The 144179-nt window shown below is 47.3% G+C and overlaps 5 protein-coding genes and 1 long non-coding RNA gene across 6 annotated transcripts in view; 2 read left to right on the top strand and 4 right to left on the bottom strand.

Moving 5' to 3' along the window:
* Positions 1 to 24114: 24114 nt before the first annotated feature.
* On the bottom strand, positions 24115 to 66065 carry LOC119401256 (uncharacterized). Its single transcript, XM_037667940.1, has 4 exons — positions 65131 to 66065; positions 47707 to 47769; positions 47563 to 47652; positions 24115 to 24318 (listed from the first exon to the last, which is right to left on the bottom strand). Exons 1-4 carry the CDS (start codon positions 66004 to 66006, stop codon positions 24229 to 24231), a joined length of 1119 nt encoding a protein of 372 aa, XP_037523868.1. The 5' UTR covers positions 66007 to 66065; the 3' UTR covers positions 24115 to 24228.
* Positions 66066 to 66788: 723 nt separating this feature from the next.
* Positions 66789 to 96693, top strand: LOC119402515 (translation initiation factor IF-2-like). Its single transcript, XM_037669666.2, has 6 exons — positions 66789 to 66903; positions 90807 to 91023; positions 91569 to 91680; positions 92018 to 92081; positions 92282 to 92601; positions 95643 to 96693. Exons 1-6 carry the CDS (start codon positions 66789 to 66791, stop codon positions 95856 to 95858), a joined length of 1044 nt encoding a protein of 347 aa, XP_037525594.1. The 3' UTR covers positions 95859 to 96693.
* Positions 96694 to 99234: 2541 nt separating this feature from the next.
* On the bottom strand, positions 99235 to 101244 carry LOC119402516 (putative nuclease HARBI1). The gene is made up of 4 exons (XM_037669667.2): positions 101178 to 101244; positions 100899 to 101107; positions 100649 to 100790; positions 99235 to 100362 (listed from the first exon to the last, which is right to left on the bottom strand). Exons 1-4 carry the CDS (start codon positions 101242 to 101244, stop codon positions 99854 to 99856), a joined length of 927 nt encoding a protein of 308 aa, XP_037525595.1. The 3' UTR covers positions 99235 to 99853.
* On the top strand, positions 101114 to 105081 carry LOC119401259 (uncharacterized). The gene is made up of 2 exons (XM_037667941.2): positions 101114 to 101596; positions 102203 to 105081. Exons 1-2 carry the CDS (start codon positions 101261 to 101263, stop codon positions 102674 to 102676), a joined length of 810 nt encoding a protein of 269 aa, XP_037523869.1. The 5' UTR covers positions 101114 to 101260; the 3' UTR covers positions 102677 to 105081.
* Positions 105082 to 105275: 194 nt separating this feature from the next.
* On the bottom strand, positions 105276 to 106614 carry LOC125759681 (uncharacterized). The gene has a single exon (XM_049418733.1). It carries the CDS (start codon positions 106581 to 106583, stop codon positions 105483 to 105485), a length of 1101 nt encoding a protein of 366 aa, XP_049274690.1. The 5' UTR covers positions 106584 to 106614; the 3' UTR covers positions 105276 to 105482.
* Positions 106615 to 139952: 33338 nt separating this feature from the next.
* Positions 139953 to 144179, bottom strand: part of LOC119401260 (uncharacterized) — a 9695-nt gene continuing 5468 nt past the window's right edge. The window contains exon 3 of the long non-coding RNA XR_005185405.2: positions 139953 to 140540. This is a non-coding gene — a long non-coding RNA (uncharacterized LOC119401260). The remainder of the gene's footprint in view (positions 140541 to 144179) is intronic.

A 144179-nucleotide genomic window follows, 5' to 3' on the forward strand; every position in this document is an offset into this window, starting at 1 on the left:
TTTCAGTGAGCAAAAAGAGTAGACGCGCGTCGCCACCTTCAAATATTTTTTCGGCGCGCTGGGAGCGTTTCTTGGAAATATAATTTTCGGTTCCGTGCACTTTGAAAGCGCCCACAAAACATATCAAAAACCCTGGCAAAACAAAAATCTCGACCGGACAGGCATATTCGATTTCGATCTTTCGTGGAATTAATCAGCTGCTCCGCTTTTTTTTTTTTTTTTTAAGCCAGATGGTGACTATAGAAGGGTCAGTACGCGTACTTCATCTACACTCAACCTTGTCTTTGTATCTAATCGATTGTTGTCTTTTCATATTGACTGTGTGACCAGCGATGGTATCTCTGATCATAAAATAGTAGTGTTGTCATTAAATTTCTCGCCCACTACTATCAAATATAAATGATAGTTGAACTACCAACACGCCCTCCTCTCCAAAAAAAAATGTTTTATACTTTGCTAGAGTTGATGGTCAAGAGTCTGAAGGGATCCCGTCTGGTCGGGCACAAACATAGTGAAATAAAAGAAAAACGCCGAATAAAATACAAGGCACAAAAATTTTAAAAAGACGTTTCGGCTCCCGCACGGATGCCTTCTTAACAATGACAGCAAACGGCGTAATATACTCTTCTTAGGTACGTGTTGTCACGTGTTGCAGGCATCGCGCATACACAGGGGGGAGTGTTCCGATATTTTCTGTTGAGTGCGTGCGCAGTAGTCTGAAAGCCAAAGATCCCAAGTGCAATCGCGGGAAGAACTTTCTTTCAGTGGCGATGAGGCGTCATACCAGTTGATTTCGTGTCCAGTAGATACCACATGCTGTGCAAGAGCATTAGAAGCAACTTTCTTGTTCGTGACGTCATTAAAATATTCCCGGAGCCTTCTTATGAAGTTCCCTGCCTCAGCAATATATGCATGATCGCAGTCTGCGCAAGGGATTTTCTATACTACTCCTGGAAAGCCTTGTCTGTCCAACTTATCTTTGACATTTGTAAGACTGCCTATGAGTTTCTTTGTCGAGACGTGAGCCACTTGGAGCCGCGCAAAATCTGAGCGAGCGTTTCACTGTACTTCAGAAACCGTCTCGTTTCACAAAGACATCAAGGAACGGAAGGCAGCGATCCGATTCCCCTTCCGCGGTAAATGGTATCGCGTCGTCAGCATAATTTAGCAGCTCCAGGAATCATGGCAGGGAATCCCGATGCAGGGCGCAAAGAGAGTCATCCACACATCGAAGAAAAATTTCGGTTGGGCAACAAATGAAGTCAGAGCGCGGTTTTCGACAGCTTCCATGGTAAGGTTTGCGGCGGTGACAGACGTAGATCGCAGTGCCATGCACATGCTTGAAGTATTTGTTCCTGAATATGGAGTAAGTGTTGCGTAAGCAGAACTGGTAGCAGCCTTGAGAGATCTCGAACATCGATGAGCGTTCTGTCCGGCAATGCCCGGTCTGACTCAAGGGCTGCCTTACACACGACAACGGCCAGACCGACCAGTACACTTGTAAAAAGCGGCAGGACGTCAAAAGATGCCAGAACATCATCGTTATCCAGCACAACGTCGCGTACCTTATCAGTGAAGTCACTGGAATTCTTTAAATGTGTTTCACTTTTTTTCAAAGAACGGTGAGAGGACTCTGTGCAAGTAAGCTGAAAGCTTGTGCAGGGGGAACCTAGTAAAATCGACAACAGGGCGCATTAGGACACCTGTCTAGTGAATCTTAGGCAGGCCACACAAAGCTGGCGTAGATCCATTGTTGCCCAGAAGCAACGTTTATAGAACCAGGTCAGTTGCAAAACTAAGCGATGTTGCGCGGCGCCGCCGCCATCAGCGACAGATGTGGCGCTGCTGTCGCATCAGGATTCACTCGCTGCACTCTCTTCAGCCGGCGTTGCGGCGCGTCAGTATCCGTGGAGGCTGCTTAATTCTGCGTGAGCAGTTTTGCGCTTTTTATTGTGTTTCGGATGTGCTGCGTGTCTTCACCATGCCGACATGTGTTCCCGCGGCTGTACGAGCGGTTACAGGAATTCTGTGGGAAAATTGTAGCGCAAAACAACACAAGGACCGACAAAGAACACGGGACGTATTCTTTGTCGGTCCTTGTGTTGTACTGCGCTACAATTTTCCCACAGAAGTCATGAACCAACTAGCCCAAGAAAACGTTTTGCTAGGTTACAGGAAATCCGAGACACCACGACATTCCTTTTGGGCGTAGGGTTCTTCAATGAAGGGAGTCGGGAAGGGAGGTGGGGGGGGGGGGGGGAGGGGGATTGTTTCTTCATTGTTTCGGCCTCTTCAGCTGGCTACGTGCTGCTCGCAACACTTCCTCCTGCTGGAGAATGTACCCGTAAAAGTTGTCGCGCTGCGCACAGAAGTACAATCAAAGTAACCAAAGCCCTTCGCAGCCACCGCTGTACCACCGCAACATTGCTTCGTGCGTGGTATTCGTGAGATCTTCGTGTTCTGGAGCGTGACGCGCGGTGTCGGGTGTGCGTTGGATCACAAAAATCTCTAACTGGACGGTCCGGAATAAATCCTGGACATATCGCTGTCCTGACAGGGACGGCTCGGGACGCTGTATGAAAAGTCGGGACAGTCCCACGAAATTCGAGAAAGTTCGTAACCTGTTTGTGCCCCGCGTGACCCTGACCAGCGAGCGGCGTGGAATCGCGCGATTTCTCGATCGTGAGGACAAGAAAGCCCGACATATCACGTGTATGTGATATGCACTTTCATGAGGAAGATATCCTGAAGACTTTCGCTCACATGGTCAATGGTAAGAATTAAGGCTGCAGTCGCCAGCGGAAAAGAGCCTCGTCGAAGGATGCGCCCCAAAGATATTCTCGAACTTGCCTTGATTTGAGTGATCCTAAAAATTGTGCGGTAAATAATTTTTTACAATTAATTAGAGCTGTTTTGATAAGGTTTAATGCCTGAGACTGTAAATAAGTTGTGCCGTTTGTGTGCATCACAACATACATGCAATATCTGAAAAATTCTTTCTCTGCATTGCGTGCGTAAAATAAATACAATTTTTCTTTATATAGCAGGACTGAAATTGTGGCGTGCAGTACACACACGGCGATTTTACTACTCAATAACTGCAAGTAACGACAGCCGCAATACATAGTGAAAACTCCTCACTTCAAAAAACTTATAAAGTGAATAATTATCGGAAAGAAAACAGCGCAAAAAGAAAGACGGAGCACCAGAAAAAAGGATTACACAAACAACCGCGCTGACTTGCAACAAAGATTTATTCGTTAACACCGCGCAATACTTGCACACTCCAAAACGAAAAGACAGAAGTACCAACACGCCGAAGCATCCACTATAGCTGAAGAATTTACGCTACGGGAATGCGGCATATTTCCAGTTAATTCCTTATAGGGTAATAGACCGATTCATATGTTATGCTATCAAGCATCAGTTATCGTGGGCAGTCTAGAAAGCCATAGCTTAACTGATTTTACCTTTACGCTGCTAAATATTACTCAGTTTGACGTTGCAGCGGCAGCGCAACGGAAAATCTCGATAATTACACTCGGTGAGTAAACAACGGAGCTCTTTCTGAACGGCTGCCGCGGCGTCTTGCCACGCAGACTACGTGTTTTCGTCTGCTAGCGGAAGCTTGTTGCGCCGCCAGTGCCACCAAACCGGAAGCTGCCCCGGCGCCGCGCGACGGGTTGGCTGACGCGGGGAGTTTTGCAACTTACCTGGTTCTATAAACGTTGCCCAGAAGTGAATAACATAGGGACTGTAGAGAAGCATTGGAACGCTCTAATGGGTCGTCCTCTCAAGCGCCTCCTAGTGGGTCACCCTCTTCGCCTATCCTCGGAGAGCACGCCCCTCGTGCTCGTGCTCGTGAGAGTCTGCGAGTCTGCGCTCTGTCGTTGTGCATCGTCGCCGTCAATCTCACCGTCAATAAACGTCTTAACAAAGTGGTGGAGAGTGCTGTACCGTCACCACAACTTCGGTCTCCATTCGATGCCCCTGGAGCTTCGATCCCGTACCGTGCCATCTACCATGCCGCAAGACGCCGCTCAGCAAACGCCGCCTCCTGCTCCGACCGCTTGTCCCGGTGTCCCCCGCATCCGTGACCCTCCTGTCTTCACCGGCGCGGATGGCACCGACGTGGAGGACTGGCTCACGATTTACGAACGGGTGAGTGTCCCAAATAAATGGGACGAAGCAGGCAAGCTGAGCAACTTGGTTTTCTACCTCGCGGGTGTGGCAGGCATGTGGTACAACAACCATGCATCCGATTTCCCGACGTGGTCCGATTTCAAGACCGCCATCGTCGACGTGTTTGGCCGCCCTGCCGTCCGTAAGCTGCAAGCCGAACAGCGGTTGCGTGAACGGGCGCAGCAGGCCGGTGAATCGTTCACGAGCTACATTGAAGACATCCTTGACTTGTGCAAAAAAGCCCACGCGAGCATGCCGGAGTCTGAGAGAATCAGGAATGTTATGAAAGGCATCGACGACGATGCCTTCACCATGCTGCTGGCCAAAAACCCTCGCACAGTGGCAGAGGTCATCACGCTGTGCCAAAGTTACGAGGAGCTGCGCCGGCAGCGCTTGATGACCCGTCGACCGCCATCACGCGATGCTGATCTCGCGGGCTTGTCGGCCATTTCCGACCACTCCACCTTGCTCGCCGAAATCAAGTCGTTCGTGCGTGAGGAAATTGCCCGCCAGATCTCTCTACTGGCTTTCGCTCCACCGCAGCGTGTTGACCAGCCGGCCACTACCCTCCTGCCTCCTCTCCGCCGAGCGATTCAGCGGGAAATCGCAGAGGTCATTCCTGAATACCACCAACCGCCTCCAGTGCATGCGCCACTAAGCTACGCGCAAGCTGTAGCCAGGCCGCCCCCAGCTATTCCTGTGGCTGCACCGCGAAGTTACGCCGAAGCCGTCGTCGGACCCCAGGCCTTCGACGCGCCTGTGCCGCCTACGTACGTCGACGTCGTCCCCAGGCCCCGACTCCTGCCCACAATGCCCTCATATCAGCAGCCGTCTCGTCCGTCCCGTTCTGCGACATGGATGGGACCCGCGAACCGGTGGCGCACTTCCGACAACCGCCCCATCTGCTTCGCGTGCGGTTGCGCCGGTCACGTCGCACGCTACTGCAATCGCATGGAGCCGCCTCGGGTCGCATCAGCCCTCCCCAGCCAATCAAGCCGACCTTATTATGACCAAGCGCCGCCTATGTCACCGACGTCCCGCGCCGCAACATCTACCCGCCGGTTACCGTCTCCACGACGTCGCTCACTGTCGCCCATGCGGCCACGTCCGGTCTCACGTGACCAGGAAAACTAGTCGTCGCAGTCCACGAGGCAAGGGCTGCGACGCTATCGAACTGCGAAAGCCCTCAGCGAAGCCCATCGAACGTGATAGACGTGTTTGTGGACGGTGTTCGCGCATCTGCCCTTATCGACACTGGAGCCACCGTATCCGTCATGGACGCCAAACTTAGCCGATTACTGCGAAAAGTGACGACGCCACTTTCCGGTCTCTCCCTCCGTACAGCCAGCGCCCAAAGTATTCACCCTACAGCGGTGTGCACCGCCCGCGTCATTATTCAGGATGCTCTGTACGCCGTCGAATTGATCATAATTCCAGCCTGCTCTCACGACGTCATCCTAGGATGGGATTTTCTCTCCCTCCACGACGCCGTCATTCATTGCGCACCAGCCGAAATAGAGCTCTCACCGTTCCCTGATTGGACGCCGGCAGACAATCCATCGGCTGCGGGCAAGGTACATGTCAAAGACGACACCAAGGTGCCTGCAAACTCGTCAACGGCGGTGTCAGTCTACTGCGCAAGTCTTTCCGACACCGTTGCACTCCTCTCGCCATCTGACCGTGTTTGCACGAGGAAAGGCTTGCTGGTGCCTTTCGCGACCGTGCAAGTCACTCAGGGCAGCACCTCTATTTTTGTTATCAATCCATTCCCGTACAGTGTCACGTTGGTGCAAGGGGAATGTCTCGGTAGCGTGGAACCCCTCGAAGACGCACAAGTTATGGACGAACCAGATGAAATGCACCTGCCACAGTTCCAGTACGCTCGGTGCTGTTTCCACGTCTGGTTCATCACCCGCTGATGTATTTGGTTCCTCCATTGCTGACAACCTTACGCCAGTCCAGCGTTCCCAGCTTCTGGGCCTGTTGGAAGAATTTCGCTCTTCTTTCGATGTCGCTCAAACTTCTCTCGGCCGCACGTCCGCCGTTACGCATCGCATCGACACTGGCACCCAGCCGCCACTGCGGCAACGTCCATATCGCGTATCTCCCACAGAACGCCGTGTAATCAACGAGCAAGTCGACGAGATGCTTCGCCGCGATGTTATTCGACCTTCTAACAGCCCCTGGGCGTCTCCTGTCGTTCTTGTGGCGAAGAAGGACGGTTCTGTGCGGTTCTGTGTGGACTACCGACGACTTAACAAGATCACTCGCAAGGACGTGTATCCACTACCGCGAATAGACGACGCAATTGACAGCCTGCAAGGCGCAGAATTCTTTTCATCTCTCGATTTGCGCTCAGGGTACTGGCAAGTACCCATGGCTGATGACGCTCGACCGAAGACCGCCTTTGTCACGCCCGACGGCTTGTACGAATTCAACGTCATGCCGTTTGGGCTGTGTAATGCGCCCGCCACCTTTGAGCGCATGATGGATACCGTTCTGCGCAACCTGAAATGGCACACATGCTTATGCTACCTCGACGACGTCGTTGTTTTCGCTCCGGACTTCTCCACGCATCTTCAACGCCTGCGGCATGTTTTGACGCGTTTGAGCGAGGCCGGTCTGCAACTGAATCTAAAGAAGTGCCGATTTGCAGCACGGCAGCTGACAATACTCGGTTACGTCGTGTCCAAGGACGGTATTCTCCCCGATCCAGCCAAGCTTCGGGCCGTGACCGAGTTCCCCAAACCTACGTCCGTCAAGGAACTGCGCAGTTTCGTAGGACTGTGTTCCTACTTTCGGCGCTTCATTCGAAACTTCGCGACTATCATATCGCCGCTGACGAAGCTCCTCGGAAGTAATGGGCCGCTCAATTCGTGGTCGTCAGAGTGCGACGAAGCTTTCGCGAAGCTCCGTCGTTTGTTGACGTCGCCTCCCATACTACGCCACTACGACCCTACGGCCCCTACAGAGGTACACACGGACGCCAGCGGTGTTGGCCTTGGCGCTGTCCTTGCGCAGCGCAAGCCAGGGTTCCCTGAATATGTCGTGGCATATGCAAGTCGTACGCTTACCAAAGCCGAGACTAATTACACCGTCACCGAAAAGGAATGCCTGGCGATTATCTGGGCCCTTACGAAGTTCCGACCTTATTTGTATGGTCGCCCATTTGATGTCATCACCGACCACTATGCACTATGCTGGCTGTCATCATTGAAGGATCCATCAGGCCGCCTCGCCCGCTGGGCACTTCGCCTACAGGACTACGACATCCGCGTGCTGTACCGCAACGGACGGCAGCATGCTGACGCCGACGCACTCTCGCGCTCCCCCTTGCCTGACGACAATACCCACAGCTCAATGTCTCACAATGCCGTTTCTTCCATCGACATTCACACCATCGCTACCGAACAGCGCAAGGATCAGTGGATCGCTTCACTGATAGACTTGCTCACTGATCCATCGGCAACACCATCCACTCGCGCGTTGCGTCGTCAAGCCCATCATTTCGCCATTCGCGACGACCTCCTTCACCGACGCAATTATAACGCTGACGGCCGCCAGTGGCTACTAGTAATACCCCGCAGTCTCCGTTCTGACATATGCGAATCGTTCCACGCTGATCCGCAGTGTGCGCACTCTGGGGTATCGAAAACATACCACCGCATTCGGCAACGGTACTTTTGGCGAGAAATGTACCGCTACGTGCAGAAGTTCGTTCGCTCCTGCATCGATTGTCAGCGCCGCAAAGCTTCAACGCACCAGTCACCAGCAGGTTTACAGCCTTTAGCTTGCCCTGACCGGCCGTTTGGGCGCGTTGGCATCGATTTGTATGGGCCACTTCCTCTGACGTCGGCTGGTAACCGCTGGGCCATCGTCGCTGTAGACCACCTTACGCGATACGCCGAAACTGCCGCCCTCCCCGCGGCTACAGCGCGCGATGTAGCCTCCTTCCTGCTCCACCGGTTCATGCTGCGCCACGGTCCACCCCAGGAGCTGCTCAGCGATCGAGGCCGTGTCTTCCTGTCGGAAGTCGTCGAAGCCATCCTCAAAGAGTGCAACGTTGTTCACCGCAAAACTACTGCTTACCACCCGCAGACGAATGGCCTCACCGAACGATTTAACCGCACGCTCGGCGACATGCTATCGATGTACGTCGCCGCCGATCACACAAATTGGGATTCGATTCTGCCTTTCGTCACCTACGCCTACAATACCGCCCCTCAAAGCACCACTGGTTTCTCACCCTTTTTCTTATTGTACGGCAGGCACCCGTCGCACACAATCGACACCATCCTTCCATACACGCCGGATCGATCGGAGTGTGCGCCTATTTCTGCCACAGCCAGACTTGCTGAGGAGTGTCGCGAGCTAGCCAGGACCTTTACTACGCAGGACCAAGAGCGGCAGAAGAGCATTCGCAGTGCCACCAACACTTCTGCACCCACGTTCCTCCCTGGAGCGCTCGTATGGCTCACGGTTCCTACCACTGCAACTGGCCTCTCTTCCAAACTACTACCAAAATACGAAGGCCCCTACCGTGTCGTCGAACGCACATCCCCGGTCAACTACCTGATTGAACCTATTGAACCATCTTCCGACATGCGCCGTCGAGGGCGCGACATTGTCAACGTGGAGCGCCTCAAGCCCTACCATGACCCGCTCATAGTGACCAGCTGTTAGGTCGCCAGGCGGCTCCCTTTTCGTACCCGGAGTAATTGTAGAGAAGCATTGGAACGCTCTAATGGGTCGTCCTCTCAAGCGCCTCCTAGTGGGTCACCCTCTTCGCCTATCCTCGGAGAGCACGCCCCTCGTGCTCGTGCTCGTGAGAGTCTGCGAGTCTGCGCTCTGTCGTTGTGCATCGTCGCCGTCAATCTCACCGTCAATAAACGTCTTAACAGGACTTATGTTGAGGCGGCACGAAGCGAAAGACGTCTGCAAGCAGCTTCTAGAGATCCCTTTGAAGTTTTGCTGTTGGGTCCCTGTTTGGCGGAAGGTATTTATAAACAACAGAGACCGACGGCATGGCTGCCTTCTTTCACCTTTAATGCCACACTCATCCTAATGATGATTGTAGGCTCGCGGTGCACGGCCGTCATCGTCTTCCATTTCCAACATCTTCCCGCCCGTGACAAAGCGGAAAACAAAAAAGATGGCGCAATACAAGAACACTCCAGAACCACCGCACTGGCTGAGCGGTAGTTCGAATTCACGTTACTGGGAACATCATGCGCTCTCTTTTCGTTCGATGGCTGCAGATATGTCGATTCACCGTGCACTCAGCGTCCGGCACTACCCACCACTTAGTGTTCGCGGAAAAGTCACGCACACAAGTATCAAGTTCGGCGTAGTCTTTCAAACGCGGTCCGCAACAGTCCCAGTTCCGCCCGCAGTCGTCAGAGTTGTCTGGAGGTTATCAATAACCTTTTCTCTTCCATCGATGCTTGAATTGCTTGAAGAGATTTCCAATTAGAGCCGCTCTTCCGGCATGACCGCGCGGCTGACATGCGGTCAGTCTGTGATCGTATGTTCGGTGAGTCTCTGCCTCACCCGTTCTTGGTGTAACGTCGTGCCTCCGGAAGTCGTTGCGTGCTCTCGTTGGATTCTTTGGCGTGTGAAGACCGTCTTTCTTTTCCTGAATTCCTTTCGATGGCGCTATTGTGTCGCTCCAAGCTGCCAGGTGCTTTCGCTTGGTTCTTTTGTCATGTACGCCTTGAGCATGATGGCCGCGTCTCTTCAATCGCATGCACCACGGACGCACGTGCACACTCTCCTTCAAGCTTGTCGTGTTGATAGTCGAGATCGTGATTCGTATGGCTTGTACCGATTTCCACGTGTCATCTTTAAAGGGGTCATGAAGCACCCCTTGGGCTTGTTGAAAAAACACATCCTGCGGAAAGCTGACACGGCTATGAACTGCTCTGCCAAATATTACAGTCGTGCGCGCCGCGTAAAGGCCACAAGCGGAGCGCGAAGTTGCCGTTTCCTCAGGCGCCCTCTTTTCAAACAGAGGCCGGTTCTCACTCTCGTCGGTGGGCGAGGCCTCTGCACGTTGACGTTGCGGATCTGCCAGTTTACGTCGCAAGAGACATAGCATGTTTATTGGCCGATAGCCGACGTAAATCGAGAGCGGCGTTCGGATCAGATGCGCTTCTTGCCGCGGGGTGCCGCCACTTGCCGGCGCCGCACTCCTCAGTACACGGTAGCCGCATTCGCGCAAGCGAATCACAGCGGGAGAGCGATCGCGTTTCATGACGCGCGCTGACGTAACTTCTTTCCCCGGTACCATCCTTCCCTGTCCAACTTTCAGTGCGCTCGTCGGCACGAGAAAAGAGAGAAAGCGCTGGGAGCGTGCGCTAAACCCCTGTAACTCCGCTGATTCTTGATGGATTCGAGAAATTTTTGCGGCAATCGATTCGGGAGGCAGTAAACTCCGATACTGAGGTCATTAGATCATTACTTGGAAAAGTGGTGCATGACCCCTTTAACCGTATTTGCATGGTTGCTTGCTCGCGAACTTGAATTTTTTCTTCGTTTGGCCCTTTGGATTTCGTGACACACATTTGATGTTTTGGTCGCAGCGGGGTCGGATCTGTCATGAGCTCCAGTTAAAGAATAGCAGGAAGTGTCTTCAGGACTCCCACAACAGACAGATGACAGTGCGACAGGTCCTAAGACTACTTTCGACAGAATTTCTGGGAATTGTTTCAATCGTTTCCTACTCAGGCGCAGCTTCATCATTGGAACCCGTTACTGTTTCGTAGCTTAGGCCATCTTGCGCATTGGTAGCAGAACTTCTTAAAGTGGCAGTCTTTTCTCCAGTGTCGTCGACGGTCATTGTCTCGCCCTGCGAGTAAGTCAAGCTCGGCTTAGAACTCGTTACTGAACTTCATGTTGGTTGTGCGAGTGCGCACAACGGTCTCTTCTCAAATTCCTCTAATCGAAGTTCAAGGTCTGGTATCACGCAAGATGTCACAGTCAAAGTTTCCACAATTCTCGACGTCGCTTTCTATTTCTTCAAGAGGTATAGTGTCATAAATCTGCTGGTTTACTTTCTTCAAGTCATGTCTCATTAATTCCAGATGTAGGAGTAATTCCTTGAGCTTACCGACCTTCGGTGATGTAGACGAAAGCACTAGGTCACTTTCTTTCATGACTTTTTCAATGTCTGCACGCAATGACCTCCGCATAACTTGGAGCTGCTTTATGTTCTGGTCTTCTACTCTTCTTTTTATCCTCCGCGCTCGTGAGTCCACAGTTATTACGCTTTAATATCAACAATGCTGGCATGGCGCTATATAATCCAAGCGCAGGACCTTCATGATTTTTCTCGTTAAAAGGCTTCAGCATTCCGACTTCGGGACCGTTAAATCGAGTATCGTCACGCAAGCACTGCGGGTCGAATAGTGAATAGTCGGTAGCTTCGATGGCTATGCTTGCAGGACGGGCGTCATCGTAGCAAAAGTTCATCGTCCTGGCCTCGCGAACCTCGAAGTTGTCATTGAAGAGAAAATCTAGATGGGCAGACATACCATTGGCTGCTTCGAGGGCTGGGCTGACAGGATGTGACTCAATAACGCATGCTGTCGGGCTAGTTGGTGCATAGATGGTTAGAAAATCGTTGGCGCAAAACGAGAACGAGGACGTAGAAGTAACACGGACAAGCGCACGGACAAGTGCGCTTGTCCGTGTTACTTCTACGTCCTCGTTCTTGTTCTGCGCCAACGATTTTCTAACCAGGATGTGACTCCTTTCTTCATGGTCATCCTAGCCTTGCAAACCTCGGGCTGTCGTCTTGAAGGGCAAGGACAGACCAGAGCCGAAGTAAACGTAATGGGCTCCCGCCTCGCGAACCTCCACGCTGCCTCGTGAATCCATCAGTCACCATCTCGGTCTCTGTTCAAGCCGAAGTCGTAGACGGCAACAAATATAAACAGAAACCGACGGCATGGCTGCCTTTTTCCACCTTTAATGCCACACTCATCCTAATGATGACTGTAGGCACGCGGCCGTCATCGTCTTTCATTTTAATATCTGGGGTTTAACGTCCCAAAATCACGATATGATTACGAGAGACGCCGTAGTGGAGGGCTCCGGAAATTTTGACCACCTGTGGTTCTTTAACGTGCACCTAAATCTACGTACACGAGCCTCAAACATTTTCGCCTCCATGTCTTTCATTTTGAACACTATGTACTGGCATCCTCCAAGAGGGCAGTCACCTTGTTCACGTAGTCACTCGTGTCAAGCAAAACTGTGGCGTTGCCTTTGTCCACAACATACAAGTTCAGCATTGTTACGTAGGTACTTGACTGACTAGAGCTCTCTTTTGGGGTGGAATGCTCCATTTGTCGAAGCGAAGAGAGCACCGAAGCTGCACGAGCCTCTACGAGAAGGTTCTACAAGGCTCACCGCGTTCTCGACGGCGCAAATTATCTTCTCAGGGTCCGCTTCGGGGCCTCTGTTGAAATTGAGTCCCTGGTTTAGAAACGCATTCTCGACGACGCTTGGCTTGTATGAAGAAAGGTCATGCACAGTGCACTTTTTGGGGGCACGCACACCCCTCGTATGCTCCAAAGGTTTCACAGCGCATACAACGAGGACGAGCAAAGAAGAGACACACACAGCGCTGAACTTACAACTGGCTTTTTATTTTCCTGCCACGGCAATATATATGCGCATTTTTACAGGAAAAAAGGAAGAACAGAGCAGACGAGGTATACAAAATCAGTCAAAGGAACAGCAACCCATTATCGATATCACATGTTTTGAGATAAAAATTCACTGTCCTTGCTCGAAAGAGCAAGCGACGCAACACTGACACACTTTTCACCACGTTTCAAAATTTCCTGGGCTTCTATGATTTCGCGCGCTATCCTATTTTTGTTTCTCGCGAGCACACGTGTGTGATCGAAACGAGGCCGGCACCCACAATCCCGACAATGAATTCCTAAATGCCCACTGATAGCCCTGTCTACATTGTACCGGTGTTCCTTAAGACGTTCATTAAGGCACCTTCCGGTCTGCCCGACATATTCACTGTGACAAGATAGCGGAATACAATACACGACGCTATCTTCACACGGGACGAACCTATTTTTATGCTTGGTGGTGCACATTTTTCGAGGTCTTGCTTCAGAATTCACCTGACGGCACATTGTAAGAAGCTTGGCGGGGGCTGAAAAAACAACGTTTACACCAGCTCGCTTGCCAACCCGCTTTATGTTGTGGCTAATTTGATGCAGGTACGGGATTACTGCGACTTTTTCTCGCACTTGCGTTGCCTCAACGGATATTGCAGTAGAACGACTGACTGATTTTGTATGACTGACTGATTTTGACCTTTGACTGATTTTGTATACCTCGTCTGCTCTGTTCTTCCTTTTTTCCTGTAAAAATGCGCATATATATTGCCGTGGCAGGAAAATAAAAAGCCAGTTGTAAGTTCAGCGCTGTGTGTGTCTCTTCTTTGCTCGTCCTCGTTGTATGCGCTGTGAAACCTTTGGATTATGCTGCACCAACTAGCCCAACGCTCAACCTTAGTAAACCTCGTATGCTGTTCTTGTAGGCTGGCCAGTTTCTTTTCGAGCTATTATTCAGACTACTGTGCACACACTCAATAGAAATACTAGACCAAAAAGAACGTTGTTTTGATAAGCTAAGAACTTTTTTAAACCAAACTGTTTCAAATTCTTCTTTCTCAAAATGGCATTTCTCAGTTCTAGAAACCTACCCATGGGAGCAAACACTACCCCCCTGTGTATGCGCGATGTCTGCAACACGTGATAATACGCACTGAAGAAGGGCATACTACGCCGTTTGCTGTCGTTGTGAACAAGGCTTTTAACACGAAAGTGTTTTATGCCGCGGTCCACCAAGACTTGAGTGACGCAGTTCCGTCACGGAAATGACGTCGAAAAAATGCACACGATCAGATAGCAAATAAAAGTTTTAAAAAAATGAATTCCATCAACGCGAGTCGAACCCACGACCTCTCTGTTCACGACAACAGATGCCGGGCATGCTATCCACTGCGACACCGTCACAAACTCTGCAGCTTTTACAAACGCGCCTCTTATATCTCACACTTTCCTCTCGCAGTGCTCTTGGTCGTCGGGGTGGTGTCAGGACAGGTAGGTGGGCTAGCTGGTATCGCATTATGATATAAAACTTTGAGCGCAAATAAACTTCTTCGTCCGGCAAAATTTATTTGCGCTCAAAGTTTTATACCATAATCGAGTGGTGTCGCCGTTTGGGAGCGGTAAAGTGAAGCAATGCATCACGACCATGGTCTTCGCGATTAGCTCCAGTAGAGTGTACTAGAAACGCTTCTAGTACACTCTAGCTCCTTCAACGCGTCGTTGCTACGCGTCCGTCCCATTCGGTGCGTTTCTAACAGCAGAACTGTAATTTTGTCAATGCCTTAAACACCGCGGGGTGGCGCTTAGCCCAAGCCTCGGCCTCGTTCACGGCACGACCTACTGTACTCCTGACCTGCACAGCTGTCCCCCCTCCAGCGCCCACGTTCTAGTTCATGCCTCCTGTCGCTAGGGACATAATCTACGAGCGGCGTGGCGCTAGTCAGCACCTGTTCACTCACGTCAGCCAGCGTTCGTGGGGATGTTTCGGCCAGCGCAGACCGATTATATCATGCAATTATTATGCGCAAATGCAAAATACCTCAAAAATAAAGGTATGAGAAGTGATCTTGAAATTCTTTCCATATGAATGTACCCCGATATGATATAGGCCGTCCCAACCCACGCTATAGTCTACGGCTACAGACGTTTTGAACCGCTATACAATAAATATTTAACCGCAAAGTATATCTTACTTAGCCCTCTGTTTAAGTTTGCAAAAACCGTCACATATACGCAGCCACTTCGTCACAGAATGGGGGCATTCTGACTCCAACGCCGTCTAAAAGGCCGCAGGGTAGCACACGAATGGATGGATGGATGCTATGAGCGTCCCCTTTATAACGGGGCGGTGACAAGTGTGCCACCAGGCTCGACAAAAAAAAAACCCTTTACTCTTCTTGTTCTTAGTGTTGGCCTAGCGTCTCTAATTCAATTAAATCTATCTTACTACAGAAAAAAAAACTTAAATTCTCAGCCCAGTTCTCTGCCCTTTACGGCAGAATGTCCTTATTTTTTTCCAATATTTATTTTTGTCCTTTCTCTCTAATTTTCTGCCACCAATACTCTAACCGTATCTTACTTATTTCAATCGCGGGTGTGTTCAGCTTTCCATTGTCCCCTCTAAAACTCAAGGCTTCATGTAGGCTCGTGCCCAAAAGTACACCTGGGTGGATATCTCCACATTCAATCAGAACATGCTCCGCCGTTTCCTTATCTTCCCCGCAGCATGTCCATTGTTCTCCTTCATTACTAAATCTCGCTTTATAACTACCCGTTCTAAGGCAACCCGATCTCGCTTCAAACAGTAAAGCGCTTCCCATTGAATTATCGTAAAATGCCTCCCTCCTTATTTCATTTTTGCCCTTTCGGTAGTTACTCAGAGCCGGTTTTTTCTCCATAGCTGCCGTCCAGTAAATCCTCTCCGCCTCTCTGACTTTTCGCTTAACGATCTTTGTTGACATATTGCTTACACTACCAGCCATATATTTACTAGTGAGCCTCCTAGTTCTTTTTCTCCACTGTGTGTCCACGCTCTTCCTATACAAATAACGGAACACCTTCTCTGCCGATCTGCTCTTCTTCATATTTCTTAGCCTTTCTTCGAACCTTATTTTGCTCTGAGCCTCCCTCGCCTCAAAACCTGCCCATCCCATATCGCCCTTTAGAGCCTGATTTGTCGTCTTCCCTTGAGCACCCAACGCAAGGTGTCCCAAAGTCCTTTGATTTACATCCATTCCCGATTGCACCTCTGCCCTCATGCACACCACTGAGTTCCCAAAAGTAAGCCCCGGAACCAATTCACCTTTCCACCGACCTCGAAGCACCTCGTACCTATTGTATCCCCACAACGCTCTTTGCTTCATTATTGCAGCATTCCTCTTTCCTTTTGCTGCCGAGGCTTTTTCCTGTACCTCCATGTATCTGTCACCCTCATTTTTCCATACTCCGAGGTACTTCTATTCGCTATCCTTCGATATCTCTTGGCCCTGTATTGACACCGCCTGATCAGGATCATTGAATACCATCAATCCACATTTTGTTACACTAAATCCTAGTCCTAGAGCTTCCCCTTCCCTTCCGCATGTCCGCCAGCTGCTGTATATCGTCTCGACTTTCAGCAAATAAGACAGTATCTTCAGCATAAAATAATCCTGGAAGCTTCTGCGCAATCATCACGCCGTCCTGTATGTGTGACAGATTAAAACCAAAGTTGCTACCTTCTAGCGCTTTTTCCATATTCACCATGTACAGCATGAATAACAGCGGGGACAAAGGACATCCCTGTCTCAGCCCCTTGCTAATTCAACGTTTTCTTTGCTACAAACTCCTTCCCATGCAAACTATTTTCTCGGTACATCTCTCTCAAAATCTGTATAGAGTCGCCGCCTGTGCCCATTTCTTTCAATATATCCCACAAAAATTCCTGATTAACGTTGTCGTACGCCCCACTGATGTCTAGAAAAGCCCCGTACAAGGGCCTATTTTCTATTTTTTTTTCCATTGACCTTCGATCTGGTTATTGGCAGATCGCTGTTGATCCGCAAGACCGAGAAAAAACCGCATTTGTAACCCCAGATGGCCTGTACCAATTTAAGGTCATGCCGTTTGGGCTTTGCAATGCTCCCGCCACCTTTGAGCGGATGATGGATTCCCTTCTACGCGGCTTCAAGTGGTCAACATGCTTGTGCTACCTGGACGATGTCATCGTTTTTTCACCAACATTCGCAAGCCATCTTGAGCGGCTCTCCACTATTCTCGAGGTATTCCGCAACGCTGGTCTACAGTTGAACTCCTCCAAATGCCGTTTTGGCCGTCGTGAAATAACTGTACTGGGTCACCTCGTTAACGCAGCTGGTGTCCAGCCTGATCCCGACAAAATTCGCGCAGTGACACAATTTCCCGTACCCTGTTCGGCTAAAGATGTCCGCAGCTTTCTCGGGTTGTGTTCCTATTTCCGCCGCTTCATCCGGAATTTTGCCGATATTGCGCGTCCTCTCACAGAACTACTCAAGAAAGACGTCAGCTTTACTTGGGGTTCACCTCAAGCTGCTGCGTTTTCGGCGCTCGTTACAGCCCTCACAACTACTCCAGTATTAGCCCACTTTGATCCCACCGCCCCGACAGAGGTTCGCACCGACGCAAGTGGTCATGGGATTGGTGCTGTTCTCGCTCAGCGTCAACACGGACGAGACTGCGTCATCGCCTATGCCAGCCGACTGTTGTCCACGGCGGAGAAGAACTATTCAATCACCGAAAGAGAGTGCCTTGCTCTAGTTCGGGCAGTTGCTAAGTTTCGCGCATACCTGTACGGCCGCAGCTTTACTGTTGTAACTGACCATCACGCCCTGTGCTGGCTCTCTTCGCTCAAAGATCCCACGGGCCGCCTCGGTCGTTGGTCTCTCCGCCTTCAAGAATACACCTTCTCGGTGGTTTACAAATCCGGCCAACTCCATCAGGACGCCGATTGTCTGTCACGGTACCCAGTGGATCCACCCGACACCGCAGAGAGACCCGCTGAGTCTGGGGTATTCTCAATATCAGACTTCCTCGATATAGGTTGTGAGCAACGCCGCGACTCGGTTTTACGTCCCATCATTGACAGTCTGAGTTCCGGAACTCCAAGCAGTTCTCTAAACTTGTACTGCCTTCACGACGGTGTTCTATACCGCCACAATATGCGCCCCCACGGCCCTGAACGCCTTCTCGTCGTGCCTTCCCACTTGCGGGCAGATGTTCTTCGCCAGCTCCATGATGAACCTACCGCCGGTCACCTTGGAGTTACACGCACTTACGATCGCGTCCGGCGCCGTTTCTTCTGGCCAGGCCTCTATCGCTCCGTGCAAAAGTACGTCAGCAGCTGCGACCTCTGTCAACGTCGAAAACGACCAACAATGCTTCCAGCCGGCCACCTTCAGCCTATTGACATCCCCGCCGAACCATTCTACCGCGTCGGGCTCGACCTCCTCGGACCATTCCCCACTTCTGCATCCGGGAACAAGTGGGTCGCCGTAGCGACTGACTACGCCACACGTTACGCCATTACCCGCGCTCTTCCCACCAGCTGCGCAACTGATGTCGCCGACTTTCTACTGCATGACATCATCTTGCATCACGGTGCTCCTCGCCAGCTTCTCACCGACCAAGGCCGATACTTCTTGTCCCGCGTCATCCAGGACATTGTTCGTTCCTGTTCTACAAACCACAAGTTCACAACGGCACACCACCCGCAAACTAATGGGCTTACGGAGCGCCTGAACCGCACTCTCACCGACATGTTGTCGATGTACGCTTCTGCCGACCACCGCGACTGGGACGCAGCGTTACCCTACGTCACATTCGCTTACAACTCCTCCAGGCATGACACCACAGGTTATTCCCCGTTTTATCTTCTGTATGGACGTGAGCCATCCCTCCCTCTTGACACGCTGCTTCCCACTGGCTCGAACTCGCCTGTCACATACGTTCTCGATGCCATTGCCCGAGCCGACACAGCACGACGGATTGCCCGAGAGCGCCTCACAGCATCTCAGGCCTCTCAAAAAGACCTGTATGATCGCCGACACCGAGATGTCTCTTATGAACCCGGTTCACTTGTCCTGTTGTGGACCCCATGTCGTCGCATCGGTCTCTCAGAAAAGTTGTTATGTCGCTATGACGGACCATACAAAGTCCTGCGGAAGGTCACTGACCTCACATATGAAATACAGCGAGTCGCCGATTCAGTGCAGTCAACGCCAACGCCACCCACTGTTGTGCACGTCGTAAGACTGAAACCATATGTGCCGTCCACCTCACTACTTCCGTGACCAGCGCCGGGTCGGCGCTTTTACGCCGCGGGGTAGTGTCACAAGGTAGCAGTGGGCCAGTGGCACAAGGTAGTAGTGGGGCCCACTCTGGAAGAGGGACAACGACGAAGTGCTGAAGGGACAGGCTCCGGTCCGCCATTGTCTCAGCGTCTATTTCTGCTTGTATATATTTGTAAATATACGTTTTCTCGTAACATTATTTTTATACACTCAGTGCGAACAAACAGGTTATCGTCTAACCGCCTGTCGACTCGAAATCCGTTCTGAAGTTCTCCCAAAATATCGTTATGTCATGTTTCTATTTTCATTTTTACTGCTTGCATCGCCAACCTGTATAGTACAGATGTAATGGTTAGTGGTCTATACGAGCGGGTGTTATCCTTTTCTCCCTTGCCTTTATAGATTAAGTTCATTCTACTTTTTTTTCGCCAACTATCCAGGGACACTAAAGGCAAATAACAATTTATGTCAGAGTGAAAGCCCAATGTATGACAACTTCTAAAACGGCAATATTATCGACAGCAGTGCCCTACTTACCGAGAAATTAAGCTAAATGTATCACATGATGAGCGCCACGAGTGGGACATTTTCGAAGTGATCCCGATGACGTAGGGAAGTCGGCCTACAATAAATCACTAGTAATCAAACTAGCAGCAGTAAAAAAAGAACATTCCGAGCATCAAAAGACGTAACAAAATGCTGTTTGTTCGTTTCCGCTTGATTCATGGAAAACAAAACCTCCGTGGCGTTGCCATGGGGAACGGCGCGCGTGGTTCAAAGGTTCCGTTTTCGCCGAACTGTGCCTCGCCCGTCTCAGTGGTAGTTTCGGGATCGCGTACTGCCGTGCGTGTTTTGCGCGCTCGTGAAAGTCGCTCTGACAGAAAGTTCGACAAAATGCCGCATGCGTGTGATATTGCCGGATGCCCGAATGGTGCACAACGCCAGTGCTGCAGCAAGGAAACCGGTGTGTCTTTTCACTGGGTGCCGCGGAATGAACCCTTACGCTCGAAGTGGCTTAGTGTCATGCCATTGCGCCAGTGTGCTAAACAGTCAAAACCTCTGCGTGTGTGCTCGCTGCATTTTCGTACTGAGGATTACGAGACCAACCGCAACTTGGTGACGGCTTTGAATGTGCCCATTCGAGCAAGTCTTTGCCGCAGCGCCGTTGTTGCTACTGTGGGTCCCGCTACTTCCGCTCGGCTGCTACTAGTGTCGGCGGCCGCGCAGTAAAAGCGGGCAACGTTGGGCACGGCAGCAGTGACGTATGAGAGTCGTATTTTCAGGCGGGAGATTTGAAGCGCGCTAACGCGATGCGGACCACTAAAAACGTGATTTTATTTCAAAATAAGCACTTCCTTGGCACAAAAGCAGCGCTACGAGGTTTCTGGGCCGCTATTTTAACAATCAACGTCGACTTAATATTTGCCTTTAGTGTCCCTTTAAGCAATTTTCTACGGCTTTCAGCAGTGCTTCTTTAGTGCAATGTCCTAGTTCGTTAATGAGGCCAACGGGAATCCCATCTAAACCCGCGGCAGTGCGCTTTGGAATTTTTCCTTCGGCCTTTTTTCAGTTGAAATTATCAAGTACTAGCTCTTCCTCGGTTGCTCTCTCCGCCACCTTTTTACTCACCGGGGAAATCCCCTGGACGCTCTTTTTAAACGAATCGGCTGTTACCTTTCGGATGTAACCTAGCGCTTCGTGCCCTTCCAATTGATTTCCTCCTTCATCTACAATATGTTGTCGCATTGTGATAGACTTCCTACCTAGTGCCTTTATGTGGCTCCGAAATATCCTAGGTGCGGCCTCCTTTTTTTCGTGAATCTCTGTCACCCAGCGTTCACTTTCACCTTTAATTTTTGCCTCGACCAATTTCTGTACAATGGATTTTTTCTCTAAATATATTTCCCATATTTTGTTGACTTCGTCCTGCGGCGGCTTCTCCTTTTTTTGCCCTTCTATGCTCCCGTGATGCTTCGCGCCGCTTCTCGATCGCTTCCCGGATTTCCTTGTTCCACCAACTTTTTGGCTTCCTCTTTCCTTTCCAGCAAATAGTTTTCTTCTCTCTCCCTATCTCTTTCGTCATTAGATCTAACAGCTCACTGTACTCCCAGTCCTTGCCTAGTATTTTGCCTACTTCTTCCTCGACTCTTGTGCAGGTGTTCGCGTGTTGTAGCGGGCATTAAAAAACAATTCCTCTTTTGAGTTGTATCGTGTGACTCGTCATTTGTATACCGTGCTCAGCCCTGGTTAACCTTCCCGCCTTTCTTTTATTCTTATTCTCTCTCTCTCTCTCTCTCTTCCTCGACTCTTGAGGCTATATTTATTATTTGTTTTTCATTTAAATACGAGGTGCCAGACTCTGATTCCATGCTCTTATTTCCAGTCTTATATCCCATTTGTAATGCTATTCGTTTATGATCGCTACCCAAGCTTTTAATCCCTTCCTCGTCTACTCTGATTTCCCTCAGTTTGTGATAAATTCCTTCAGACATGAGACAATAATCAATACTTGATTATTTGTTTCTGACTTCCCACGTGATCTGAGAGCATACAGGTTATAGGACTTCCCACGAACAGTTATAGGAAGTGCCGCCAACGGCGAGCGGTTGAACGAGAGCGGGGACCCGCGCTCCCATAGGAGCCCGCTATCTGTGCAGGTCAACAGTACAGTAGGTCGTGGTTCATAGCATCCATCCATATTAAAAAAAGATGGTTGATCCCTCCGTCATAGGAATCGGAATAACACGAAAGTAAAGCGTGCCCTTACAGAAGTAACTGAATGTTTACTGTACATTGATATAAGAGAGTTTGTACAATGTAAATTGATATCTGGCACCTATAGCACCGTTTAACGTGGATGCACCCACTTTGATGATTGGTGGTGCATCTCCATCCCGACTACTAACGTCCATGTTAAATGATTAAACAAACCCTTGTGGTAGCTGTAGTAGTTAACGGTGAAAGCGTAATCAGAGAACGAGGAGTGATAGCCAGAACAGCGTCAGATATTAGACGCAGAACTTGGTCGCCATCCCGCGGCATGTTAAAATGTGATTGAACACCACGGCCGGACTAGAGGGAAACGCGAAGCGCGTCGTGCTGCCCCGGTAGCCCGGCCGCGATTTTTCTCGGGGCGAGCGCCTGAGCGGGGAACGCAGGCGCGCGTCGCAGAGCTATTTTTGGTTTGGATTAGCGTGATGCTATGAGCCAGGCCGACGCTTTTACGACGCTTGCGCTAAGATCGCCACCTCGCGGTGTGTTAAGGCCTTGACAAAATTGAACTTCTATTGAAAACGCGCCGAATGGGACGTACGTGTAACGCGTTGCAGGTGCTAATCGTGGAGGCCACGGTAATGAAGAATTGCTTTACCTTACCGCTCCCAGAGGGCAACACTACCCCGCCGACCGGGAGAGTGGTAGATATAAAAGGCGCCTTTGTAAAGCCTCTATAGTCTGTGACCGTGGCGCAGTGGATAGTGTGCCCGGCATCTGTTGTTGCGGACCGAGCGGTCATGTGTTCGATGCTCGTTAATGGAACTTTTTTTCTTTGCCATCTGATCGTGTAAATTTTTTCGACGTCATTTCCGTGACGGAAATACGTCACTGAAATCTTGGTGCACCCCGGCATAAAACACTTTCGTGTTAAAATAGCTCTGCGACGCGTGCCTGCTTCTGTACCGCGTTTCCCGCTTACGCTCGCCCCGAGAAAAATCGCGACCGGGTTAGAGTGGAGACAAGACGCGCGTTGCGTTTCCCTGTAGTCCTGCCGTGGTGTTCTGTTTACTCTTACACATGCCGCGGAATGGCAACGAAATGGACTTTAGTAGACGCTCATCTGGCTGTCGCATCGCTTTCTCTGATTACGCTCTCACCATTAGCTACTACAGCTACCACAAAAATTTGTCTAATCGTTGATCATGGACGTTAGACGTCGGATGGAGTTGTGCCACCAAGCGTCAACTTGGGTGCAACCACGTTAAACGGTGCTATAGCTGCCAAACACCAATAGACATTGAACAAGGCCTGTTACATCAAGGTACAGTAAAAATTCAACTACTTGATAAGGACAGGTTTTACTTTCGCGTTATGATTCCTATGATTCCTATGACGGAGGAGTCAACCATGTTTTGTTTTGTTTTGTTTTTGTCTTTGAGCTTGGTCAGCGTTTTTCTTTTATTTCACTACAGCGGATGATGTTGGAGTTGTAGAATTGTGAGAAGTATCTTACGAGCGATTCTCTGAACTTTTTATGCATAACCAGAGGCCAGATTATGTTTGAGGGTACTTTTCTAATTTGGTCATGTCCTGCATACAACTGCATATGCCAAAGCGTACCAAAAAACTAGTAATAGAAGTCCTCGGATAATTCTACACAAGTAATACACTCAAAAAGACAATGAAATAAAAACGTCACACTCCTAGCATTCAGAACCGCCTTGCTAAGGATCTTAGGATAGGTAGGTAGGTAAACAACTTTATTGATTCGTGAAAGAATCATGTGACGGGGGGGGGGGGGGGAGCGGAAGCAGGACGACGATGAGCCCTCGGGCCGCTCTAGGTGGCCGGACACTTCTGTGCTTCGTGACCCCTCTGGCCCAGCCCACTGTCCGGAGCTGTAACTCCGGTTGTGAGTTGCGCAGAGCAGCCTCCCATCGCTCCTGGTGTTCTGACCCTTGCCACGGGGGCTTGGGTTTGTTTGGGCAATTCACAAAGACGTGATTGAAGTCGGCTCTGGTGCTCGGACACAAGTTGAAATGAGGAGAAGTTTCGCCAGTAGGGTACTTGTGAAAGAATCCGAACAAAGGTTCTTCGGCATCACAGTCCCGAAATTTAAAGAGAGGCACCGGGTAAGTTTTAGAGATATGTTGTGCCATCAACGAATCAATTAACATATCTGCAACTAATGACTGCATGAAAAAAGAAAGGGTGAAAGCTAAGGATTGAACGAAGAAAAGCAACCGGGTCAGCAGGCAAAATAGTTTTATTAAGCGCTCGTATTTAACAGTGTTCAAGGAGTGAGCGCCGGCTTTGGGTGAATCACGAAAAGCCTATTTTGTTCTCGGCGATGACTTTCTTGCCGAGTCATTCCAAGCTTGTGTTCAGACCAGCCGGGAGACATCTACGTGATCGGCGAGTTCGTCGCTTGTCTGCACTAGGATGACGGCGTACGTGATGATGGAGCCGGCCATCTGCGAGCGTTGTTAATAAAGGCGAAGCGTTTCTTAACGAACCAAAGGCACTTTGACGGTTTCTATCTATCTATCTAGCCGCCTACGTCTGGGCGCTCTCGTAGCCGTCTCCTTAACTTGGCACATACCAAAATTAACAAAGGAGGACATCAGTGTATGACGAACACATAGGTCACGAAATGAATGACGTGAAATGCCTGTCGTGCACGTAATGAAGGGCTTTCGCTCGGCCTCGTGTAACGCATATCCGCCTACCGCGGCCATGTGGGTATGCGCCACACGCTGTTTACAGTTTATATCAACCCCGGAACGGTGAGAACAGACTTTGGAAATCTTGACGTCATAACGCTAAGGAGCTCGTGGCGAGGAAAATGCAGTAGCGGCGTCGGTGGCGTTGTCGGTGAGCGAAAAATCAGATGAATGCAAGGAATAAAGACCACAGTTCGAGCCGGAGGGGTGTTTTACCGAAAATAAATATTGAAAATACGTGTTTTTCTCAAATAGTCAAGGCCTCCAGCAAGTGCCCCCCCCCCCCCTCTCCCAGGCCTAGGCATAACCCAAGCAAGTTCGGCACACTTGACGCAGCTGCGTAGTACATGACCACTACCGACCGCTGCTTATAAAGAGCGGCCATGTTAAAAGACTGGACGTGCAAACACTGACACAAGAGAGAAGTCAACGCAAACGCCGACTAACAACTGAAAAGGCACGCAGCGGCGGAAAAGAAGGTAGCAGGTAAAGAAAGCTTATCTGCGCATGCCCAGGCAATACCTATCGCATGGGGGTCTGCGTGAGAGATAACAAAACTGCGCGTACATCGAATTCCGGCCTCTCGACAATGTATTAGATGGTTAGCGACCCCTTTATGTTCTCTTAATCTCTGCTTAATTAACACCAGCGGCCCGCCTGCCATGTGTAGAAGCGGCCGCAGCTAAGAGGAACTTTATAGACCACAAATGTACGGCAATCAGTAAATTTGTTGGTGTCTTTCACGAAACAAATGTCAGTCCGCTTCTTGTCAACTCATTCATTCTCTGTGCGGCGGCGCATAGTTATCCAGCTTATTGGTAGCCGTAAAGTCAACTTCAACGCCGTCTCTACTGTGAATGTAAGGAATACCTACGACACGCTTGTTACTATTGCTTTCTGCAACCATGGTAGGGTTACTTAATTTTTGTATTGGTGACGACTTTGAATCTGTGCTTACCTCAGTGAGTGAACAATTTCAGTTAAATGGAGCAGGGCTAAACTTTACTGAAGAATTGCCTGAGAATGGTGGAATACAATTTCTAGACATTTCCTTAACGTTTCAGAAGAAACAAATATTCTGACAGTATTCTCCTATATCTTCAAAATCTGTTAAACTTCTCGTCGAAGCATTCTAAGGTTGTGAAAAACGGTATAGCTGTCATCAGTAAAGGGGCACGGGGCACGTGCCGAATGTCGGTGGTGGCGATGGTGTGCGCAGCATGGAATATCCCCCGATGGTATGCACTCCTGCCACGTCCGCGCACGCGATTGGCCGGGGAAGGGCTCGTGGCACGCCAGCCGAGCCGAGGTGCGAAACCCCAAGAGAAGAGGCGGACATTGTTCGGTGGAGCGCCGTGCGAGAAAGGTGGAAGGAGTCGGCGTCGCACTCGCGGCGAGCGCAGCAGGCGCCCGGAGCTGCACTCTAAGAAAAAAAAGAGTATACATGACTCTTTTCGGAGAGTTCTGACTTGCCACGTATAGGACTCTCTTTAAATAGTCACGGTGACTCTCTCGGTGGGTCAGGGTCGGCTCGCTCTAGGAGAGTCCCCTGACCCTCTAGGAAGAGTGCAAAGACTCTCATCGGGAGGATCACGTTACCACTTATAAGGAGTCAGACGACTTTTGTCGGCAACGCTCCTACGGGGGTCAAGGGACCCACACCGAAGCATCAAGCGACTCCACAAGTATAGACCCTTTTCGAAAAAGGGCGCCCCTAGCGCCGCGCACGCAAACTACAGTCTGCCGCCATTGTGAGGGCACCGCAGCAGACGACGCTGGCTTCGGCAATGTGCCAGTGCGTGACATAATCGTGAAATGCCATCAACGTTTTTCGTAGAGACGGCGTGCTGCAATGCTGCAGAAGTGCTGCGTTCCCATGTGCCACCATCGAGGATATCGCGACGAGAACAGCGATAAGGTACACGATATAACTTGAACAGCAAACTCACGTGCTCTCTCTCCGTACGTGATGTCAAACGAACGTGCGGAAGGGCGCCGTTTTGTAAACGCGCTACAGAAACGGACGTGCTTATTTCACAGCGCCATGTGTAGCCTTGCTTTTACGAATGAATAGTCTTCTCCCGAGTGTCTGCATGCGGTGCATTGCGATAGATTGTTTGTGCAGAAATACTGCGAGGGTTCGTAAAAATAAAAAAATGAACTTGCGTACCGTTCATTTAGTACATACAAGCAGGGGCGTAGGCAGAAATTTTTTTCGGGGGTGGGGCAACTTGATCTGAAGTGAGGGCCGGGCAGGCAGATGTGGTAGAGTGTCATTTTGTGCTCTGTGTGCCATGGCAAAAAAAAAAAAGAAACTTTCGGAGGGGGGCACGGGCCCGGTGTACCCCCCCCCCCCTCCCTGGCTACGCCACTGCATACAAATATACCCAACGCGTGGCGTCCGGAAAATAGTTGCGTGGTGTGGCTTGCGGCGGACAGGATTTTCACCGGTAGCGGCGGTCGCATAGTTCCGCGACAGTGACGTCCTTCCTTTCCTTCGGTGAGAAGTTTGTAGTTTGTAGCTTTCGGTGAGAAGTTTGTAGCTTCGGCGAGCCTTTTTTTCCCGGTCCGGGCGCGCACGCGAGTTGGCTGTGGTCACGGTCCCGCAACCGCGGCAGTCGAGCCAAACTGCTCGTCCAACCCGTTGAAGGGTACAAAATGTTGCTCATTGTGCATCGGAAGCACCTCAGAAAGACCAACGGAGAGTACTAAGAGCTCGTTCAAGCACGCAAACGGTGAGATTTCAGCGGATGACACGGAGAACTAGCCGCCAACACAAACATCACAGCACTCACGCATTTGACGGCTCGCTTTCCATGCCCTCACGATGGCGCGGGCTATCCCACGCTCCTTTGCGAAGCGAAACTGACGAAAAGCCCACCGTCAGGTGGCGTATTTATGAAAAGGGTCTATTTTAAGCTACTCATTTGATCCTTGCTCTACTTTTGCGCGACTACTGTTGAAAATAGTGGAGTATTCATTTTAACTATGTCCAATAATACTTGCCGTTCTGCCCAGCGACTGTAGGAAAAGAATAGTTCAGTTTTAGCATTATTTTAATAAAGCTCGTCAAAACAACACATATTTTCCAACAAAGTTATATAGAAAGCGCGAAAAGATGGTCTGTGATTTCCAATTAAGAAGTTTGGGTATTCCTCATTTACATGCTTCTATGAGTATAGCCACCTAAAATGTGTGACTGTGATGTGCACAGTGTCATATGGTGCTGTTATGATCGGCCTGCCTGGCTTGGCGCCGCTTTGACTCATGAGACGTTGCGGCTAAGACTACCCTGATTTCTTCCGGGTCAGCGGTTCCAGAGATGCCCCAAGAGCGGCGACAACACGAAGGTCGTTCGTCTATTATTCTCAGGTTGTCTGCGCCCCTCGTAAAACCCTTTGGGCACGCCTGACCGACTGACGGATTGGGAAGAGTTGTTGGCCGTCGAGGCGGCTTGCTTTGTCGTCAAGGTGCCCCGGACAAAGGACCCAGCGTCTGGGAACCGTCTGCGGATGCATTTCCCACGTTCTCCGTGGCGCCTTGTTGCCGCTGTTTCCAGAATTCGTGGTCTGCCTCGCGCATACCCATCATTGCAACAGACTACGAAATTGACTTCCACGTAAGACTCAACGTCTTCGTGCTGTGCCGTGTAGTGCGCGGTGGGCAGTGTTTTTCCCTCGCCATGGGACGAACTGGATGTGCCTCTTTCTCCTTTCGTGGGTTGGGAAGGAGGCGGCGTTTCACCTTCCCCTTTTGGGGGCGGAGGTGAAGATGGAAATTTTCATTGGACTGTCCTGGCCTCTATTGTTTTTTCCTGGGAAGGACATGACATAAAATGCGAGCGCCGATGCGCTCCCGACGAGCTCTCACAAGTTCTCTCAAGCTCTCACGAGCTCCGAGAGCTTCCATGATGCTAACCCCATCATGTAGCAACACGCTACCTGTAAATAAACGTTACTGTTAACAGCTCCGGGCTCCTCTCCTCGACATCTCCCCGGGACTCTGGCTGGCTCCGGTCCTCTGGGCAGAACCCCGATCACATCAGTGCTAAATGAACAGCAGAAATCGCCATCATGTTTCCATATTTATTCCTTGTGATTAAGAATAAATCAAAAAGTGGCGACGGCTTGAGGCATCAGACTTGTGGCTTGCTAGGTTGTCGCTCCTGTCCAGCGTGAGCACCATGAAAAACGGTATCTGAAAAACAGAACGTGATATTATGATGAGAAAATGAAATTGCAGTAAAGGTTTGCAAAACCTACACAATAAGTGGCTTTCACAGACATAATAAAGGCTAACAACAAAACAACAAAGCACATCCTCCGGCAGCCAGGGGCATGCCGTGAGCGGTTATTGACCGCATGTTTTACAAACGTAACCCAACCCTAAATACTCAGATAAACAGATGCGAGTACTAGGGCCCGATCGACACACAGCGCGTGCGTACGCCGTCTACGTCGAGATCAGACATGTCATATGCTAGAATTAGCGCACATAACTCCCACAATCACGTACACTCACTCGATTCTGCTATAACGCCCAACGTCATCGCAGTATATGCAAACCACGAAAACAGCAAACAGAAACGAGGGAAAAGAGTGCACGGCGGAGGCCGCAACAACGCGCGCCGTCGAAAGTCTAGAGCTTTTTCACTTTACCGGCGAGGCGTGTCCAACTTGAATGACTACCGCGTACGTTCTGGAAGCCACCGTACTATATCTGCACCTCAAACTACCGTCTTTAAGCCAACAAAAACCATTATATATAGTGCGTCTGAGCGTTCTGTACAAAGGCTTTTTTTTTTTCACGTTCCCACGCGCGGAAGCACGCTGTACACTCAAGGTCGATGGAAATGTTATTATGAAGTAGACTAAAGTGCATCTCAAAACGACATCTTGCACCTTCAGTAGTGCAGACACAACGTGCGATCAGCAAGAAATGACCCTCGATAGCTGTTTGCATCGCTCGCTTTATGGGAGCTTGTACAGCAACGCGCATAACGGTGGTAACTCGTTAACTGACAGCTTTAGTTGGGCATCCGCAACAGCCCCGCGGACGCAGGCTGCTGTTGGAAATGGCTGTTAGATAACTTCAGCAAGGCTGCTGCGGACGCCCAGCTAAAGCTGTATAATTTGTACCTACGAAAGCAGTACACTCACCGTTAACTGGCGCCCGTCGTCGGTGTCCGCAGCTCCATGAATATTCCGCCCTCCAAGCGTCACTTCGTGCACGGAGCCGGCGTCAACACCACCGAAGACGCGCAACCAACGCAACCGACGCAACCACGCAACGCATTCCAATAGACGAGGAGACTGAGACAACTGAGACGACTGAGAGAGGAGAGCGGCACGCCACCCCGGCGCCAACCCCGTCTGCGTCATGTCTGCGTCGCCGAGCAAGGCGCCGCAACGGCGCCAAAGGGCAAGCGCGCGATATGTACGGCGTATACGGCGGCTCTTCCGTATACCGAAGCCAATCGAAACGCGCTTCAGGAGGGTCCAGTGACTCCTTCCCAAATGCGAACTCTTTTTCTCTGCCTGTACCTTCCAAAAGGGGTCAGGTGGACACCCAAAGAGAGTCACGGTTCCATGACCCTCTTTTGACTCTCTTTTTTCTTAGAGTGTGGAGGCAGCGGCATGAGAGGACCGGGAAGCAGCCGTCGACCTTGGCAGACACCGAGCGAAGCTACCCGAACTTGCGGCGGCCTCATCGCAGCAGTTCCCGGTGCACCGGCAGCACTTGACCTTCTTGGCCGGACGGCGGCAACCCACACGACAGTCCCCGGAGCGCCACGTCATCAGTTTGGCCAGGCGACACGAAGAAGCGGAGGCCGAAGACAGTTAGGCCTAACCTGCCAAGCTCGACGGCGACCGGGTTACAGGCGACGGAGTCGAGCGGCTCGTCAGGCGGGCGCTGATAGACGGTGACTGCAGGGACTAACCGAGAACGTCGACGGCGAGCGCGACGCAACACGGACGACGAAGGATCGATTAGGGGTGTGTTCCAATACTCACCGTAGACGGCTAAATAGACAGCTGAGTGGACAGCGGCTATCTTAAGTCCCATTCCAATTCTCACGTAGCCGGCAAAGCAGACAGCTTCGAGAAAGACAAAAACGATGCAGGCTACTTTGCTGTCCAAACAAGATGGCGGCTCAGCGCAATTATGGTGGCTAGAACAGGCTAGTGAAAGAAACCCACGTGACGGGTATGGCAAATTGAGGCGCCATCTGTTGACTGGGATCAGAGTTAAAATCTGCGTTCCGTCTCTTTCCTCCCAACTCTCTTCAACCCCCTCTCTGGCGGGATCAACTCCCTTTCCTGCGAGAGGCGCGCTTTCCGCCGCCTTGCTGGCGCCGCCGACTTTGAAATCCGTTAGGAAGTTTCGTGTCTGGCGTTGGTAAGGCGTGCGTTAGCCACCGTCGCTCGTCCGTTTCATGGTGCTCGCTCGCTGTGTGCTTGTGCGACGCGATGTTTTACGACTCGCGCTGTTCGTGCATAGTGCTTTGTTGCTTGAATACTTCCAGAACGAGTCCTGGAATATATGTGCCGGCCCCCAAAAGAACGACAGGTGAGCGTGCCCTTTGACAGACAGACAACAAACTTTGAGTCGCGGTTTTCATTGTGTCTATTTGAATTCACGTCCATACCAAGTAGCTGTTCTCTGCAGTGGGGCTACAGTTACTGTTTTCAAAAATGACTGATTTGAAAAGGGCAGGATGCTGCGTTTAAATCGTTATACGAACAAGCAGCGGACATGAAGCCCATGCAAAGTAACTATAGTTACAGGTTTACAACTCTCACAGAACCGCGTGCTTGAGTGTGTGCTTTGCATTTGTCTCCGGTTAATTACTCCCCATCGCCTCCACGTTTGTGAGACATTAGGTAGATGTATGAAAACTTGTGCTGCTCTGAGACGAACAAACGAGTTCACTTTTGCACGAATCGACGGCGCTCTTTACCTGATTGAAACTTGCCCTTTTCTTTAGGGTGTATTTCGGAACGCAACACAGCTGATCGGTGCGCCTAGAGAAAAGCTGAAGAATTGCAGAATCGGCGCACTTCAAGAAGAGATGCCATGAATCATCCGATATCAGCCGTTCATTTTCTCCGCGTTTATCATCACTAGTTATATGAAAATCAACGTTTTTGGAAATGTAGTCAATAAAGTGCGGCCAATATTAGTTGTGTTATATGTGGAGTTCATTTTGACATCTTTAAAATGATCGTTAGATTATTATTCTACTTTTGGGTATTTCAACTGCTTTCATTGTTTTTGCATTTCAGGAATGTTCAATTTTGTTAGTTATGATAATTTTGTGCAATATCGTGCGCATATATCAGAAGCTGTTCTGCACTTTTGTCAGTATAAATATTGTGTTTTTGAATATGTGCCCTAGTGTTATGTTATGTTTTTTTTTTTCCACTGTTCTTTAAATTCTTAACATTGCCGAGAACTTTCGTGTTGTTTAGTGATCATGAACACGTGTATGTTAACATCCTGAGCCTGTATCGCACCACATTTGATAGAATGTTGATTTTCGGAAACGAGGAGAATAAAAAGAGACCAAAGATATTTTGTGTTGTGAGTGCAATTCATTCTTTTGCGTTCTGGCACATGCTGCACGACTGCAGTGTTTGCAGAATGCCTGATTGCAAATTGCGCACATTCAAACGCGCAACGAACGCGCGGCGCAGTACGCGCAGCGGATGCAAAAAAAAAAAAAAGCGCCCGGCGCGCTGCACGGCGCAGCACGCGGAGGAGGGGCGAGGGGGTCATAAAAGAAAGGGAGAGGGAGCCCACGCACGCAAACAAAACAAAGAAAAACACGGCGCGCGCGAGGGTGCTAGGAAAGGAGGCGCGGCTGGTGTTAGTGTTGCCATGACTACCATGACGACGCATACCGTGTGCGCCGCCATTCTGCCGTTCGAGTCTCTGAATCCCAGCCACCAGAATATTAACTGAAGGGACGTTTGGCGCTGCCAGCGCTGACGTCATGAATTAAGGCATCCTATGGGAGGTATACGGAGTAACCAGGCCCCGGAAAGTCTCAAGTTCTAGCGATCGCCGCAGAGGGCGAAAAAATCGACCGCGGCGAGTTCCACCGATATGCGCGCAGAGTGGAGCTACTAACTCCTCTTTTAGCGGTCGGCTATCTTAGTTTGCATTTTCCCTGCTAGGGGCGCTAAACCACCCAAATTTTCAACTTTAAGAAATTGTTTTGCGCAAGCCAATCAATCATTCAAACATGTTATTTTACTTTGGGTAGCTAGAGAGTTACTTATGTTTAGACTTAATTTGTATAGCTGTTTTTTAATTGAAGTGTCAACGTTTTAAGACTTCAGTGATGACTAACTAGACCATAATCCAATTTGTATCCATCTTTTTCGTGGCCGTTGGCGTTCAAATTGTTCGGCGGCAACGTAAATGCGGAAGCACCTTTCGCTTCAGTTCGCAGACGCCCTTTTATCTTTACAGCAATAGTAGCTGACTCAGTTTACCGGCGAATTTAGGAATGCCGCAGCGATCGAGATCGAGGGGTACGTTTGACGCTTTCGTGGAGTCGATCTGTTGATTGCGCACCGTAAACAGGTAAGCCGCTCTTGTTCAATGGTCCGTCGTCGTTTCTTTGACATAGTTTTTACATCAACTAATATATTGCTATAATGACGAATACATAAACCACATATTGTTCAGTGTCAGCTTTGCATTGCCGTGTAACTTGCACACGCGACACGTCTGGTTTGTGATTTTGGTGTACTGTACCTAAAGGGATTGCGCGTGATTTTTCAATAGGACGCCTAGGCAATTTGACGTGGCTATGCGTGCAGCGTTTCTAATAATCGAGCACAAGTTTTTTAAAAGAGATTTTATATCCGCGAGGGGCGCGAACAGCGGTGATTATTGAACGTAATGGTAATCGTATTAGGTGAAAGAGAACGTTTAAGTGCTTTGGGGTTCTTCATGAATGATTAGATTGTGTTAAACATTTAGATTATTATCAGCAGTCCTTAAAGTCAAGGGGGCTTAAAGTTAATGCGGTCCCTGGGGGTCTCATACCCCTCCCCGATATTGAGATCTAAGACCCATCTCGCCAGAATGTAGGGGTGTGTGTGTGTGTGTTGGGACCGTCGAGATTGTTCAGAAACTCTTATCATTTTCCTTGGTTTCACGATTACTATAAAATCTAAATTTTGTAACGAATTTTGCCTGATGAGTATTTTGTACCTTCCACCCTGTAACGGCAGTGGTTTCGCGAATAATATTTCTTATGTCACAAGTGTCGAAGCTTCGTTTCGCTGCTTCCATAGATGGTAATTTTGATTGTTTACTTGATTGAAAGTGTGTATTTCATCTGATGTGGTTTTTTTCTAAAGCGGATATAGAATTAATGTAATGATGTGCACTTTCAGAATACCAAGATTTCCCCGACTTCTCTCCAGAGCTCTCAGCATCAAGGAGTGAGACCAGTAAGTGGGAGCTTTCCAAAAATAAAGCACAGTGCCATTGCTCCTGCTTAAATTTATATAGTGATATACAGCATTCTTTTCCAGTGCCCCTCAATATCTCTCCACCAATACAAGAGCCAGCATCCCAGGGGGCACAGGAGCCATTGCCAACAGCACCAACTACACAGAGTAGGTATTCTTCCTCTTATTAAAGCAAGATTAATGCAAGATTACATAGTAATTCCAGTAAGTGTGTCTTCATTCTACAAAACAAAAAGGAATTATTCCCACATGTGTCCCCAATATATAAATATTGGCACTACAACTGGTTAATGATACAGCTCATTACATTAAATAGATGCTTTCATTAAATAAATGCACTTTTGTTTTAACGTTTTACTATCTGCCACTGGGTGTGTGCCTACTTTTGGCCAGTCATATACGTGGCTGTGTGACAAAAAATACATTTTTGCCTGTGTATATTTTGTTCTCATAACATGCAAAAATACCAAATTAGCCTTTTACACTAGCCTGACCTGGTATTTCAATTTGGGCATAGCTTGCAAATTTTGTAAAGGATGCACACAAAATTCCAGGTAATAATACGTTGCATTAAAATACAAATGTACGTGTTTCTAGTGTACCAAACTTAGCAAACCATTTAACCAAAGTGTAAGTTTTAAAACCTCTTGCTTAGACTTAACATTAGTGATGTGGCTTTTTGATTTTCCAGGAACCCCAAGAGCCAGGACCAGGACCCGGAAAGTGCTCACTCCACGTTATATGAAGAGGCTTCAGCACTACTGCGACGAGAACTCCCACCTCCATCAAATTCTTGCAAGACTTAAAAAGTCCAAGAAACCAATTGCATCTCATGCGCAGCTTCTTCTTGAAGCAGGCAGGTACCTAAAGAAGGGCTTTTTCGAAATTCTAATGCATCTGCAACCACTGAAAAAACATGGGAGACGATCGCCGATGCAACTTAGACAGTTTGCTCTCAGTCTTTACTTCACAAGCCCTGAGGCATATAAATATCTATCAAAGGTACTAAGTAGGGGTGTGCGAATAGTGAAATTTCATCTTGAATCGAATAGTGCCGCATAGTGGCCGAAAATATCTAATAGTATCGAAACGTGCACTGCCAGTAACAGCAAGAGAAAGGAAAAATCAAGAAAGCTACGGCGTGGTGACAGGTTTGTGACGTGCTTGTTCGGGAGGTTTTTTTTTTTTTTTTCAGGTTTTATGGGCTCGAAACCATGTTGATAGAAGAGCTGCCATTCCAGTTAGCCGTGCCACTCTTAACCTCTTGGGCAACAGAGGGTGGTGGTACGTTAGCTAGTTTTTTTTGCCGTATAATTGTACAATACGGCTCATCTGGCAACGGTCACATTATTGTGCTCCATGGCCATGCTCTGGGCCCAAAAATCTTCAGGCGCCCGTTCACAGCAGAGTTTTGTTTGAGCACCGGAACGATGGGAGTTTCTGAACGAGTGGTGCAGTACGGCAGTGGCGAATGTGCAGCGTGGTCAAATTTTTACATGTGAAGCCAATCCTCAAGGGTTTCGCATGCCAAATTCGGGACGTCCTACGGCACTTGCGGCATACGCGACCGAACTATTCAAAAGTCCATACCTTCGTTTCGGAAGTGAAGTTGAGAAGGGCTTGCCACTTTTCTTGTCTTTCTTTTTTTTTACGTTCTGAAATAACATAACCTCCTCTAAAGTAAACACGCGCTCATTTTCGAACCAGAAAATCGGTGAAAGTTCTAACAAAGGCCTATTGTAACGACGTTAGCGTTAAGTTTTAGCCACCCCACCTTCACCAAGTTGCACCATTGGCCTTTGTTGCGTTTTAGATATTCGCACTGTCGAATTATTCGAAAGTTTGAATACTAGCTATTCGAAAGTCGAATCGAATTATTCGATTAGTTAGTATTCGAAACTCGAATATTCGCAAACCCCTAGTACTGAGCCTTCCCACAGTAAAGTCCTGAAGGACGTGGCTGTCGGCTGTAAATATAAAGACAGGAGTTCTGCCTCAGATTCTCGAGTTATTCAAAGGAAAGGAAAAAAAAAAATTGGGAAATTCAAGACAGAGCTTGCTGCCTAAGTTTTGACAAAATTTCATTAAAAAGAAATCTGCAGTATGACCCTAAGGAAGACATCATACATGGATATGTTGATAATGCCAGAGAAAGAACAAATGGCACAGCGCACACTGCAGCACTTGTGGTCTCTGGGATAGCGAAGAAATGGATACAGCCAGTAGCCTTTTTGAGAAGAGAGGGGACAGTTCGCGCAGGGCCCCTTTTAATGTCATTGAAAAAGCTAATCATTGAGCTAAAGGCATGTGGCCTCTTCGTCAAAGCATTGGTTTGTGACCAGGGTAGCAGCAATTGCGTTATTGCAAGAACACTGGGTGTCAGCCCTGACAGGCCTTTCTTTATTGCTGATAAATAGATTTCCTTCATTTTTGACGTCCCCCACCTGTTGAAATGTATGAGGAATAATCTGAGGAAGCATGATATTCCTGTTGGTGATATTGTTGCTTCCTGGGGGTATATTAAGATTTGTATGAATCAACACATCACCTGAAACTAAAATGCCTACCTAAACTCACTGAGGGCACATCTATGAAAGTGCATTTGGTAACATGAAAGTAAACTGGGTGCTCAGCAACAGTGTCTATCTAGCAATAGAAGCATTCATAGCATTTAATGTTCTCCACCAGGAGCCACAAGCACAGTTGAGTTTGTTGTGAAAATAGATCACTTGTTTGATTCATTTAACAATTCTTGTGTAAAGATCGCTGAGAGAAAAATGAGGTATACAATTAATACTTCTACAGGGCACATTGAATTCTTGCATTCTTGGAAATTCAAAGAACCTAGGCAACCAAGAACCATTTAGGGCTGGCAGGTGACAATTAAAGCGGTTTGTATGCTGTGGGCAGATCTGCAGGAATCCTATAACTTCCAAGTTTTTGCTCGCTCGTCGTCTGAATCAGGATCCCTTGGAGTACTTGTTTGGGATCATTCGGCAGCAGCACAGCTGTAACGAGACTGCAAACACATTTCAGTTCACTGCCGGTCTCAGGCATATCATTGTCGGGAAGCTCTTCAAGCTTTCAGATGGCAGCAACTGCCAAGCAGATAAGGCTGTTCTTCTAACTGAGCTAAAGAAATTAAGACTCGATCAAGAAAGTCCTACTGTGGCCGACACCTTCAGCTCAAACCTTTCAGACACCGAAGAACCAGCAGATGTACTTGAATCAAACATAGTTTGTTACGTGTCAGGATACCTAGTACAGGCATTTCTGAAAAAAGCACCATGCTTACAGTGCAAGGATCTCTTGAAAGACAAAAGCCAAGGTTTGTCTTCACCAAACCTAATCTCCATGATGTTCAAAGCAGTGGAGGTGCAGGACAAGACTCTAGGTAATTTAACAGTACCCACAGAAGCAGCTTTCAATTTTGTCAGATAATTGGAAGAAGCATTCTCTGTTCAAATAGGTGCTGTAGCACACTTGAGAGGGGTGTCAGAGAAACTGCTTCGTATTATGATGGAGGTGACTAATGGCCCATTTTGCAGTGCTCACTGTCGCAAATTGTTTCTGCAAATGTTTGTACTAGGGGTGTGCGAATTGTGAAATTTCACCTCAAATCGAATCGAATAGTGGCCAAAAATATCGAATAGTATACTTACACAAAATGTGTACTGCCAGTTACGGCAAAACAAAGGACAAATCAGGGATGCTACGGCGTGCCGACATTTTCATTACGCACTTGTTCGAGAGTGGCTTTTGTTTCAGTTTCTATGGGCGCGCAAGCATGTTGATAGAAGAGCCGCCATTCCAGTTAGCAGCGCCACTCCAAACCTCCTAAAGGCTAACAGAGGGGGGTACGGTGGCTAGTTTTTTCCCCATGGTCGCGCAATACGGCTCATCTGACAACGGTAATCCTGTGCTTCATCGCCATGGGTGCTCCGTGCCCAAAAATCTTCGGGCACCCATTCACAGCAGCGTTTCAAATGCGTGCCGCAACGATGGAAGTTTCTGAACGAGTGGTTCAGTGTGGCAGTGGCGACTGCCCAGCGTGAACAAACTTTTACAAGCAAAGCCAATGACCGAGGGTTTCGCAGGTCAAAGTCGGGACGTTTTACGGCGCTTGCAGCATACGCGACCGAACTGCGCAAGAAGTCCGTGCCTTCGTTTTGGGAACGAAGTTGTGAAGGGCTTGACAGTATTCTCATGTGTTTTCCTACGTGCGGAAATGACAATCTCTTTTAAGATGAGCGTGCACTCGCTTTTGAACCAGAATGTCAGTGAAAGTTTTAACGGAAGGCCTAGTGTAACGACGTTAGCGTTAGTTTTTGCCACCCCACCCTAACCAAGTTGCACCATCGGCCTTTGTTGCGCTTTAGATATTTGTCCTGTCGAATTATTCGAAACTTCGAATACTAGCTATTCGAAAGTCGAATCGAATTATTCGATTAGGTACTATTCAATTCGAATTCGACACTCGAATATTCGCACACCCCTAGTTTGTACATATTAGGATTCTTTGGTATTTGGAATTCAAAAACAGAGAATTAAGCCAGGCAAAAACTTGGAAGTCAGCTCCAAAAATTGACTTAGCAGTTTAAGACTATTGTTTTTGTGCTCATACACTGCTGTGTTATAATTGTTCTAAGCAAAAAGGATAAGCAATCCAAGGAGCTCATGTCTTGGTTGTACAATTTTACTTGTTGTCCATGTGTTTACAAGCAATGTACTGATATTTCCTACAGTATTGTTGTGACCATGAAGTATTTGTTATGTATCTGTGTTGTGAATTAAGCTGGTTACTTACAATGTGGGAACGCACAGAATGATTAGACCATACCTATTAATTTCTGGGCACTTGCCGTGCTGTCAAGTGGGCTCTTTACCAAGAAAGGTTGGAATTTCCCCAGCCCACTTGTCTGCGGTCAGCTGCAAGCTGAAACAAATTTTGTGCTGCTCCGAGCCACTACTTGCCTCTTTGGTCATAACTTAGCCGATTGCCTCTGCAGAAAGAAACTAGATGTTAGGATAATTTTTCATCTAGGGCGAATTTATTATAGGTTCACTCCACCAGTTTAGAGTTTTGAATCCATAGAAATTTAATATATGAATTGTTTTTGGAGAATTACGTGCTGAAACCACGATGCGATTATGACGCGCATCATAGCGGCCACTCCGCATCAGTTTTGACCACCTGGGGCTCTTTAATGTGCACCTTAATCTAATAAGTACACGTGTTTTCGGTTTTCGCAACCCACCGAAATGCCCGTCACGGCGGCCACATCCATTTTGTCGCCTAGTTTTCCTAAGCGATAAAACAAAACAAATGCGGCCGTCGTGGAGGGAATTCACACCCACGTCCTCGCATTTACCAGCGCGGCACCTTACCTGCTATGCTAAACTTGTCAAGAAACAAGCCAGTAGTAAGGAAAATACGGATTCGGGTGGTTTGAAGTCAAAAGGTCGAGAGAAGTGAGTTTTGCGCTGCAAGCTATCGTATTCTCTCCGCAAGGCTACCGGCCAGGTGATGTCCCAAAGAGGCTACATAAAATTGGCACGAGGAAATAGGGAAATAATTATAGTGTACACGAGCGTATACATACGTTTCGTAGCTCTTCTTGCTCGTGCGTTCGCGCTTTATGAGCCACTACTTCACGATGTAACCGCGTTGTTTGCTTGTATGAACGCTCAGTGGTGTACTTTGTCTTGTAATGATTTATGAATATGTAATAAAACATTATCAGGCTTACACATCGCCGGTGTTGTGTGCGTTAATGCCAGTTGAGGCATTGGCGTCTCCTGGCACCTTCGTAGCATTTCACACTGTTGGGGCACGGAATACACACGAAAGACAGTTCAGAAGATTCATTACGACACTCGCAGGGCTCGGTAACTGAACAAAACGTGGCATATACATTTATTTCTTTTGTACGAGCACGGGCGACCGGAGCGCACTGCACAGCAACCAAAAACGAGCGACGGCAGCCATATTGCATAAAACTCATTTCCGTTTCCTGTTGTACAACGGCATCTGTTGGTCGGCTACTTTAGTTCACAACGCCACCGCTACCCTTATTTCCGTTGCACTGTCAAAGGTACAGTTTCCCTTCTCTAAGTGTATGGGTGTTCTCTGGAGTAACCTCCCCCTGGCTAGAAGGAGAGGTGTCAGCATCGGCGCGCCGGAGAGGGAGCGAGAATTCATCCAGATGCGGCGGCGCTGCTGTCGGCTCAGAGATGCCTGCGCTCGCGCCCGCGCGCGCGTAGCAGCCGCTTTTCGTTGCAACTATTTCACGTTACCATGCGGATTATAACAAAGGCTAGCTGGCACATTTCTGGTGGCTCGCTGCAAAGAGTGTATTGGCACTGAAAACTAATGTTTTCAATTTACTTCCTTGTATATCAGCTACGTTTGCCACTCGCACCCCGAAGCGCTCGAAGATAGGGAATCAGATGAATGACTTGCCGTGAGCTTGACACCAAAACAACGTCCGTGCAGTTTTCACTTTGATGCCACAGTGTTCTCCGTGACGTCTCAATGCAGGTAAAGGTGTCAGCAACCATACATGAATGCGTTATTTTAGTAGGGGTGTGCGAAAGTGAAATTTCATCTCGAATCGAATCGAATAGTACGTATACTTACATGAAACTAGTAGAGCCAGTTGCTGCAAGACAAAGGAAAAATCAGGGACGCTACGGGTTGGTGGCAGCTTCATTACGCGCTTGTTCGGAAGAGTATTTTTATTCTGCTTTTCTGGGCGCGCAGGCATGTTAATAGAAGAACCGTCACTCCAGTTAGCAGGGGCCCTCTCAACGGCTAAAAAAAGGGGGTACGGTAGCTAGTTTTTTTTCTCTACGGTCGCGGAATACGGCTTCAATTGTGCTCCATCTGTGGTCGCGCAAAGCTTTATCTCGATGCACACTCGGGGCCCAACAATCTTCGGGCGCTCGTTCACAGCAGTGTTTCAACTACGCGCCGAAGCGCTGGGAGTTCTTGAACGAGTGGTGCGGTGCGGCAGTGACGACTGCACAGCGGGAACAATTTTTCATATATGAATCCAATCACCGATGGTTTCGCGGGCCGAAGTCGTCGCCTGCGGCATACGCGACCGAACTAGGCAAGGAAAGTGCATGCCTTCGTTTGAGAGGCGAAGTTGTGAAGAGCTTGACAGTTTTCTCATGTTTCTTTTTTTTTTTACGTGTGCAAATACATGATCGCCTTTGAAATAAACATGCGCTCGCTTTTGTACCAGGATATCGGTGAAAGTTTTAACGAAAGGCCTACTGTACCGATGTTAGCGTTAGTTTTATCCACTCCACCCTAGCCAAGTTGCACCTTTGTCGCGTTTTAGATATTCGTCCTGTCGAATTATTGGAGGCTTTGAATACGAGCTATTCGAAAGTCGAATCGAATTATTCGGTTAGGTATTATTCGATTGGAATTCGAAACTCGAATATTCGCACACCCCTAACTTTTATGACTTGCGCATCGAAAACGAAGCAAGACATTTATTTTGACACAGTCTTACAATGCATCCAGGTGCAAAGCAGTGTCTTTGCTGTTTACACACCACTGTCGTCACTGTGGCATGGTCACATCGGTACGTACCGATACCGAACAAGTTCAAATTGGCACACCGCAGACCAGGGGCATAGCCAGAAATTTCTTCCGGGGGGGGGGGGGGTTCAACCATACTTATGTTCGTGCGTGCGTTTTATGTGTGCGTGTATATATACACATGCAAACTTGAAAAACTTCGGGGGGGGGGGTTGACCCCCCCCCCGAAGTTTGACCCCCCCCCGAAGTTGACCCCCCCCCCTTCCCTTGGCTACGCCCCTGCCGCAGACGTTGCGAGAACACGTGCAAGCGAGGAAACGTGCGGCTCGGCGGTTGGCGGGTGTTCTCGACCATAGCCTCCTTTATATGTCTCGACAGATCTCAGTACTGACGTGCGCGCCGCCCCGCGGCGGCATGAAATACCAGCACGCCTCCTTTCACGGCGCGGCCGAGACGATGCTGACACCTCTCCTTCTAGACACCATAGCGCAATGCTCGCGTAGCTCGGATCTCGCCGGTATGGTATGCACCTGACGTCATCCGCAAGGAGCGCTAGCGTCGTTCCAGGATGCCGCCATTTTGGCGGTCTCGGTGGTTCGCGGCGCTCATGGTCAACGTTTATAGATACTTTTTCAGTTCCGTAACTCCTCCGCCGAAGGCGGCCGCCGCTTTTACCCAGGCAGTGAGAGGGCGCCAGAGTCGTGAATAGCGCTGTCGCGCGCGCGGGCACACGTGTTCTTTCCCGTAGTTGCTTCGCCGCGTGCGGAGCTGTTGTTGGCTTTGCATGCGCGAGGTTACTCTCGACGACTTCGGTGACTTCAGACAATCGAGCATTCATTGCCACAGGAAGTCAAGCAGTTTTCAAGCTTTGCGATGCCAACTTGTTTCGTGCCCGGCTGTGCCAGCGGGTAGAGAAGCGGCACTTTTTTTTTGCGCCGCCACCCGGTCCGCGGCCTCTTTAAAGCTGGGTGCGAGCCAGGGGCGTAGCCAAGGGGGGGGTTGGGGGGGGTTCAACCCCCCCCCCCGAAATTTTTCAGTTTTGCTTGTGTATATATACACTCACACATACAAACGCACGCACGAACATGCATAAAGTATGGTTGAACCCCCCCCCCCGAAAAAAATTTCTGGCTACGCCCCTGGTGCGAGCTATTTCTTGCGCCGATAAACCGCTGAGGAAAACATGTAAGACCATATACCATAGTGACTAAGTTTAGCCACTTGTACCTTGCTTAGTGCACTTGAAAGCCTCTGTGCAAAAAAAAAGACGTCGTGAGGTCCTCGTCGAGAAAAATGCGATGAAAGACACAGGTGCTTCTGACGACCATGGGTACTGTGCAGCATTACCAGAAGCCAACGGCCTTTTGTTACCTGGCAGGCTACGTGGCTTTCAAATTGAAGAAAACAACGCGTTGCGAGGTCTGCAAATACGATGCCCTTGGTAGGCGGGATTCCCTGCCGCTTGAGTCTATGCTGGTCACTGTGCGCGAATGTGTCAGTGGTAGCCTTTCAGAGAAACTGCTTGCACGTAAGCACGTACGGCAAAGCGTGCTTCCAGCATGCTAGCAAGGACACATTTTTTGGTGACCTGCTTTGGGGTGTGCTGAATGCTCTTATAACGAGAGGCACAAACACTGTTGGCTTCACTTTTATTTACTCCCGTGCACTTCTTTGCGCAAGCCAAATGCTTGGAAAACAGCAATACCATTAGGGCATAGAGAGAGAGCAAGAAAGCAAGCTTTAAAAATTAGTTGGCAGCAAACCTGCCAACACAAGCGTAGCCAGGAAGGGGGTGGGGTCAAACTTCCTCGTCCGATATTTTTCAATTTTGCATGTGTATATATCCACGCACTCATACAAACACAAGCACGAACACACAAAAAATGTGATTGCCCCCCCCCTCCCCAGGCCCTAGCCTGGAATTTTTTTCGGGGGTGGGGGGCACTTGCTGAAAACCTTGACTATTTGAGAAAAACACCCATTTTCATTATTTATTTTTGGTAAAAACACATACTTAAGAATTTCTGAGGGGGGGCCGGACCCCTAGCGCCCCCCCCCCCCCCCCGGCTACGGGCCTGCCCCTCCTCCCCGAATATAATGCCTGGTTATGCTACTGCCTGCCAACAATGCTGTGCAGTATGTACGCGTGTAAAAAAATTCCGCGTTCATTTTGCATACCAAGGATCTCGGTTTGCTTTCACAATGTAATATTTTTTGCGATACCGCCATATTCGAATTAATTGACCAAAATGCATGTTGCTTGGCGCTTTGAAACAATACAAATGCGCATAATCATTTCGTACAATGCAAAACTTTCGAAAACGTCACATAACGCGAAGTTGCAAAATTATTACGCACGGAATATGGTGCGCTCTTGGCTAGACCACATTTTTTCAATGTTAATGAACGCACTAGAATTACTGAAACGATATGTGTCCGTCAGTTCTCGGGAAATCCGTGACACGCTTGCCAACCGCGAAATATTCTCGGCGAATAATTCGAGTATATTGATAAAGCAATGTTTGATTCGTACTACAAAATGTAAATTTCCCCGCGTTTGAGAGATGTTATGTAACCCTGAGTTTTCTACGTTTGAAATTCGTATTTTTGGAGCATGCTCAATAGCCAAACTAGTGTGGTCTTAACGAAAGGCACATGGAAAGGCGCAGAGGGAAGCGAGCACGTTGTCATTGCCCAAAACTGACGCCTGCGAAGCGTGTCTGTAGAGGTCTTTTCAAGTTCGTGAGCAATATAACGCGCAGAAATTAAAGTAAATGTCCAATTAACGTTAAGCAAGTAAGGACCAAGTACAGTGTTCGCGCAATTCTCATTCGGCCGTGAGCAATAGCTCATGCAAAACCCTTCGTGCTAGCAGACGACCTTCGCTCTCCTAGCGCTAAGCGCGACTGCAGCGCTGTGGTGGCGGGTGCGGCGACAGGCCACCTCCTCCCTACGCGCGCCGCGAGGAGATACGGAACTGACTCATGGTCAACGTTTATAGTATCTATAAACGTTGCTCATGGTGGCACTGTGGAACTATCTGTTTTTTCGCTCTTCTTGGTGCATCTGTGGACTGCAATGGACTTAAGCGCATACGCACGTGGGTTAGATAAACCTGCACGATTGCGCTACCTGGCGAAAGTGCGTCTGTGCGGCGGCGCAAACCCACTCGAACTCGAAGACGCTGAACTTCAACTCGATGTTGCACTGCATGCTGCCGCGGGTCGACTTCACCGACATGAAGGAATACCTTGTTCACGAGACAAGTTTTGTGTCGCGTGAGCAACTGAAAGCTTATAAATCCATGCACGGTCACAACTATCTCACGAGCGGATGGGTGCAGCAGCCGGGTGTCAAGGTTCTCCAAGACAGCACGATAGTTGCAGTTGGAAAGGGAAACAGACTTCCCTCGTCCACTTGTAATCGCGTTTATTGTGCCGTGCGAGCGCTCTGCCGATACTGTAAACCCAGTAACGGGATGTAATGGCAGAAAAGAGATCACAGCAATTGCTGCAGTGCTGTTTTCAAACGGTTTTTGCTTCTCAACAACCGCTGCGTGCGGTGCTAATGTGTAGCCGATTTATCGCAGCTTTTTAGTGCAGGCGTCAAAGTTCTGCCGTACAGCACAATCGCTGTTGTCAGAAAAGTAAGCCGACTTCCCCGTTTATTTCTAATCGCCGTGTGAAACCCGTAAACACGGTAACGGGACGTCAGGGCAGGAAGGAATTACAGCACTTGCCAGTGGCTGTTTCTAAATGGTTTTCGAATTTCAACAACCGCTGATTGCCTTGCTCGTGTGTAGCTGAGTTATCGCAAGCGTTAAGCGACAGTTCTAGCTAGGGCGACGCGCAGCTTTCTGAAGGATTAAGTATGATCTAACTCCATTCCGCGTTAAACGCCATCGCCAGAATTTTAGAAGCCGCGTTGCGTCGATCACTTACGTCGTGCAAATCAGCGTTGACGTTGCTTTATTCAGACATTTCTTGGTGTTCCAACTTTGAAGCTACGATAGCTTTCTAATTTATTTCAAATGTTTAGGTCACATCACTGAGGTTGTCTGTTTGTACTCCCAGGTTCGTCATTCACAGTCATTTAATGAAAAGCTCCTTACGCCGTGGCTTCTCATCAAAGAAGACGGTGAGGTACAAGCTGCTCACTGCACCTGCAAAGCTGGCCTTTGGTATGAAAAAGAAACCAAACGAGGCAGCATTCTGATCCATAGGCTTCTTTTTCGTGTGGTTGTTACAACCAAACACGGCGCAGTTCACCATTGTCGCAGCTGGCTGACGTGCAACCACGGCACGTACCGTCTCTCCGCACACACAAATAAATTCGTTCAAAGATTTTCACGTAATAAATCCGCACCGCGCACGAGATCGACACTGCTGTGCGTGGGCTAAGCAGAACGCATACAGAACGTAGCCCGATACTGCCGGTACTGCTACCTGCTACTACTGCTACTGCGCTCACGAACGGCCGGACCGCCAAAATGGCGTCGCTGCCCGGCGATGCTATCGCCACCTCGCGGATCAAGGTACAGTGCATACCCCCTATGCACCAGTAGGCGCTTTTCCAGGCGCTCAATGTAAGCTACGTTAATTTTTTCATAGGTTTGAACACGAAAGAGGCTAAAGAAAGAACATTTACGTTTGTTTTTCTTAGCTTTCTCTTCTCGACGCTAGGTGGCATCACGTCGCGTAGACGTCTTCTAGACGCGTTCCATTTGTCGGACAACATGACCTCGATGCTGTCTTCTAAGCTGTCAGCGTAGACTGTCTACGATGCTGTCCAGAATTGGAACACAGCCTTGGACGCCGCGCCGACCGTACCATAGAGTTTCCTAAAATTAACTAGAGGGGACTCTGGCGCTGCGATCGTTCAGCTACCATGGGAATGATGGGTAGTACACAAATTTGCCTAGTCTTCGTGCTTGCGGCTTCAAACGTACTTGTGGCTTTGTTTATTGCTATGTTTTGGTTTTCTTTCGGATAAAAGAATGGATCGTTGTGAACTTCGTGACCAGATTTGAATCGCTGAGCCTAAAGAAGTTAAAGTGGCGAAGTGAAACTGCTGACTTTTGCTGAAATTCGTTTTGCGACAAAGCGGATGCAGCCAACGCGGAGCTAAACGGAGCCGAAAGTACGAAGTTTAGACAAATTTGTGTACTACCCATCATTCCCATGCTGGCTGAAGCGTCATGCGTTGCAGCTCCCATAGACACTAGCGCCAGAGTTCCCTCTAGTAAGTATTGTAGGAAACTCTATGGACCGTACGACAAGTAAGGGGGCTCCATTTTGGACGAGAGGTCAGTGTGGCCAGATTGTTATGATAGCCACAGACTCAGTTTAGTCTAAGAATTCTTTTGTTGAATTTTTGTAATATCTATTTTTTGGTTGTGTGAATTTAGAGTGTGGTTTATTTTGTTTTTCGGATCGTGTTTGATAAAGTCTGTTTGCCGTGAGACCGCAATCTCCCGTCTCTCCCTCCATCCCATCCACATTGCAAGCCCTCCCGAGATAGCCATGTCACGTCTCAAGTCTTCTCTCACCGAGTCGTGTGAGCACAAAACGAGCGCCAGCTTCAACGCACGGGTTACGCTTCTTTTAGATGTCGGTTATCCTCGCGTCGCAATGGCCACTGTCGCTGAACGTTTGAAGAAGTCCGTTTTGTTAAGTCCGAGCATGGGTGCAGAAAGCAATAGTAACAAGCGTGTCGTAGGTATTCCTTACATTCACTGCGTATCTCACAGGCTAAAGAAAGTGGGATGCCAATGTTGTTTTTACGGCTGCCATTAAGCTGGGTAAGATACGCGCCGCCGCGCAGAGGTAGAAATAGCGGGAGGTGTTGGCACCGAGAGGAGCATCCTTTCCCCTGCTGCAGGGAGGAGAGGGTTTCTGCTGCAGGCGGTTTGCAGGTTCGATGAAGTAAAGACGAGAAACAGGTACTCACAGAGACCAGCAGAGCCTTGTTGAGGCGGAAGAAGCCTCCCCCGGTAAAGCACAGGGCCTCAGGGTCGACCGTTCTGTGCAAGTATTGCACCTGGAAAGGGATAACATCGAGGCGTGTTCCGATACCTGAGCGTATGAGCTATACCTGCTCCTTGTAAGATTCTCCGCTCGTTTCCACGTGAAGTGAGGCATCCTTCAACTGCTGTGCCTGGAATAAGAGGCGCGCCACACCAGCTCGGTCAGCTACCACAAAGCCATGGACGTTTTGCACGGATAGAGTGAGAGAGCACAATGGAGTAAAAACAGCTACAGCACGAAAGAGAGAGCACAGACCCTGTGGCCATGCATTTGCTCCTGTCGCTCAGGGCTGTTTTTGCTCAAATCATGCGCCAACCAGCACACCTACTGCAGCGAGCACATGTAAAGAAAAAAAAAAAAAAGACGCCCAGCATAGGCGTATCTACATCGGGCGCGCTAGCCCCCCCCCCCCCCCACCACCACCACCACCATCCCCCAATTGAGGAAACTTGGGGGGATGCCGGATTCCTCCCCCCCCCCCCCCCCCATACACACACACTTTCGACAGTGGTCACTGTCGGCCGCAAAGTGGAAAACCAACAACTGAGGCGAAGTTTTCTTTCAACACCACAATCACGTGATCATATAATGAAATTTGTCCTATGCTGCTGCTGTAAAGTTTGACCCCCGTGTCTCACGACCTCGAGCTGTAGGCTCTCTGCGGTGCAGGTCGCTCATGCGACTCTTTCGCGTCTTGCGCTCCAGCCCTGCAGAGGAGGCTACCGCTGAGCAGGGGCTCTGCAACGTTAGGCCACTCTATCGTGATTTTATTCTGCCCTGCCTGGCCTGAAGTTTAGATCATCGACGACCGAAAAACAGGCGGGAACCAGCAAATGTTTTATGGACTGATCAAATCTCTTCCTGTTTCAGGAAATTCATTTTCTTTCATTGAGAAAGAACATCACCGCTGCTCTGTATCTAAGCCGCTGTGCTATAGATCTGAAGAAAAGAGCCTTCAGAATAGATGCAACTTCGCGCAGCTGTTCTGACGCCAGGCACGCTCACAATGACGCGAAAGAAAGAAGGCAATACGGTCGCCATATTGCGTGTACCTGTAAACACATTTTGCCGTTTTCTTCATTACAATACTGCCAACATGCTATAGATTGTATGGAGGTCAAGCGATGAAAACTTTTGCGGCTGGCTAAGGGAGTAGAGTAAGTAAGAGACAATCGAAGTACAGTAATCTTGACGAGTTTTGTTCATTGTTAATGGGGTTTGTCTGTGAGCACTGTCCTTATCAGATTAAGATTTCTGCTGGCCTGAATTTTAATAATCGACGGCGCAAATACGGGTGGGAACCGACCGATGAAACCTCTTCGTGTTTCAGGAAATTCATTCATCGAAAAAGAGCGACATCACTGCTGCTGCTGTGAGTCGATGAGTGTGCAGACGTGTTTCTGTTGGGATGAGCCAGGGGAGCTAAAAGAGGTTTCCGCTTTAGTCTCCGATTAACATGCTTCACCTTGCTCATCAGTGCCACGTGCTTGTGACGGTGCCGGCTGCCGCAAGAGTGGGAGATATGGAACTGTTTATTTGGGTGAACTTGTGCCCGGAAAACGAAACTTCAAGCCACAAGCAATGCACGCTCAACAGATGTAACGGACCGGTTACATAAAAGTAGCAAAAGAAGCGCGCGTGGCAATAGCTTGCAACAAGGCGACGAATAGGGCACTGGACTTGATCACACTGGGAAGCGCAGCTTTCAAGCTTGCCCTGCAACTTGATCTACCGGACCAGGTCAAGGCCTACGTTGTTTGTTTTTGTTTTTTTGACTAAGGAGAATGAATTGATAGTTGGCCTTGATTCATCTTGAGTTGACCTGTACAGATACAACTCGGACGGCAAAGGAGCACGCACTCGCAGCGCTGTTTATTTCATTCCCTCTCTCTCAGCAAGGATGAGTCCACAGAGATGTATACGCGCACAAACAGCTCAACATCGTTGCGCTACAATGGAATATATTGTCACGTGGCTGTGACGGTGAAGAAGGCTCCAGGAGTACTCAGAAATATACGGAACCCTTTATTTTGGCGAACCTGTGCCCGAAAAATGAAAGGTGAAATTACAAGCAATTCAAGCTGTACGCTGATACCGGCGAGAACAGCGTCGGCCGTCGAGTAATCTGATCAGCAGTAAAGCGTGTCGGCCTTTTATACCTGCGGAATCGAAGATTTCGGCGTTATGGTAGGTGGCCGCGTTAGTTCCAGAATAATCTCCCATTGTCCACGTGCGGCGCACAGTCTTTTCGGAAGATTCTGAAATAATCTGGAAGGTTCCCTGACACTCGGGCGCGGTTTGCGCGAGGCAGTGGTTATACATGTCACGGACCGGTTACATAAGAAAATATCAAAAGGAGAACGCGTAGTAATATTACATTCATATGAACCCATCTCCCCTCCAGATATAAGTAGCCGCTGCCAATGTGACTAGAGGGCAGCCTTCTTGAGTTAGGTTCAGAATGAGACACTGTCCGGCTATACAAAAAAGGTTTCGGCATTGTCCAGCATAGTAATGTTCTGTTAATTGTACACCCGCCATTTTAACGTCGCGAGATTTCAGATTTGTGACGTCGTGTAAGAGGCAGGCCATGAATGATAGCGGGGTATCTGTTGCCAATTTTTTGGGAAATCTTGTCCTTTTATTTAAAATCTACATTCGCTGGATTGCATAGTGAAATGTATGTCCAGAATTCAGGGGTCTGCATTGGCTCAAAAGTAGGCCCGGTTCTTAGCGATATTTTCTTGGCCAGAATAGACAGGAATATTCATAAAGGATTGCTTGGTTTGGCTGAAAAGGTTTTTCGGCTTGTTGATGATTATTTAATTATCTCTGAGAAAGACGTGCAAGGCTGCAATGTTGTGAATGTTTTGAAGGTGTTTAGGGAATATGGGATGGGTCTTAAGTTCACGCATGAGGTTGCCCAAAATAATCAGTTGCAGTTCCCTGATTTAACCTACAATCAGGACACACATGCTGGTTGTATAATCCTCGGTCAGTAAAATCTCTTCTCAACTATGGCTCAGGCCATTCCAAAATTGTAAAAAATGGAATTGCAGTGTCTTGCCTGAGGAGTGCCTTGTCGAAACCATGCATTCATACCATGTATTTTTTCACGTCAAATCAACCGACTAAAAATGGCCGTATACCCAGACAACATTGTACGCAGAGCAGTTGAAAAGATTGTTAAGATTTTAAAGGCTGGACCAGAGCACACTTCTGCAAAGAAAGACACACATTGCAAACGCTTTGCTGTTTTACCTTAGATTCATCGTTTTTCCCGTGGGCTCAAGCACATGCCACTCGGTTTGGTGTAGAGGTTGTTTTCAGTGCACCTAGCAAGATCCAACGCATCCGTCGTGCGGTGGACCAAAAATTTGACAAAAAAATGAAGAAGACAAAATGTGTTTGCCTTTCAAAAGAAAGCGGAAAGTTCGCGAGGTGCAGGATAGGGGCAGTTCATTTATTGCCCTTAACCTGTGCTCGTGCATATATAGGTCATACTGGCCGATGTATTAACACTCGCCTTAATGAACATATGAAGTCTTTGGACACTAGCAATCACTCCCACCTAGCCGAGCATTGCAGGAACTGCCAATGTCATCCTGTGTGGTGTGACACTAACATTTTGTTTTATCACAAAGACAAGCTAACTCGGAAAATAGTTGAAGCTTTTCATATCAGAAGGTGTGCTGATAACTGCGTAAGTAACCCATCGATTGTGTTAACAGACAAGGAATTCGCCTTTTTGAGTCGCACTTGACTTTTACTTTCTGCTGCACGTTGTAGATAGCACTTCTGCAAAATTACTGTCAAGATGTGTTTTCTTTTGTTTTGCTTGTTGGTTTGTTTGATTCGTTTTTCAAACATGCGCTCTTGAGCCACCCTGGGTTATATATTTCGTGTACTTCTTTTTCTTAATAAACTGAGTTGTGAGATCGCGCCCGTTTGTCTTCTCGCCTTTCGTTTTCGTCTATTGTGTGCGCGCCGAAATGTTTCCAATGATGTCCTCAAACCAACTCGCCCAGCTCTCCATACTTTGACATAAGCGATGTCACGAAGCGAAGTAACGACAATATGAATGCGACATAAGCGAAGTAACGACAGTATCAATGCAAACAGATCGCGTCAGGGCTTAGACCCCAGACGCGATACACCGTGCCAGAATGCGCCGCGCCGCGCGAGAAGCAGCCGACCGGAACCATAGAGTTTCCTGCAATACTTACTAGAGGGAACTCTGGCGCTTAGTGTCTATGGGAGCTGCAACGCATGACGCTTCAGCCAGCACGGGAATGATGGGTAGTACACAAATTTGTCTAAACTTCGTTCTATCGGCTCCGTTTGGCTGCGTGTCGCCTGCATTCGCTTTGTCGCAAAACAAAGTTCAGCAAAAGTCAGCAGTTCCACTTCGCCACTTTAACTTTTTAGGGGCGAAGCTCCTTAGGGTGTGGGTAGTTCTCTCCTCTGTAGTAGTAGTATGTAGCCAGCTCTAGTTTAATGAATTCCTCACTAGATGAGCAATTCACTAGATATCATAATTTACAAGACATCGTAGGGTTCCTTGATTTAATCACACTAAAAGACATACTTTGCGGGCGATATACTCTAGTGAGCTTTCAACTTTTTGTCTTAATGTACATGATAAAGAAAATATTTCTACGAAAAACACAAAGCACACCTTGAGCAAGATGTTTGGTTTTGGGACGCTTTATGTGCAGTAAACGCCGTGCATTGTTCGCGAAGCCGGAGCACTTGCACGATCGCGTTCCGTTGGCTTTCGTTGGGCATGCTACCGACCTCGCGTCGTGGAACGTGAAGAGGAACGCTACGCGCGTCGTGTCTTTCCTTTAGCCTTGCCGTTAATTCTCACAGGGCGAGTGGGGAACGCGGTCGCTCTTGGCGCGCTTTCTCTTTCGCACGGGAGCGGACACTTTCCCTGCATTTCACCGATCACAAAGCGGTGATAATGAAGGGACCACGTAAACCAACAGTACAATAAAAGTTGGATGTTTAATATATATACACGCTGTGTCAGACTTTTTATATGATGTACTGGGCGAATTTCTCGGAAGAGTTTCACGGTTTTCCGATGATTCCCTCCGGAGCTTCGCCCCACTCATCATTATTCACCCCGTGGATATGCTGTGATTTTTTTTAAGCTCACCAAATCAAACCTGGTCACGAAGTTCACAACGGTCTATTCTTTTATCCGAAACGAACGCCAAAAGACAGCAATAAACAAAGCCACAAGTGCGTTCGAAGCCCGCAAGCACGAAGACTAGGCAAATCCGTGTACTACCCATCATTCCCGTGTTGGCTGAACGATCGCAGCGCCAGAGTCCCCTCTAGTTATATTTTAGGAAACTCTATGACCGGAACTATTAGTTGCCAGCAGCAGCCGTCAGCATCACCAAGTTACGCGGAAAGGAAACCACACAACATTGAAGCGAGGCGACGTAATGCATTGGGCGGGGCACATCGAACGGCGCTGTCCTCTCCTCCGGAATGAATCGAGTTGAGAGGGGATGCGTCAGGTAAATGTAGCGATCACTATATCTCCGCGGTCCTACTTTACCTTTTCGAAAAATTCTTTCGGCTATATATTCCTGGGAAGGGTCACGCCAAGCGTCATTGTTTAGATACGTTTGATTAAAGTACTCACAGGGCCGCATTCCTCTCAGATGACCGGAAGGCGAGAGCCATCTTCTTCTTCTTGTCAGTCGATGTATTGATTCTCCCCCCTCCAGAAGCTTTCTGCTCCAAACGCGGTTTTGCACTGCCTCGTGATCGGTCCACCGCTGTGCACAGCGACCATGTCGTGTGAATACGGCATGTGACGTCAAGTAATGTGCCGTCATGGTGACGTCATATGGTGAAGTCACCACGTGATGATTTTTTGCATTGGATGACGCCGCCGACGAGGGACGCCGACGGTCAACCTTCCCGTTTGATGAGGCGTCTTTTGCCTTCATAAGCTACACGACGTTTGCTGGTGGATGTACATAGCGAGCGAGTCAAATGCTGCGGCTGATGTGTGCTGCATTTATGTTGGCAATAACATTCTTTCAATCAAGTTTGCGTTCACCTGACGCAAACACTACGTGCTAAAGAAAGCCCAAATTTAGTTGTGCCCAGGCTGTCGGAACGAAATGTTTTTCGTTTCGGTTTTAGTTTCGTTCACCGCAAAAAGTTCCATTCCGTTTTTGTTCCGAAACGAAAAAAAAATGTTCCGTAACGGTTCGTGACGCCACGAAGGTTGTAACGCCACCAAGGTTCGTAACGGTTTTTTTTTAATACAAAAATTTGAAGTTAGGGTAATCATAGAAAACATTGGATTTATCATGTAGTTACTCGCGTTCCTCTTAAGAAATTGGGATAAGGGTAAAACACGTTCTTCAGAGGAGCGGAAGTAACTGCACCACGAATTCCTACCAACTAGCACTAACCAGTATTAATTTCAGTCATAGTATTTATTTTCTCAAAAGACAAATACGATTTTTTTTTAGTGGGCTCAATGCTTTGTGCCAAGGGAGTGAGCAGGATCTCAGAAGCAGCACGTCATTGAGTGTACTCTCTGCTGTGAGAGACCGCTGTTCTGATAAAAAGATCACCAGGCCTGCGCAAGACACGTAACACAGTTACAGCAAAAGCTGGAAGAGCGGACTTTGTAGAGTCCGTTGTAGAGTCTCTTGGGGCAACTAATGCAAGTACACGTGCAAGGTACCCAGTACGCCATAAATCATCCTAATTTTTCTGAAGTAGCGAAGTTCCCACTATGCCATTTTTCGTGATTCTTCGGAAAATCGTGGTACCTGCTACACATCTGTAAGGCATTATATACACTTTGTGTTGTGGCTGATGATGATGATGAATTATGGCTGAGCATTTTGCAGTGGGTAGGAAGCAGTGTTCGGAATGGGTGCCCCCATTCCATTCCGATTCCATTCCGGGGAATCAGAACTTGCCGCAATTCCATTCCTTTCAATTCCTCGGAATGAAAAAAAAAACTTAGGCCATTCCCTCTTAGCCCATTCCCACAGTTCAATTCCATTCATGTAATTCCGCAACGTAAAAAAGGCATATTCAGAGCTTTATCGAGTTAAGAATGAACGTCCCATAAAGCTGATGTCATCAGATGCATTAAAGGGCCCCTAACAGCCGATTTCTCGTTTGTGACATTTATGTTGCAATACGTAGGTCTATGTCTTGTAATCACGGAATGACACCGCAAATGCTCCAACGTGATGTCTAAATAATCCTAGCAGCGTTAATTGTGGTCATTTCTAGTGTAGGTTCAAAACGCGCGCCGAAATAGGATAAGAAACTAGCGCCGCGCCGCGGCGGTCGCACCTCGGGGCACGCGTGATGACATGCGCGCAGTATTGGGTGACGTCAGCCACGCGCTTGTTGAACTGCCAGTTGGAGAACACACACACGGAGAGCTCACGCTGCCTGCCGACACGTACCGAAGAAGGAGAAGGTGGGAGAGCAAACATGCTTCGCAATATACCACAGTGCATGCACCGCGCATATTTCTGTCTGTGACGTCGACAACACTTGCTTTACCTCTGCAACGTCACAAGGGGCCTACGTCTACGTCATACTAGTGGTTATGTTGATAGGAGTTCAAAATTCAGATGAGCACTCAGGCTTACTTTAAAACCAAATTAAAATATCTTAAAGGCAACGCTCGTCACTCATAATCGGTCAGAAGTGCCCCCGCATGCAGGACTATCAAACAACACAAGCATCTCGAGTTTCCGAATTCGGTGTCAGGGGTCCTTTAAGAACTGCAAAAGTACGCAAAACACGTTACCAAAGTCGAGGGATATTAGCTTGTTGACATATATCGTGCAGTACAGCCACCCTATACTAATTCCCATAGGGGCAGTTGTCCCGCAACCTACAGTATTTGCATGGTCAGCATGTTTGAACGAGTGGTGATGTTTTAATATTGTTTAAGCTTAAATGTGTTAATGCTGAAATGACGACATAGGGTATATTTATGCTAACAAAAGTAGTATTCAAGAAGACTAAGCAATTTTGCCACGCTTCTGGAGCGTTCGTGAATATGGAGAAAACTAAGGTTTGGTTAATGGGGAACAAAACCCTCTAGATCTGCTGGTATTAGCTGGAATATTGCACCGCTCGGGCCGCTTGTGCCTTTGCATCGAATACGGAACACTGGGCCGCACTGCTCGTCAACACTGACGCTTGTCAAGCGCGCCTCGCAAGCATGGATGGAGTGAGGAGAACTTTCCGTGTTCGCCTCTGTGCAGGTATGCAATGTATTCCTTGTAGCAAAGGTTATTTACGTGCTGCAAGTACTAAACTGCCCATGAGATAAAGATCAGCAATGGGAAGGCACAGCGCAACTGAGACAATGGACAAGAACACGCAACACAAACGAGCGCTCGTTTGTGTTGCGTGTTCTTGTCCATTGTCTCAGTTGCGCTGTGCCTTCCCATTGCTATGAACCAACTCGCCCAGACCAAAGTCTTACTGCAACATAAAGATCAGGCTGTGCATGTAGAGTATTCGCCACTTTCGGGGGGGTATCAATGGGAACCAACGCACAGGGGTAATTTGTTTCTCCCTTCAGCGTCTGCTGGGATAATGCATTTGTTTGTACACTAACTTAGGCCTCGGTTTGTAGTAGGCGCGCCGTGCTTGTAATCAGCCAAGCCATTTTAAAAATACCGCTATTTTGTTAAATTCGAGGCTCTGGCTTACTAATGTTTGCAATTTGAAAAACAGCAAGTAGACGAGAACGTGCTCTGTTTTTGAAAAAAAAAAACGTAATTCCATTCCCATTGTATCCCGTGCAAAAGGCGCTTAATTCCATTCCCATTCCATTCCGCCAAGCGTTGTCCCCATTCCATTCCCATTCCATTCCGGGGTCGCGAAAACGTGGTATGATTCCGGAGTCATTCCAATTCTGGAGTGACAACTCCGCAACACTGGTGGGAAGCAATAAACCACACACTCTTTGCGCTATTAGTATTGTGTGATGACTGGTTGTTATTTTTGCTCTTCTACTACGCTATATTACATATGTTAACACGATTCCTTGCCCGACATGACGCCTGTATAGAGTATTTTTGCAAAGGAGTTACAAGCACCAGCGTAGAACTGTGGTGGAAGACCCCACTGACACGCAGAGGGCGCGTGTTAAAATTGCATCCGATCCTAGAACTTTGTTTCTCATCTAATTTTTTCTTATTTCACGCGATAGCGTCACGGAAAATGGCGGCGGCGGGCAACTATGGCGCCAAAGTCGGCTGTTGTGATCTCATAACAGATTTCGCTCTAGGGTGATTCCACGTAAGATCGAACAATCGATGGCTGGTCGACCTCTCAAATTTATTTCAAATTTTTATATATTATTGCCTGATGAGTGGAAAGAAGAGATCCGCAATTTGTTTTGCCGCGAAAAATTTTTTCGAAGCACAGGAAATCAATAATGACGAAGAGGTGGAATAGAGCGCTCATCCGCTCTGCTGTTTTGGCCAACTTTCGTTATGCATTGCACAAAATATATTAAAGTTAGGTAGCTGAGATTTCTTTAACTAAATATATGCATGTTTTTGCTTCTGCTCAGGTATTTTTAGTTTTGATGTGTAGTGTAGATGTTTTTATAAAAAACCTCAAAATCGGCCCAGGAGACGTTATTTTCTTTACTTTGAAGGTCTTTATCTCGAAAAATGCTTGTAGCAGAGCGACAAAAATTGCGCATTACGTTTTTCGCATGCTTATCTACCACACTGCCGAATCTTATATTTATATACATTTTCAGTGAAGAGATATGATCGGGCTAAGTTAAAGAAAACACCGGACAATGAAAACTTCTGACGACAATTAAAAAAAAAAAAACCCATTTTTTATATTTCTTAAACTTTGTCCACTTATTCTCCTCCACATCAGCTTTCATAATCATTGAAAACATGTTGCATAATGTCGTTGCAATAATAGTTACGACCCCCCCAATTAGACCCTTGGGCAAGGATTGGCAATTCCGACTTCTTGTCCAGCAAGTGTATAAAATGCATGCAGGATTGAATTGCTTTTTTATTTAAAGGCCAGCAGGTACCGAAAAAGGTGTCGCCGGCACTGAAGACGTTAATTTTGAAATTATTTGGTCACTGCAGCGGCCACGAGCGCGGGGCTACCGAGCAGGCGCGCCCGCACCCGAGATGCTCGTTGTAAGAGACGGCGCAGTGAGAGCTCGTTTTCGCGTCCTCAGACCGATTGAGTTCGAAACAGCAACGCCTCTCCGGTGACTTGAACGCACATGCACTGAAGCTTCGCTATTCTATCCGCCCTCTGTTCACATCGCAGCTAGGCGCTGATAACAAGGCCGAGATGGAAGCAAGATGAGAACTCTATAAGGGGCTATGAGCGCTCGCTTCACGCACGCTGCTGCCAGAGAAACTGCGCTGCGCCAGTTGCGATCAGTGGTAAGCATTAACGTGGCGCTCCAGTGGCAAAGCAAAATATGGAATGTCAAAGGAAAGAAAAGCAAAACTATCGGTAACCGGATGCGCTTGCCTATCTTAGATGTCGGCAGCAGACGGCCTGAACTAGCCGCGCGTTCAGAGCGCCGTTCACACTTCATTCCGCGCGGAGAGTTCTTGTGCTTTGCTCTTACTCTACTCCTCCTACGCGTCTCATGGCGAGAAAGTATAGCTCAGAATGAGTGTATTGTGGAGACTACCTTTCGAAGCACAAGAAGCTTAAAGGAGTACTGACACGAATTTTTTTAAAAATTTCGGTTTGTTGCTCTAAATAAAAATACTGGTGTCGAGAAACCTCAAACGACTATTGTGGTGCCTGGGAATGCATCGTATATATTATAATTAGCGCCACCTTAAAAAGACACTTTCGGTTTCGATATCGAGGGGGTGGCTTCTCAGTGTCGTTTCATAGCAGTGTGACGTCACGGAGATACAGAAACTCTCGACGTACTAGCAGCAAATTCGTCATCTGCTCGTGGTGCACATAAACAACGATGAGTGAATTGTCGTCCTGTGACCCTGGCAGTGATTTCTGCGATTTAGGCTGCATGCAGGACGCAGAACTCGCATACTCGGGGGAACTGTCTTGACTCGTCGGGATAATGTCCTTGCAGTGGAGCTGGCTTGCAGATGTTCAGCGACCAAAACTTCAAAGTCAAATTAAAATATTTTATACGTGTTCTCTGACTCCAGTGTGTGGACAGCGTTGACACTGCACACCAACGAAGCAAAAGATGTCCCTTTTGCGATGTCTCAAAATCGTGCCAGTACTCCTTTAATTATTGCAAAGAAGCCAAAATTTCGTAGAGTTACCGACCTAGGCATATACGCTTTGAAGAAACGTTTAACGCCCGAAAGATCAGTGACTGTCAGTGAGATGGACTACTTGTGCTACGCGTTCTTTTGCTACCACTGCAATGAAAGATCTTCACGGAACGCACAGTTTAACGATGACATTCTTATGCCCCCTGAAAATGAAATCGACGTCATTAACCAGATCACTGCGACAACCGGTGTACGTGCGTTCAAGTCACCCGAGAGGTGTTGCTGTTTCGAACTCAATCGGTCTGAGGACGCGAAAACGAGCTCTCACTGCGCCGTCTCTTACAACGCGCACCTGCTCGGGAGCCCCGCGCTCGTGGCCGCTGCAGTGACCAAATAATTTCAAAATTAACGTCTTCAGTGCCGGCGACACCTTTTTCGGTACCTGCTGGCCTTTTAATAAAAAAGCAATTCAATCCTGCCTGCATTTTATACACTTGCTGGGCAAGAAGTCGAAACTGCCAGTCCTTGCCCAAGGGTCTCATTGGAGGGGTCGTAACTATTAGTGCAACGACATTATGCAACATGTTTTCATTGATTATGAAAGCTGATGTGGAGGACAATAAGTGGACAAAGTTTAAGAAATATGAAAAATGGGTTGTTTTTTTTTAATTGTCGTCAGAAGTTTTCATTGTCCGGTGTTTTCTTTAACTTAGCCCGATCATATCTCTTTACTGAAAAGATATATAAATATAAGATTCGGCAGTTTGGTAGATAAGCATGCGAAAAACGTAATGCGCAATTTTTGTCGCTCTGCTACAAGCATTTTTCGAGATAAAGACCTTCAAAGTAAAGAAAATAACGTCTCCTGGGCCGATTTTGAGGTTTTTTTATAAAAACATCTACACTACACATCAAAACTAAAAATACCTGAGCAGAAGCAAAAACATGCATATATTTAGTTAAAGAAATCTCAGCTACCTAACTTTAATATATTTTGTGCAATGCATAACGAAAGTTGGCCAAAACAGCAGAGCGGATGAGCGCTCTACTCCCCCTCTTCGTCATTATTGATTTCCTGTGCTTCGAAAAAATTTTTCGCGGCAAAACAAATTGCGGATCTCTTCTTTCCACTCATCAGGCAATAATATATAAAATTTTGAAATAAATTTGAGAGATCGACCAGCCATCGATTGTTCGATCTTACGTGGAATCACCCTGTAACAAACTTCAGCGCCGACAATGCCCTCTCCACTTTGGCCTGCGTGACAGGCGCGCAAAAGTCCACTTGCGTTAATATAAACATCTCTGGTTGCCACTGTTTTCGTTTTTCGCACAATTTCAACATGTCTTTGCTTTGGAATTCCTGCCTGAGGTACGCACAAAATACAGATATGCTCACATTGCATGAGCTCAGTTGTTCCGCATTGCGAAGTTTTCTCGTGAACCGAAAAACGATTGAAAAAATTTCGGTTTCACTCCGGAAAGAAATAATAGATAAAGTTTCGGTTACGTTTTCGTTCTGGTCAAAAATAACGGGTTTTTTTTTTTCGTTTTTCGTTTTCGGTTTTCGTTCCGTTCCGACACACTGGATGTGCCACTCTCAAGCCCAAGTTGGGCCTCTCCAACCCCATGTATTTTCTTAGAGCTTACTTATTTATGTGGGAAAGTTCAGTGTAATGCAAAATGAACGATAATTAAAGGGGTCATAAAGCACCCCTTGGGCTTGTTGAAAAAACACAACCTGCGGAAAGCTGACACGGCTATGAACTGCTCTGCAAAATATTACAGTCGTGCGCGCCGCGTAAAGGCCACAAGCGGAGCGCGAAGTTGCCGTTTCCTCAGGCGCCCTCTTTTCAAACAGAGGCCGGTTCTCACTCTCGTCGGTGGGCGGGGCGTCTGCATGTGTACGTCGCGGAGACATAGCATGCTTATTGGCCGATAGCCGGATGAGATGCGCTTCTTGCCATGGGGTGCCGCCACTTGCCCGCGCCGCACTGCTCAGCCTGCTAACTTTACACGGTAGCCGCACTCGCGCATGCGAATCAGAGCGGGAGAGCGATCGCGTTTCATGACGCGCGTTGACGTAACTTCTTACCCCCGTTTCATCCCTCCCTGTCTAGCTTCCAGTGCGCTCGTCGGCACGAGAAAAGAGAGAAAGCGCTGAGAGCGTGCGCCAAACCCCCGTAACTCCGCTGATTCTTGACGGATTCGAGAAATTTTTGCGGCAATCGATTCGGGAGGCAGTAAACTCCAATACTAAGGTCATTAGATCATTACTTGGAAAAGTGGTTCATGACCCCTTTAAAGGGCATAATAAAAAAGGCATCGAATTTGCTCACGCTTTGTGTGAGCACCAAACAAAACGAACACATTGAAATAAATAGAAGCAGCGGTAATTGCTCGCTGAGAAGACCGATCAATATGCAGTGCGAGGCAACTTGTCAAACCACATTCAAACGTGCACGAATTTAAACCGAAAAAAAACTGAATCGCCGGGACTACACATCATCATAGGCGCGCCAGAGTCGTGGTTGTAACGAAATTGTTTTTTTAACTGCTCTGATAGCGTCCACGCAACAATTATTGTTTGTGTACTCGAAAATTCTCGTATTTGCGGCTTAAACGTCACAGCACGGCGCCAAAACGCGCTCGTAGCGAAAGCGAAACCATCAGTACGAACATGCATGCAGACGCTCATACATGCAGAAGCACCGTAAGTCGCCGCGAACCCGTGCGATCGCTGTCTCGAGGCTTCTTTCTGTTATGCTCCATTTGTTTACAGTGTGATTTGGGTATAGAGGCAGTCTATACTCTAGCAAGATATTTCACACAGTTTGCACTCAGCGATTGACTACGTTTGAAGCAAGAAACCGGTTCAGGGGTCTCCATCGCGGTAACCGCGTGAAGCGGGCTCTCAGTTTCCTGCAAAGAGACAGCGACTGTAAACCATCTTGTGCTTTCTCTTCGTCGAAAATGATTCTTTTGACAGTAAACAACATATTTCGTTTCGAAAGTACTTGCAGAAATGTCCTGGAGGGCTTCCGCGAGGTGCTTTTGTATAGCGCCGACAGCAAAAGCTATGGGGAGCGCTAACAAGGCGCGGCCCTACCCTTCGGACGACGCTCGTCAGGGCCGTACCCAGGAATTTTTTTCGGGGAGTGTTTTTGCGTAGAACGGCCAACTTTGGCAACTCGTGGTCGCTGTGACGGCATGCAAATATTTTACTATCACCCGAAAAGTTAAAGAAGGAAATATTTCGGGGGGTGTCAGAGCCCCTTCAACCCCCCCTTAGTTACGGCTCTGACGCTCGTGAACGTCGCCAAGAAAGTGCTTCGAAAGAGGCCCCAGGTTCGGAGTGCGGACTCCCGATTCTCGTACCAGGTCCTTGCTGCGTCTTCCAGGTAAAAGTACATGTGGCGCAGCTTGTCATCGGGGTTCCAGTTGTTAAATATCGAGACCCTTTCAGACGTCTCCAGCCAGGTCTTCACATGGCGAACCACGAAATGACGGCGGCTCCCTGGGCGGCTGCATCACTATCGCTGCAGGGGACGCTGCGGCCGTCATAGTGCCTGTTGTCTTCGTCGCCGTGGCTTTTGGCTCGTCCGGTAGGGGTCCGTATTGTGGGGGTAGTCCTTTCAGTCTGCAGCTGGCTCGACTGTCGCTGACGGTGTCGGTGTGTTCTTCGCGACGTGGGCTGGGTTCACGACTTGACGGGGGCGTCCGGCATGAACGAGCAGCACCTCCATATGTCACATGGTCGTGACGTCGACGAAGACAGCAGTCGGCGTTTTCAAGATGAAACTGTTTATTTGGCCGAACTTGTGGCCGGGAAACGGAAAATTATTTACAGCAATACACACGGTATGCACTGATAGCGGCGAACAGAGCGTCGACCGTCGATCAACTGACAAGCGGTCAAGCGCGTCGGCTTTTATACAGGCGCTATCGAACTTTCCAGCGATATCGCTGGTAGCGGCGTAAGTTCCAGAATAGACTCAGTTGTTCGCGTTTCCACGCTCAGTCTTAAGAGATGATCCTAAAATAATGTGGAGCGTTCCCAGATATTCTGGCGCGGCTTGCGCAAAGCAGTTGTAACAAGCATAGGCGTGCGCAGGGTTCCCCTTCAGATGGGGAGCGGGGGGGCCAAGGTGGGCGAAGGTTCATCGCAGCGCCCCCCCCCCCCTCCCAATTAAGTCAATTTTTGGGGCAGACATTGCGCCCCCCCCCCCCCCATCCTCTGATAACAAGTGTAAGGGGGCGGTACCATAAAACATAGAAAGAAAGGAGCGCGTGTGGCAGTATAAGCATGAAGACTTCGCGGATAAAAAAGAATGATGACGACATGATACTCTTTCAGAAAATGCTTCCGCAATTGATTAGGAAACGATTGATGATTGCTAATGGATGCAATATTGTCAGGAATACCATTTCACGGAACAATGGCTCGGGGAAGTGCTGATGAATTGAGCGCGTTAGTTCGTCCATTTATGCGTTTGATGCTGTTATGTAAGCGACGTGAAATGTGTGAAAGCGCTTCCAATGGTAAGGGAGACGGTCTGATGATGTTATAGCATATTTATGAAATGAGGATAAAAGAGCGATGGATACTAAACAGCACGAGTGATATGCCATATTTGATCTGCGTTACGCTGGAATGTGGGCTGTAGTTACGAATGATGAAGCGAGCAGGTATGCTTTGCACAGACTCTCTAGCTTGTTCCGTAAATTTGAGGAGGTGATGATGCATATTATAGATGCGGACTAACAATGGTCATTGTCTCTTGCTACCATTAAAATGGCGAGGCCTGACGACCTCCAGGCGGAAAGAAAGGCGATGGGCATGGGCACTTCATTCCCAGAAGGGAGCGATAGGCCTCTCTCCTTCAACAAAACACCGCGAATACCACAATCCACTAACTTAATTCAGTACAGCGCCAAGCAAAAGTGTCGCCGGGATATCCTAGCCATCAATGTTTACTTGAGCAGTGTTGCGAGCAGCGTTGCGAATACAAGTTGTTTACTAGCACTCAGGCGCACGATATATTTGCTTTATTCGTGGCTGAGTGAAGGTCGATCACCGAATACTGATAAAATCCACAACTCAAGCGCCCCAGAACAAGCCGATTCTAAGGCGATGTGGAACAGAGGGAACAGTCGCGCTTCACAACAGATCGCATAATACCGCTGGAGCAGCGCACACATAATAAAAAGGCACAAGCGCTGGACAGCAACTGCTGCTTTATGGTTGAAAGACACGCCTTATGTAGAGTAACAAGCACGACATCATCTCAAGTAACGCAAGGATTGTAGAAATATTTCATCCATTAGATTGTGGGAATCGAGCGCACCCTCCCCTTTGGCGCCTCGTTCCCCAGCTAGCGCGTGTGTTGGCCCCGCGCGGCTCGAGCGCCGGGGACCGCCGTTAATCGGCAGTATCGACCACGGCGGCAGCGCCAGGCCTTTGTCTGGTGCGAGCCATGCGTGGTCGCCATACTGCCGATTAACGGCGGTCCCCGGCACTCGAGCCGCGCGGGGCCAACACACGCTCTAGCTGGGCCCGGGAACGAGGCGCCAAAGGGGAGGGCGCGCTCGATTCCCACAGATATATATAACATTTAGATTTAACACATGCGAACAGAACAGCAGTATGTGTTTAAACGCCACTCCAACGCTGAGTGCCATATTTTGATTGCGGTGACGATATCTTCAAGCGACACTAAAGAGAAAAGCAATTTTTCTCGTGTTAGTATATTTCAGTTTCATATAACCGAAATCGCCACTCATCCCGCGAAAAGACGCCTGGTAAGCGAGAAAATGCGCAAAAAAATAAAATCGTTCCCGCACCAGCTCGCCGTGGCGTCATATATTTTGACGGTGTCTGCCAGGGCATACGTTATCGTTCATCGGTGAAATAAGTTTAGATTCATTTGTGTTCTGGTGGTCTTAACTTAGTATGTTTCTGAAAGTTTCATTGAACCAATGTGGCCAAAATACGCAAAACTTCGAAACTCGTGACGTCACTGACGTTCCCGTGCAGAAGTATCGGCCAGAAATTCAAGCACGAGACCTTCATTCTTCTGAAAATTAGCCTATGATGGTGAAAGTAGTGACAGTAGACTTATGAATTAAAGACTAACTTATGTGTCTAAAATGTTTGACTTTAGCGCCCCTTCAAAGAAAATTATAATACCGAAAGTTTAATGCCAACTTACCAGATCGCTCAAGCACTGACTCGAGATGGCGACGTCTGCGAAGCTCATCGAGGCGTAAGCCGCGTATGCTAAGGCCAGCCAAACCTCTGGCTGCCCGATGTGACCATCGAAGATGGCGTACAGGGTTATGCACAGCACTAGTATGAGGCACGCTGACCAAACAGCCAGAGCCGGGTGCCAAATTTTGTTCAGCGAGCACTTGAGCTTCTTGATGGCGTGAAGCCTGAGCCTGACTTGTTCCACGTGGCGAGGCGTCCTGCAACTGCCCAAGGCTACCAGCTCGACGCGCAGGTACTGAGTCAAGACAGCCGAGCACGAGCTGAGGATGATGTAGGCCAGGGAGTCGTAGAAAAGAAAGACGAACAGCGTGAAAGAGCTGCAGACCAAGACGGGGACGCGCACCCTGCTGTCATGCGTCGTGCTGTCCGCGTACACGGTCATGCCCAAGCCGTACACGACCACGAGCGCCACCAAGCTGGCCATCTTTCGGATGCGAACGCGCAACCTTCGGCTTTCGGCGTTTGCGAAAGATGCGGATTTCTCGTAAGCCTCCGAGTTTCGCAGGAAACGCAGCAGCCTGGACGATCCCAGTGTCATGCAAGCGAAGTTGAGAACTATCTTTACAGTCACGACGTTGTTCAATATGAAAATGAGGGACTTGGTGAACGAGTGAGCTATGTCGGACGATAGAAATACCTTGACAATAAACACCGCTGACAGTGATGTGCTGAACAGTATCCACGCAGCAGAATAGAAAGTGTAGAGACTGATTATACGAACAGTGGCCCTCGTAAGTGATCGGTCACGAAAATGCTGGATGAAGAGGCATCCGAACAGCCGGCTGAGCATCCCATATTTCCATAAATGCTTCATCATGTACGAACACGTATCGTCCTTTGTCGGGTCTGCTTCCCGTCGGTCATGTATCTTGTCCTGTCTACCTGCAAGAAAAAAGGTAATAAGAATAGCTCACTAATTCTGTAAAACGGTGCTGCATTTAAATGAAATTGTCAATGTCCTCTCCGTTACAAACACGACAAAAGAACATGCCAGCTCACAGCGTCGCTGCTGCCGGTGAATATTCCGTGTGTCCATTTCCCCAAGAAGTTATCCATTTTGCCATTCGGGAGACCATCAGTCCGCTTAGACCCTCTCGAAGGAAATCGACTCGAATAACACCGCTTGTATGTGCTACTTTCGTGCGCACAGAAATTTGTCCGGGGCACGAAGAGGTGGGGGGGGGGGGGGGCGCAACTACATCAAGTAATTGACAGTACTCATACGAGATACAAATTGGCAGTGAGCTCACGAGACCAGTCAAACTGAAACTTAGCACTGCTGGTCGAACGCCTGTCACGAAACTCGGTTACACTGCCGGGGAAGAACGCGTGAGTCCGCAACGTGTACCATCATCTCCGAGAGCAAGGATGCACGTAGGTGGCATACCCAGAAACATGCATCCCGAGAGCAATGAATAGAGAAGACAAGCGAGAGCGAAAATGCTGGCCAATACCAACTATGAATAAATTAAGTACACGGACGCCACAGAATACAAGAGAGCACGATATATTGCTTATTGTGTCACCAGCAAACGGTGCGAATAAATGACAGCTGCACCTGTATTGGCCAGAGACAGTGAAGTAGTGGTCGCCATAGCAATGGCTACGAGGAGAGCACGTGCCTCCTCGTCACAGACCAGCAAGCAGCCTGTCGTCATTTCAGGACAGGAAGAACCGCACTCAACACAACACAACATCAAGACATCCCGGAAAGGTACGTTGTCTGGACTCCTGGACACGAACCCTTGGTGGTAAACCACGTGACACACGCCGCCGCCCCACAGCATGCATATAGTCTAGCGCGGTTTGAAGTTTATCGCGTGAGCGTCGACTGCCTAGCGTCCCAGGCAAGGTAAGGTTCAGAAAATTGCCGCTCATCAGCTGCTCATAGAGTTACTGTATATGCTCCCGTAAGAGCAGAGTTGCGCATAGGTTCGCCATTATGTTCGACGGCTGCGCAGTGAAGCCACTCGCCGCGCGCGCAGGAGAGAAATACGGCACGATGTTTCGGCGCGGGTGACATCCCTCAGATTTATGCGCACGCGCTGAGCAAGATTGCGCTTTTGCAATATTGCTGGTGTATATGGCTACAGGTTCTAGAGCATCGCGTGCGCGTGCTCTGAGCAAAAGTGCGTCCGTTTATTGACGCGCTTGCTCAAAGAATATTACAGCGGAGGCCGATCCACCACCACAGCTTTCTCATGCATGCTACGATCGAACAGCTCAAAAGCTCACTTCTGACCTGGCAACGAAAAATGGTGCGATTATTTTCTCGCTTGGCCGGAAGGCACCAACTATTTGTCCTTAAAAGCTTCACGCACGTATGGTCGATAATCAGGTAGCACGTGCATTTTGGTCGCCTACGCCGGCTGATCAGTGACCGTCGCCGGAAGACCGCGTACGGTCACCCTGGCGACCACAGACAAAGTGACATTTGTCATTAACAATCATTCGCCGCTGCTTCACTGTTCGAAAAAGCCTGTAGGTGGCGCTGTAGGTGGCGCCACCTACACTGTTTGAAGCGAGATCGGGTTGCCTTAGAACGGGAGAACGGGTAGTTATAAAGCGAGATTCAGTAAAGAAGAAGAACAATGCACGTGCTGCGGGGAAGATCAGGAAACGGCGGAGCATGTTCTGATTGAATGTGGAGACATCCACCCAGGTGTACGTTTGGGCACGAGCCTACATGACGCCTTGGGTTTTAGAGACAATGGAAAGCTGAACACACCCGCGATTGAAATAAGTAAGAGACGGTTAGAGTATTGGTGGCAGAAAACTAGAGAGAAAGAACAAAAATAAATATTGGGAAAAAAAAATAAGGACATTCTGCCGTAAAGGGCACAGAACGGAGCTGAAAACTTAAGATTTTTTGTTTTGTTTTTCTTCTGGAGTAAAATAGTTTTAATTGAAGTAAAGACACTAGGCCAACGCTAAAAAAAAAAAGAGTAAAGGTTTTTTTTTTTTTTTTTTTGAGCCTGGTGGCACATTTGTCACCGCCCCGTTATAAAGGGGACGCTCATAGCATCCATCCATCCATCCATCCGTCATCAGCTAAAGAGGGTAAGCGAGTACAAGTACCTCGAAGTATGGATAAATGAGGGGGACAGATATATGGAGGTACAAGAGAAAGCATCGGTAGCAAAGGGAAAGAGGAATGCTGCAATTATGAAGCACAGAGCTTTATGGGGATACAATAGGTACCAGGTGCTTCGAGGGCTGTGGAAGGGTGTGATGGTCCCGGGGCTTACATTTGGGAACTCAGTGGTGTGCATGAAGTCAGAGGTACAATCAGGAATGGATGTAAATCAAAGGACGGTGGGCCGCCTCGCGTTGGGCGCTCACGGGAAGACGACAAATGAGGCTGTAAAGGGTGATATGGGATGGACAGGCTTTGAAGTGCGGGAAGCTCAGAGCAAAATGAGATTCGAGGAGAGGCTGAGGAAAATGAAGAAGAGTAGATGGGCAGAGAAGGTTTTCAGGTATTTGTATAGAAAAAGCGTTGACACGCAGTGGAGAAAAAGAACTAGGAGGCTCACCAGTAAATATACGGCTAGTAGTGCGGGCTATATGGCAACAAGGAGCATTAAGCGGAAGGTCAGAGAGGCGGAAGGGACTTATTGGATGGCAGCGATGGAAAAGAAGCCAGCTCTGAGTAACTACCGAAAGGGAAAAAACGAAATAAGGAGGGAAAGGTTTTATGATAATTCAAGGGGAAGCACTTTGCTGTTTGAAGCAAGGTCGGGCTGCCTTAGAACGCGTAGTTATAAAGCGAGATTCAGTAACGAAGAAGAACAATGTACATGCTGCGGGGGAACTAAGGAAACGATAGAACATGTATACTGATTGAATGTGGCGATATTCACCCAGGTATACGTGTGGGCACGAGCCTACATGAAGCCTTGGGTTTTAGGGACAACAATGGAAAGCTGAACACGTCCGCGATAGAAATAAGTAACAGACGGTTAGAGTATTGGTGGCAGAAAAGTAGAGATAAAGTACAAAAATAAATAATGGGGAAAAATAAGGTCATTCTGCCTTAAGAGGCAGAGAGATGGACCGTCAATTTATATTTTTTTTTGAGTAACATAGATTTAATCAGTGTAGATAAGGTATTAAGCCAACTTGAAACAAGCAAGTTTTATTTTTTAAATTTTTTTTTCTTCGAGCCTGGTGGCAGACATGTCACCGCCCCGTTATAAAGGGGACGCTCATAGCATCCATCCATCCGCGAGCGGCGCAAGGAAAAGGTATGCGCAACTCTGCTACCTGCGGTAGCATGTACAGGGACACTAGCTGGATGGATGGATGGATCGATGGACGCTATGAGCGTCCCCTTTATAACGGGGCGGTAACAAGTCTGCCACCTGCCTTGACAAAAAAGACTACACTAAGGTGGCTAACTACACGCAGCTGCTCATAGGGCTTAGCGCCCTCTGTGTGAGGAGGGAACACTTCCGGCGGAACAAAAAAAAAGCGGATGTGAAGCAATATCCCGTAAAGAAGTGACGTCATTTTGTTTGCACTAGCGCGAAATTTGATCGAAAAATTGATTTGGTAGGCCCCTGTTAATGCGTAGAAGCGGCCGCAGCTGAATGGGACCTTATACACCACACATGCACGGCAATCAGTGAATTTGTTGGTGTGTTTTACGAAACAAATATCGGTCCGCTTCTTGTCTTTTACTCGCTCATTATTCCTCTGCACAGCGGCACAAATCTTACCTAGCTTATTGGCAGCCGTGAAAACAACATTAACCAGAGATTATTGGAACATAAGAGATCGCTAACCGGAGGCGCACCTTCTAATCTATCTTTACATTGTCGAGATTGTAAGTGCACGCCAAAATTCGATGAATGTGCAGTGTTGTACAGGCATAGAAATGATCAAACGCGCCTGATGATTGAATCATGGCATATCGAGAATAGTGGTAGCGCATGCGTGAGCCAACCGTCGATTATCTTGCATAAAGATGAAATCAAATGCCTTAACAGTTATCTTTCACGTAGACCCCCACGCGTGCCGGATTGATAGGTTCGCCTATTGCATGGGCATGCGCAGATAAGTTTTCGTGCCTTCTTTCTTTTCCGCCGTTGTGCGTCTCTTCAGTTGTTAGTCGGCGTTTGTGGTGTCCTGACTTCTTTCTTGTGTCCGTATTTGCACGCCCTGTCTTTTTAGAATGAATGCTTACCAACTAGTTCAGCTCTCTGTCATTCTAACCTTAATTGACATCGATTGCATACTCTCCCCCCTTTACCCTGAAGCATTGTGCACCTCGCCCACTGTTGCGCTACCTTCCAGCTGACGTCACAAATTTCGGCTATCTGTGACGTCGCGATGAATTCGTGCAAAATTCGCATGAAGTCATCGTGATGCCAAATGTCGCGGTACCGCAGCGGGTATCAAAATGTATTGTCAGGTCTCGCAAAATCACGCAATGTCTCTTGACTAATGAGACTTTAGGCTTTCTCCTCAATGAAAAGAACGCGAAAAGACTGCAGAAGCTTGGCACGTCCTGTTAGCACCACTGCCAGAATGACACGCAAATTCACCATGGGAAGCACTGTACTTACGACGCAAGTAATACATCAACGTCTGTCTTCGCTGGCAGACGTGAGTGGACAGTTGGGCAAGATGGCCGCGGCTAGACAACAACTGGCCTGCTGTGGCTGTGAAACGGAATTCGTCAGCACGACAAACTGTGAACTCTTCGTCTACTGGCAGGCCGAGGGGTTTAGTGTTATACCGTCGAACACGCTCAAGTAATCTAGCGTGTGAGTTCTTCGCAGTTGATTGGGCCAACGGCAGTGACGTCGTATTTGCTGCCACAGCAACCGTGGACTAGTCTCTGTGACCGGATTTATCGATCTGTGTCGCTATATATGAAAGCGACATCGTTCGTTATGCGTCCTGCGGCACCGTTAGCTTGAAACGTTCAGTTGCACGCGCCAAAGATTCACAATGAGATAGTACGTGCGTCGGTGCGGCTTGCTGTGAGGTGCCGCCGGCGTTTATGCACTGGTGGCAGCCTTTTCGGAAAAGGTACTCCATTATGCATTGGGCCTTTGCAACCGTGGCCGATTCTGGGGCCGCCAGAGCGATTCGATATGCACAATGAGCGGGAAGAAAGGTTCCCGTTTATTCGAGCGGAAATCGAGCACGCCGCTAATGGACAGCATCGGGGCTTGTTTACGAGTTCTGCAATAAGAAAGAAAGAGAATAGCAGCTTTCGTGCGCAGCTCACACGTATTTTAGAAGTAGGTTATCCTCGCATTGTCGTTGTAGCTGAACATCTAAAGAAGTTCATTTTGCCAAGTCCGAACACGGTTGCAGATCAGAAATAATGATGTCGTAGGTATTCATTACATTTATAGCTTATCTTGCAGGCTAAAGAACGTGGGAAGTAGATACGGCGTTAATATTGTTTTTACGGCAGCCAATAAGCTAGTTAAGATACGTGCGGCCATGCAGAGAAAAAAGAAATGACCAAGTAATAGACAAAAGGCGGATTGACATTTGTTTCGTAAACCACACGAATAAGCTTCCATATTGCTAGCGAATACGCACATAGAAAGAGACAGGACAACCGCTAGACTTTTGGCGATGCAGACGTTTATTGGCGATGCATCACTGCAAGAAGTGCGAGGGTTGTACCCCAGAATATGACGCCACTTCTGTGATGTACGTTGGCGGGGAACAGAGAAAGAGGGAAATAGTAGAGGCTGTCGAAATTCACAAGGCGCGTGACACATGTGTCAGCACTCCGTCCATCGCGTTGTCAAAAAGAGAACTGGACTATCTGTGTAAGAAGAAACCACGTGCGAACTGGCGGTATCGATAGGCGGCGGAGAATTTCTTTTCTTTTTCTTTTGGTGGATAAACTTTGTCAGTGACGTGGCACCTGCGTGTGCGCAAAGAAATGTATTGTGCCCTTCATGTCGATTAAAAAATCAGTTGAAGTCTAGCGGTTGTCCTGCCTCTTTCTATGTCGTCCTTTGTGCGTGTTCGCTAGCAATATGGAAGCATACAATCAATACCAACTAGCCCAGCTTAATGCATTAACCACACGAATAAATTTACCGATTACCGCAGAGGTGTGGTATAGAAAGTTCTGCTCTCGCGCTGTGCTGAGCAGCCGTGCGCGTGCTCTGCTCGCGGTGCTCACGTGAGTGTGTTTGCGCGCTAGCCTCGCGCTGCGCTTGCTCTCGCTTTCTATTTAACAGTGGTCTCGCGGGGTCGGTGGAGATGGTGTAGAGCACGTTTGTCAAGAAATTGGCCAAGAAAGCCACCCTTTTGGCGACGGTAATACCCATATGGTCGAGAAAATGAAAGGTTGAAAATAAGTTATTGCGCCATGCCTTTAGAATGGCGAAAAAAAATGGCACCATGATCGCGCAGAACATTTATGACGAGAACTTCTGCAACCTCGATATGAAAATACAGGGAAAAAAATGTCAAACTAGTCACCCTGCTTAAAAATGTGCGTGCATACGAAAGAAGCGTTTATAAATGGCACAACCAGCATGGACTGATTCATGCCTACCAGAGTTTGTCATGAAAACCACCCGAAAACGGGCGTGTCCCCCCGAAAACGGATTTTAAGCTATGCTCCTTGGTAAGCGATTTTTGGAGTGAACAGCACAAGGGCAGAGAATGAAACACAACGACGAGAACAAGGACCACAAGGGAGCGAAGACGGTATGACAAACGCTTCCTTCCTTTGTTGTCCTTGTTCTCGTCGCACTGTTTTATTATCTGCTCTAATTATGAACGTACTAGCCCTCATCAAGTTGTTACCAATGCACAAGGGCGAAACAAATAATGCGCGCTCGCGTTTGCTAGCTTCACTGTTCTGTTTTTGCGCATAAATTATCCCCAAGTTTGAGCTGAGCTGTTCTCCTGGTCCTGCGGTTTCCGAAAATAGAACTGTGCGAAGAAAAATTACACCATTTCCCGCTAAAGGAGACCATGAGGCGATGCGAAGCCGGAGCACTTGCACGATCGCGTCCCGTTGGCGTTCGTTGGGCATGCTACCGACCTCGCGTCGTGGAACGCGAAGAGGAACGCTACGCGCGTCTTGCCTTCCCTCTAGCCTGGCCGTTAATTCTCACAGGGCGAGCGGGGAACGCGGTCGACAGGCGTGTGAGAAGGGAACAGCGTAGGAGAGGAGAGAGAGGGGGGGACGCGCATGCGCTGGTGCTCCTGCGCGGCGTTGCGCAGGAGAGAATTTCGGCATGTCTAGCCCGCGTTTCAGAGGAAGAGTGGAAAGGGGGAGGGAAGAGGGGAAGTGGAGAGGGGAAATGGCGATGGGGATAGGGGAGAGGGGGAGTGGAGAGGGGGAAGGGGAAAGGGGAGAGGGGAAGAGGACAGGAGATATGGTGAGGGGAGTAGAGAGGGTATGCACATGCGCAGTAAAGGTGGTCACGCCGCATACCACCACCACCGGATTGAACTCCGCCATAAGATACTTCGCATCTAAAAAACGCGACTGCTGTTTACTTCCTCCAGTGTCATTTGAGAGCAACATAAAAGCCACATTGCTAAAATTTGTGGAAACGAATATGCGTGCGCGCGTACACACCAGTGTTGCGGAATGGGCGCCTCCATTCCATTCCAATTCCATTCCGGGCAATTACAACTTGCCGCAATTCCATTCCCTTCAATTCCTTGGAATGAAAAAACTTAGCCCATTCCCACTCCGGGAATGGCCGGGCAGTTCAATTCCATTCCTGTAATTCCTCGATGTAGGAAAGGCACCTTGATAGTTTTATCTACTTAAGAATGAACGCCCCATAAAGCTGACGTGCAGATACATTAAGAACTGCAAACGTACGCAAAACACGTTACCAAGGTCGAGGAATAGTAGCTTGGTGACATACCTCGTGCAGTACAACCACCCTACTAATTCCCATAGGGGCAGTTCTCCCGCAACCTATAGTATTTGCGTGGTCAGCATGTTTGAACAATGGTGATGTTTTAGTAGTGTTTAAGCTCACAAAAATTACAAGCCGTAAGGGGGGGGGGGTGTATGCCGCCGCCGTAGTTCCGCACGGCGGATACCAACGGCATAAAACCGCGGTTACGCGAAGAATAGAGACAAACTCCGAAGCAACACCGCGAGGCCCACCACTGGAAACGCCGGGGCCACCGTCGGCGTGACGTGCTTGGCAGGATCACGTGGTCTCAGTGGCTGCGTCGGCTGCTTGTGGAGCGCTGCCGCGTGCTTTGAAAACGAGTCTCAAGTACCACATGCGCTGCGGTCTGTTCAAATACGGAAGTTTTCTCACATTTTCTGCTCAACTGAAACCATTGTAATAGAGTGGCTGCCTCCGAAGGCGACGAACATGGGGCTCTATCGCTTGGTGCCACAGTGCCGGGCTTACGCAACGGAGCCCAGTGTCAGCCTGCATCGGTAACCGCGGTACAACAAACTGCGTGAACGATAAGTTGTGAAGCTAAGAACCGGCAAGTAGTCATCGGCTACGAGTCTTGTGTGCAACAAGCACTTCCGCGACGAAGACTTTCGTTACTGCGTCGAGCCTGCGATGTTCGGTGAGTAGCGACAGCGCGCACTGAGACGATGGCTCGCGCGCGCTTCCCGCCGGCAAATGATGCTTATCCAAGGTATATGTAAACTGGTAGCGTAAATTCCGTAGAAGCCCACGTGTCAAGCCGGTGGCTAGTTGTTGCAACAGTCGCCATCTATGTGAGGAGGGGACAAACAATTAAAAAAAGAAAAAGATGACGTCACAACCAGAAGCGGAAATGACGTAACGTTTTAACGCGATGGGCGCGAAATTAGGAAATCGTTTGACAGGGCGCCGCTTCTTTTTTTTTTTTATAGCTGCACGTTCTTTTTCTTATCACTATGACGGCTCCATAATGGAAGCCTGCAAGATAACGGGAAGACGAAAAAGACAGATTTGATAAATAAGGTGTATTTTATTGGCGAAATATTGTAGTTGAACAGGATATTACCCCAAAATATATAACACAGAAATCAGAAGTAGCATAACATTTAAACGTGCACACAAACCTTGCACACATGTTGCTCTTGCATCCGTAGATAGCGCAGCGTTTCTTCGCGTAGCGTGGCGGACTCATCGTCCCGAAGGGCGACAGCACGCCGGCCGTGCGCAGGCAAAACACAGTCACTGAAACGGTTCCCGATGGCTGCGATGGGCTATATTACCTTCTGCCAAGTACCACGACTAGAAAACAACGCTTATGCGAGGAAATCACCTACGGACGACAGGCACAAACCTACTGCGCAAAAACGAGCGACGCCATTTGCATCTGAAAATGCGCAAAACCGTTGGCCCATGTTACCAGACTGCCTGCATGTGCCCGCTGTTTCTGAAAATAAACGAAAAAAATTGGCCACTCAACCACATACCCAAGACTAAAGTTTGATTAAAGTAATCTACTAATTTAATTCGTGACAAATAAAATTAAAACTAATGAAAATAAACGTTTAATTAATTTTTTGTTTTCATTATTTGTCCCCCCCTCACCTAGTAGCGCTTTAATCGTTACGCGGGTGTTGATGTTTGTCGCAATAGGTTTCCGACCACTTTTCGTTCCGACTTTCGCGACCTATTTAAATTGACCTTGGCTTATCTGCCACAGGATGGAAAATGCGCTACCTTTTACCACGTGCGATACCATCTCAGAACCCTCCCGTGCGACCTCTTGATCGTCGGCCCCGCGCTCAGCGTCCACAAAATCGGCTGCAGATGCGCATGTCATTCTTTAGATACGTTGAATTAAAAAACTCACAGGGTCCTTTATGCATTCGCCAAAGATGACTAGAAGACGAAAGCCATCTTCTTCTTCTTTTCAGTCGATGTATTGATTCTCCCGCGCCCCCCTCCAAAAGCGTTCTGCACCTAACGCGGTTTTGCACGGCCTCCGTGACCGATCACGGAGGCAATGCAAAGCGAACATGACTTGTGAATACGTGATCATGTGACGTCACGTTTTGTGACGTCATAATGATGCTACATATTTTGGCGATCTGTGACGTCATGATGACGTCATATGGTGACGCCATCACGTGACAATTATTTTTTGCATCACTCGTGTTGACGCCGCCGACGCGGGACGCCGACGGGCAATCTTCCCGTTTGATGAGGCATCTAGGGCATGGAGTTTCGTACAATAACCTATAGTCGGTGACAAGCTAAGAACAAAAAGTAAACTGTACCGCTGTCCATTTGTATTATGCGCGTCCAATTACTGCCGCTCTTTACCATGACGCAATGGTTAAGACGAACCAATGAAAAATGCAACGTGGCGCCGTTCGCGACGAGAGGCGAGGTACCGTTGCATCGAGACCACAATCCGTCAATGCGAATTTCCTGCGGTGTTTGTTTCCTCCAGAAGAAGCTCTTTCCTATTGTTATCCACACGTACCCAGCATCACCCTCGCCGGTCGTCATTCGGTGCAGTAGAAGCTTGTGACTGTTCCGCGTTTCAAGTGCACCGAAGCGGCAGCAGCTCGAAGTCTTACAACGCTTTAACGCGTTCCGTCGTTTCGGCAGCGTCAAGTTGCAACACGGCGTGTGTTCCCTCCATCGCTCGGATGCACCAAGTATATCGCCTGAGGATCACCACATCGGCGATTGTCGTCGCGTTCATTCGTGTGCAGGTGAAAGTGAAGTCGGAATGTGCGCGTCTGTGAGCAGTTTACCGCCCGCAAAAGTCATGGCATTAGTGTTGCCACATGTCCTGTGTGTGTGTGTGTGTGTGTGTGTGTGTGTGTGTGTGTGTGTGTGTGTGTGTGTGTGTGTGTGTGTGTGTGTGTGTGTGTGTGTGTGTGTGTGTGTGTGTGTGTGTGTGTGTGTGTGTGTGTGTGTGTGTGTGTGTGTGTGTGTGTGTGTGTGTGTGGTGTGTGTGTGTGTGTGTGTGTGTGTGTGTGTGTGTGTGTGTGTGTGTGTGTGTGTGTGTGTGTGTGTGTGTGTGTGTGTGTGTGTGTGTGTGTGTGTGTGTGTGTGTGTGTGTGTGTGTGTGTGTGTGTGTGTGTGTGTGTGTGTGTGTGTGTGTGTGTGTGTGTGTGTGTGTGTGTGTGTGTGTGTGTGTGTGTGTGTGTGTGTGTGTGTGTGTGTGTGTGTGTGTGTGTGTGTGTGTGTGTGTGTGTGTGTGTGTGTGTGTGTGTGTGTGTGTGTGTGTGTGTGTGTTACTTGGAGCTCGCAACGTGGGAATCCTGGTGATCTGTTGTGATATGCGCCGTGCTCTGCGCCTATATGAGTGACGTATGTATGGACGAAGCGTGAGAGAAAGAAAGCGACAAACATAACCCGTTAGCGCAACACAGTGCGAAAGTAAACAAACCTGCTGTGGAGAATATGCAGTGGTGCGTGCATTGTAAGATAATTATGGTCAGCCGGTGCGTGTGTGATTATGTGACGTGTGCCTATTGGGGCAGTTGGGTTGTCTCAACGGAATTAAGTTCCACGAGCCCGGAATGATGCGCTAAGTGCCCGTCGCGTGAGTCTCACGCTGGATGCACGAACGCCTTGCAATGGAAAACGTGCGAGGTAATCGTTGTCTACAAACCGCAAAATAATGCACGCTACATAATATCGCTGTGACGCAGGAACTTTCTTTTGCATGGATCGTGATTGTAATTGAAGTGACGCAGCTAAAAATATTGAGTGAAAAAAAAAAAAAACTTTTGTTGTTAATGGTGTTGCATCATACTTCACTATATCGTATTTGGAATTCTTGCTTTTGTCTAACATTACTTTTTTGCACTTCCACTGTATTATGTGCATGTATTATATACGCAGTCATAATTTGTTCATATTAAAATACAGTAGACCCTCGTGAAGCTTATTGTCCGTAGACCCATTTTTAAACGCCTATCCCTTCTTGTGAAGCCTTACCCCCTCACTATGCTTCACGAACAAATGAGGAGGGGTGAGCCGGAGAGGTGGGGCTTGACAATGGACGAAAGGAATGTACTTACTGATTGTGTCCACCGGGGTTACCTTTGTTTACATTTATATGTTTTCCTTTTATTAAATGCGAAGCATTTCTTAGCGAACCTCTGGCACTTTGAGCGTTTCTATCTACGTATCTATCTATCTATCTATCTATCTAGCCGCCTACGTCTGGGTGCTCTCGTGATCGCCTCCTTAACTTGGTGTAGACCAAAATTTGCATGGGAGGGTAAGAGGATTTGACGGACACTATTGCCGGGTCATGACATGAATAACGTTAAAATACTGTCGCGTACGTCGTCAAACCCTTTCCACTAGACACGTGTGGCACATACCCGTTTACCACGGGCCGCGGTGTACGGGTATGCGCCACAGGTGATTGACAGTTTATATCTATCCAGGAACGCCGAGAACAGACATTGGTAACTTAAATGCGAGAGCGTTAAGGAAACCCAACATCGGCAGCGTTGACTCAACGAATGGAAAGAACGAAAACTAGGATCCCAGCAGGAATCGAACCCAAGCATTCTGCGTGGCAATCAGGTATTCTACCACTGAGCCACGCCAGGTCTATAAACTGGTTTGTGAAAACAGCCTACGCAGACGTAATATCGGTGCAACGTCAATTGTGGTTGTGGTGCTGGCTATCTAATTTTACAAGAAAGCAATAAACACTACATGGTACTCCTACGATACAGGCGTCATATCATATTAACGTCTGTAGTTCCAGTGTTGGCTCCGCTTTTATAGCAGTCTAATAAACATTATGTTTGTATTTCTATGATTCAGCAAGCTATATTGAAGCATTGCTCGACCCCGGAGGAATACATTAACGAAAGTTACATATGATATCCACATCACCGAAGCGTAAGCTGCATTTCGTGCACTAGAACGACGCAGTGCCCTCTTCATTTCTTACGAGGCTGGGCGATGGCCTCATGCTGACCAAGGAAGATGCCAGACTGATTGACAGCCGCTTTGTAGACTAGGCTACGTAGGCCACATACGCCCAGATAGTCTACGAATACGACAAACACCATCCACTGATGTTGGTCTACGTAGCACTATCCAGGCCTACCAGCCTCGACGGCCTATACCTCACCAACGCGAAGGGTGGCTTCAGGTTCCGACATGTCGCTGGCTCTGTCGACAGACAATTTGTCGACGAAATGACCGAGGCATCCACAAATTCCAACAGCTCTATTGTACCACATACTTCACTACACATGGACCCCTCGTCACCACGATCACGACTGGATCTATATATAACAAGTCATGACCAGCTGCTGGTGCTCACTGATCACGGTGATGATGCCCGTGTTCAAGAACTGTCAAGAACTTCTTGCACACATGCACACAGGTTGGTCAAACGTGCATGCGTTCTCGGGACACGTATAAGCACTACATATCAGCTTACCGCTTCTGGTGTTGGTAATACCCACGTTGCCATTGGCAGCGTTACCCAACCGTAAACAACAGGTTATATAACATATATGCGGCTCTTCAACATATATATATATATATATATATATATATATATATATATATATATATATATATATATATATATATATATATATATATATATATATATATATATATATATATATATATATGTGTGTGTGTGTGTGTGTGTGTGTGTGTGTGTGTGTGTGTGTGTGTGTGTGTGTGCGTATAAAACTTATAGAAATTTTTAGCGTCATTTTGTAACGTGTCGCTAAGTAAAATAAGTTACGCCACAGTCACCTACCCGCCGCATGCTTCGCATAACATCGACTCCCACGGTACGTGGCATCTGCCGAAATTTTTCCTCGAGGATACACGTGTTCTTTGTATGTCCGAGTGTATAGGCGTGGTCTTTTGGCTACTCTATTTTTTTAATTTTTACGTTTCTTTATTTTTTTATATTTTTCTCTCTACCTGCTCGGATGGCGATGCTATAAATGCGCATTGAAGCCTCGTAAATATTGCCTTGATAAAGATCGGTATCCGATCGAAACGGTGACAAATAAACAGTTTTTTTTAGAAGCGTATATCATTTTCGTATTTATCTTACAGCAACCGAAGACACCCTCTTCACAATATATATATATATATATATATATATATATATATATATATATATATATATATATATATATATATATATATATTCTCGCACATACACACATACAAGGTAGGGGCCCCTCTTCCAGCGAAAGTCGGCCCTCCTGCTGTAATGCCTACTGGGGCGATGCAGGTATGTAATAAGTAAATAATAAATAAATAACAAAATTGAACGTTCAAAGGCTTAAGGGGTAGTGGCAGCGCCAGTGCAAGTTGTCGAAGCGAGAAACAATCCCACGTAAAGCCTTTTGTCAACGCCACTTTAGACGGGTACATCTCCTTGACGGGAACGTAACGGAACACATGCAATGACCCCCACAGTTCAACACCATGTGCGCTACACGCTTTTATTTCGTTGAAACAAGATGTCAAATGAAGCCTTGGCGTTTACCTCAAACACGATAACAAGCACGGCGACTAGAGACGCAAATGCGGTATTTACGGCAACGCAAGAGTCGAAATTCACGAAGGCAATCTCGGGCCACCTCGCCATGCTTCGCGTTGAGTAACAGTTGCCATAGTTACAGCAGACGGTGAAGGAAACTAGCGGCGAAAGTTTCGTCAAAAAATTACAAACGACCTTATTAAATGTGATTAATATCGCTGTTTTGTTTTATGAAATGTTAAAAAACGATTGCTTTATTTTAAACTTTACGTTAAATGTGGCATTCTTTGTTTTATTGCCTAAATAGGTACTTCGCAGAAATATCGCCTTTGAGATGTACATTACATCTTTGTAGACTCCGAGATGACCACGGCGGGAGGTGCGGTTTAAAGAACAGATGTATTGTTAAGCTGACGCTGAACTCCGTGCCTTCACAATTTTTTTATCTAGCTTTGCTTTCTATATTTCAATATCAATTCAGTATTGCAAGATAATGTTTGTATGCGTGAAAATTATTGCTATTGTTAAGAAACTACTTCCTTTGTAGCGCGGAGACATGCAAAATATGAGCAATGCGGCCTCGTGGGCTGGGCTTATATTTATTCTTAGGCTGTCACCGACTATAGAGAGGAAATTAGCGCTTCGATCGTTCAACCACCATGGGAATGATGGAAAGTACAGGCTTCTGATTGGCTAGCGTTAGCTAGCGAACTGTCTACGGATCTTTTTCTACAGTTTCAGTTTCGTTCTTCGCGAGGCGTGGGTAGTGGGGTGCGTTTCATAGCACTCAAGCAGCGCCTTTGTTGTTCAAAGAGGCTGAAGACCGCTAGATCTCTTCATTTGCTGCAACGTTGCAGCTTTACAGGTTGTATATGACAGTTTTAGTAAAGCGTCGTGCACTCACCGCTGCGCATAGATGTAGGGTCCCATGCCAGTGCAGAAAATTGCATAGAGTTCACGCTTTTTTTTTATAAGCGCGTCTTGCCAAAACTCGTTCAAATCGGCTGCAAAACGACCGCGAAGCTAAGTAGACGCACCGTCACGCTCGTCTAACTCGACTTCACAACAAAACGAGAGATGCGTTGGAGGCAGACCACTTGGACAGATGCACCTGGCATCGCAGCAGACGATACGTTAAAGGGACCGACAACTGCCCAGAATATGAAATGAGTTGACTCCACTGATGTAAAGATTGTCCGTTGCACTGACTCAAACCAACCCTGTTTTTTTCGTGAGAAATGGATTTATATTTTTATGTCTTAATTGAAAGTCGCGAAAAATGACCTGTGGCGCCTCTGGCGGCAAAACATGAATGATCAGATGAAGACGGCCACGTGACCGTTGATTGCTGTACGCGGTCGACGATTTTTTTGTTAGTATTGAAATATTGTTCGTTTCTTTATATTAAAAGGTATTACTCCATAATAATGTACATATAGGCCTGCGCTGGCAGTATGCATTAAAATGGCGCTGCCTTCGCGTGACGTAATAATCCCATGCTCGTCAGCGCGTCTTGAGCAACTTTTCAGCGTGCTCATGCAACCGTGCACGCAGTTTCCAGGTCGCTAAGATTTTGGAGCGACATAGTTTTGCTACCTACACTTCGTCTCAGAAATGACGCGCGCTGCTACTCGGTGCGGCCGTGCATATGCACAGTTACGTTTTCGATTACTTGGCTTGGCTCGTGTATCGAGAGAGTAACGACGCCGGGACAAGCCATCCATGACACAGGCGCAGGCAACCTTGGGCGCAGGCGCACACAACGCTGTGCAAATACCGGGAACGTGTATAAAGCCACACATCTCATTCTAACAGCTTGCTATTTTCAAAAATGGTTGGAAAGCTCAAAATAAAGGTGGTTAAGCATAGTTACAGTAACTCCTGGGAAAGCAGAACAACGACAGCTTTCACAAGGGCTAGCGGCATCGCTATCAATTCTCAGCGTTGCTGGAGCAAGCCAACTAGGTGGCGTTGAGCAAGCCTCCATGCGTGTTTGGAGCCTTTCAGATCGAAAAATACTGCTTATAAAATAACTACGTGCTTTTCGGATAAACCACTACAGCTACAAACGATACGAAAGGTGAGCTTCCTGTCGCGCCGTAAAAAACTGGGTCGAGAAAAATCAGTTGTCGGTCCCTTTAAGTATTTCTCGCTCAATACAGTACTGTTATCTCTATAAATAGGTAATGCGTACCTTCGAGGGAAAAACAAGCGTGTTTGTTTTCAAGTGTTGTAAAAAAAAATAATTCATTATTTGGTGATGCCAAATCTGGAACACAATTGCAGAGCAATGCATACCCTGGTGGTTGAATTTGTCCAGGTTTCACTTCCATCTCACGGTCACGCAGACGTTTTGTAATAAGTCTTGCGTACAAAAGAATGATGCCAGCCTTAATTGGAAATAACTTCATATCGATTTGTTTTACACTCGGCAAACAAGCGTCGCAAATCTCAAGAACGAAAGGCATCCGAAGCAAATCCGAAGCCTGCACTTCCCATCATTCCCATTGTAGTTGAAGCGCCGCTCAAGGAGCCCGCATAGACACTAACGCCAGATTCCCCTCTAGGTATTATAGTAAGAAACTATATGATCTAGGGCTTTCGCCTTCATAAGCTACACATTTTGCATTGCCTCCGTGATCGGCCCACCGGTCACGGAGCCAATGCAAAGGGACCATTTCGTGTGAATACTTCATGTGACATCCCGTTATGCCACGTCATGGTGATGTCATAATGAAGATACAAATTTAGGAGATATGTGACGCCATGATTACGTCATACGGTGACGTCATCACGTAACGATTATTTTTTGCGTCACTCGTCTTGACGCCGCCGACGGTCAATCTTCCCGTTTGAAGAAGCATCGAAGGCTTTCGCCTTCATAAGCTACGCGACGTTTGCTGGTGGACGTACATAGCGAGAGAGTCAAATGGTGCGGCTGTGTGCTGCATTTATGTTGGCAATAACATTTTTTCAGTCAAGCTTGCGTTCCCCTGACGCAAACACTATGTCCCAACTTTATTTGTGTCACTCTCAAGCTGACGTTGGGCCTCTCCAACCCCATGTATTTTCTTGGAGCCTCATTTATTTACGTGGGAAAGATGCCACCCTGTTGGCGTTAAACATGACACTGCTGCCAAAATTGCTGGGGTACTAGCCAAATATTTACTATCTTGTTTTGCGGCTGCTGGTTGCTGCAATAACTTCTATTTTATTCACCGCTATTTCAAGTTCACGTGGGTCCTTGTCCACAGCCGACGTTTGCAGAACAAGTCCGGCAAACGTTACTGTATTTTCTTTCATTTCCTTGGCGTTGCATGCTACTACCATGCTCGGTCTCGTAGACTGCTTCTCCTTTCACCAGCAATCTCGAAGTGGTGAAGCTTTGGTGTATAAATTGGTTGATGACAGAGAGCGGCAAGTTCACCGGAATGCAAAGGGAACGATAATTAAGGAGCATTAAAAAAAAAAGGCGCCGCATTTGCTGATGTTTTGTGTGAGCACCAAACGAAGCGAATGCACTGAATAAAGAAACAGAAGCAGCGGCATTCGCCCGCTGAGAAGACCGATGAATTCGCAGTGCGAGACAACTTGTCAAATGACATTGAAACGTACACGAATTAAGACCAAAAAAAAAAAAAACTGAATCGTCGGGACGGCACATCACAAAGCTGCCATAGGCGCACCGAAGCTGTGGTTGTAACGAAATTGTTTTTGAACTGCTCTGATAGCGTCCGCGCAACAGTAGTTGTTTGTGTACTCCCAAATTCTCATATTTTGCGGCCTAAAGTTCACAGCGCCGTGCCCAATGCGCTCGTAGTAAAAGCGAGACCACGAACATACATGCAGACGCTCATACATGCAGAGGCACCGTCAGTCGTCGCGAACCCGTCCGATCGCTGGCTTGAGGCTCCTTTCTGTTATGCTCCGTTTGGTTATACAGGCAGTCTACTCTAACGAGATATTTCACATAGTTTGCACTTAGCGAGTGACTACCTTTCACGCAAGAAGCCGGTTCAGGGGTCTCCAACTCCAACGCGGTGATCGTGAAGCGGATGCTCCGTTTCCTGCAAAGAGACAGCGACTGTAGACTATCTTGTGCTTTCAGTTCGTCGAAAATGATTATTTTGACAGTAAAGAACACAGTTCCTTTCGAAAGTGCTTACAGAAACAGCCTGGAGGGCTTCCGCGAGGTGTTTTTGCAGAGCGCCGGCAGCAACACCTATGGGGAGCGCGCCTGCGGTATCCTATCAAGCACGCAATCGAGGCGCGTCCGATAGAAGGCGACTCTATAACTCCTCGCCCCCAATATAAGGACAGAATTGTAGTAGGCGCGTTGCTTATAAATGTACCGTGCTTGTAATCAGCCAAGCAATTTAAAAATACTGCTTTATTGTTAAATTCGAGGCTCTGACTTACTAATGCTTGAAGTTTGAAAACAATGCGTAGACGAAAACGTGCTCTATTTACGGAAGAAGACGTAATTCCATTCCCATTCCATTCCGTGCAAAAGGCGCTTAATTCCATTCCCATTCCATTCCTCCAAGCGTTGTCCCCATTCCATTCCGGGGTCGCAAAAATGTGGAATGATTTTGGAATCATTCCAATTCCGGAGTGGCAACTCCGTAACACCCACACACACACACACACACACACACACACACACACACACACACACACACACACACACACACACACTCTGTTTCTGCTAGCCACGCTTGAGCTAATTGTAACTTTTTGTGCCGTTTTGCCTTAGAAACACGGGCGAGATTTTGTTGTAAACAGTTACAGTGGCTTTGTACACAGTAGTCAATGTCTAGAATGGACGGAATGCTGCAACGGAATATGGCCTCTTTACGCGTTTGAAATAAAAAGGAAAAGTTAGGTAGCTGGAACGCCCGCTTTTCCGAGGAACAAAAATGTTTGTCAGCATATAGTGGATGAACGACATATATAAAACGATCAGAAATGATCTTTGTTTTGGTGAGTGCTGCGTACAATAAATGATACAAGGACTTTCAAAGGCTTATCAGAATAGACTAATCGAGTTAGTAATGATGAAAAATACAATCGCCATTTGTGCATATATGTGATGAATCGACAATACAGAACCCGTTCTCTCACGAGCAGTGGTGTAGCCAGGGGGTGGCACACCGGACCCCTTCCCCCTCACCCCCCCCCCCCAGATCTTTTTTTGCCATGGCATACAGAGCACAAAATGACGTTCGACCCCATCTGCCCACTTCAGATAAAGGAGCCCCCCCCCCCCCCCCCAAAAAAAAAAAAGAAAAAAATTCTGCCTACGGATTATCGGAGAGCATCAGTTCAGATACGCTATGGCGATCACTGCGTTAAATATTTCGCGGTATGCGCAGTACCACAACGGGTTTTCACATCAGCTGGTGTTCCAGTGTGTTCCTGAAGGTAGTGAATGGGCGCGATGATATGGGAGGAGTCGACTAAACTTTATTGCTGTGTGCAGGGCTGGGCAAAGATACTTTGAAATTGTATCGCGATACGATACAAGATACCCAGGCAAGAAGTATTGGAGATACAGATACAAGATACTACCACAGTAATTGTATCCGATACGATACTTGCCAATTGTATCTTAAGATACTTCGATACATTCGCTAGTTTGTTATATGAACCCCCATATGTAGTAGCCAACGCCAATGCACGAAAAGGTTTGCTTGAAAATTTCTTTAATGTGACCAACTTTTTTTTTCATTTTAATGAAATGTCTGTTAGTATCTCAAAAGTTTTGTCCTTCTTGCTTAAAGTGCATTAGTTTACTTACGACAGAACTTATTGGGGTTTGTTTTGGCTGCTTAATAGGACAGCTCTTCACTGACAGCGGCTCTTGCTTGTCATTTTTGTAATTGGTGGGAGTCGCTGCTTAGCTTGCCGACCAGCTAGCGGGTCGCCATCTAATCACGAGAACTTCCATAAGAAATCTTCGCATGATGGCGCAAATACGATTGTGTATTTTTACCTTGTCTTTTAAAGGCCGTTTACGCAATGACGAATCACCGGCGCACAGCAGCAACAACGCTGCTAGCGACGTTTTTCGTGACGCATTGTGTATACATAGAGCTCATACAACTGCAATGACTTTTCATGTTCTACTTATCTGCTGGCGTAAAGCGTTCGTTATCAATATACTCACTAAGGTGCAGTCTTTTAACAATTCTTCTTCAACGAGAGAACATGTGCACCCCAGAAATGCCTAATACCTATTGCATTGTCACGTGGTGGTGACGATGAAGAAGGCGGCAGTCACACTGGTAGAGACGAAACTGCTCATTGGGCGAACTCTTGCCCAGCTAAGTAGTACAAGCAAAGCACGCTCTACACTCCTAGCGGCGATAAAAGTCGTCTGCCTTCGGTATTCTGATCATCAGCGGAACTCGCGGTCCTTTTATGCGTCAGCAATTGAACCTTCCAGCGTTATACCGCTGGTGCTCGCGTAAGCTTCCGAATGAACTACAGTGCTCGCGTCCTTCACATAATTTTAATAATTTTTGCGGTTTTGCATCGCATAACCACGATATGATTATGATGGACGCCGTAATGGAGGGCTCCGGAAATTTTGACCATCTCGTGCTCTGTCACGTGCACCTAAATTTAAGTACACGGGCCTCAAACATTTCGCCTCCATCGAAATGTGGCCCACGCGGCTGCGATTGGCCCGTAATCTTAACAGACCAATCTGAAACAATCGCGAAGATTCCGAAACAACGCAGCGCGGCTTCAGCCGAGCGCTGCTAATAACTCTTTCTGATCACACCAAAATAAAGAAATAAGAGCGCGTGGGAGTATAGTTACACAGATCGTCGCAGGACACCGCTGCTATTCACGCTATTGCCACCTATAGCTCTGATTACCTGGCAATTAGCAATAGTAAAAAACATTAGGGAGGCCTAAAAAAGGAAAACAAATGTACCTAAATGAAACAGAAAAGCCGTTCTGTATCAAACATTCATCGTGAATAAGTATTGAAACACGATGCAGGCGGCAGGCCGAATAGCTATGGCAATTAAGCATGAAGTATTGTCAACTTACCTGTTGATGTAAGACAATACAATATTTAGTGCCTATAACAAAAAATTTGGCAGATCCCACGTACCGTGGGAATCGATGTTATGCGAAGCATGCGCGTTATCGTGACTGTGGCGTAATTTTTCACATTGAGCGAAACGTTACGGAATGACGCTACAGAAATATGGAAGTGGTATACGCACGCTCATATGTTGAAGAGTCGCTTATATATTATATAACCAGTTGTTCATAGTTGCGTAACGATGGTAACAGCAACATAGGTGTTACCAACACCAGACGCGGTAAGCTGATATGTAGTGCTTATATTCTTCAATACTGGATTGCGCGAATCCGAACAGGACAAAGAAGGAACACAGATGCACAGGACAGGCGTTACTGGCAACTAAGCTTCATTCAGTGAAGTTTCACAGGATATATACAAAGCCGAGTGGCACGTGCAGGCGCACTGCACGTACGTTACAGCCACAGTTACAGTTGTTATGCTCATACTTGTCCGTTATGACGGAGAACTCACGCACGTTTCACGAACCCGTGTGTATGTGTTGAAGGGGTTCTTGACAGCTCTTGAACAAGGTCATCATCAGCGTGATCAGTGAGCACCGGCAGCTGGACCGGACTTGTTATTCGGATCCGTTCGTGATTGCGGTTATGAGGAGTCTAAGTGTAGTGAAGTGCGAGGTATAGTGCAGCTGGTGGAAATCCTGGATGCCTCTTACGATGAAATGATCTATGATGCCTCCTGTCGTGGACGTGGCAACGAGGTCATAGAATAAAGAACCAGTTTAGAGAAGGGAAACTGTAGCCTTGACAACGGTACGAAAGATAAGCAGCGGTAGCGCATGGAACTACCGAAGGCACCCAAGAGATGGCGCTGCGTAAACAGGAAGCGGAAAACAAAATTTATTGTTTATTTAGGTAGAAAAAAGCAAATGGCTGCCTTTTTTATTCCGTACCTGGTGCGTATGCGCATGCGCGGGTGCCTCGGCTGGTTTTTTATTCTATCCTTTTTAAACAGAAGTGGACGAAAGAGGCCGGGACTCGTGTAAGGCTACGGAGGTCTCGTTATCTTTCGCCCGCTTGTTTTGAGCGCGTCGATGCGCCGAGCAGCATGCCAAAGCGCCCTTCGGAACGCAGTACCTGTGCGTACGAAGGTTACATGGAACCGAAAGGCATACATTGGCAACTGGCACCAGTAAGAACAATTCACGAGTGAGTAGAAGAAACGATAATCTTTATTGACAGTGAGCAAGCGGTAAAAGGCCCTTGTTCAGACATCGTGAGCTCGTAAACGACTAGCCTTCGCGGTACTTCAAAGAGACAAAACAAATTAGATGACGTTTGTTGCCCGTTTCCACCGTCAGCTAGCGCTCACAATAACCAACTTGTATTGTAGGACAGGCGTAAAGCATCAGCATTTTTTTTTTGCTACAGTTTTTAGTACTTGCTTTCAACGAGTACGCCTGAAGACCCCCGGGTTTATTGTTATTACAACGTATTGCGGTCAGGCTGAGAATACCAAGCAGGTTCACGCAAACAAATCACATTATAGTGGATGCCTACAGAATGGCAGAAAACATGAGCATTTTAACACGTGATACCGATGAAACAACCCATAAATGGGATATATGCAAAGCCTCAAAGAGGTGCAGAAATACAGAGAAGGGAGAAACGATTTTCTATACCGGTCATTCTTTTATTGTGACATCGCCGCTGGAAAGTAGGCTTCATCAACAGTCTGGCCAAGTCGTGCTCATGCCATCGCATAATTCACTCGTTCATTTGAGCCCACCAGACTTGCAAGTACAAGTGAAATAGCAGCTTTGTCCACACGTGTTAGCATACAACTCAAAAGCAAGAACAGTGAAGTGTGATATGCTAACGAGGTCACAAAGCAGAAAGAAAAACGCTGAGCTTGAAAGTACGTGTACCTGCCATCGTCGAGGAACCTGTGGAAACTGACGCCTTCGCTGGTATCGCAGCTCCTGCGGCACCATACAGTAGCACACCGACTGCCCACCATAATTGCAATATGATTACATCGGTGAATTAAAAAACTTTCATGCGTGTTTTAGACAACATTAACGATAGAATTCGCAAGAAAACGGGGAGCAACAAACCAGCTGCCAACCATCGGACGATAACTGCGCATATTCTGCGCGTTATCTGCGGCACCCGAGACGCAGCGGCGCACTTTTTGCGCTTCGTCACTGGTCACAGCGACGGTTCGCTTGCTCGCTACCGCGCGCTGGCCGTCAGCGGTGAGCGACAAGGCAGATGTTTTCAATCACTGAACAACAAATTTACTCATCATTCAAACATTACTTTCAGTTACACAAGAAAAAGCACTTTTATGCGGCAATGATAGCTGTATTTCTCTTAAATATTGATTTTATTACGGCGCCTCTGGCGGATTTTTTGGCGTTGCCGAGGGCAGATTTGAACGGAGCCACTATGGTTTGTTTGTTAGCTGCGACGGGGTCGATTTTTTCGCCCCCCTTCGGCGATGGCTGGAACTTGAGACTTTCCGAGGCCTGACGAGGTCTTTTGATGCCCTCTCCACATCTAGGGTGCTATCGCGGAACGATTCTATTTTTTATTCCAATGCTTTTCCGCGTGACGTCTTCGCTTGCGTCAGCGCTGGGCGGGAACGCGCAACGTTTTTTGAAATTGTCCAATCACGAGCTCTCTGTGTTGCCCGGATGTTTCTTTTTCTTTTCTTCGCCCTTTAATGAAACTAATGTCGTATGCTTAATGAACTAAAATTGTTTTACAAATGGAACACATCAAAATGGTAGGTATTTAAATCAAAGAAAACACAAGTATCTCTATATTTTGAGTCGTAGCCGTATTTGCGCCATATGTGCAGCCAAGCCGTGTCGTTCAGCGCAAAGAAAATGGCTGCCGATGTCAAAAGAACAGCTGTGTGTGTGTGGTCGCCCGTAATACGTCGCAATTAGTGCAAGGTGGGGATGGTTACTGTCGGCCAAGAAGAATATTAGGCTCTGCGATCTTTCCGGAAGCCGCGCAATCTGCTGAACCGAGGTGAGTAGAAACGTGTCGTGCCGTGGTGTGTGTTCTCGGCTGCATGCATCCGTCTGACGAGTTTCTTTTTTTTATCTGTAGCAACGCAACGGAGAAGAAATCCGAATGACTGTGAAGCGCTACATAGTCAACAAGATGCGATTGAGAACTCACGAAGCAGCGAGTACCGTTTGTTGGGGCACCGCCAGCGCAAAGCGTCACTTCATGAACGCGGTGCGCTGCATCGTACGTCGACAGTACTCCGTTGCTCAAGCTACCATGCCGATCTGCGAAAGCTGCTGCTGCTTCGATTTCGAAGGTAAGTGTAGCGCAAGGAGGTTTTTTTTTTAAACCTTAGTGTAGCGCATTTATTATTTTTGTTAGGTTAAAAATATAATACGGAAAAGAATGAGAGTGCGAAAATGAGAACGATTTTTGCAAGGTAGAGCGATCAGCGTAGAGGAAGGTTCTGCCTCTTAAATTTCCTCTGCGGGATGGCTGATGTGGGAAGTCGGTTGGGAAAAAAAATGTCGGCGAAAGGACCGCGCGTTTCGAAAGTTCAGAGGGACATGCTGATACAGTTCCTCGAGCAGCACCCGTACCTGGGGAGATCTTGCACGGAGGTCTCCCCGCGTATGACTGCTGCTCGAAAGAAGCAGCTGTGGCAAGAAATCGCCACGCTGCTGAATCAGCAGGGGCCCGCGGTTAAATCGCCACAACTATGGCGTAACCACTGGGCGAAGATGGTCTGCGGCGCGCGCAAGGAGCTCGCGAGATCGACAAGCGAGAGAAAGTGAGCTCTGTAATAATCTGCGCCTTCATTGTCGTTTCACGTTGTGGTTGTGTTTTCTTTTTATTTTGCAGCGCCACGGGTGGCGGCAGGGTTGGCGGCGTTGACGGCCGCGTCTTGGACATCCTTGAGAGGACCGGCGCAGTCGTCACCACCCCGCCAGAGTATTACCCCGTTCCCGACGTGGTGCGTACCTTTTCTCTCGCTAATCATGTCCGTGCCAGTCAGATAGCGATAAAAGTGGGAATTGTGATTGCCGAAATTTGTTCCATTGCCACAGTCCATACTTTTAAATGCAGAATACTGTGACTTGTTATGAGAGCACAAGCATGGTACTTTAACGTGCTTACGTGATCTTGAAAGATGAATCCTTTAGCGAGATTGTGAAGATGTTCATTGTTGTCATTTTTATGCATGAAGCTTGTGCGATGGTCGGCTATACATTCGAAACTAGCTTGCTTAAACGATGCTTGTTACACCCGATACGCAGCATGTGTCATCAACGTATTATGCTCAAATGCAGGAGACTGAGGTCGAGGTGGGAACCTCCCGTGCAGCTACTAGCCGGGGGCCGAGCGACGTCGACCGTAAGGCAACCTATGTGTTTGTGCTGTGAGAACTTATGTTCTAGATATTCATGCTTTCATGACAGGGAAGCATGTAGTCGTAATTATGTGTACGTGAAAATGAGGTTTCCAGGTTGAAGTTTTAGAATAGTAAAGTGGCATGTTTTCAGAGTGGTGTAACAGTAAATGAGTAATATTTCTTGTTGTTTCACACACACCAGTGCAACCAATACCCCTCCAGCCACAAGTGCCGCAGCCCGGACCTTCGCAGCCGCAGCCCGGACCTTCGCAGCCGCAGCCCGGACCTTCGCAGCCGCAGCCCGGACCTTCGCAGCCGCAGCCCGGACCTTCGCAGCCGCAGCCTGGACCTTCGCAGCCGCAGCCCGGACCACAGCCTCAACCCCGCCGAAGACAGCCCAGGCAGCTGGAGGAAGCTGTGTGCCGGGCTACGGCTGAGTACGTGCGGCAGGGCCAGTGTGCTGATGCGAGGGCCGTGGCAGACCGCAAGTTCCACCACAAGATGTTGGAGCAAAACCGGCGTGTACGTATAACTACAGCCATGCACATTCACGGCATAACAAGAGTAGCACAAGTTGCCAATATCGCATCAATACTGCTCATCTTGTTCGCCAGCATGACACGGAGAAAGCAGCAGGCACGGCTTGCCTGTTAAAGCACGAGTGGCCAGCTAAAATTGGCCCATGGTAACACCGACATTTCCATTGGTGTTTGCAATTTTGTTGCTCAAGTGTGTAGTCACTTGTGCTAATAATTTCTCCGTGGCGACTGTACCTGTTTGCACGTGTAAGTGGTGTAGGTGAAATTGTAGTATAGAATGTATAAATTGGTAAACGACCTTAAAACCTACATTTAAAGAGGTCATGAATCACATCTCGGGCATGGTGAAACAAGGCATTCTACAAACATTCACTACTGTGAACACATCAGCCACATTTTGTAGTTGTATGAGGCACGCTGAGGTTGCTAGCGAATCACGCTGTTGCCATTTTTTTTCGGGCGCCCTTTTTTCGTCCAGAGGCAGGTACTCACTATGTTCAGTGGCGGGTGCTTGTTATTCAACATAGAAGATATGGCATTTCCATTGGCCAGTAGCTGACTTGAATAGAGCGGTGTTTCAATCAGATGCGCTTCTTGGTGCAGTATGACACCATGTGCCGGCGTTGCAGCATTGGAATCGCAGTGCAGGCACGTTTCTTGACGTGCATTCAAGGTCATGACGCACGATGACGTAGCTTCTGCCCTTGTGCCATCCCTCCCTGTTAATTTCTAACACTCATGGGTATGAGACGAGGGAGAAAGCGCTTAAAGCGTGCGACAGATCGCTACTTGAAGCGCAAGACAATAAACATCAGTGCTGAGGTCAATCAGTTATTACTTGAAAAGTGGTACAGTACTCCTCTAATGGTTTTATTACTTCTTGTACACCTTCGCATGATGCAATTAGTGGTATTGCTTAGGCCCTTACTTGCCTAAATGAGGCTACACAAGCAGTTCAAGAAAAGAAGGGCAAATAGCATTCTTACCCATCTTTATGGAAAGAAGGCAGCACCTACAGATGCCTGAACGTGATGTTAAATGGATTAAGTTTCCTTATTGCTTGAACTTGGGAAAATAGTTTGGTGCATATGTAAAGCGCACACTACTGCCATATTTGGGAATGTCGTACGTGTTAGGTGAACCTGTTGTGCGCATGATCTATAGACGGTTGAAGATCATTCCATTATAGTGTTCTTGTCATTGTGCCGTTCTGCAGTGCTGTTTCACATCAGTGTGTAGCCATTCACTCGCTGGTCAAAACACTACTCTGTTGTTACATTGAAATGTGAGCACTTGAGAAATTGGACTGCACCTTAAACTGCGGCACCGTGTATTGACATTGCACGCGTACACTTAGTTTTGGTAGTGCTCTGCACAATAACAAAATGTACAGTAAAACCTCGTTAATTCAAAGTCACTGGGACTGTGAAAAACTTTCGAATTAAGCGGGTTTTCGAATTAACGAAACATACAAAAAGCGGGATGCAAGGAACTTCGAATTACTGAAAGTAATCAGAGGTGGTCGTTCGGCCTTCTAGTTTGCGGCTCCAAGGGTGGTTTTCCAGCAATACCCGGTCCCATTTTTGCCGCAAACCCGCGAAAACGGCGGGCCTCGCTGCTGTCAGCGCAAGAAAAAAAAGAAAGAAAAAAAAAAAGTCTCGTGGTCAGCTGAAATGCGTGCCTGCGGAAAAAACGGCGTGCTTCACTGCAGCACAGTGGTGACACGCGGGCTCACCTGCTCCTCGCAGCGTCAGCGCGTCATGATGCGGCCATTCGCCCATTCTTTCTGGTAAAATAAAGAATATGATAATGGCCAGTGTGACGGAATCCGCGATCTGTTCTGGCTGGAAAACATGATCATTGAAGTTTTCGAACTGAGTTTTCGAAGGAGGCGTTACAGGCAAGAACTCCGCCAGCATTGCAAGTGCGCAAATTGCCGGAGCAACCGCCAGTCGGAGGTTTGCATACATCATGAATTCCGTCAGGTCGTCCTTTATTATCTTTTCTTTTCCAAAAAAGAAATGGGTAAATCATGACGCGCTGACGTTGTGAGAAGCATGCGACATGCTGCCCGCGTGTCACCGCTGTGTTGCAGTGAAGCACGTCATATTTTCCGCAGGCGCACGTTGTAGCTGACCACGAGACCGCGTTTTTTTTTTTCTTTATTACTTTTTTTTGCGCTAGCACCAGCGAGGCTGGGTTGCTTCAACTCTCACACATTAATATCGCTGCACTGCATTGCCCTGTGGCTCCTAATGGCCGTCGCTTCCACGGAGTTGCGGCGAAATCGGGATCGGGAATTGGCACAAGGCACCCAAAGTTTTCGAATTAACCGGGCTGGCGCTAACCGCCGCTTCAAAATATCCACTCAGATTTACATTGGAAAATACGGGACCGCAGAAACCCTTCGAATTAAGCGGGATTTCGAAATATCCGAGTTCGAATTAATGAGGTTTTACTGTACTTGCATCCAAACACTGAGGTGCTGAGGAAGTCAATCATTATGTTTACAAGTGCTACCACCCGCCACGGAGGTCTAGTGGGTACGTTGCTTCACTGCTTACCCACAGGTCACGGGATCAAATGCCGGACGTGGTGGCCGCTTTTTCGATGGAGGCGAAAGAAAATGCTACAGGCCCATGTACCTAGACTTAGGAGCATGTTAAAGAACCCCAGATGGTTGAAGTTTGCGGAGTCCTCCACTAAGGCATCTCCCATAGTGATGTCATGGTTTTGGGACAAAAAACACTAACATTTGTTATTACGAGTGCCACCACTAAGCGGTGCACTTGCTTATTCATGTTCACGTCACGTATGTTTATGCTAGCAATCTGTGGGCCTAATGTGTTGATGTTGTGAAACAAACAACCATAGATGGTCACAGCGATTGTTATGCATGTTTGTTTGGTGCAATCAGTCAATAATAGTATGCACTGAAAATACTACTATTCAGGAACAATTCAATTATAATCTGAGGCCTTGGTACCATCTTCTTGTAAATACATGAATTTTTTTCTCAACCAGCATCACGAGGCCCAGATGGCCAGCCAAGAACGGCTGGAAAACCAGCTCTGCCGCCTGACCGAAGAGGTGGGCCGGCTGCGCCACGTTCAGCAGCAGCGCCTCGACCTAGAGCGCAGGGCGAATGACTGTACTCAGCGCCTGCTGCAGCAACTTTTGGAGGCCCTGGCCGGTGGGGCTGCACTAGTCACTCGCCCACCTCAGCCTCCTAGCGCCTAAATTTTATTGATATATACTGAGTATGCACACCGCAATGAAACGAAGGCAAGAGAAACACACAAACGACATAGACTGGCACTGACTTCCAACTGAATTATTGAAAAGCATGAAGCCCGCTTTTACGCATGTGCACATCTTATCAGCAACTGAAACGAGTCATGGGTGAGCATACATCTCTCTGTCACTTAGATACACGCTTGGCGTAATTACACACTTGATACCGGATTTCCTAATGTGGGCTGCCTCGAAGTGCATTTACACTTGTTGCAGTGATATGCAAGATGTCCGCCTGAATTGTTTTTTTACAAAAAAAAATACTCTTGTGCTCTGATGTTGAAATGTAGCCCGCCGGCCCAATGTACTCTTTTCCACAGCGGAGTGGCATCTTGTATTGCACGTGAGGCACACAGTCGGTGTAACGATGAGCATGCTTCTTCGTGCAGGATTTTTTCTCTTCTTTGGTGAGCATAGGGCAAATCTGACCTAACTTACAAGGCGCAGAAAACACCACTTTGACGTCATACCTTTGGGCGATCTTCTTAAGATTGCGATGTGGTGTGAAAGTGGTGTTTTCTGCGCCTTGTAAGTTAGGTCAGATTTGCCCTATGCTCACCAAAGAATAGAAAAAATCCTGCACGAAGAAGCATGCTCATCGTTACACCGACTGTGTGCCTCACGTGCTATACAAGATGCCACTCAGCTGTGGAAAAGAGTACATTGGGCCGGCGGGCTACGTTTCAACATCAGAGCACAAGAGTATTTTTTTTTTGTAAAAAAACAATTCAGGCGGACATCTTGCATATCACTGCAACAAGTGTAAATGCACTTCGAGGCAGCCCACATTAGGAAATCCGGTATCAAGTGTGTAATTACGCCAAGCGTGTATCTAAGTGACAGAGAGATGTATGCTCACCCATGACTCGTTTCAGTTGCTGATAAGATGTGCACATGCGTAAAAGCGGGCTTCATGCTTTTCAATAATTCAGTTGGAAGTCAGTGCCAGTCTATGTCGTTTGTGTGTTTCTCTTGCCTTCGTTTCATTGCGCTGTGCATACTCAGTATATTCAACACATGTACCAACCATCAACGGATCCTTCTAGCATAAATTTTACGGAGGAAGGGATTTTTGTCACTTTTTTTTTCTTGGCACACTTGCCATCTACCACTGATGGTATGAAGCCCCAGTATCTGTAACATACAACAGTTCTTTATGTCACCATTTCATTAAGGCACAACTGCAACATTTTAGTACAGTAGACTCTCAATAAACGAAAATCTCTTAAATGAAACTGCTGCTTAAATGGAACAGCTGCCTCTAACATGATTGGTTTTGTGCTTGAATTCTGCACCCCTTTTCATCTCTCAGTAAACGAAACTCCTGTTAAATGAAACATATTTTCCTGGTCCCTTCAGCTTTCGTTTAACAGGAGTCTACTGTAATGCCCAGCAGGAGTGTCCAAACTGCAATGCTGTACCACCAGCTGACAGTGGACGGCAAATTGAAAGGTGTCTCATTGTTCTAATTCTACATTACTTATGATGCCTCATGGCAAGTCTTTTGCATTTTAATCCTGTCTCACGAAATGGCAACATTGCTTTCTTCAGTGCAATGTCTTCATAGGCTAAATGTGTAAGAAGCGTCGCACACACAAAAAAAATCTTGTTACAAAAATTCCTTCCTTGTGTTCCTTCCCTGCATTCATCTAGTCTCATCTATGTAATGTGTTGAGGCAGGAAAGTGAGATTGTTTTTTATATTTTGTTCATTCTGTGTAGTTTGACGACTTCATAGCTTGTCCCTTGCGTCACATTAACTCGGCACATGGTGAATGCATGTTTCCTTTGTTTTCATTGTATGCTTTTTTATTTTTTGATTAACACAATGTTATGGGAGTTGCACATGCCTTCTCTTTTACTGTGACATGTGTATTTTTGGATACAGGCTGTGATCCCTTTAGTGTTTTTTTTGTGGTTCACTTTGAATGTAGCCTTTATGTGCAATATTGCTCATTTATAAAAAATGTGCACTCAGTGCTTACTTTTGCATGTGGAGGCGCAATCATTCCTGCCAGTAAACAATAGTTTGTATGCATTTACCAATTAAGGTGACTTCCAGATGAGCAACTTTCATGAAAATATGTACCTTACTAGTGGCAATACACAATAGACTTAAGAAACATTGTTTGACGTTGTGTGATATCAACAAAGCATACCTTTGCACTTTGTCTTCGGGAGGGAAGTCATGGCAATGTGATATGCTGTATGCTTCCCTGCATTGCAGGAATGCGATGTTTCGAGTACTTTTACTGTTTCACGTAGGAGATACAGCCGTGACCACATACTGGTGGTAGGACACTGTTACGTAAAGTCAACTTAACAGTGTTTTTTTTAATGGATTACTGTCAATTACTCATGTAGTGTGATGCATGTAAACATTTGGATGTTTTTTTTTTTGTGTGCTCTGTCATCAGCTGCATAAAGGAACAACCAGTGAAACGTTATCTGCCATTAGTGGTGCATTATTACAAGCAAACGCGGTTCATGGTATCGTGTTCTAAGCTACTGTTCTTACAAGATGTACCATACTGTGTGACATCCAATGCAGTTTCCATACAGTAGTTACATTATTGTATAAACAGAATGTGTTGCTTGAATGAATTGTTCGAGGAAAAAAAGGAATGAATATTTATGCAAGAAATAAAACATCAACTTTGAGGGCTTTTATTTGCGCATATGATGCTGGCTTGCATTGTACAAACTGTGCAGACACATTACACAGCTCTTTTTACAAGTACGGACAGGTTGTGTGCATTCATCAACAGTGAAATATTTCCTTTTGTCACGCGATTAGGGTGCACGTACCGGGGTTCCTCGTTTGCAGGGTTTGTACGGGAAGTATTGGAAGCAGCACAAGCATCAAAACGAAATTTAATATCTGGACACACCCTGTGTACATGCTATGACTGCTACTACACTTTGCATCTTGTACTTGTGCTGTAACTAGAAAATTCCAAGTTACTGAGTACCGTTCTTCCAGTACGGGCACTTTACGTTCACGTTATGCTCATTGGTAATTTCACTTTTCTGCATATGACTGCACTTCAAGTGAGGCATGTTCTCTGGCATGGCAGATAATGAATTTCAACAGCATTTCTGTCTCTTGAACACTGTGCGATGGTTGTGTGGTCAACTGACATAGGAACTGGAAGTGGAGTGAACGACGACACTTCTAAAGGAGCGGAAGGTGTTGTGTGCGTTGCATTTTTGTGCGATCGGAGGCTTCATTGCTTCCATAGGGAGTGAAAAGACAAACAGGAATGGATGTCAATGAGCACTGCAAAACGACAGCATACAGCTATCTCAGGCGGGACAAAGAAATGCAGAACATACCTACAGGCAGAACAAGTTGTTCCCCATCTCATTCACAGCAGCAAAAATTCTAACAGCTACGTCACAATCGCTCGAATGCCAAGACAAACGAGAGACCTTTCATATGTAAAAAAAACAAAACCATGGTTGCATTTCAGTGGATATTACAGGGCAATGGCACATACTCGACAGCAGCAGCAGCAGCATCATCAAAGGGGCTACATTTCGTTACTAAGCAATGAAAACTTTCGAATGTAAAAAAAAAAGTAACATTGCAATGCATGCTATGCAACACAATTCAGCCACATTGCTTCACCCATTACACAGTTGTGAAAAGAAGTCACCAGACAAAATATTGGCGCGTAAAAAACAACACAGCTTTTATCCCACCCTCAGCAGCAAGCTTAACACATGAAATGTTGTATGGATATGACCACGCTCCAGTGCAGTGTATGTTCATACTTTTGTTTTACACTGGCTTTTCTGCAAGAATGCATATGTTCTCTTTTCATCACAATTCTTGTACCATGCCTGAAAGAGGTCACACATCAACGCAGTAATAATATGTGTAAATCAATTATTTGACATCTCTTAAATACACACTACTCCAACTGCTGCATTACGCATCTACCAACGATGCTGTTGGCGTCGCAACCGCCGGCGCACCCTCCTCAAGTACTCGTAGTGCTGCGCACGGGTGGTGCCAAAGCGCGCAATGACACCGTCCCGTACTGCGCGCCCTCTTAAATAATAGCTTCTTGTGGCCCTGTTTCGGGTCAAACCCTGTTGGATGGGGGACCCGTTAGAATCTTCGCTGCTGGTGCTGCTGCTGCTGCTGCTGAAAAAGTCTTCAATGCCTTCAAACTCATCAACCGGCTCAGTGGCACCGTCACCTAAGCATAGATTATGAAGGGAAGCACATGCTGCAATAATGTCAGCAGCACGCTCTGGCTCGTGGTGGAGGGTGCGGTAACGCTGCAAGCACCGGAAGCGGGCTTTAAGCATGCCAATGCACCGCTCCACAATGGAGCGCATGGTGATGTGCTCAGCGTTGAACCTGCCTTCGGCACTGTGCTCGGAAGGATCACCAGAGACCGGGATGAGGAGCCACGGCTCCAATGGGTAGCCACTGTCACCTGCACAAAGACGGAAATAGTGTACTATGCTACGTATACCCATGTAGCATAACGTTAGTAGTCAACATCAGAGGCCATAATGTTACATCACTGCTGCAACAATTGTCGAGACCCTTAGTGCAGTGCTCTATTCATTTGTTCTGATCACTTGGGCCACATCCTTCCAAAAAGAAGTCGCACAGTGATTGCACTACTACTTTTTTTTTTAAACCTTCGGGCAGGACCCAGGGGGGTCTCAAAATTTTTTAACACAACTTCTCCCGTGAGGAAAACGTTTTAATCTCACCAAGCAGGTATTCGCCTGGCTCTGCAATGCGCCCCGCCAGGAACCGTCGGCGCAGCCAGGTCGTCTGCCAGACGAACGAGTCATGGTCTGATCCCGGTCGCATAGGGTCGATGGCCAGGATCCGCATCGCCGCATCGCAGATCTGGGAAAGCGTGCGCGGCGAAAGCCCATTGTTAGCAAGCAAACACAACAAAAGATGCCGGCGCGGGCGCAGTAAAACGAAAGGCAAACAAGTCGGAGGTTAACTCACGATCATAACGTTGAGGGCGTAGAAGTGCTTCCTGCACATGAACGAAGCCTTGCGGGGTCCCTTGGGCGCCTTGATGCCGATGAGGGTGCCGTCGATGCAGCCGATCACTCCCGGAATGGCGCCGAGCCGAAGGAAGCCTTCTTTCACGGCCGCCTTTTCTTCGGTCGTCGTCGGGAAGCGCACCCACCCATTTTGCGCGCCCACTTTCACTATACATAACTTGCAAGTGACGTCAGTTCCCGTCTTCCGGTTTTGCGTCCGCCATCACCGAGTACATACGTCGCAGTGACCGTGCTGTGTTTACGCCTGTGCGGCGGATCGTTTGGCGTTGTGCGCGTGTTTGCATCGTTTGCCTTGCCCGTATGGCGAAGGAGAATCGTTCAGGACATTGTCCTCCATACTTTGATGAACTTGTAGGACCAACGCGGGCCAGGTACAAAGAAAAAATAGCCCTGTGCGACGGCGTGGATCCCTATGAGCTACGGGTTGGTGCTCAAGCCGCTGTTGATGCAAGCCTGCTGCCAACGGTTACCCATGTCGACATTATAAATTATCTGGTGCTCTCGACAAATTATGTTTCACTTGACCAGATGAAGGCCTACAAATCGCTGGACTCACACAATTACTTTACGAGCGGATGGGTCCGGAACATCACTGCCAAGAAGTTGCCGTCTGAGCGTGTCGTCGTGCTTAGTCAGGTGAGTTCAGTGCACTCCGCATTTCATAGCCGTGACAAAAACACAGCAATAACCACAAAATGACAGACAAACCTAGGCAAAATTAAAACTTCGACTTCTGTGGGCTGCGCGGAGACGTCGCCGAGCGGGAATGCGGGAGACACCGAACGTGAAAACTTCACAAAAAGTTAGCCAACATTAAACGAACTTAAAAACAACAGCTCTTGTTTTAAAAGGTAACGTGGCGTTAAAAAAAAGCAGAATTAGCGGGTGCGGTGTTTACGAAATGCTGTTCTATTGTGTCAGCTGTAGAAGTGCATGTTTTTCCTGAATTTGAGCCCCTGTTCTTTTCCTTCAGTTTACTTTGGATTAGCTGCAACGGGAGCACAGCAGCTGCTTGCAAAATTTGTGCATTATCATTATCAGCTCTGTGTTAACCATGCACACTGCAAAGTGCAGTTCTGGTGCTCATTCAGCGCTTTTTTTTTTCTTTTTTGCAACCGACCACGAAAGTTAAAGATAACAATTTCATTGTAACGCACAGAGAAAACGAAAACAATCACGTGTGTTCACTGAGAGATTGAGGGAGGCTGTCAAAGACATGCTGTTTTCGCTCTTTATTTGTAGGTAAACCATTCACAGCGCCTGCGGGAAGCACCACTAAAAGTTTGGCTCTTGGTTGACTTGGATGGCAGTATCATCACTGCCCACTGTACCTGCATGGCAGGTGCAGGAGAAGCTTGCTCTCATGTTGGTGCAACTCTCTTTGCGGTGGAAACAGCAGTGCGGATCAGAGACTCTGCGACTTGCACGGACAAGAGCAATGTGTGGCTCCCTGCATACAGCCCTACGACTGAGTTCAAACGGCTCCAAGACATTGACTTTTCGTCGTCTAAGGCCAAGAAAAAAAGAATGGACACCATCCACATCGATTCTCCCAACACCCATCAGCCATCCCGACCAGTGCCAAAAGTTCCTGCTCCAACACCAGATGAACTTGAACGGTGCTATGCTGCGATAAAAGAGAGTGGAGCTAATCCTGCATTATTCATGGTTAATGCAAAATACAGTTCAAAATTTTCATCCACCAAAAGAGAATGAGCCGTGTCTCCTTCGCAGTCTAGGGAGCACAGAAGCCAGAACAGAAGATTTGCCGGCCTTACTAGTTCGTGCAGAGAAGGTATTACGTGAACTTAAAATAACTGACGACATGGTGACTCGTGTTGAGAGAAACACGAGAGAGCAGTCTAAATGTTCAAAGTGGTACGCATACCGAGCTGGAAGAATTACAGCATCTGTAATGAAGAGTGTCTGCACAACGAGTGTGAGCCAGCCATCAGTGAGCTTAGTGAAGCGAATTTGTTACCCTGAGAAACAAAAGTTTTCATCAGCGGCAACAGAATGGGGACTGCGACACGAGAACACTGCCCTTTCCAGCTACAAGGCCAAAGCAGTGCAGCAGCATAGAGATTTTCGTCTTAGAAAGACTGGTGTTTTTTTATGTGTGGAGTACCCACATCTTGCAGCTAGTCCCGATTCATTTGTAAGTTGTGCATGCTGTGGTGATGGCATTGTGGAAGTGAAATGTCCGTACTCTGCAGCGGATTGTGACATTTTACAAACATTGAACAGTCCTAACTGTTCTCTTGAGCAAAGGAATGGGAAGCTTGTTTTGAAAAGAACTCATGCATATTATTTTCAAATTCAAGCACAGATTGCAGTGTGTCGTGTGAAATATTGCGACTTCGTTGTGTGGACACCTACGTCACTTTACACTGAAAGAGTATTGGAGGATGCAGTTTTTTTTAATGAGATTTTGCTAAAGGCAACTCGGTTTTTTACACACGCTGTTCTTCCAGAGCTGTTCGCAGAGTTTTTTACTAAGAAAGGTGAAGCCGTAGAAAGTGATGCTGCAACTGCTGCGTATTGCTACTGCAGAGGCCCGGAAATTGGAAAGATGTTGGCTTGTGATGGCAAAAAGTGCCCTTACAAGTGGTTTCACTACTCTTGCATAGGTATCAAGCGGGCACCAAGGCAGAAGACATGGTTTTGCTCAGACTGTTCAACTTAATGTCCTTACTAGTCTTCTGTTACAATGAGAATTCATATGTCATGTATACACCACATGTCCCACTTTTGGCAGTATTTTTGTATTTTACTTATTATTTATTTAGTATTTTACTGAAGTGAGGCTCCATAAGTGGTAGTTTTAAAGGCAGCAGAGCTTATGTAGAGGTACTTGTGTGTTGAAACTTTTTTTCCCTTCCCAGGTATCCACTCTGATACGTGTAACACCAAGATAAGGCTCTACTTATTTCGTGGGAAGTTTCATGAAACCTTCACATATGTTGTGCGAGTTAAAACTCTAACAAAACCAGATTTTACTAACTTCCCGATTCAATGAGATAATTCGAGCATGGTCGTGACATAATTAAAAAGTTTTAACTGTATATCTAACACATGTTTAAAGAATGACACGGTTGTTACTGCATTCAAAACGTTTATTTTCCTTGTAGTTCTTTGGTGTTGACTTGGTTTAGAACTAGTCGGGTGTCACCTCAGAATGAGACACTGCATGTAGTTATGTATGACATCAGCTGTTGCAGGAAATGTCAAAATTTGCTTTGCATTTATTATGTCATTTTAGCAACAACATGTCTTACAGCCATATGATGTTTTAGAAGCACCTTATTTTTCATTTGCTAGTCTCCATTCCTCTTTATGATGCTAGTCATGTGTTACATCTAAATGAGGCAGTACTTGTGTTTATCCTGTAGAAAATTCAGGAAATCTTGAAATCTGCTCGGTATTTGTATTGTACAAGTTTAAGCGGTGACCTACATCACCATTTGAGACTGCTCTATGAATGAAGTTTATTGCTTTTGCAGTGCAGTAAACATTTAGAAGTACACGTAGCCGGGCTAGTCTGTTTATGTTCAATGAATAAGCCACAGAAAGTATGGCTGTTATGCGCAAAGAAATAACGAGGGATGTGGTCAAGGGGAGCATTATATCTTTGCGCAAAACATGCCATACTTTCTGTGGTTATTCATTGAGCAGTAAACATTGTTGATTGTGCATGATGTCATCGTTGCGTAAAAAAGCATCAGTCATAGTGCTATATGTTTATATGCAGGAATGAGCTGCTACATCGCATATTCTTGCTGCTTCGTTGATACTTTCTAGATACGTTATTTGTAAATACAGGTCTGTTCAATATGAGATTGCAAGACAGTGCAGCTGCTCTGCACTAATGGTGCTTTAAACATTTAGTCATCAAGGTGTCAGCACTAACAATAGAATACATTGAATGGTCATTTGCAGTTTTATTTGTGACTTCCAACTCTCACACTGCCCGAGTCACTGAAAAATGACTCAAGTTGTGTACTTGTGATGACGACATTCAGCTTTGTAAGTAATCAATGATTAGTGTTTCCCAGCTCTGTATGACTAGTGAATCTAATGACTAGCAAAAAGTCAGTAAACTGGTGTCCAAAAATAAAATGCATCTGTACACCAGCCAAGTCGGTCTGTTTATTTCTGCAATCTACTCGGATGAAACTCGAGTGTCACAACAAGGTCAACGGCAACAATACCTGTCGTCCATGATAGTGTTATACCAGAATTGAATCTTTGAGAACATTGAATAAACATATGATATCTTAATATATTCAAAACTTCGAACATTTACATAGCCATAGTAAAAGATTGTTCAAAAATAAAGGCAAACACTCACTCGAAAAAGTCCCCTGCATGTAAACAATACAATATGAATACTCATTCACGAAAATTCACCTGCATGTAAACATTGCATTAATACACAGGAAAAAAAGGATTTCAGGCATGCACTAAAAACAAATTTGCTGAATGTAAAGAGCACATCAATTCAATTGCATCCAGAAAAAAGCTATTCATCATTCACAGGCACAACAGATGAACAAAAATTCGTCAGTGCACAGCACACTGTTACTACCTTGTCCAACAGGGCAATATTGTCACCTTCTTTACGTGTCACAAAATGAACTGGCTGAACAGCTTTCATTATCACATACTTGTTTCGTACCAAACCTATGACCCTTTCTACATGTATCCTGACATTTGCAATCTTCCTTGTGGTTTCTACCTCCATAGCTGACAGCTGCCTCTTCCCTTTTGTAAAAGCAGGGATGTGCAACTTGGCACAGTACAAGCCTAAACTATCAGCAATATCAAACCCTCTGTCCGCGAGAACGACATCACCGTGTGACAGCTTGTCCAGAACTCCACAGTTCTCGGTTATGTGTTTGTCAGATGTTCGACCTCCCCAGCCCTTTGATATGAATGTGATTATCCCCTGTGGACAGATGCCTATTAAGTATTTTGCGGTATTGCTTGACTTATATTGTGACCACGTCTCGCATCTTGGCTGTAGAGAGGACGGTCGCTCAATTTTAATTTCAAAGCAGTCAATTATCAGCGCTACCTTTCTACCGAAAGAGTCATAAAATGCCTGTGGCATTGTGTTACAAATTTCATCGCGTGAAGGCCACACAATAGTTTCCTTCAGCCGCCAAAAAGCAGTGTGTAGCCACCTGTCAAATACTCTACTTATTGTTGACTCGGAAACCCTAAAGCGATATCCAAGGTCCTGCAATGGGAAGTTCCACTTCAGTTTCATCAAGAACACCACGAATTCTTGAAACTTACCAAGGCAGCGCTGTGGAGTATGCTTAACAGACACTTCTAGTAGCTGATAGATAGAAAAGAGAACAGCAAAACTTGGAAGCCCAGTGTAAAAGGAGACTTTCTCTGGGTCTTCACGCAATGACAGCTCGGTAATTTCAAGTGCACTTTTCTGAATCCTTAGTGTCCGTAGCTCTGATGTAAGACGCTGATTATCCTCCTCCAGCGCCTTCAGGTCCGCGGCAGTCACGTCTGTCTGTGTGGCCGTATCTGCGAAAGCTATCGCAAAAACAATCGTAAATTGCAAGTAAAAATGGCAAATGGCGATACTGCGAGTTTGGAACATAACAAACCTGTGTTGGCGGCGGTAAAACTGCAGCCTGATGAAGCAGTGCTGACTGGCGAACTCGGGACTGTGGAACTCGGAACTTCCGTGTCTGCAGCGTCCAGGTCCATGGTGTCGCACGTACTGGGTGACACAACTTCGCACGAGTCGCCCACAGCGGTGCTTTTCGCTGCCCGCATTTTACGGCGCTCGTACCGCGCAAATTTCGTCGGCGTCTGCTCCATGCAACCATGGCCCAATAAGATGTTCGGCGCCCAGTCGGGATTCGTCTCATCGAAGAGTTTAGCGGGCCTCCCTGAAAAGCAAGGCGCGTTCGCTGTGTTCAATTCGGTGCATCACCTTTCGACAAAAATTTATCTCGCGCATAACGAACTGGGCGATTATCGACTCCGCGGCGATACACTGAGCGAAAAGGTGGGTAGAGGTGGAAATAAAACTTGCCTGTTTTGAAGTGACGCCCGCATACACGAACGTTGTTCAGGGTCTTCAGGTCCTTCCTGTTGATGCGCGCCAGCCATGTGCTTCGCCGCTTCTCTGACAGCTCTTTTGTGCGGGCGCACTGATTTGCGATCACCTTCGGCAAACAGTACATTCCTGCCTCTGGTCCTTTTTCACTTGATTTGCACTTGCTTCTCGCGCGGCAGCCAAATATTGCACAAATCGTCATTGCGATGTACGGTGTCGACGGGAAAAGCGACCGCCGTACAGCTTCGCTCAGTGTCGTCTGCTGCGATGTACTCGGTGATGGCGGCGCAGTATCCCAGAGTTCCGCGGTGTGACGTAGTTGCAAGTTATGTATAGCTTGAGCGACGCGTTTGACGCATTCGCTCACAGTCGATTGCGCCATGTGAATCGTCGTCTCGCTCCCGACGGAACCTTGGAAGCTCCCGGTCGCAAAGAAGCGCAGCGCACACAACACCTTTTGTTCCACTGAGAGCCGCGTCGCTCGTACCCCTTCCAGTTCCTCGGCCAGTTGACCACACAACCATCGCACAGTTTCCTTCGAGAGTCGAAAATGCCGCCGAAATTCGTCATCCGTCATGTCAAACGCATCGTCGGGCTCGCGTTGTTGTCGCCGGCGTCGCATGAGCGCAACCGCCATCCCGATCAGCGGAGCCGCCATTTTCGATGCTTTTCCAAACGACCCGCTCTCTGGCGATGCTAAAAACTATGCCTTCTCTCTCTGCATAATGAGTGTGTAAACGTCATTTTGACGTCACGCTTTTTTATGGTTGTTTGATTGACAAATAACATGGCCTCCCTTCGACCAATCGGAGACGACTAATGGCGGCGAAAAGCATAGAAAAAGGAATAGAATCGTTCCGCTATAGCACCCCTAGTCCCTTTCACGCACTATAAGGACCAAGCGTTGTTGGGTCTCGATAAATCAATGTTGAAGTCACCGGTAATGATGAGAGGCCTGGTTATCTCAGCACATTTATTGTAGGAAGCATTCACGGCGGTTTTTGCGTAATCCACGTGGTCGACGTTGCGGACCACATGGACGAGTAGACGGTAGTTGAGCGTCTTCCAGGGCTGTTCTGTCTTCAGTTTCCTCACTTTCCTTGCGTCTGCCGCGGTGGTGTAGCGGTTAAGGTGCTCTGCTGCTGACCCGAAGGTCGCGGGTTCGATCCCGGCCGCGGCAGTCGCATTTCGATGGAGGCTGGATGCCCGTGTTCTGTGCGATCTCGGTAAACGTTAAAGAATACCCGGTGGTCAAAATTTCCGGAACCCTTCGCTACGGCGTCTCTCATATCATATCGTGGTTTTCGGACATAAAACCCCAATAATTATTATTAATATCACTTTCCTTGCGTGTCAATGTGTGTGTTCGTGGTTACTGTGTTTGTTGAGACTATGTATCACCTGTGGCACATACCCGCATAACATTAACTCTGGTTTACGGGTATGTGCCACACGTGACTGAGAGAAAGGGTTTCATGACGTACGCGACAGGTATTTTGCATTAGTCGTATCATGACCAGTGAATCGTGTTCGTCATACACTGATCCCCTGCAGTGTCAATTTTGATATATTAGAAGTTATGGAGACGACCAGGAGAGCGCCCAGACGTAGGTGGCTAGATACGTAGATAGAAACGGCCAAAGTGCCTGAGGTTCGCTAAGAAATGCTTCGCATTTAAAAATTGACTGAAACGGCTCGTTGGGACGCTCACGAGAAAAACGGATCTTTTGGTATAGCAAAGCTTCTCGAATCCCCTTTCTAAGAACTTTAATGTGGCTCCCAATTATTTTCATTATTATAATGTGTGGGAATTGAGCGCGCCCTTCCCTTTGGCGCCTCGTTCCCCAGCTAGCGCGCGTGTTGGCCCCGCGCGGCTCGAGCGCCGGGAACCGCCGTTAATCGGCGGTATGGCGACCGCGGCGGCAGCGCCAGGCCTCTTTGTCTGGTGCGAGCCATGCGTCAGCCTCCCGGCGCGCGGGCACGCGTCCGGACATGCCTCGACATGCTCACATGCTCACGCCACCAAGCTAGCTTACGTCACTGCGCAACGCCTCTCCTCATTGGCCGCCAGTGACAACCCCCTTCCCCCTTGAGCTCGCTTCTGCCTGGCGCGGGCTTGCCCGCGTCAGATGCTCCCAGGCTAGCATGAGAGGTTGACGCGGTTGACGCGCTGCTCTAGCAGGCGGCTTCTCGTTCGTGTGCTCGACTGCTGCCCTTTGTGTGATAGTCGTAGCACCGCTGGCAAGCGTACTCGATCGGTCTTGCGGAGTTCCCTTTACGGCCTGCAAGCCCGTGACTGTCGTACTGTGCTGCATCTTGGGTTAATAAACCCGTGTTGTTTGTTGACCTCCTGCCTCGAGTGCCTTTTCTGCGCCGTGCCGGAGAATCGACGAACCCGGCCGTAGCGTCTTTGTTCGCTGCGGCAGTGGAGAACGTCGCGTCCCTTCACGGTCGCCTCGTAGGGTAAGCTTTGCGCTAAACCTATCTCCACAAATGCAAACTGAATTTCGCTGTTTCACTAAGCTAAGCAGGATGTTTGGTACTGTATACTCCCTTCGCGCCCACATAATTACATACTTGTTGACTTCGAAGAACAGTAAACAGTCAAAATTGCCTTCGAATAACAGTAAACTGAAGTGAAATATAAATGTGTAAACAGTAGGAGAAATATACAGTTCAAAGTAAGAATAAAGCAGAGAACCTATTTTGGCAGCACGTTACAAGAGACATGTTGCTGTGACAAGACCGAAAAAATAAGACAGTTCAGAGCCCTATGTAATGTACGGGATGCAAGAGAAGGACAACTAAGAAAGCACTTGTGCTAACAACAATCAAATTATGATTTCAAAGACTCTTTGAATAAAGAGGGCAGGAAGATAATAATAATAATTCTTAGGCTTTAACGTCCCAAAACCACGATACGATTATGAGAGACGCCGTAGTGGAGGGCTTCGGAAATTTGGACCACCTGGACTTCTTTAACATGCACCTACATCGAAGTACACGGGCCTCCAATATTTTCGCCTCCATTGAAAATGCGACCGCCGCAGTCGCGATTCGATCTACAACAGGAAGAAAAAGATACGGTACACGAAGATATCTTCTGTTAGATAAACGCTTGATCTATTAGATCTAGCATCGGTACTAGTGGTGCTATAGTTAGGATCTTATTTGCACATAAGTCAATCGCATGTAAGTCGAACTTACATCCACAAGGTCCTTCAGATCGCTGATGTGTGAAAGGCACGAGACACAAAGCAACCCTATGCTTCAGATTTCGTAACGAAGCACTACACAGGAGAGCGGCATCAGAATTTGCGCGATAATCGTCGCACACATTATGGTACGCGGCGCTGGGCAGTGGATAAGTGTCATGGCACTGCCACAAGTAAAAAAAAATCGAGAAAAAGAAAGGCACGTGAGCTAAGCATAGACGGTCGCGCGCTTGTTCTATCGGGACTACGAGAGGGCTGTCATGTTACTCTGCTCCACCAAAAGGGACGCGCACACCTCATCGCCTGCCCTCACTGGTGGACTCTGGCGGAAGTGAAATTATGCCGCTGCCCTTAACTTTATTCAGGCGGTTTAGTGGCACCAGTACCAGCTTAGGAAGCCGGGTTGAGCCAGTGATTATTGTTTCGTACGGTGGTGTTCCTATAGGAGTATCTTGTATCTTAAAATACACGATACGTTATTTAATGTATCGGAAATACAGATACAGATACTCGTCTTCCGAGGCGTATCGCGGTACAGATACAAGATACCCAAAGAGTATCTAAAATAGTACCTAATTAAGATACATGTGTCTTCAATACTGCCTAGCACTGGCTGTGTGCGTAAGGACCACTCGATCTAACATACGACAATGATCAAAATAGCTAGGGCGCGCAAAATGAATGCTATTTGAATCTGCGTACAGCTTGGCGCTTGTTTTGCCTGTGTATTTCCCTTGAATATGCAGTTTCACATTTCAGTGCTTAAGTCATCTCAAGGCTTATGCGGCACTGCACGGCATAAGAACGGTGCGTACTGACTTGTGGAATGACGTGGCTTTCTATGCAACTTGGAAACGCAATCACCGGCAGCACGCGCTCCTCCGAAAAAGCGCGCGCGGCAGCGCGCAGTGCGCAGTCGCTTCCGCGGGCGAGCCTACGACCGGAGCGCGCGGGCATCGCGCGGGCATCAAGGCACCCTAACCTTGGACGTTATCATCGGCCCACCAGGGGAGCATCCGGCGCTGGCGTCGCGCGCGCAGACTTTAGGTAGAATGGCCTAGAATAGGCACGAGACTAAAAAGCCACCAAAACATCGCCCAATGTTAGCGGTGTAAGCACATTTTAGGGTGGCTACCCTGTGCCATTGAGCAAAACTAGCGTCTTCGTGTACCCAGAAATTCTTTAGGGAAGTCGCCAAGTGAGGTGAAACTTGAGGCACTCGAGAGCGTGCGCTGCGTTAAAATTTCTTTGTGTCTTGCTTTATGTTACATCGCGAGTGTTCGCTTGAATTGATACAGATTGTTCTGCGCTAAGAAATCCATCATCTGCGCATTTATTATTTGACCTGAAATGTAACAGCTGGCGTTTGAAGCTCGTCGCAATTGTGTAGCAAGTTCACTATGCGATCATACATCAGGCCACCTGATTCATTGGTATCTTGTAATAATCTCTCTTAATTAAGTTTCTCCATGACACTATTCCAAGAAGTGGCTTGGTCTGTTAATGCTCTAATGAAGAGGGTTGCAGCTAATTCGTTTGCGTGGCAGGTAGAAGAATTGAAGAAGCCTTTGCTGTACTTGCGCATTTATTAGACGTTTGGGTGCTCGTACGGTGACTGGAGACTGCGTGGGCGCATATTTTGTAATTAAAGAAGACAAAGCATCAGGTAACGTATGTGGCAGTTACGATTTCCCCTGCTGGTGGGCTTCGCTGCACAGCAAATCGTCGATACCGTAATGCAGTGTACAGTGCATGCTTTGTGGCATAACACAGCTGCAATGCCATAAAGCTGACTATAGTGAATCTGTCATCTTGTAGCACGTATAATTAATGTAAATATATAGTGCATTGAATCCAAGGGGCAGTGCAAGCATGGCGTAAACAAGCAGGGTACAAATCAAAATATGGGCGGCGTGCGCAGCACATTTCTTTGCGCTTGCATTGTAAGTTTTACCGCTACACAGGGGTGTAATGCGACAAAAACTAAATACCACGCTGTGAAGCTTGCTACCTGTGGCTGCAGTAGTTGCCGGAAAGAGTATCGCCAGGTTGCTTCAGTGGTGCAAAGTGTTCTCTAGTACGATACGTACACGTTTCCCACGACCATGTTGATGAAAAATAATAGGGACACTTTAACGGCTTCACAGCAGCTTTAGAACGAACAATTGTCTCGAGGGACAGTCCGAGACGCCCATCAACGGATCCTTCTAGAATGATTATTTAAGCTTCAGACAGGCATTTTATGCATATTTAATTACGGGTGTTGGCGGCGAGGAGTTACGGACTCGCCCTCTATCGGACGCGCCTCGATTGCGTGCTAGGCGGGATGCCGCCGGCGCGCGCCCCATAGGTTTTGCTGTCGGCGCTCTACAAAATCACCTCGCGGAAGCCCTCCGGGACATTCCTGCAGGTACTTTCGAAAAGAAATATGTTCTTTCCTGTCAAAAGAATAATTTTCGACGAACAGAAAGCACAAGATAGTCTACAGTCGCTGTCTCTCTGAAGAAAACCGAGCACCTGCTTCACGCGGTCACCGCGTTGGAGACCCCTGAATCGGCCTCTTGCTTGAAAAGTAGTCACTCGCTGAGTGCAAACTATGTGAAATACCTCGCTAGAGTACACTACCTGTTTAACCAAACGGAGCATAACAGAAAGAAGCCTCAAGCCAGCGATCGCACGGGTTCGCGACGACTGACGGTGCCTCTGCATGTATGAGCGTCTGCATGCATGTTCGTACCGATGGTTTCGCTTTTGCTACGAGCGCATTTTGGCACCGCGCTGTGAACTTCAGGCCGCAAAATATGAGAATTTGGGAGTACACAAACAACTACTGTGGCGCGGACGCTATCAGAGCAGTTCAAGAACAATTTCGTTACAGCTACGGTTTCGGTACGCCTATGGCAACTTTGTGATGTGCCGTCCCGACGATTCAGTGTTTTTTTTTTCGGTCTAAATTCGTGTGCGTTACAATGTCATTTGACAAGTTGTCTCGCACTACGAATTGATCGGTCTTCTCAGCGGGCGAATGCCGCTGCTTCTGTTTCTTTATTCAGTGCATTCGCTTCGTTTGGTGCTCACACAAAACATGAGCAAATGCGACGCCTTTTTAGATGCGAAGTATCTTAAAGGGGCCCTGCAACACTTTTCGAGCATGCTCAAAAAGCGCTGCCGATCGGTAGTCGAGGCTCCCGAGAACACGCGAGCCAAATATTATAGCGATGCGCACGGCCTGGAATTTACAATAAATTCTCAAAGTCAGCTGAAATTCGCTCCCTCTTCTCTCGACAAATGATGTATTAGTCCGCAAAATATGACGCGATTGTCGGCAGTTCCACCACTGGCTGATGTTATAATCACGATAACACCCTCATTATTACTTTCGTTGTTAATTTTGAGTTCAATAAGTAGATAATATGTATGTTTATATTATGTTATAGCGTTAAAAACACCGAACAAACATTAATATTAGCACTTCCGGTCTCACCGACAGCTCGTCTGCTCGTAGTTGCGTGGTTCCGTTTTCTTCGCCATGCGCAGTGCCGAAAACGTGAATATTTCTGTGCTTTTGACCATCGCCGGTTGCCGTTGAGAGTGGCAGCCGTTCGAGTGTTGCCTCGTCAGCTGAGAACTGCATCGTCGGCACGTTCTCACGACCGACCGAGGCACGGGCGCAGCGTGTCTCCGATAACAATGCTGGCGTCCGGTAATGTCGGCGCTTCGGGGTCGTCTGCCAGTGCCGTCTTAAGAGGCGGTGTATCGGAGTATGGGCCGAAACCGATCTCAGCTGTCATTCGTTCCAAACGAGCGCGCACGTTTGCTTCCATGGTTGGCAGAGCGATGAAAACACTACGGCGTTCGAGGTGCACACCCAACATTACCAAACCGACGCGCAGTTTTCAAGCACGCGCGATACACAGCGCGATCGACTCCGCTCGACGAGAACGACGCAAGCCGACCGTAAGTGGCGCAGACCACGTGGTTGCGCCGAGACGCCAGAGAGAAAAAAATGAAAAAAAGAATGCCGCCGGCGCTGACGTCGCCTCCTCGCACCTCCGCCCTCTCTCCCTCCCCTCACGCCGCGCGCAGCTTTCCGCGCGCTCGCTGCGTTGAGTTGAGAGAGAAAGCTGCGTAACGTGATCTCTATAATTTGGTAACACCACTTAGACTTGACGGATTCGAAAAATTTTTGCGGCATATGGCTCGTGAAGAGTCATACGTCAATAATGGGACTATTCCAATATAACAAAGAAAGGTGTTGCAGGGCCCCTTTAAGGCCGAGCTCAATCCGGTGGTGTGCGGCGTGACCACCCTTACTGCGCATGCGCATACCCTCTCCACACACCTCCTCTCCACTCACCCTCTCCACTTTCTCAACTTTCCCTCTCCCCTCCCCCTTTCCACTCTTCCTCTGAAACGCGGGCTAGACATGCCGAAATTCTCTCCTGCGCAACGCCGCGATGAGCTCCAGCGCATGCGCGTCCCCTCCCCTTCTCTCTCCTCTCCTACGCTGCCCCTCTCGCCCGCCTGTCGACCGCGTTCCCCGCTCGCCCTGTGAGAATTAACGGCCAGGCTAGATGGAAGATACGACGCGCGTAGCGTCCCTCTTCGCGTTCCACGACGCGAGGTCGGTAGCATGCCCAACGAACGACAACGGAACGCGATCGTGCAAGTGCTCCGGCTTCTCATCGCCTCATGGTCCCCTTTAGCGGGAGATGGTGTAATTTTTTCAATGCTCCTTAATTATCGATCCCTTTGCATTCCAGTGAACTTGCTGCTCTCTGTCATCAACAAATTCATAGACCAAAGCTTCACCACTTCGAGATTACTGGAGGAAGGAGAAGTAGTCTACGAGACCGCTTGACGTTGCATGCTACTACCATGCTCGCGAGCATGGTAGTAGCATGCAACGTCAAGAAAAAGAAAGAAAATACAGTAACGTTCGCCGGACTTGTTCTGCAAACGTCGGCTGTGAACTAGGACCCACGTCAACTTGAAATAGCGGTGAATAAAATAGTTATTGCAGCAACCAGCAGCCGCAAAACAAGATAGTAAATATTTGACTAGTACCCCAGCAATTTTGGCAGCAGTGTCATGTTTAACGCCAACAGGGTGGCATCTTTCCCACGTAAATAAATGAGGCTCGAAGAAAATACATGGGGTTGGAGAGGCCCAACGTCAGCTTGAGAGTGACACAAATAAATTTGGGACATAGTGTTTGCGTCAGGGGAACGCAAGCTTGACTGAAAAAATGTTATTGCCAACATAAATGCAGCACACAGCCGCACCATTTGACTCTCTCGCTATGTACGCCCACCAGCAAACGTCGCGTAGCTTATGAAGGCGAAAGCCAGATGCCTCTTCAAACGGGAAGATGCCTCTTCAAACGTGTGTCACATGATGACGTATTCACACATGGTCCCTTTGCATTGCCTCCGTGATCGGTGGTGGCGTTATCATATGACGTCACCATGACGTCACAGATCGCCAAAATATGTAGCGTCATTATGACGTCACATGATGAGGTATTCAACGTCATGGTCGCTTTGTATTGCCTCCGTGATCGGTCACGGAGGCCGTGCGAAACCTCGTTAGGTGCAGAACGCTTTTGGAGGGGGGCGCGGGAGAATCAATACATTGACTGACAAGAAGAAGAAGATGGCTTTCGCCTTCTAGTCATCTTTGGCGAGTGCATAAGGGACCCTGTGAGTTTTTTTAATTGAACGTATCTAAACAATGACTTGCGCATCTGAAGCCGATTTTGTGGACGCTGAGCACGGGGCCGACGATCAAGAGGTCGCACGGGAGGGTTCTGAGATGGTATCGCACGTGGTAAAAGGTAGCGCCTTTTCCATACTGTGGCAGATAAGCATCATTTGCCGGCGGGAAGCGCGCGTGAGCCATCGTCTCGGTGCGCGCTGTCTGCTACTCACCGAACATCGCAGGCCCGACGCAGTAACGAAAGTCTTCGTCGCGGAAGTGCTTGTTGCACACAAGACTCGTAGCCGATGACTACTTGCCGGTTCTTACCTTTACAACCCATGCTTCAGGCAGTTTCTTGTCCCGCGGTTACTGGTGCAGGCTGACACTGGGCTCCGTTGCGTAAGCTCGGCACCGAGCGGTAGAGCCCCATGTTCGTCGCCTTCGGAGGCAGCCGCTCTATTACAATGGTTTCAATTGAGCAGAAAGTGCGAGAAAACTTCCGTATTTGAACAGACCGCAGCGCATGTGGGACTTGAGACTCGTTTTCAAAGCACGCGGCAGCACTCCACAAGCAGCCGACGCGGCCGCTGAGACCACGTGATCCTGCCAAACACGTCACGCCGACGGTGGCACCGGCGTTTCCAGTGGTGGGCCTCGAGGCTAATATCGAACTATTTAGCGATGCCCTTTGATTCCGATGTATGCGAGTTTTACTGTATATACACTTAGCCGACAGTGTGCATTCGTAACATATTGCTCGGTTCAGCGAAGCATTACACGTGATGAGGAGCACTGATTTTCCGGGCGTAAACAAATACGTTTTTTTATTATATATGGTATTTAGAAGATGTTGGTGCTTCTGTATAGCACCGGCTACTCCTTTTCGCTGATGATAGGATATGTCAAAAGCACAGCAGGGTGATTCCACGAGAGATCGAACGTGCCCGTCCGGTCGCAATTTTTGTTTCGCCTGGGCTTTTTATATGTTGTGTGGGCACACTCAAAGTGCACGGAACTGAAAATTTTATTTCCAAGAAACGCTCCCAGCGCGCCAAAAAAATATTTGAAGGTGGCGGCGCGGGCCTCCTGTTTTTGCTGACTGCAATGTTTCCGGATTTCACGGCCGAATTTAGCGCGAACTATAAATGATGTTTCGAAAATTTTTTTTGCTGGTTTTAATACGCATTACTGTGAATTACATCCATGCTTTTTTTATGCCGTCCTCAAAAAGAAGAAAATGGAAAAAAATGGCAAACACAGCCGAAATCAAAAAAGGGTCCTGAGTTTGAGGCGCCTTGGCGCCTTTGTTATTTCAAACAGAAACTTGAAAACAACGTCAACTATAGAAAAGAGCCTTTGCAACATTTATACGGAAGATCATTTTCCTACGGGCAGCGCAAAAAAAGAGAAAAATAGTTAAAGAAGCGAATTTTTTCAAAAAAGTGCATTTTCAAAAAATAAAATAAAAAAACTCTGGTCTCAACTTTGACGCCAATTTTTTATCGAAGAGCGCTTATGTCAGTGAACACACGGTTTTAATATCATATGTGCTCATTTGCTTTGTTTACGAGATATAACTGGCCATAATGACCCTTGCTGTGTGAGCTCACTTCAGTGCGACTGATGGTTGTTATAAGCTTGCATTGTGCGTGAATCGCAGTTTTAATTATTCTGCTGCAGCAGAAACTTGCTCTGGTGGCTTTTCGTCAAGAAAAATGTGTTCTCAGATTTTATTTGGTTCTAGCGTGTGCGAAAGTGGGCTGCTGCCGCCCTCTAAAGGGTGATTCCACGAGAGACCGAACATGCCTGTCCGGTCGATATTTTTGTTTTGCCTGCGTTTTGTATATGTTTTGTGAGCACATTCAAAGTGCACGGAACCGCAAATTTTATTTCCAATAAACGCTCCCAGCGTGCCAAAAAAATTTTTGAAGGTGGCGGCGCGGACCTCCTGTTTTTGTTCACTGCAATGTTTTGGGATTTCACGGCCGAATTCAACGCGAACTATAAATGATGTGTCGAAAATTTTTTGTTGGTTTTAATACGCATTACTGTGAAATACTTCCATGCTTTTTTATGCCATCCTCAAAAGAAAAAAATGTGAAAAAAATGGCAAACCCGGTCTAAATCAACAAAGTTTGCTAAGTTTTATGCGCCTTGGCGCCTTTCCTATTTCACACAGAAACTTCAAAACAGTGTCAAGTATTTCAAGGAGCTCTTGAAACAAATTATGCGGAAGATCGTTTTCCTACAGGCAGCGCAAAATAAGAAGAAAATAGTTAAAGAAGCGAGTTTTTCTTTCAAAAAAGTACATTTAAAAAAATAAAAAAAAAACTCAGGCCTCAATTTTGACCACATTTTTTTGTCAAAGAGCACTTATGTCAGTGAAAACACCGTGTTAATATGTATGTCCTCTTTTGCTTTGTTCACGAGATTTAACGGGCCAAAATTACCCTTGCTTTGTGTGCTCACTTCAGTGCGATTGATAGTTGTCATCAGCTTGCATTGCAAGTAAATCTAGTTTTAATTATTTTCCTGCAGTAAAACTTTGCTCTGATGTCTTGTCGCCAAGAAAAAATGTATTCTCAAACTTTAATTGTGTCTAGCGTGTGCGGGGGTGGGCTGCTGCCGCTCTCTAAAGGCCTAACGCGTACGCAGTTTGCAGCTTACAATCTCAACTTCCCCCACCAGTATTCGCTTATCAGAAGCACGTGAGACACCGCGAACACATGGTTTAGGTCACTTTGTCAAAACTCTCCTTGCACACAGAATAAAGCATCTTTATGCAGCGAAGGCGAAGTTAATCAGTAACTAAATGCCACAATCAGCAGGCGCGCTGTTATGCAGTTGTTTTCTCACTGCCTGCTTGCTTCCCTTCCATTACGTGGATTGTACGCTCTAACCATCTTCCCCATCGACGCACACTGTGCCTAAACAACATTTGTAAAAAGTTAGCTCAATGATTTCCGAGCCGTTTATTTCAGTTCCCGCTATCACATGTTTTCGGCGCCGCAGATAACGTCTTCCTCTATCATCTCGACCTTTACCTCAGCGTTTGAACAGCCAGAAAACGTGCGGTGCGGCCTGATTAAGCCATGAGTGGCCGAAGCTGCCCAATTTATGATGTTTTGTTGCCACTTTACTGAAGTCCTTTCCCACGTCGAGGACAGCAGAGGTCATTGGTGGCGCCAGACGGACATTAGCCTTAGTTTTGACAATGAATGCGGCCTACAAATTATTTATTACAGCCCAAAGCGCTTAGACACCCTTAGATCATAAAATGTTAAACAGTGAGCAGTTCTGGAAAGGCATTCATGACAGCTGCGCAGATGTGAGATAATTTGTGCGGCGCCGTTCAGTATAAACGTTTCGACTTGCTCTAGGTCTAGCTGTTGTAAGGAGTCGGGTTTCGGCGTGTCTCGTTACGGTAGCTGGCTCCCGCCGTCCGTCCCCATAGCCGAAGGTTCCCAGTGAGGAGGCGCGTTCGTTCAAGAAGGAACGTAGATTTATTTACATGGTTAAGAGATTGGAGTGAAAAGAGAGCAGAGTAACATCAAAAGTCTTCGGCTTTTATAGCCCCGAGAACGTCACTGCAGAAGCACAGGCAAACCGGTGTCAGCGTCTCCCGCCAATTCGGTGACCTGTCGTCTTGGCGTCCGGCCTCCCGAAAGGAGGCAAAGAGTCGCACAATACAGTCGCCACGCCCCGAAGACTCGTAGGTGAGAAGGTCGGCGAGGAGTTCAATCCAAAGGGGAGTTGGGGGAGGAGGGCCGATGACCTCCGCTTCCACTGCCGGTAATACTTGGAAGAAGCGTAGAATGAGGGCTGCCTCGGGTGAAGGCCCCACCTGGGTTGATGGGAGCGTCTTCAACGGCGCACTTCCACGCTGACCAAAACGCACGATAAAGCGGGTGTGTCGAATTTCGGAAGACACGCAGACCGCTCCCTCCGGCACAGGTTAACTTTCCCTGCTGCGGTAGAGTAGAAGGCAGAAGTGGCTGGGTGAGAAACTTTCCTGCGGTGCTATCTCACGCAGAGAACAACGAGCCAAAAAGGGGTCTCCGAATTCCGACGTCCTTTTTCTGGGAAATCCGTCCACGGCGACCTGCTCGCTCGCTCGGCATAGGCTCCTCCAGGAAGAATTGGCGTTCCTGCCTCCGTCTAAGCGCCGATACGGGGGGGAAGGCAGCATTCTGGCAGACAGCTGTACGCTCAATGGCGTCTGCCTCGATGAATTTTCAGGCCAAACGTAACACTGTTCACTACACGCGATGCGCGCGGCCCATGGCTACGTCCGATTGTTCTGTGCCGATTATTTCCGCGTTCACAAAAAGATTGCTGAGGAAAACGTTTTCGTTGCGCAAATTTCTTTTCTTTGCTGTTTTTGTTGTTGCCTATACCTCCAGAAGCTACTGTCATAGCCTGAGGATCTTCGCGACACCTGCGAAGTCTACTTGCATTGCTTTACGCTCCTCAAGGGAAACCTGTCTACATCTAACCGCGATGAGGTAGACCAGGCATTTCTTCAGGAAGAAGGAGCGATTGATATCTTGAACAGGCGCGCCCATCTTCCCTCTGATGATTGTAGGCGAGGTTGTAGGCTGCAAACTGTTTAGACGTTAGCCATTTAGAGGGCGGCAGCAGCCCACTTTTGCACACGCTAGACACAAACAAAATCTGAGAACACATTTTCCTTGACGAAAAGCCACCAGAGGAAGGTTTTGCGGCAGCAGAATAATTAAAACTGCGATTTACGCACAATGCAAGCTAATAACAACCATCAGTCGCACTGAAGTGAGCACACACAGCAAGGGTCATTTCGGCCAGTTATATCTCGTAAACAAAGCAAATGAGGACATATGATATTAAAACCGTGTGTTCACTGACATAAGCGCTCTTCGATAAAAAATTGTCGTCAAAATTGAGACCGGAGTTTTTTTTATTTTATTTTTTGAAATTGTACTTTTTTGAAAAAACTCGCTTCTTTAACTTTTTTTTTTTCTTTTTTTTGCGCTGCTCGTAGGAAAATTATCTTCCGTATAAATGTTGCAAAGGCTCTTTTCTATAGTTGACATTGTTTTCAAGTTTCTGTTCGAAATAGCAAAGGCGCCAAGGCGCCTCAAACTTAGGACCCATTTTTGATTTCGGCTGTGTTTGCCATTTTTTTCCATTTTCTTCCTTTTGAGGACGGCATAAAAAAAGCATGGATGTAATTCACAGTAATGCGTATTAAAACCAACAAAAAAAATTTCGACACATCATTTATAGTTCGCACTAAATTCGGCCGTGAAATCCGAAAACATTGCAGTGAGCAAAAACAGGAGGCCCACGCCGACACCTTCAAATATTTTTTTGGCGCGCTGGGAGCGTTTCTTGGAAATAAAATTTTCAGTTCCGTGCACTTTGAGTGTGCCCACATAACATATATAAAACCCAGGCGAAACAAAAATTGCGACCGGACAGGCATGTTCGATCTCTCGTGGAATCACCCAGCAATAAAAAAAAATATTTCATAAAGAACAGCTAGGCAGAGTTCATATAAGTCGGTATACAACAGAAAAAGTTATTCACAATGGTATTTCATATATCTGCTTGATACCGCACGCATGCAATGGGAGCCATATGTATGCATATGCGACATATAATGGTTGAGGATGGCCTAGATCCATCACCACGATGTGTTCGGTAGGCACCGGGAACTCCACTGATCTGATGAGAAAATAAGCAATCTGCATCGCTGCGCCTCCTAAACACACAGGCTGTGTTCCAAGTAGGGAGGCCGCGGCTTCGGCGTGACGCTCGTTCGCGTGGTGGCTCGATCGCCACAAGCATTTGTTTAAAACAAGCAATAATATTGATTATTCGGTGACTATCACGGAATATTGGAGCTAAACGTTTTTCCAAGGTACCTTTTGGAAAAAGCTGGCTTTTCTGGAACTACAAAACAAGGCCCAAACAGCAGCTCATATGAATATATAGCATGCTAGCTGTTCCGATCATGTCTCAAAACTTCGTCGTCCAAAAAGAATCGGCTTCGTAAACTAATGCACTTCATACGCCAGCAACGTTAGCACAAAAATAAAACCTAATGCACAGCGCGGCTATGCCTGCACTCGAAGAGTGCATAATTGATCTCATTGAGCTGAAACAAAACTCCTTGCGAACTGCTTGCCCCTTAGTCAAAAAGTGGCCCTTCCCAAAGAAAACAGCAAGTATGCACCTTTATTCGTGCGTCCATTAAATCAAGCCACCTGCACTTCCATGGTTAAATCGCATGATCAACGTCTCGCATGCACGTAGAGCCCAAGGAGCCACGGGAGTAGGCTAGGTACATCTCGCTTGGAATTTCCTAGGGACAGCACCAAAAAGTTGTCTGGCAACGCGGGCAACGCTGGCAACACAGGCCTTGCGAAGAATGGAGGTGGATGAGGATGGATCAGGCAACCTCGGTAGTGACCATAATAGGATACGCCTGATCTTTGGTAGGGGTCATCGGTATGATGAACGACAGCATCGAGCAATGAAGCGAAGGCCAACAGATCAGGAATTGGAGGAAATGGCGGCAGAATTAGAAACAAGGGTACAGGAGGTGGACACATATGAGGCCCTTATAGAGGAGATGCAACGGGTGCTGAACCAAAAAACTACGAAATCTGTAAAACGATGGAGGGCTAAACAGTGGTGGACTCGGGAAATAGCAATAGCTATAAAGGCCAGACGTGAGGCGAACCGAATCCATCGACAAGCAAATAAAGATGGGGATGAGAAGATCATTGTCCAGGCATGGGATACTTACTTGTCCCTGAAAAAGGATGCAGCCAAGCTTGTACAACAAAGCATACACCGGGTCAATGTTCAGTTCATGCAGGACCTGAAGGCTGCAGGTCCACAGGCATCACAAAGATTCTGGCGGTACATTAAAGCAGGGCAAAGCAGGGAGAAGCAGCATGTACTACGTGCAACGCCGGAGGGACATCATATCGAAGGAATGGCATGCCTGCCCCTGCTGGAGGAATGGCTGTGTAATATACAGGGCAAAACTCAAGATAGCGGAGATGATGAAGAGGCTCAGCCAGTCATACTACCGACTGGGGAGACGAAACAGAAGGCAGAACTTCGAATAGCACCCACAGATAGAGAGCTTGGCCGTGCAGCTGCTAGAATGGATGGTGGTACCGCAGCAGGGTGGGACGGCATCCCAATGAGTCTAGTGAAGGCCGCAGGTGAGGAAACATGCCAGACCATTCGAGAGCTCCTCAAGAAAATTATGGTGAACTCTGAAATCCCAGAATCGTGGAAAGAGAGCAGGGTGATTCCTTTGTACAAGGGGTCAGGTGACAAAAGAGACCTGAAGAGCTACAGACCCATTGCAGTGACACCCGTTTTGTACAGAATGTTTACACAGGTGGTCAGGGCAAGGTTACAACGATGGGCAGAGCTAACAGGTGTGCTGGGAGAGTTCCAGATGGGCTTTCGTACGGGCAGACGCATTGAAGATTATTTATTTTGACACAATGCATCGAAATTGCTGAACAAAATCGGAGCCCATTATTGGTGGCTTTCCTGGACACATCGAAAGCATATGACTGTGTGCATCGGCCAGTGCTCTGGGATATTCTGCAACGGCTGGGTCTTGAGGAAGAGGACCTGGATATCCTCAGGTCACTGTATGAAGGGGTAACGGCCAGGGCGGACTGGGGGGGCCACATGACAGCATCTGTGAAGAGTAAGTGTGGACTTCGGCAAGGGTGTCCATTGTCGCCGCTGCTCTTCATGCTCTACATTGTAGGTTTATCCCAAAAGCCGGAAGCATCAGGGTGCGGGTACGCACTGCGGCACAAGGAGCAGGGGAGGGCAGTGACGACGAGGGTCCCAGCGCTGATATACGCAGACGACATAGCTTTGCTGGCACACTCACCGGACGAGCTCCAGGCTTTGCTGGACATATGTGGGGACACGATGGCCACACTCCATCTGCGGTTCAATCCACAAAAGTGCGGTGTCATGGTATGGGGGACGAAGAGCTACTCCGGGGAAGCATGGTCTCTACAAGGAAGCACCCTACAGTGCACGGACAGGGTGAAGTACCTCGGAGTACACTTGAACACTGGGCCCAGATATCTTGAGCAGCGCGAGCACGCACTGAGGATGAAGGCAACAAGATACCGGGGCATCTTGGGTAGGCAGACGTTGTGGGCCTTCAACAGGTACGAAGTGATGAGGGGGCTGTGGAAGATGGTAGCGGTACCGGGGCTGACGTATGGGAATGCGGTGCTGTGCATCTCATCCGGTACAAGAGAATTTCTGGAAAGACGTCAGAGAGAAGCCGGCCGAGTAGCCCTGGGCGTGCACCGACAGACACCTATTGAGGCGATACAGGGAGACGTGGGGCGGTCCTCCTTCGTGGCTCGTGAGGCGGTGGCTAAGGCAACGTACGAGAAGCGTTTCATGCACCTCCCCAGTGCCAATCTCGCGCGACAGGTGTGGGTGCACACCATCTTTGCCAGCTGCTCAACAAAGTGGGCACGTCGCACACGTAGCCTGCGGGACCGATATCACCTCCCCACTGTCTGTCTGGAATCCACGCAGGGCGATGTGAAGGTGGCAGTGCCAGCGGTCAGTACAAGGCAGCTGGTGCGGCAGCAGGAAAGGGAAGAGTGGGTGAGAACGGCCGAAAAGAAGTCGTCTATGACTGTGTACATGATGGGAAAGGGAGACATTGCCAAGGAGGCATTTTTCGACAATTCACGAGGAAGTGGTTTGTTGGCGGAGGCACGATCTGGCGTGCTACGTACTCGACACTGGAGGGCACACTATGTTGACGGGCAGCAGACGCAATGCATCCTTTGCAATGCAGCAGAGAAAACAATCGAACACATAGTCCTCCACAGGGCTGGGCAGTATCGCGATACAAGAGTATCGCGATACAAGAGTATCGCGATAGTATTTCAGAGACACTTTCGAGTATCTGTATTTCTGCATCGAGATACATTTAAAAATTGTATTTGTATCTCAGTAGTGAACTACATTTACGATGTATCGCCTGTATCGCGATACTATGCAGGACACGAGTATCTCGTTACATTGCTTTTTGTGTCGGAAATGACTTGAAGCGTGTTTCCAATGGGGGAATGGCATTTTTTTTTTGTGCCAAGACAAGCAAAGGCGCGCCGCCGGTCGCCGACAGATAGGGCGGCGATGGTTTCCCCTCAAGCACAGAATGGTCTATGTGGTAAAGCGCGCGACGCCGCAGACGGCAGAATCGCGGGGGCAGTGTTGTCGGCTTCTGCCGACGAAAGTCGCTGTCTCTCAAGGTCAGTGCAGCACGCCTAATTTTTTTCGGGTGGCAAGCCATTACTTCGCGACCCCCTGCGCGGATACCGCCTTGGAACAGGCTTTGCAATGCTTCGCGTGCGTTCACTTATGAAAGCGGCGGCACTTCCAAAAGCAGTTCCCGTAGTCGCGGCGGAAGTGACTAGAAGGTGGCTAAGACGACTAGAACTAGAAGGTGGCTAAGAGGTGGAAGTGACGCGCTTTCAGCCACCTCTCCAATGTCAGGGTGCGTTCCTAATTGATTACATGCGTGAAACCGTCTTTTGTGGTAGCAGGCTCCCCCACCGCCGGAGCCGACTTCGCCTGTTGCGGCTTTCTGAAATGGATGCTGGTAGCGTCGGTGGTGGTGACAGCTTCCTTGAAGCCGACAGGGTCAGACGGCTGAGGATTCCGAAGGTGGGGACAGACTTCGGATTCTGAACGGTCAGAACAACCCAAGAGAGGGCGGAAGTGTTTCGGTATCTAGATGACCCGAGAAGAGATATCGCCACGCTGCAGGGCAATCCGGCTATGAAGGCGATATTTATTCACTATAACACGAATTTGTGCTCGCCTTCAGCGGTAGACAGACCTTTTTTTGATTCGTAAGTCTTGTGCTGAGGCTGAACCGACGCTATTAGAAGACAGCCTATTTGAGAAGCCTACACAGCAACCTTCTCAGCAAAGCAGATCTTCAAAATAAATGTGGGCTTTTCCTCAATTCACTGGTGTTCATTAGTGATTCGAGTGACTTGCTTGAAGTGTGCTATTTGATGATTTGATTTGATATTTCTAGCATAGCTTAGTTTGTTCGCAAAGTATGTCGATTTCGGTGTCCAATCCTTGTTACTGTTGCTGTGAAATAGTGTATTTTTATTGATATTGATACATGTAATTATTTCATTATTACTAATTATGTACTTTGTCCACCCCCCTCCCCTGCAATGTCTTAATGGCGCTTTGGGTACTGTGATAAATAAATGAATGAACTGAACGTTTCTATGCGCTGTAACTTTAATTACAACATTATGCTGCACTAATAAGTGTCTTTGCGTAGTATGAGCATCATTGAAAAAAAAGTATTCCAGTATCTGTATCGCTGTAACTGTATTCCGGAATACTTTCTTCGTCTTATTGCAAAAGTATCTCCGAAATATCCCGCTACGTTAAAGGCAAATGTATCTCAGTATCTGTATTTTAGGCTTCCAGTTCATGTATTTCGATATCTGTATTCCGGAATACTTTTCTGAGTATCTCTGCCCAGCCCTGGTCCTCCAGTGTCCGAAGATCCACCCACCCTCCGAGACAACATCGCTACAGACGGCACTCGGTTTTGTCGAAGGAGAAGACCAGCGTAAAGGCGCCAGAACACATGTGGAGTTAACCAAACAACGGTTGGAACACTGGTGGCGGTATGGTGCGCCGCGGTGACTCCCGTGCCCATGTTTCCGTGAATGTCTTGGAGCCGCGATGCTCTGAAATACGTTTCTTTTTCCCCTTTTTTTTCCCAGGCTACGCCGCGCATTGAGCGCAGGCGACCCGATTCAAAGGGTATAGCCAGATCGCCATCGCCATCGCTTTTTAGTCGCTCCCGTACGTTTGGGCACGAGCGTATACATGAAGCCTTGGGTTTTAGAGACGACAATGGAAAGCTGAACACACCCGCGATTGAAATAAGAGACGGTTAGAGTATTGGTGGCAGAAAATTAGAGAGAGGACAAAAATAAATATTAAAAAATAAGGACATTCTGCCGTAAAGGGCAGAGAACTGGGCTGAGAATTAAGTTTTTTTTCTGTAGTAAGATAGATTTAATTGAAGTAGAGACACTAGGCCAACACAAAGAAAAAGAAGAGCCTGGTGGCACACTTGTCACCGCCCCGTTATAAAGGGGACGCTCATAGCATCCATCCATCCATCGTGGACTTTCCGCGCTCGGGAAGCGCGCGGAAAGCGAGGGGCGTCTGCTGCGCGCTGCAGTTTTCTGCGCTGAGTTTCCACACAGGGCACTTGAAGTCTACTTAATTTTTATAATGCGGTGCGGAATGGAGCTTATCCATCTTTAAGCGTTGTGTTAGTGCTGGGGCAACAACAGAATGCAAAAAAAAATCATGTGTCAAGGGGCGTGGCCTAGTGCCGGTGATGGAGTTCGAGAACCGCACACCAGGGTCTTCAGACTCCCGCGCCGCCATTCAGGCTTACGAAACCGGCAACATCGCGCGTGAAGCAGCCCACACTTTACAAACACGAAAGCACACGGGCTCGCACTACCTCTCTTGGTTCCCTGCCCACATGGGCAAAGACGTCCACTCCCAACAACCCAACCTCAACGAAACGGCTCATGACCGAGCCGAGAGCTCACCCGCCGCGACGATCAATCAGCCACCGAAGCGCTGGGCACAGCCATACAGTTTAACGACCCCTTACTAACCTTCCACGAAATCACCTCTCACTACCGCAACAACAGAAGCCAGCACCCATTACCACATACAAAGCTCGAACGCGCGCAAGCGGTAGCGTTTCGCATGCTACAAACGAGATCGTACCTATCACGGGGCCGACTCAGAGCCGTATATTCCCAAATATACGGCTCTGGGCCGACTGAACCATTACAACACAGACATTACACCCCAATGCCCAGATTGCAGAGAACCTTATTATTGCGATAGCAATTATATGGACAGTCTCGGCTGGTTTTTGCCGTCGCCGTCGTCATGATATATATATATATATATATATATATATATATATATATATATATATATATATATATATATATATATATATATATATACACGAAAGTCCCAAAGAAAAATAATTCCGGAAAAAATACCCAGCATATCCACGGGGTGAATGATGATGAGTGGGGCGAAGCTCCGGAGGGAATCATCGGTAAACCGTGAAACTCTTCCGTGAAATCCGCCCAGTACATCATATAAAGAGTGTGAAACACCGTGTATTTATTGTGGTCCCTTCATTATCACCGCTTTTTGATCGGTGAAATGCAGGGAAAGTGTCCGCTCCCGAGGGAAAGAGAAAGCGCGCCAAGAGCGACCTCGTTCCCCGCTCGCCCTGTGAGAATTAACGGCAAGGCTAGAGAGATGACACGACGCGCGTAGCGTTCCTCTTCGCGTTCCACGACGCGATGTCGGTAGCATGCCCAACGAAAGCCAACGGAACGCGATCGTGCAAGTGTTCCGGCTTTGCGAACAATGCACGGCGTTTACTGCACATAAAGCATCCCAAAACCAAACATCTTGCTCAAGGTGTGCTTTGCGCTTTTCGTAGAAATAATTTCTTTATCATGTACATTAAGACGAAAAGTTGAAAGCTCACTAGAGTATATCACCCGCAAAGTATGCCTTTTAGTGTAATTAAATGAAGGAACACTACGATGTCTTGTAAATTACGACATCTAGTGAATTGCTCATCTAATGAGCAATTCATTAAACTAGAGCTGGCTACATACATACTACAGAGGAGGGAACGACCCACACCCTAAGGAGCTTCGCCCCTCAAAGCTTCCGAAGCGCGGAATCGAACCAGCGACTTCTCGATCCGCAGCGCGTGGTTCGAATCACTATGCCACAAAGCGCAGATCGTCGTGGCTAACGGCGAGCGTTATATCCTCTTGTGTCCCGGCTATGGGGAATTGTCCAATATATTGGACAGCTCATTGCCGTCTGCTCCAATCCCAGCACCCACTATTTGCCGTTGAAAACCACATTTTAGTATTTTCAACATCTGCTAGCGCCCTCTGTCAAGTGTGGGCAAAATCAATGCAGCGGCGCGCCTGAAATGCTAGTCCAAAATGACGCGAGCGTCTAGAAAGCGTACAAAATCCTTTTGTGTTCGACAGCTAGGTACCTAGGGAGAGAATCTTTAGGGATTTTCGATGGTGGCGCCGTCACATCTTGGCGGAGCCGCGGAGCTTTCTGGAACGCCTCGTCCGACCGGTGTCGGTGTCGGCTGTGCGGGTTCGTCACTTGTCTGGCTTGTCTTTGCGCCGACGACGATGACCGCGAGTCTTGCAGCACATGCAGCTTTCGTCTTAACAACCATTTTACAACGTAGTCCGTGAACGGGTGTCCCGTAGCGACTTCGTCGTGACTGCCTCAGAGAACGTCTAGTACTGCCTTTGCTTGATTGACGGACGTCGAGGGCGAAACAGAGCGAAGGTGCTGCAATGCGCTGCCTTGCCACAACAAGTAAGTAGCGATCTCTGTTATTTCGAGTTCTGCTTCGCTAGTCTGAAATGTCGGCGTACCTGTTACATTTACATATCAGAGAGCGTGATTATATAGCTATGTTGCCGTTCTTACGTTGTGGATACGGAGCGTGCTAAACATTTCGAACTGCGGCACAAGAGGCTCATCCACGATCGCTGCGCGAGCAGAAAAAAGTTTTCTGCGAAAGAACCGATCGTGTGTTTTCATGCACTACAGCCGCTACAGTTCGACATGGTTAACTTGCACGAACTCTTCCAATGTTCGGCTTTGCGTAATTGATAACTGCTACTATTATTATCTCATCAACTAATAGGAACAGTTTCTTCGCGCATAAAAGAAGCCTGATTGCCGTGTGAAAGAACACATGGCTCTCACTTTGTGGCAATTTTGCAAGTGAATGTCCAATTTGCTTACAGTGTGAAGTGTCATCACGCTCCATGTTTCCAAGGGATTGCAGCTGCTTGCAAGAGGAAGGAGGCGCTCTTCGTTCGCTAGTTTGATACAAGTGCCACAGTTCACCAGACAGCACTTCAACGTGTTTAGTGCGCTCCAATTTGGTGTGTTTGTAAAAAGCCTTCTACTAATTGTAAGCTGAATTGTAAGCGTACTGACAGAAAATATAAACTGAAAGACGAGAAGCGTTCACTCTTCTTTTGTACAGCGTATCTCATGTGCCTGCTTAGCTGCCCTTCAGTAAGATTATGCACCATGTAATGGTTATAAGGATTGTGAGAGTGATACATTTAAAATAGTTGCAATAAAAAACAAATGTAAATGAAAAAGGTATGACTATATACAGCATGATATATGCATCTTTATTTAAAGCATGAGCAGCAAGAATGAGGTTAGCTCAAGCAACCAACTTTGCAAAAGGCCAATGGGTGCACAGTCCAGCAGCCTTACGCTTCCTGGAAGACCCTTGTGTAACATTGCTTGTCACTCTCACCAGTCAAACTTGCTTATTGAATGAAAATGTCGTAGGCTAGACTGCTCTTCTGTCTGCTATATGCTACAATATCTGCTATATGCTACAATAACATGGCAAACATGCTTTCTGTGTACCCCGAATATAGGATTACAGCAACATGCAAGGGTGCAGCTGCCACTCTGGTGCAGTAGCGGTACTGTCCATAATGCACCATCCTTTCATAATAGTCCGAAGGTACTAGCCTACACATGGTGTTATCGACACTTGGCTCAAAGCACAACCAAGGTCTATTGAGAATGTAACTAAGTTGTACCTTCACCATCCACACTTGATGTTGAAAAATTTCTTCTGCCTACCTACAGTAAAAGCCCGACAAGCGCCCCCTCCTTTTTTCTGGATATTTGAAATATATGCAAATGGGACCGAGCAAGTGCCCCCCTATGCCTCCCTCCCTTTTACACTGCTTCATTCAGTGTTTTTATTCGCTTGACAAGGGCTAATAACGACAGCAAATGCATGCCTATTCAAAAACGCATTTCATTGGAAGCACGTGCGGCTCTTCCACCTCCATATTGAATTTTGATCCGTGATCGAGCAAGGGCCCCCCTCCAAATCTTGTCCGATTATCTTTCACCGTGGGAGTGGTGCTTGCTCCGGATTTTACGGTATTCAGTTAAAACTTGATCTAACGAAGTGATGAGGACACTTGAATGATTTCATTAAATCAGGAAGTTCGTAAAATCGAGAAGGGGATTTTTTGGCTCTTTGAAATCTAAAATTGTTACATATAACAACAAGTTACCAGGCCATTGCTCTCGCGATTAATCTGATTGCTGCCCAGGTGAAAAGTCCGTGAGGCCGGCCTGAGGGTGGCTCTGACATGAGGCTCCCTTGTCGCCTTTGTCCAGGTGATGCAAGCCAGAAAGACCATTACGTGAAGCAATGGTGGGCGAACGTATACGTGGAGAACGAACGAAGTGATTGTGCGAGCAGGCCAACGCAGAAAGTTGCAAGGAGACTATTAGTGCCACGAAACCAGCCACCGCCGCCTGTAGCATCATCCGGTACGTAAGAACGCTACTGACGGCTGAGTCCATTGCTCCATGCATGGGCACAGTGGAGCGTCCAGCCTGATCAAACTAAAGCAATAGGGCTAAAGCGTTAGAGTGCACGCTCGAAGAAAAACCCATCTCTGCAAAATAAATGGAAATCACCACTTTTTACGCAGTTATTTCCAAGAAAACTTTGTTAAGTCGGGTTTTGTGGCCAAGCTAATTCATTAATTTCAGCCCTATGGGTATTTGCTGGGAAATCACAAAATACTTTGTGAGATCAGGAACTCCATAAAATTGTGTTTTGTTCGATCGAGTTTTAACTGAATTTCATTTCCTTAGGAAGCTACACATTACTTATATGTCTCTGCCTCTAGTCACAGAACTATATTTAAGTTGTCCCATGGGCGTGTGATGAATTTAAATGTCACAAACCATTTCTTGGCAATCAGGAAAGTTACCTGAAATATTGTAGGGTGAGCGAATCATTGTAAACATGCAGGAACTTTCTTTTCTGTCCAATACTTCGTCATTGAGGGACCATTGCAGCTATGTGCTGTCATGCTGCAGCTGCAGTGCGTTAGCAGTGTTCAGACAGGCACGTTGAATCCTGTTCCATGGGTCAGTGACCCTGGGATCAAATAAACTGTTCTGAGTCACTGTATGGTACTGATGATTGCCTTTAATTTTCCATTTCATAAAAGTCAGCTGGAATGATATAGGGTGAGTGAATCATTGTGGAAATGCAGGAATTTCCTCTTCTGTCCAATACTTCATGATTGAGAGATCATTGCAGTCGCAATGCGATGGCAGTGTTTGGAAGCTGCTTTGAATCCTTGTCCAGTCTTCCCGTTAAGGTCTTTGTAAAAATGTTCAACTCTCTGGCATTTGGAAAAGCCCTCAGCTAATTGTGCCTTCAGTAAAAAAAAAATTAAGGAAAAAGTGAACCAAAGCAGACAGGTATAATTGGTCTAAAAAGTGTTCATTTGTACCACTGGCATAGCCAGAGGCATAGCCCCTTTGGTGTTGCACAGCTTTTCGTGCTTTCCTTCCGTCTGACTTTCTCAGGAGACACAGACAAATATGATCGTCATGACCCATAAATGTCTCTTCGATCACGGCCAGTACCCATAAGAGCCTTGGAGATTTCTCGTTCATGATAAGTACGACGTCTCCTACTTTTACTACAAGCAGTGCCATTGATGTGGTGAGCTGATTGTAGCTGTAAAATATATTCCTTGTGCCATCTCTTCCAGAAGGCATCAAGGCATGCTTTTCTTTGCCTCCAACGTCTTTGTAGTTCATCTTTGGTCAAACTAGGCTTCGTCTCCGTGATCTCGTCGTCAGGAATGGAGACTGACCTTCGGCCAATCAGACAATGAGCCGGTGTAAGCCGTGGCTCCTCCAGCTGACTTGGTATTACTGTCAACAGACAAGAGTGTACTATTGATTAAACTTCCGTCAACACGGTCTCTAATTCAACATAGTTCAGCAAGGCTGTCTTCCAGGCCTGTTGTAGTGCTGTCTTTACTGTACGTATCAGCCGTTCCCAGAAACCGCCCCACCATGGGGCGCAATCCGCTATAAACTTCCATATAATTCCATTCTGCCTGAAGTACTGAAGTATGCGTTCATCTCGGACTGACTCACACATACTTTTTAGTTCCTTTGAAGCTCTGTGAATGGAGACAGAAAGCCATATGGGTCGTACATCTCAGCTTCTGCCTTTAAAACATTCCTCTTCGTTGTCTTCATGGATGCTACGAGCTGCATAATATTGGAGGTGTCAAGCCTTTACACGTCATCTTCAGGGTACTAAAGAACTCCCAGTAATTTCTTGTTCTTAGGAACTGTTAAACGAATATCTTTATTAATGCCTTCTCTTTCTTCACTGAGATGTTGAAGACTTGTGGAATTTGTCGTCCATTTACGCAGATGCATTTCTGCTTCATTGATAACATTAGGTGCATTATTGCAAACCAGCAAAGCTGCTTCCGCTGTGTCTGCTTCGGCCACAATGTCGTCGACATAAAACTGGTGTTTTAAACTGCTGGTCATCTCTTCGTGTTCTCCCTTGGTATTCTCAAAGTGATGATGAAGAGTGGCACTAAGAAGAAACGGGCTTGATGCGGCTCCAAATGGCACACGATTCATCCTCCATACGTGCGCGGGTACTTTTTCTGCAAAACCATTTTCTTAATATTCTCGTATCGGTTTGTCATACATGTCAACAACTCTTGGTCTTTGAGAAGCCCCCATCGGCAATGGAGTCATGATACGGGCGGTCCTGGCAGTTACGCCACATGAGAATTCGTGCCAAATTCCTGCATTACTTGCCCTGCACTGATAAAGCATGCATATCTGCCATGTGAAGGGGCATGAGTTATTTGGCACTTCGAAAGGGTGGTAATTCTGCTTAGTTGGTTGTCCTGTATCATAAAAAACAGTGCACAAACGGACAAACGAGTTGTCTCTTTGTGTTCATCCATTGTTTTTGCACTGTTTTTTATGAGTTATTTGGTACAATGTGGATGCACTGATAATGCATTTCTTCTACGGGCATTATTATTTTGACATGCCTCTCACAGTTGCAATAGAGGCCCACCCAAGTGCAATGCAGGGGGGAGTGAAAAGTCTTTATTGTGTATGGGCCTCTGGTTGAACTTTGGCTTGTACAGTGCCCTAGCTCTCTTTATTGACATACAGTCAGCGTAACAGCACCATAAACTTTACCACTTTGTCTTTTTGCAGACTGCGGGAACACCATTATCTAGATTGGTACAAAAAGTATATTTATGTAGTCCTCTAAGAATATCATCTGAAACCTGCTTGTGGTTACATCAGAGTGTGTACAGGTGCTTGAAGCCCTTGAAAACAGTTGAAATTGAAAAGCACATTTTCACGGCCCTTCAAATTCCTGGAATTGTTTTCTTTCTCGGAACATGCTTCAATTTCTTTGCATATGGTGTCTAATATTGACTATGGCAGCTGCTATGTATAGGTAAACGTTCATCAGGCCAACTCCGAGGGCACATGCCGTACTCCTGTTATGGCTCCCGCCCTGTGTTTAAACTGCCTTCACCACCGTTCATCTTCTACCATTCATTTAATTTCCTCACCTGGTCTACTTCCTCTTAACTTTCTTCCTGGTGACTTGACTTCACCTCCAGCACTTTTGCTATTTTTTTTCTCCTCTATATCTAACTCTGTATCTAACTAAATATCTAAATCTTCTAGCTCAAACAATGTCCACTGTCCTTATGCAGCCAAAGCTTTAATAAAGTGCTGTGTGTGAGCCAGACACCAATTTTGTATTCTGAATCTGTAAAGCTAACGATATTCATTTGGAAACATTGTTATTGCAAAAAGCTTCTACTTGGGATGCTGCTTTATATCCTTGAGAAACTTTCAGTAGTGATTTTAAAGTCCCTTGGAATTGGGCTATCGAAACCTGTACAAATCCTGCTACCTTCTCAGCCTAGAGTTAAAGGGACGCTAAAGAGCAAAACGATTTTTCTCATATTAGTAAACTACTCTTTCGCAATACCAAAAACACCACGCTTGCTGTGAGAAAACACGCAGAAACAAAATGTGGGTGGTGACGCCACCTTGAAGTTTCCGCACCATTTGCCATGACGGCGCCTACTAGGGACTACGTAGATCCTAATCGGTAAAAATGAAGTACATTGTCCTCTGAGGGTGCCATAGACTTAACATACCAAGTTTGGGGTAATTTTGTTGAGCCAATGGTGCCAAAATACGATAAATACACTTTAAAAACCGTGACGTCACGTGGGGAGATTTTGGCATGAAATTTAAAAAATGAAACTTTGAACTTGATTTTCTCCTCTATTAATAAACCTATGATGGCGAAATTAATGACATTAGAGTTCTCAGAGCGCAATTCATCGATCTAAACCGATTCATTGTTTTTCTTTAATGTCCCTTTAAACTAATGAACAGTTTTTGTGATTCACATTTATGAGAATGAATGCAATAGGGTTTTCAGCTGTACTATAGTGTGCAAAATACAACCTTTATTTGTGCAGGTGCCCGTGCTGCAAGTTCAGTCGTAACCCCTCTGGAGAGGGAACCGACCCCATGGAGAAAGTAGGGGCTGACGAGCTGCGTTTAAGTATGCTTTGCTGGTGCTTTTAGCTATTTCAAAAGACACAAGAAGTGGCCCGACATCACTTGGCCATAGGCTGCTCTTCCCCATCTCAATGAGCATAGCTCTTGGAACACTGGCTCCACCAAAAAACTAGCCATAAAGTTCAAGGTAAAGTTTTTAAACCATGTACTTTTTGTCATCTCATGTGAGCTGCCATACACACATAGATGAATCTTTGTTGTTGTGTGGAGGTAGACTTCATGCTTCTCTCCCAGCAGCCCAGCTCTCTTCTCTTTCTATTATGTATTACTTTTCTTTGATTTATGCTTTAATGACCAAAGTATGCATGCTCACTCCCTGCGTGTGAAGGAGAAATGCACCGGTGTTTAAACACCATAAAAGGATGCGAAAAGTTAAAGGACCCCTTGTGACTTTTTTTACTGTAATTTCTAGCCTTGTGTCTGGAAATGCCGAAATTGAGTGAGTCATAAATGCTCTGACATATCGTATAATTAATGCTAGTGTGTCTAATTCTGGCCACTTTTAGCTTCATTTTGAAACACCCGCCTGAGATTGTAAGAAACTACTTCCCCACAGCGGGGAAGCACCTAGGACATTGTGCGCTAAAGGTTTGGTGACATTGACAGCGCAGTTTTCAAATCGGGGGCCCCGCGCGCGATAAAGAATGAAACGATGTGGGTGCTTCGGTATGAGCTAAGCCGGTTAAGTGCATGTCCCCTCAGGAAAATGAAAAGCATTCCTGGCTTAAGCAGCCAAAACCACCCTGAGAGCAGCCCGACAACTGAGCGAGAGGGACGAGAAACAATAGCCCTCGTCAGGTGCCAGTTGTGGTATTGTGTGCATCCTGTCCATCTTTTGTGACGTCAACAATACTGGCTTTTCTTGTGGAACGTCACACGGGGCCTTCATCTATGTCATATTAGTGGAGGTGTCGCGAGGTGCTGCCAACTCAGATGAGCACTCACGCTTACTTTAAAACCAAATTAAAATATCTTAAAGGTAACGTTTGCCACTATTAATCGTCCAGATTTGGCCATGTGTGCAGGACAATCAAACAACACAAACATCTCGAGGTCTTGATTTTGCTGTCAGGGGCCCATTAAACAGAACTAAAAGTATGCAGAGGGGACAAGAGCCGTACGGGTCCACCCTATGTGTTTTTTAAAGCTGTAAATGATTTAAAGTAGTACTGTGTATTCTACTTTAGGAGACCGGTAAGCAGTCATCATACTTGCAGAAAAACTTTTTTTCATAAAAACGTTACGAAGCTTATGTTGAATGCACTAGTCTTTCTTTGATGGAAATGATTTCAGTAACATTATTTTGTCACTGTATAACCATAGCGGTAGCGATCTTGCCATGCTTTCTTTTGTTCTTCAGCTTTCGAATAATATTCTTCTATGTAGGAGTGTGTTTTCCCATCATTATGTTTTTTGGTAAACAGAACGATTGCTTTATTGAAGAGACTGATGATGCTGGGACTGTTGGTACATAGTTCAAAATGTACGTAGGGAAGGAGGAATTGTACAAGCACAGACACCCAGTGTGTGTGTGCATTCCATTACTTCCTCTTGTGTAAGACTCCTTGAGGCTGAGTGCTGTTCTTTCAAACTCTTTTAGTGAAATTGTATGAGCTATGTTTATTGCACAAAAATAAAGCAGTCTTTATAACTGAAATCTTGACTGTCTCAAATGAAATAATTTCACTTTTCACACAGCTTAAAATTTTATTTAACTACGAAACAAAAAGGGGGCGCCGACCATTCTAAACAGAACATTTATGACGTTTCGACTTCCAGCATGGAAGCCTTGTTCACGATGAATACATCATCAGAAGTGGCTCGTTTTATTTGGAAGACGAAACATCATAAACATTTTGTTTGGACTGGTCTGTGTCTCTTTTTTATTTCAAATGTACCCTCCTAGCCAGACTGGATTCCGCCATGATCCCGACTTCAAATGTCATTTAACGTACCAAGTAAGTGCTCACTGAACAGCAACATCTTGTGTTGACAAGTGTGTAGAAGACTAGGAGTGGCACAGTCATCATTAGGATCTACTCAGTGTGTTCTAATAAAGGAAGATGTCGATGGAGGGCTTCATCATGGGGACAGCGGCTCATCCTTTTTTCTTCAATTGTGTTTTTCTCCATAATACATTGAGAGCCAATCTTTGAGATAGAGACTTAGGACAGAAAGCTGGGGCTATTTCTGAAGTGTAGTAGCTTGTAATGTTTTAATTGTCATAATCTTTCCCAAGTGGCAAAAATTGATTTTCTTAATGAGTGGGACCTTTAATCTTTGTTTTTGCAATCACAAAAATCACAATTTTTTTTGCAATCACACAAAAAAAAGGTACAAAATCGAATTTTTGAACTTCGCGCCGAACCCTACTACCGGTCAGTCAGCATGACGTCACTAATCGATTTTATTTTTTTTTTTATCTACGGCTGTTTTCTGCAGATCAAAATGTTACGAAGCCTCAGCGAGAGTGGAAAAGCACGAGACTAAGATCTTTGTTCCACACCTTGAGCTCAGCCAAATAGCCCAGAAGTATGTTACACAGTAATAAATGTTTCCCATGGAGAAAAAGTTCTCTATTTTATGCATTTATGATTGGCGCCCGCAAATGACGGATCGATTGAAGGCGCTTAAAAATCGCGATTTCGGTTTCGGTTTTTGATTGCGTGAAGCGCCACCTGCTTCCTGCTGCAAGCGTCATGGCGACTTCCTGTTTACTTTTCTGGCTCCAACGCGTGCGTTCAACTTCCAAACTTCTGCGCTGTTCTACGTGACATTGTGAAATCTATATGGATATATACGTGGTGGTCATATGTAGCACCACCCGGAGCATCAAGCACCAATATTTGATATGCGACACTTTGCCTACTGGTCGTCAGAAGGTAAGCAAAACGCCACTGCATCCTGCACAAACTTGCGCGGCCCGCCTGGTAAGGCGAATATGTAGTGCTTCTACGGCTACCGCTGCCCTTGCATTTGGGAATGACGCTTGTCTGCTTTAATATCGCGTTAACTATAGCGACTAAGACCTGCGTCTTTAATGTGTAAGAGCGTGAGCTGCGTATACACTTACTTTAGAGAATAGACGACGCATCGTGTTTTCTGTTCTCGTTCGAAACATGTCCTCAGTTCTCGATCGATTCCAACGAACTAGGAGAACTTTCTGTCCGGATTTTTAAAACGATATCGCATTTGTTCTTCCGCATGGTCACAAATAGACACCACATGGAAAGAAGTGAGATTGTACGAATGAAATTGCTCTCCAAGAAAAGGTGGACAGAAATATGGGCTTCAGAGCAGTGTGCATAGATTGCAATATTTAAAGTATAGCAAGATGATTTAGACAACCTGTAGTCACATGAACCTGGCCACACAGCATTTGTACAGAATCGTCTCTCGTCTCAGGGTATCATCAGGGGCGTAGCCAGAAATTTTTTTCGGGGGGGGGTTCAACCATACCTTATGTATGTTCGTGCGTGCGTTTGTGTGTGCGTGTATATATACGCAAGCAAAACTGAAAAATTTCGGGGGGGGGGGGGGGTTTGAACCCCCCCCCCCCTTTGGCTACGCCCCTGGGTATCATTAACGTCTATCGCTCATCCTTTATAAGTTAAATGCGGCCGCCGTGGCCGGGATTCGTTCCCGCGCCCTTTGGATAACCACACCACCGTGGCGCGTCTCTTTGATGGGGTCCTTCTATGCCAAACGTCCGCGACATTGCACTCGTACTTCTCAAGATTCTGTTCTAAAAATTGTGGCCAAGCTTTTTTGTGCAATATTCGGCTTCCTTCATGAAACTGTCGTTGTAAGAAAATTTTTTTCTGTGTCCTTGGGAGGGATTTGAACGTTGCCATAGTGGTTGCTAGAAAAGGAATGGTGATTTCTTATTTCCTCCCATTGCGTCCGCTATTCTGTCTCGCGATATGCTTTGTGGTGAAGCAAAAAGGCCATTCTGCGTCCATTCTGAGAATTTAAAAAAAAATGTCTACAATGTATATAAACACAATACAATAACACCACATGCCAGGATAGTTGCCAGTAAGTGTGTCAAAAAAGTATGGACGTCGATGACCGAGAAGTTTCAAAGAATGAGGGGCGCAAACATAGAAAAATGTGTAAATGGGGTGTCGCACCACCCATATACACAGAAATAGGAATAGACCACATCGAAGTCGAAGTGCCAAATTGCCAGAACTTTTTTTTTTTTTTTTTGGATTCAATTCTGCCAAAGACAGCATCTGAATAGAACCACCTCCTCGCCTTTGTCGCCAATAACCCAGACCATTAATCTTTTCAAGCTGCCTTGCTTAACATTGTATAATGTACATGTATTAACAACTCTCCTCTGTAACGCTATTTGGAATTGAGAGTGAGTTAAAGAAATGCATGACTCATGTTCAGGCACATGCAGTTTGGTGATGCAGTCAAATTAAAATTGCACTTGTTTCAAAGGGTGTACAAAGGAAATTCGATTCTGAAAGTTTAATTATAGTGATTTTTGTTTTAAGTGAGAAAAATTTATGTTGAGCATGTGCCACGTCCTTGGACGGCAGCTCGTAAGTCCGCTTCACTGCGCTGGGTGCTTCCTTGGGGCAAGGGAAAGATGCAACGGCTACACAAGTGGCAAGATTTTATGCTGCTTTGTGTATTTCTATGCTTTGACAAGCATTCATCGGCTTTCTGCAGTGCCACCGATCCGCCATGTTTCAGATGGTTTGTTCAGAAATATACTGTTATAGTATAATAAAAGTATGTAACAAACACTGGGGATACACTTTAATTCTTTTTTGCAGCTCCCATAAACGTGACTCGCACATCCGCAGATCGTCCTTTGGCCGCATCCCTTGGAAGCACATAAAATGAGCATTGCGAATGATGCGTCTACTGCTTCCTTGTCACACAGGAGAGCCTGTAAAAAAAAAGTGAGAGCGATAGATATATAAAAGGACAGTGCCGCCTTACAATTACTGTGCTGAAGTGAGTGCCAACAAAAGCTGCACTAAGTGCATGGCTCGTTCTTAAAAGGTGTTAAAGGGGTACTGACACGAAAAATTTCAGTTGTTTTTTTGCGTCAAATGCGAGGCCAAGCCCTCAAGAGCCTACAAACGGTAGTGCTAAGCGCAAGTGCACCCTGAAAAAGTAATTACAATATGTTTTTAAAAGCTAGTTTCGGTTCCTACTGTACCCCGATGTCACAACACGGTATGAGCTTCTCGTCACGTGCTTGCACAATATATAGTGACGTTTCCACGGCTGCTCAGCACCGTGGCTCCTTTGATGACGCAGAAGCGGCCATTTTGAACGTTTCGCTGACGCACAAGTGGCCATCTTCGAAGTGTTGGTACCTGACGTCATCACAACTAGTCAGACTGCTGCTTGAAGCCACCAGAATTAGTACTGTAGCCTGACGTCAAGCTAGTGTCGGTGTCGGTAGGTGCGCCATGGAAAAAGTTACTTTAATATAAACATAAAATATCTGATCAGCCTTTGCTGAGCTTCACACTTGCTCAGAGGCGTCTCTGCATACAGGAGATTTGTATGGCGGAGTAAACTCGCCTTCAAAAAAAGGCGTCAGTACCCCTTTAAGCGCCGGTTACACACACAAGTCAAAAGTTAAGTATAAAGTTCGTCTTTGAATGCGGCAGTTAGTGAAGAGAAAAAAAAACTGGAGGCAGCTACGTACTATTGGCGCGAAGACTGAGGAAACAAAGCTGGTGGCGTTCCCCTCCTCCTCACCCTCTTTTCCCTTTCCACCCCTTGCTATAGTGTACTATTAAAGAATATGCTATGCCTCACCGGTCTCCCCTCCTCCTCACACTCACTTCTGTTTCTTTTCCCTTTCCACCCCTTGCTATAGTGTACTATTAAAGAATATGCTATGCCTCACCGGTCTCCCCTCCTCCTCACACTCACTTCTGTTTCCCTTCCCTTTTCCATACTATTGGGCATGAGGCCCACCACTGGAAAAGCTGGCGCCACTGTCAACGTGACAGATAGACATGATCACCAGTAGCATTGTCTGCTTAGGGAGCACCGACATGTGCTGAAAACAATATTTTTGAATAGCACATGCGCTGCAATTTTGACTAAATGAGGAGTTCTCCCACTTCAGCTGAGCACTTGACAACACTTGAAAGCACAGCAATATGAAAACGTGAGCTTAGTAACTTCATAACGTACTCGTTACTATTTCGGAACTGTAACTGCTGCCGGCCAATTCGTCTGCTGAGCGCCTATTTAACGTATAGGTGCGGACGTATTCACTAAGAGAGGCAATCTTTACGATGACAGCTTTGAAATGCAGCTGTTGCTTAAATTCAACAAGAAGTTGTGGAAACTTCTCCTTACAGTAATCTGTGCGGTAACTTTGTTTTCAAAAAGGAATGTGCTTCTTTCGATCGGCAACTGTGGGTACACGTTTCTGTAGTTATTAAATTTTTCCACGAATGAGGCTGATCTTGAACACTTTCACATAAACGCTCGCAATTCTCGCGACAATTATACAGGTTGTGATGTTTCTTTACGAAGAGCGTTGATGATAAAATCTTCTTTTGTGCAATCACACAGCGAAAAAAGTTCGGCATATCCCTCGCCTTGTGGGAATCGGTTCCATGCAAAGCAGTCAACGAGTAGCTGTGCGTGCTGCATTTTTTGGCTTTGAGCCAAGGAATACAAATGTAAAGCTTATTAGACTGCTTGAAAAGCAGAGCTAACACTGGAACCACCATTAAAATTATCCCGACATGATGCCTGAATCATAGGAGTATACAAGTATTGCTTATTGCCTATAAGCCAAGTATTGCTTATTGCTTAGATAGCCAGCACTGCAACCACAACTGACCTTGCACCGACATTACGCCTGTGTTGGGTTTTTTTTTCCGAAATCGGTTTCAAGACCTGGCGTAGCTCTGTGGTACAATACCTGACTGCCACGTTGAATGCCTGGATTTGATTTTCTGCTGGGGTCCTGATTTTTAATGTTTGAATTCGTTAGGTCAACGCTGCTGATATCAGTTTTTCTTAACGCACTCGCATTTAAATTACCAATGTCTGTTCTCGCCGTTCCTGGGTTGATATATACTGTCAGTCACCCGTGGCACATACCCGCATACTGCAGCCCGTGGTATACGGGTGTGTACCACACGTATGTAGAGGAAAGGGTTTGACGATGTACGCGAAAGGATTTTAACATTATTCATGTCATGACCAGACTATCGTGTTCGTCAAATTCTCTTACCCTCCGATGCCAGTTTTGGCCCACACTAAGTTAGAACACCAGATGTAGGTAGCTAGATAGATAGATAGGTAGATAAGTATACATAGAAACGTTCAAAGTGCCTTTGGTTCGCTAAGAAATGCTTCACATTTAAAATGGCTTTACCATGTGTCACGCAAGTTAGAAGCCACCACATCTAACTGTCCAGGCGACTTTAGGTAACTATACTCTTGCCAAGGTACGATACATTTGTCCAACTTATTCTCCTTAAATCTGTACTTCACGTAAAATTGTCATTTGGGCTAGAAGTTTTATGTAAATATATAAACATCAGCTTTATAAAATTGTTACTTGGGATTCCTGCAGCAATAATGCAGTGATTAATATTTCTGACCATGAAGTAACGGCAAAAGTAACGTCCGTTACTTTTTTTCGGTAAATGTAATGGTAACACGTTAACTTTTTAAGAGGTAATGTAGGGCGGTAACGCGTTCCTTTTTTGTTAGCGTAACGGGTAACGTATTTAGTTACTTTTTCTCAGTAATGCCTACAACACTGACAATTATAGATGCTTATTTATGCTACGGCTGCGTCATCGCTTAATTGAGGCTTCATTCTCGTATGATCCATTTATTTATACAGACGGACCACTGTAAGAGTATATTTCTTTTGGTGAATTCCATTGGCAGATTCGGAGCACTTCCGGTAGCAGTTTTTCTGCTCCATTCAGAGCAAGTCCGTTCCATTGGCGGATTGAGAGTGCTCCCTGTATGTTTCATTGGCAGATCTGGAGCAGCTTCCTCTACTCCGCGAAAAGTGGCGGATTCGACCGGAAGTCGCAAGCTCCCAGCGCGTGCACGCAGAGCGTGGCGTACCGCATGCGCGATGCAATGTGCTGTCTGACCGCACCCGTTCTCTCCGCTCGCGCCCGTGAAGGCGAAAACGGCGCAAAACGCAAGGAATGCTGGGCGCTTGCGAAGCAAATGTGCGCTAGCGGCCCCTACCATTTGCTCTGGCGGGGCCCTCGTGTTCCATTGACAGATTTCCTTCGGTTGCTCTCCGCCGGAGTGGAGTGCTCCGGCGCAGAGTTCGTCGGCCACTCCGAATCCACCAGTGGAATTCACCATTCAGAAGCGTGAAAATCTGGGCCGGTTAGTTCATGTTTAGGTGCGAGGAAACCAGCAAGACTCAAAAACAAGGACGATAGAAGGCACATTCAAGCGCGCACAGCATCGCCGGAAACGGTGTGTGCTTGAATGTGTCTTCTTCTATCGTCCTTGTTTTTGAGTTTCGCTGGTTTCCTCGCGCCTAAATTCACCATTAGGGATTGCC

Source organism: Rhipicephalus sanguineus, chromosome 8 (genome assembly GCF_013339695.2).
Source record: "Rhipicephalus sanguineus isolate Rsan-2018 chromosome 8, BIME_Rsan_1.4, whole genome shotgun sequence".
NCBI lineage: Eukaryota > Metazoa > Arthropoda > Arachnida > Ixodida > Ixodidae > Rhipicephalus > Rhipicephalus sanguineus.

Coding starts and splice junctions, on each gene's coding strand:
- LOC119401256 (XM_037667940.1), bottom strand. CDS start 66,006: ATGATGAAGCATTTATGGAAATATGGGATGCTCAGCCGGCTGTTCGGA. Junction 47,770..65,130: donor GTCAGTGCTTGAGCGATCTG/GTAAGTTGGCAT, acceptor CTCTTATTCCAG/GCACAGCAGTTGAAGGATGC. Junction 47,653..47,706: donor GAGAATCTTACAAGGAGCAG/GTATAGCTCATA, acceptor ATCCCTTTCCAG/GTGCAATACTTGCACAGAAC.
- LOC119402515 (XM_037669666.2), top strand. CDS start 66,789: ATGGCTACGAGGAGAGCACGTGCCTCCTCGTCACAGACCAGCAAGCAG. Junction 91,681..92,017: donor ATTACCCCGTTCCCGACGTG/GTGCGTACCTTT, acceptor GCTCAAATGCAG/GAGACTGAGGTCGAGGTGGG. Junction 92,082..92,281: donor GGGGCCGAGCGACGTCGACC/GTAAGGCAACCT, acceptor CACACACACCAG/TGCAACCAATACCCCTCCAG.
- LOC119402516 (XM_037669667.2), bottom strand. CDS start 101,244: ATGCAAACACGCGCACAACGCCAAACGATCCGCCGCACAGGCGTAAAC. Junction 100,791..100,898: donor ACGCCCTCAACGTTATGATC/GTGAGTTAACCT, acceptor ACGCTTTCCCAG/ATCTGCGATGCGGCGATGCG. Junction 100,363..100,648: donor GCCAGGCGAATACCTGCTTG/GTGAGATTAAAA, acceptor GTCTTTGTGCAG/GTGACAGTGGCTACCCATTG.
- LOC119401259 (XM_037667941.2), top strand. CDS start 101,261: ATGGCGAAGGAGAATCGTTCAGGACATTGTCCTCCATACTTTGATGAA. Junction 101,597..102,202: donor GTGTCGTCGTGCTTAGTCAG/GTGAGTTCAGTG, acceptor CTTTATTTGTAG/GTAAACCATTCACAGCGCCT.
- LOC125759681 (XM_049418733.1), bottom strand. CDS start 106,583: ATGTTCCAAACTCGCAGTATCGCCATTTGCCATTTTTACTTGCAATTT.